The 128,795-nt window shown below is 41.0% G+C and overlaps 1 protein-coding gene across 1 annotated transcript; it reads left to right on the top strand.

The window, feature by feature from the left end:
- The first annotated feature begins 17,644 nt into the window (after positions 1–17,644).
- On the top strand, positions 17,645–120,193 carry Atrn (attractin). The gene is made up of 29 exons (XM_090352058.1): positions 17,645–18,180; positions 44,034–44,117; positions 48,118–48,231; positions 55,994–56,122; positions 56,791–56,996; positions 61,428–61,596; positions 69,278–69,368; positions 70,752–70,995; positions 72,256–72,439; positions 74,560–74,714; positions 75,939–76,023; positions 79,574–79,794; positions 83,277–83,398; positions 86,070–86,208; positions 87,772–87,962; positions 88,763–88,982; positions 89,620–89,805; positions 90,458–90,691; positions 93,348–93,485; positions 94,597–94,690; positions 97,843–97,895; positions 98,882–98,976; positions 100,980–101,058; positions 103,371–103,528; positions 111,523–111,584; positions 114,018–114,096; positions 116,726–116,833; positions 118,980–119,094; positions 119,980–120,193. Exons 1-29 carry the CDS (start codon positions 17,804–17,806, stop codon positions 120,102–120,104), a joined length of 4,257 nt encoding a protein of 1,418 aa, XP_090208184.1. The 5' UTR covers positions 17,645–17,803; the 3' UTR covers positions 120,105–120,193.
- Positions 120,194–128,795: the final 8,602 nt, after the last annotated feature.

Genomic DNA, 128,795 nt, shown 5'->3' with positions numbered 1-128,795 from the left:
TAAAACAATAAACATTTTAACAGTGAGCAATAGCACAAGGTTAAAAAGAAAAAAATCACAGAAAAGAGGAAATTATAGTAAACAATGGACAAAAGTTTTTTGTTTTATTTTGTTTTGCTAGTCCAGGAGCTTGAATTCTGGGCCTGGATTCTCTCCAGGCCCAGAGAGCTTTGGTGTTAAAGCTAGTGCTCTACCACTTGAGCCACAGCTCCACTTCTGTCATATATATATATATATATATATATTTAGAGAGACAGAGAGAACACACACACACAGAGAGAAAGAGAGAAAGAGAAAGAGAAAGAGAGAGAGAGAGAGAGAGAGAGAGAGAGAGAGAGAGAGAGAGAGAGAGTTTAGTGGAGATAAGAGTCATTGCATTTTCTTGCCAGGAATGTCTTGGAACTGTAATCCTTAGATTTCAGCCCCCTGATTAGGTAGGAGCTAGTTAAGTTTAAAACTTAACTCTTTAAAAAGAATTTTTTAAGGGGCCGGGAACATGACTGAGTAGAGTGCTGGCCTAGCAGCATGCATGAAACCCTGAGTTTAATTCCTTGGTACTACAAATACAGAAAAAGCTGAAAGTGGTGCTATAGCTCAAAGGTAGAGCATTAGCCTTGAGAAAGCCCAAGACAGTGCTCAGGCCTTGAGTTCAAGCCACAGGAATAGAAAAAAAAAGTGAATTTGCTGGTGTAAACAACTGGGAACTGCAGGGAGCAGTGCCCTGGAAGGCAGGATCTTGGTGTGTTATGTCATCCACAGGAATCACTGGTGCTTGCTCTATCTCCTTTCTGATTCATGCTCCCAGGGGTGTGAATCACACAGTAGCAATGTGTTTTCCAGCCACTTCAGGCTTGACATTATTGCATGTGTCAAAACTGTTTTGGTTGGTGTTATAAAATCCAATACAAATCCAGTACAAACCAGTAAAATCCAATATAAAACAGCTAACTTGCTGGTATGCTGAAAGAGGTATAGTCTAAGATGTGTTTGTCTAGAAAGCAAGGGCTTCAGCATTGTAGCCTAGGATTCAGTTGACTCTGCCGAGTATCCTCATTCATCTCTGTTGGTCATGTGTGGTTGTTGTTGTTGTTATGGGGCTTGAAGTTGGGGCCTGAGCTCTGTCCTTACCTTTTTCACATTTCACTCAAGGCTGGAACCCTACTACTTGAGTCACCGTTCCATTTCCAGATTTTTTTGTTGTTGTTAAAGAGTCTTGGCTGGGAGCTTGGCTTAGTGGTAGAGTACTTGCCTAGCAAGTATGAAGACCCGGGTCCGATTCCTCAGTACCACATACATAGAAAAAAAAGCTGGAAGTGGTGCTGAGGCTCAAGTGGTAGAGCTCTGGCCTTGAGAAAGTCCAAAGACAGTGCTCAGGCCCTGAGCTCAAGCCCAGGACTGGCAAAAAAAAAAAAGTTAAGAGTCTCATACACTTTACTGCCTGGGCTAGTGTCAAATTTTGCTTCTCAGATCCCAGCCCCCTGAGTGGCTAGGATTCCAAGTGTACCCTACACTGTGCTGGATTTATAATTGCTGATAGTTTCCAGCAACTCTAGATTCTTCCTTCCCTCATACTAGATCTTCTCAGTCAAGGGGACAAAGTGTTTTTCCTTTCTTAATCTAATACTTCAGTGGATTTGATTGGGGCCACATGACTCCTTGTGCCAAGAGAATGTGACTTATCAAGTATGGCCACATTCCCACCTACGGACTCAAAGAAAAGTCACCTCTGCCCAAAGGAACTGCGAAGCAGATGGGGCTAGTTCCTTTCCCTTGGCTTCAAAATCAGTATGATCATATCATATATCATAAACATATACGTGAAGTATGTTAGGGAGTAAAATTTATGTTGCTCATAATCTTAGAGATCTGCTTTTACCTGGAACCCATGTTAAAAATATAATATCCCAAACACTTTGCTGAATCCCCAGCAAACTGACCTAGGAGTCAGTTTAAAAGCAGTGCAGCAGCTATACTCTTCACCTTTGAGCTGATAGTGAGCAGCCCCCACCCTCACTGGGGCTGAGCTTTTAAAGGTAAACACCACACACAGGTGGTAGTAACTATGTGACATCACCTTACGATGCCAGTCAATAACCACAAGGATGAAATCACGTGCAGGTGGTCCTAACCACTCACAGGTGGTCCAGTAGGTGAAGCATTTTTACAAAAACAAAACCAATGTGGCAGCTAAGCCTGCCAGGTTATTACAAATAACCTAAAGGCTCTATGTACCCAGGCTAGGCTAAGCCATTACAGCATCCTACTGAATGGGTATTCTCCAGGACCCATCTTAAAAACAGAGCCCAATGGGGCCGGGAGTTTGGCCTGGTGGTAAAGTGCTTGCCTAGCATGCATGAAGACCCAGGTTCGATTCCTCAGTACCACCTACATAGAAAAAAGCTGGAAGTGGTGCTGAGGCTCAAGAGGTAGAGCTTTAGCCTTGAAAAAGTCCAAGGACAGTGCTCAGGCCCTGAGCTCAAGCGCAGGTCTGGCAAAACAAAACAGAGCCCGAGACAGATTTTTTGGCTGCTCCTGGCTTATGAAATGCTCTGAGGAACCTTCAAGGGAGCCAGAAAAACAGAGTAAAGGAAGGAAAGGAGCCAGGGAGGGTGAAGGGTCAGCTACCTCTGGTTTCATCCTGATCCCTGGGAGAGTTGGGAAGCATGATTGTGCTGCAGGGTTGTCTCCCAGAAAGTCCACCTTTTATTGTACACCCCTTTCCCTTTGGATGTAGACAATGCCCTTCTGCAGAGGGCATTTCCTTGAAGAAAGGTGCAACAAGGAGCCTGTAGAGGTAGCACTCATCTCTGCTGGGGATCTGAATGAATCATGTGTGTCTTCCTCAGTAAATTAGATTGGTCTGCTGGAGTCCTTTGTCTGCTCTGTGATAGGGAGGTAGGCTTTTTCTTAAAACTGTATTGGCTATGTTTAAGATGTATATGATACATATTCAAGTAATTTGCTTGGATATAGCTACAATTTCACTATACATATATATATACATACACATCATATATGATACTTATGTGACTATATACATAGTAACTAATCATTTCACTATAGCCATTCAACTATAACCATTTCACTATTTGTATATGAAGACATCATATTGCATATGTAGCTATATACATGGTAACTATAGACAAGCAAATTAACCTGTCACCTCACTTAGTGCGTGAAAACATTTACTTTTGGAAAAGTCCTAAGTACAAATCAATATAATTAATTATAGTCCTAAAGTATACTAATTCCATTATCTATGGGGCATAATTCCAAGATGCAGAAAATGTCTGACACTAAAGAGAATGCTATATAGACTGTTTTTTTCCTATATGTACAGGTCTATGATAAAGTTTATAAATTAGCACAATAAAAAATGAACAGCAAGCCAGGCGTGTGGTGGCTCTCACCTGTAATCCTAGCTATTAAGGAGGCTGAGATCCGAGGATTGAGGTTCCAAGCCAGCCCAGGGCAGGAAAAACTGTGAAACTCTTATCTCCAATTAATTACTAGAAAAAGGGAAGTGGGGCTGTAGTTCCAGGGGTGGGGCAGTAGTAGCCTTGAGCTGAAGAGCTCAGGGACAATGCCCCAGGCCCAGAGTTCAAGTCCTATGACCCACCAAAAAAAAAATTAACAGTAATTAATAATAAAATAGAACAATTGTAACAAAATACTTTTTTCCTCTCAAAATTCATTGTGTTGTACTGCCAGAGCCAGTCGGCAGCAAGGCAGGATACCTGATTAGGGCGTGAGGATGAGAAAAGAAAAAGATAAGACAAGTAATAAATGGTGTCGGGAAGGCTACAGTCCAAGACTACAGCCTAAGGCCATAAGCTCAAGACTGCAGCAGTCATTTATTTCCCATTCCGGTCTTATACAGTCTCTACAAAACAAGAACCTGTCAGGTGTTACATTGATAATCAAGTCTCAGCAGAGAGTGATAAAGCAACAACACATTTGTACATAATGATAATCAAGTCTCAGCAGAAAGTGATCGACAATACTGATGATATAGCTCAAAGTTCATAGGCAAGGCGTCATACAAGACAGCTCATTTCTTTGTGTGGTTATCTTACTCAGTGATGCAGGTTTATGAGCCAGCCTGACCCTACATTCGGCTCCCAACACTGTACTTACTCTCTTTTGTCTTCTTGTTGATCTGGGTAGCTGGAACTGTAAACAGTAAAACTCTAGACAAGAGGGGAGGGTATTACTGTACATTACATATCTAGATTATTCTATATATTTCTACCCTTTTCTACTATGCATCCCCCTTTCCTCCCTCAGCACTACTTCAGGTAACTACCCTGTTATCTCTGTGTATGTAACTCTTTTTTTGTTAATGTCATTCTCTTGGTGAGATCTTGCAGTATTTTGTTGTTGTTGTTGATGGTTGTAGAACTCCGGGCCTGGTTGTTGTCCCTGAGCTCTTCAGCTCAAGGCTACCACCGTACCTCTTGAGCCACAGAATCACTTCCAGTTTTCTAGTGGCTAACTGGAGATAAAAGTCTCTCTGACTCCAGTGCCTGGGCTGGCTTTGAACTGTGATCCTCAGGTCTTAGCATCCTGAGTAGCTAAGATTACAGGTGTGAGCCACTGTGCCAGGCTTGTGCACTATTTTTTTCTTTGTCTGCCTTAATTCACTTAGTAGAATGTCTTCCAGGCATATTCATGTTGTGGCAAATGCCAGAATTTCACATGTTTGCAAGCATACATGTGCACAAGTGTGTGTGATGCTGGAGACTGAAGCTAGGGCCTGTATATGCTAGGTCTCCTCCATCTAATATTTTTTTTGTGTGTGTAAGAACTAGGGCTTGAACTCAGGGCCTCAGGCTTTCTCTAGGCTTTTTTTATTATACTTAAGGCTGGCACACTCTCCAGTTGAGCTGCTACCCTCCATTTACAGCTTTTTGATAATTAATTGGAGATAAGTATTTCAGAGACTTTCCTTCTCTAGCTGGTGTTGAGCCAGAGTCATGCTATCTTAGCCTCCTGAGTAGATGTGAGCCACCAGCACCTGCTTTGGCCCTCCTTTTTAAAGACTGAATAGAATTTTGTTGTGTTTATAGAATTTTGCAGTTTCTTTACGTAGTCATCAGCTGTTAGATACCTCTATTGTTTCCACATCTTGGCTATTGTGAATAATGCAGTAACAACTATGGGAGTACAGGTGTATTATGAGTTGATGATTTCATTTCCTCTGTTAAGAAGAAACATTTTGGAATCATATGGGAGTTCTATTTTTAATTTCCTTAGGAATCACCATTCTGTTTTTCAGAACGGCTGCACTAATCTACATTCCCCCCAACCATATAAATAGGTTCCCTTGATGCCATGCCCCAGCCAACACATGTTATCACTTGTCTTTTTGAAAATAGCCACCCTAACAAGGGTGAGGTGATACCTCATTGTGGTTTTTATTTGCATTGCCCCTGATGATTTAGATGAATCATAGGTGGGAAAAGGGCCATTCTAAAAACCAGAATCGGACATTGCATGCATATCAGTTTTCTGCAGAACTCACACTGGTGTGTCTACAAGTGCACACACACAAAGTTTAAATGCTCTTATCTGAGGTATTATAAGCTAATTGTGAGCTGGTTCACAGTAGAAGAAAGACCTTTCTGTTTTTTGTATTAGACTCTGCCATTGTCATACGGGTAAACCTTTGTGCTTACAATTTCATTATTGTTATTATTATTATTATTATTATTATTTTGTCCATTTTGGTACTTGAACTCTGGGCCTGAGCATTGTCCCTGAGCTCTTCAGCTCAAAGCTACCACCCTTTTCCTTGAGCCACAGTGCCACTTCTGGTGTTCTGGTGGTTAATTGGAGATAAGAGTCTCACACTCTTTAGCGCCCAGGCTGGCTTTGAATCTCGATCCTCAGATCTCAGCCTCCTGAGTAACTAGGATTACAGGCGTTGGTGGCTTTTTTATTATTATTATTATTATTTGTGTGTGTGCCAGTGTTGGGGGTTGAACTCGGAGCCTGGTACTATCCTAAAGCTTTTGTGCTCAAGGCTAGCATTCTACTATTTAAGCCACAACTCTCTTCTGGCTTTTTAGTGGTTAATTGTAGATAAGAGTTTTACAGACTTTTTTGCCCCAAATGGCTTCCAACTGTGATCCTCAGCTTTTAGCCTCCTTAGTAGCTAGGATTACAGGTATGAGCTACAGTCAGGCATTGATTGGCTTGCCCTTACAACTTTCATGCACACTGGCCTAGCTTCCAGCTGTCAGCATGTTTACCTCTTTATCTAAAGGTTTTCTCCAACTGTGGCCTACACTTGAACAACAGGCCAACATTGTGAAAGAGTAGTTCCTTCCCTTGGAGCTACTCTCCATAGAGCAGATATATGAACACTTCAACTCCCTAACTCCTTACAGTGGGATAATGTTGTGAAGTGTGTTTTATACTTTCTCTCAGGGTTTCCCCAGGATCAAGCTCCAATTGTAAAAACCAGTTTGCTAATGCATCCTGTATTGGTTTTCCTAGCCCCTTTGTCTCACTTCTTCACTCTCCCACCAGTGTTTTTCTTTGCCTCCCACATTTCCTTGCAGTGGAATCCATGTCTCAAGATATGCTTCCTAAAGTAATACATCTCTTCTCCAAAGAGAAATAGTTCAAGTTATGTTTTATCTGCTGCAGGACAAAGTGTGGAAGGGGGAGGAATGAGAGGAGAGAGGGGAGAGGGGAGATGGGAGGAGGGGAGAGGGTGAGAGAGAGGGAGAACAGAGAGGAGGAGGGGGGAAGGGAACCCCTTAGGAGCAATTTCCTTTAGTTGTGAGTTAGCTGCCTTCTAAGTTCCGATGAGGCTACTCATGACCATAGTTACACTCTCCCCTCCTCTCAAATCCAATAGTTGAAAGAACCTCAATAAAAATGTGTATTTGGAACAGGAGAGAGGGAGATCAGAAGATGGACTTCAGTTCATAGCACACATTAGCTCCCTGGAAGACAGAAGCAGCAAATGCATTTCACAACCTCTAGTCTGCTATTGTGCTTATTTTGCTCATCCATCTGTGTGTGGTCTTCCATGGTCACATCTAGAGGATTCCTGAATTCCCTTTCTGAATTTCACAGGGTTTTTTGCAGCTTATTTTCTGTTAATGAAAGATCTGAGACCTGAGGATTCCTTAAGCTAGGTCAGCCATACTTACTTGATCATAAGATTCATTTGGGATAAATAAATAAATATATAAAATTTTCATTACTGCTTTAAACCTTCTGAAGGAAATTGTCTTTGGGTTCAGAGAACCTAGCAAAAAGCAACAGCTAAATGGTAGAGCCTTAATGAAGGGCACAGTTTTAGAGCAATAAAACTTAGGGAGAAGGGAAAGGAAGAAAAAGGCAAGGTTATATATTACTGAGCTGACTGCAACTTCACAAGAAAATTTAGCAGATTGGTTGGTTACACAGAATTCTTCTATAAAAAGTTATGCAAACTCAAAAAAAAAAGTTATGCAAACTCATTCTGACTTGGAATGGTCTAATGTGAAAAGGAAAGGTTATTGCCAACTCCTTCTTATCTCTTATCTCACAATGGTCAAAGTTTAACTTCCTTGTCACCTTGAACTATTTTCCACTTCCATAGAATGGGAAGTCAAGTTCTTTGACTAAGTCCTGGATGGTAGGGAAACAGCAATTCCTTAAAAGGAAAACAAGAAGGCAGCCACTGGATAAGGTAATATGTACCTGTGGTCCCAGATACTTGGGAGGCTAAGGTAGGAGAATCATTGAATTCAGGTGCTTAAGACCAACCTGGGTGAGACTCTGTCTCAAAATAAATTTTAAAAAATGTAGTCAGAAAACAATACATTCAGAGAATTTGAAGATCATTAGGTAAGGGATGACATTCAAGATGGTTAATAATCAATCTATTATAAGCATTGCTCAGTTAGAAATCTTAGCTACTCAAGTGTATAATCTTAGCTTAGGCTGGAGCCCTACCACTTTAGCCACTTCCACTTCCAATTTTTAGCTGGTTAATTGGAGATACAGGGTTTTTTTGTTTGTTTGTTTTTACTACTCCTAGGGTTTAAACCTAGGGCCTAAGCACTGTTCTTGGGCGTTCCTTAAGGCTAGAGCTCTACTACTTGAGTCACAGCACCATTTCCGGCTTTTTCTATGTGTATGTGGTACCAAGGAATCAAACCCAGGTCTTTGTGCATGCTAGGCAAGCATTCTACCACTAGACAAAACTCCTGGCCCCAGAGATACAGTTTTTTGTTTTTGTTTTTTGCATTTGTCTGGGCTGGCTTCAAACTTTGAGAGTTAGATCTCACCCTCCTGAATAGCTAGGATTACAGGTGTGAGCCACCAGCTCACACCCACCTAGTGGGTATTTTGGGGAAAAAAAGTACCATAAGTGGGTTTTGTTGTTGTTTTGTTTTCGTTTTTTGCCAGTCGTGGGGACTGAACTCAGGGCCTGAGCACTATCCTTGGGTTTTCCTCGAGGCTGGTGCTCTACCACTTGAGCCACAACATCACTTCTGGTCTTTCTATGTATGTGGAACCAAGGAATCGAACCCAGGTCTTCCTGCATGCTAGGTAAGCACTCTACCACACTCCTGGCTCCCTGGTATTTTTTTTTTAGTTCACTAGCTAGTTATCACTTGTGTTATAAAGTCTTTTCTGGTTTCTATTTTTGAACAGCTCACTTCTTTTTTTTCCTCACTTATGTAATCAATAAGGTCGAAACTATCAATTAGGGATATACAGTCATCATACACCACTGTACTAACCAAATACACAGTGCTAATCCCATAATATTATATCACCTAGCGACATCATCACCATTTTAGTTTAAATATGTTTTGTGATGTTTGCACACTGATGTGCATAACTGCATTTGTCAGAATAGTGGTTAAGCCACATATGTCTGTTGTCTGGTAAACCCTCATATTTCTATAATCTGTAAGTGTGGCACTTATCTGAGTTTCTTAGGAGGGAACCTATTGTCTTTCACTTGAGCACTTTTTTTTCCTCCTAAATTACCTAAGAAATTTGTGAGTTGTTCCATCTAAAGTAGCTAAAGCCAGTAGGCACTGGGGTCTCACACCTGTAATCCTAGCTACTTAGGAGGCTCAGATCTGAGGATCACAGTTCAAAAGCAGCTAGGACAGGAAAGTCCAAAAAGCCAGAAGTGGTGCTGTGGCTTAAATGGTAAAGTAATAGCCGTGAACAAAAAAGCCAAGGGACAGTGTCCAGACCAAGCTTAAGCCTTGGTAATTGCACAAAAACCCCAAATACCCAATATAGTTTGTAAACAAGTCAATCAAATGAGAATTATGTTTTTGTTTGTTTCATTTTTTTTTTTTTGGTTTTGGTGTTTGAATTCAGGGCCTGGGGGCTGTCCCTGAGTTCTTTTGCTCAAGAATATTACTCTACTACTTTGAGCTAAAGTACCACTTTCGATTTTTGAGTTGTTAATTGGAGGTAAGAATCTCATGGGGATTTTTCTGCTGAGGCTGGCTTTGAATGGAGATCCTCAGATCTCAGCCTCCTGAATAGTGAGGATTACAAGCATGAGCCACCAGTGCCCGGCTTGAGGTTATATATTTGTGAAATTGTTCTCTAGAGAGACCCTGACTGATGGAGGTGCAATAGCTCACACCTGTAATCCTAGCCACTCAGGAGGCGGAGATATGAAGATTGCAGTTCCAAGCCAGCCCGGGTACTAAAGACCATGAGACTCATCTCCAATTAACCACTTGAAAACTAGAAGTGGTACTTAGGTTCAAGGGGTAGGGTGGTAGCCTTGAGTTGAAGAGGACAATGCCCAGGCCCTGGGGGTAGGGTGGTAGCTTGAGCTAAAGAGCTCAGGGACAGCGCCCATGCCCAGAGTCCAAGCCCCACAACCAACAACAACAACAACAACAACAACAACAAAAAAGGAGAGCCTGACTGAAAGGCCACTTCATCTCTGTGAAGAAGCAGTGCCAGATGTGGCCACTATGGAATGCATTGCTCAGATTGCTGCTGGGGGATTGTAATTGCTAATGCAGGCTGATTCCTGAATCTTATAGGATGTCTCCAACTGGCAAATTTGGCTCCAAGACTCTATTGGCTTGAGAGAGCTTTTCTTCTTAGAACTGCACTACAGTCTGTCATATTTCCTCTTCTTCCTCCTTGTCATTCTCTTTCTCTTTCTTCTTTGATTTTTAAAATTTTTAAAAATTTTCTTTGACTTTTATAATTTTTTGTTTTGTTTTATGCTAGTCCTGGAGCATGAGCTCAGGGACTGGGCACTGTCTTTAAGCTTTTTTGCTCAAGGCTGGCTCTCTACCACTTGAGACACAGCTCCCCTTCTGGTTTTTTTTTTTTTTTTTTTTTTGCCAGTCCTGGTCTTGAGCTCAGGGCCTGAGCACTGTCCTTGGACTTTCTCAAGGCTAGAGCTCTACCACTTGAGCCTCAGCACCATTTCCGGCTTTTTTCTACGTATGTGGTACCATGGAATCGAACCCGGGTCTTCGTGCATGCTAGGCAAGCACTTTAACCACTAGGCCAAACTCCAGGCCCCATTTTTTTTTCTATGTATGTGGTACCGAGGAATCGAACCCGCGTCTTCATGCATGCTAGGCAAGCACTTTAACCACTAGGCCAAACTCCCGGCCCCCTGTTTTTTTTTTTTGTTTGTTTGTTTGTTTTGTTTTGTTTTTTGCCAGTCCTGGGCTTGAGCTCAGGGCCTGAGCACTGTCCTTGGATTTTCTCAAGGCTAGAGCTCTACCACTTGAACCTCAGCACCATTTCTGGCTTTTTTCTATGTATGTGGTACCGAGGAATCGAACCCGGGTCTTCGTGCATGGTAGGCAAGCACTCTACCACTAAGCCAAACTCCCTGCCCCCTTCTGTTTTTTTGGTGGTCAATTGGAGATAAGAGTCTCATGGACTTTCTGGTCTTGACCTGTTTTGAACTAAGATCCTCAAATCTCTGTCTCTTGAGTAGCTAAGAGTACAGACATGAGCCACCAGTTCCCCTCTGTTCTTTTGATTTTTTAATATAGGGTCTCGTTATGTATCCCAGACTCGCTCAAAGTCATAATCCTCCTGCCTTAGCCTCCTGAGTCCTGGAATTACAGACATAATCCTTAGATACTTTTTCCCCCTAGTACTAGGACTTGAACTCAGGGCTTATGCCACTTTTGCTCAGTTATGTTTGCTCATGACTGGTGCTCTATCACTTGAGTCCAACTCCAGCATGGAATCTTCCCAGTTACAGATGGAGTCTCTAGACTTTTCTGCCTGGCTGGCTTTGAACCATGATCCTCCAGGTCTCGGCCTCCAGAGTAGCTAGTATTACAGTTGTGAGCCACCAGTTCCAGACCTGAGACAAACCCTTAACCAATCTTTTCCATTTTCTTCCTAAGCATCAGATTTTTATTCCCATCCCAATCCTCTCCTTGTCTTTTCTTGTTTTGGTTTTTCCCTTTATCTTTCACAGACGTTTCTCCCAGTAAATCTCTTGCATGTCTAATTTTGTCCTGGCATCTGTTGCTCAGTAGACCTCACAGGCATACACAGGGCTGTATTTGGTTCCCTCTGACTTGGAAGCGTGAAGTCTATGTCTCTCTTTTTCTGCATTCAGTAAATGCTAGTAGCTTGAACTAGATCATAGTGGGAAATTCACATCAAAGAAATCAACTAATGCTAATGAGGGCTTCTCTTCCCTAGTGAGATGGTTGTTCAACATTTGTTAACATACTTCTGTATACATCCAACTGAAATATCTATGTATACTCACCATGAGACCTGGATTAAATTCCCAGGCTATTTATAGAATCATTATTCATAGTGACTTCAAACTGGAAACTACCCAAATGTCCACGAGCAGTAAAACAGAGCAAAAATTGGTTGTATTATGGTGTATGTATTTTTATATACAAGAATAGAGTCGTGAGAATAAATGACCTACTAAATACAACAATATGTATGATCTCACAAACATAACACTGAATTTAAAAGTTCCATTTATTCAGAATAAAAATATGTAGTAAAACTAGTCTCTAGCATAGGAAGTCAGGAGAGTGGTTCCCTTCTGTAGGTAATAATGAGAGAAAAATTAAGGGGTCATAATAACAATGTCCTAATTCTTCCTCTGGGTGCTGGTTGAGTGTGTTACTTGCTTTGTGAATATTCATTGGACGATATATGTATGCTCTTCCTACCTTTCTGGACATTATGTGATACTTTAGCAAAGGGTTTTAAAATATATAGCTTAGGAGCTTGGAGTGTAGCCTACTAGTAGAGTGCTTGCCTAGCATACATGAAGACTGTGGTTTGATTCCTCGGTGCCACATACACAGAAAAAGCCAGAAGTGGCACTGTGGCTCAAGTGGCAGAGCGCTAGCCTTGAGCAAAATGTGGCCAAGGAAAGCTGGGCCTGGTGGCTCATTCCTGTAATCCTAGCTACTCAAGAGGCTGAGAGCTGAAGATCACGGTTCAAAGTCCATGAGACTCTTATCTCCAATTAACCACTAGAAAACCGGACATGACACTAGAGCTCAAGGCCTCAAGGACAGTGCCCATGCCCAGAGTTCAAGCCTCAGGACTGGGGGGGAAAGAAAAGGATAGTGTATAGATTGTGATTATGAGACATTTTAGAGGGCTTTTATCTAAAAGGGTAGCTTCAGTTTAGGGACTTCTAATTTGAAATCCTTCATCATGTCTACATTCATCAAGGCCATTTCTCTTTTAATAATATTATTGCTTGATATTTTATTCATATACATGAGAAGCTTTTGTTCTCTATTGTAGAAATTTGACACAGGAGACATGAATCCAGCTCATCCAACAGAAATTTCAAGTGTAGGCTGAGGATGTAGTTCAATCAGTGGCAGAGCAATTGCTCCAGATCCTAGATTCAAATTGCCTGTACCACCAAAAAATTAAGCTAAAAAAAAAAACAACCTTTAAATTTGTGAGCTCAATGTTGGGTCCAGTTCCTTGAGTTGATAAAAAGTCACTTCCTGTATTTGTAGGGCTTATCTATGGAGGTCACTGAGAACTTGGCTAAATTCAGGGATCTAACCCTGAGCTCTCAGACCAAGGACTCCTTAAAAATAATAACTCTTTGTTAAAGCTTTCCTAGTCAGGCGTCAGTGGCTCACACCTGTAACCCTAGCTACTCAGGAGGCTGAGATCTGAGGCTTGGGATTCAAAGACAGCTAATTTGGATTGTTTGTAAACTGACCTAGACTTTAAATGGGTACTCAATGGAGATTTCAACAGATTTATTATTACCTATAACACCCTCCAGAGTATTTTTTCCCCAAAGTTTTCACTGGCTACTTTTTTCACAGGCAACAAAGTACCTTGCCTATGAGATCCTGATGTTTATGATCAAAGAATCAATTGGCTGCATGTAGACTTTAGCATACCAAAATATACTGAATGAGGTCTGGTGATGCTTGGATGTCATATGGCCAATCAGATCAATTTTACTAGGGCAACCATCAATTCTTGCTGTATAATAGGCATTGTTAGGAAGTAAGCATATACCAGTATATCATTAGAACTCATCCCCAATTTTCATTACTGGATTCTTCTTTCTTCTGTGGATGCTGACTCCTTAAGATACAGGGGTATAAAAACACTAATCCTTTATTTCAAGGAAGGTTTGAGTCTACAGTATATTTCATGTTCTATTGCTCTGCATGGGTCAGCCTGAAGCTCGACTACAAATAAGATCACATTCTTGCTTAGCTCTCTTTCTTGATCTTTTTTTTTTTTCTTTTTTCTTTGTCATTTGTGGGGCTTGAACTCTGGGCCTGAGCACTGTCTCTGAGCTCTTCAGCTCAAGGCTAGTGCTCTACCACTTGATCCACAGCACCATTTCCAGTTTTCAGGTGGTTATGGAGATAAGAGTCTTAGGGACTTTTGTGCCAGGGCTGGCTAAGAGCCAGGATCTTCAGATCTCTGCCTCTTGAGTAGCTAGGGTTACAGGAGTGAGCCATCAGTGCCCAGTGATATTTTTTCTTTTATAAGATAATAAATTAGGGGCCGGGAGTTTGGCCTAGTGGTTAAAGTGCTTGCCTAGCATGCATGAAGACCCGGGTTCGATTCCTCGGTACCACATACATAGAAAAAAAAAAAGCCGGAAGTGGTGCTGAGGCTCAAGTGGTAGAGCTCTAGCCTTGAGAAAGTCCAAGAACAGTGCTCAGGCCCTGAGCTCAAGCCCAGGACTGGCAAAAAAAAAAAAAAAGATAATAAATTATACTTTTAACTTTTGCTTCAGGCTCTGTCTCTATGGAAATTGCCTATCCTAATAAATTTTCTGTTATTATATTAAAAAAATACCTGAGACTGGTAGATTTATAAAGAAGAAGGTTTATTTTGGCTATCAGTTCTGGAGGTGAGGAAGTTCAAGAGCATTGATTCCAGAAAGAACTTTCTGCTACTTCAACTCATGGTAAAATCAAAAGCATAAGTGGTTGTGGGCAAGGGAGGAGAAAGTCAAGGAAGCTGATCTTTTTAACAGTCTGTTCTCCTGGTAACCAATCTAGTTCCAGAATGAGACTTCTAGACTTAGCCTCAAAAATCTCTACACAAACGGGTCGAGGTGGCTCAGGCCTGTAATCCTAGCCGGGTCCAAGACCCAACACCTACAAAAACAACAAAAATCTTGACAAAAACAAAAACAACAAAATCTCTACACATCATTTCCACCACAGGGGCAGCCCATATTCAAGAAGTAGAGCAGTGGCTCATGCCTGTAATCTTAGCTACTCAGAAGGCTGAGATCTGAGGATTTCGGTTCAAAGCCAGCCCTAGCACTAAAGAATGTGAGACTCTTATCTCCAATTAATCACTAGAAAAGGGGAAGTGGGGCTGTGGCTCCAGGGTAGGGCAGTAACCTTGAGCTGAAGAGCTCAGGCCCAATGTCCAGGCCCAGGGCTAGGGTGATAGCCTTCATCTGAAGAGCTTGGGGACAGAGCCTACCCCTTAGTCACCCCCCCCCCCACAAAATAAGAAGGAAGGACATTGGGTCCCTTCTCTCCATGGAAGGAATTTAGAGACTTCACAGCCATCTTTACACAGGCGTAGACAGTAGGGGACTTTTGAGAACAGTAGCAAAGACAAAGAAGCTATTATATTTCCCTTCATGGGTATGATTTTTTTTTTCTTGTACTGGGGCTGTCCTTTAGGTTTTTTTCTTTTTCCCCTGCTTAAGGCCGGTGCCCTGCCACATTTGCTATAGCTCTACTTGAAACTTTTGGTGGTTAACTGGACATAAGAGTCTCATAGACTTTCTTTCTTGGGCTGGCTTCAAACCATTATCCTCAGATCGCAGCCTCCTGAGTAGTTAGGGTTGAAGTCATGAGCCACTGGCATCCTGCAGATTTTTTAATTTTTTTTTTTTTGCCGGTCTTGGGGCTTGAACTCAGGGCTTGAGTGCTGTCCTTGTGTTTCTCAAGGCTAGAGCTTTACCATTTGAGCCACAGTACCATTTCTGGCCTTTTCTATATATGTAGTATGGAAAAATCAAACCTTGGTCTTTATGCATTTTAGGCAAGTACTCTTATCACTAGGCCAAACTTTCGGCTCATTTTTTTTTTACCAGTCTTGGGGCTTGAACTCAGGACCTGAGCACTATCCTTGGGCTTTCTCAAGGCTAGTACTCTACCACTGGAGCCACACTACCACTTCTGGCTTTCTCTATGTATGTGGTACCAAGGAATTGAACCTAGGGCTTCATGCATGCTAGACAAGCATTCTTAACACTAGGCCACGTTCCTTTCTCTGTTTTTAAAGACAACACAATTTGTGCACAGGGAAAAAGAACTAGAGAAAGGAGTACATTAAGTAAGAAAGAGAATATTTGCTGTTGCAAGATTCTCAGGCTTCAGAAAAGTCTTTCAGTTGATAAAATTGTAGGAATATTATGGGAAATTTCACAGCGGATGCTCAGGTTTGTATTGGGGGATGGGGGTTAATTCACCTTCTAGCCTGGGAGAGTAGAGGCATCAGTCTCCTGAAGCTAGAGCATGCCCAGATTAGACTCTCCTGACTAATGGAGCCTGCCTCAAGATAGGGCCATATCTTTGATTTCCCTACCTTGTCTTATACAGCTGTGTGGAGGACACACAGATGCATAACCTGAAAACCAGAATGCAAGTGCTATAGCCTAGGCAGGGCTTAGGCCAAACAATAGGTTTTCTGTAAGGAATGGTAAGTATGTGTGGGTGGTGCGCTGAGTTAAGGTTGTTGTATAGTCCAACTTTACCAGGGATGCTGAGTGGAGGCCAGGAATTGAGTATGAGAATGGAACTGGGTATGAGGATGGAGGAGGGCACATTCTAGAATCTTAAATTCTGTTCTCTGTGCTCTGAAGTGAAACAGAAGTGTCACATGTGTGTGAAGGGTTTTCTGTTTAGAATGAGTAATGTCTCTAAACTTAAGAGGCTTAAAACAGCAATGAGGTTATCCTTTCATAAGGCATAGTAAGAAAGATCTGTCTCTGTTCTAGATAATGTGGAACAATACAGATGGTACAACCCAGTGAGGTCTACACTCAATGACCAACCTTAAGCTAGGATGAAACCACCAGATACTGTACCTGGGACCTTTCACTTTCCATGTGGTCTCTGTATGTTTCTTTTATGGCTCAGGGCTACTACATTCTTTCTTGTGCGTCAGTTCAAGATCTCATGCTCTTGCTTATTTCTTTCCTCTCAAGGCTGGTGTTTGACCACTTGGATCATAACTCCATTCTGATTTTTTGCTGGATAGTTGGAGATAAGAATTTCATGGATTTGTTTTCCTGGCTTGGCTTTGAACCATGATTCTGAGATCTCAGCCTCAGTCTCCTAAAAATGTAAGCGACCAGAGCTAGGATTACAGGCTTTCAGCTGTGAGCAATTTAAGCATGGCTCAGGGCCTTTTAGAGCCACTTCCACTACATTCTGCTTTTGGATAAATAGAGTCACCGACCTAGTGCAGATTGTCAGTGAAGTTATCAAGAAGGGCTCTGGGGTGTACGTTTGCAGTCTGAGATGCTTCAGTTCTTAATTTTAAACCGTCCTCTCTTTAGAAAATATGGCTGGAAGACAAACAGGGGGTTCAGATAATCCTAAACTTCAACCACAGAAGAAAAGGCGGCGTGTGGAGGTCTGGTCTTACCGGTGCTTCAGCCTGCCTGCAAGAGAAACCTGCTTGTAAGCATCTCCAGGTAGTCTGCTGATCATTTTATAGATATACCAAGTTGTCAGCACACGTGTCATTTCATAATTCTTATTTCAGAGCGCAAATGAAGTACTTCTCAGGAACAGAGCTCCACCTCATGCCGCCTTCTGATCCCTTCAGGGCCCGCCGCTGGAACAGGGTCAGAGCAGATGCGCACGGATTGTGCAGGAGGGAAACTCTCCAGGCCACCTGTTTGGAAGGTAGTCACTCCTGGGCGACGGCGATCACCCCGGCTGACACCTCCTGAGAACCGCGAAAACCAGAGCCTCGGAGTGCCACGGTCGCTAAACCAGATTCCTAACCCCACCCAGTCTCGGGACGGAAGGCAGCCCCCCGGACCAGCATCATGAACCGCAGAAGGGAGATGCGCAAGCCCCCGCCCACGCAGCACGCACGCCGGCCCCGCCCACCGCGCACCCCCGGGCCCCGCCCTCAGCTTTGACCGCACCGGCCACCGTCCGCACAGCCCCGCCCCGCACGGCCAGGAGAAGCGGTGCCGGCCGTGCGGTGTGTGTGTGTGGTGTGTGTGTGTGTGTGGAGTGTGTGTGTGTGTGTGGAGTGTGTGTGTGTGTGTGTGTATGTGTTCGCGGGGCCCCGTCTCAGCCCCGGGAAGATGGTGGCGGCGGCGGCGGAGACTGAGGCGAGGTTGAGGAGAAAGACGGCGGCGACGGACAGGAAGGGCGGGCGGCCCCGAGACGGGAACGTGACTGGGGCTGAGAGGCCGGGACTGGGGGCCGGGCTGCGTCTCCCGCGGCGGCTATCGCCGTCGCTGCCGCGGCTGCTGCTGCTCTCGCCGCTGTTGCTGCTGCTGTCCTGGGAGGCCGAGGCCGCGGCGGCGGCGGCGGTGGTTTCGGGCTCAGCTGTGGCCGAGGCCAAGGAATGTGACCGGCCCTGTGTCAACGGCGGCCGCTGCAACCCTGGCACTGGGCAGTGTGTCTGCCCCACCGGTTGGGTGGGCGAGCAATGCCAACACTGCGGGGGCCGCTTCAGGTGAGTCGGGATGGAGATGGAGGGTCGGGCCCGGCTGGAGGCTGGGGCCGAGGGGGTGCTGGGGGCGGCTTCAGGCCAGAGGCAGATGCTGCACAGAAAGTGGGGAGGGCAGTGCTACCCTAGTGCGTTTGATGGTCCTTTGCTTCCAGGGAGATCTTTGTCTCTGGCTTGGGGTCTTTCTGTAGTGGAAGGTGATAAGGTGCAAGGTGTGAGTGGGAGGCACCCTACGTATTTGAAAGCTTAGGGTTAGATGGGAAGAATGTTTAGGGTCCCAGAGAGTATCCAAGCCAGTCTCAGAAAGCAGGCCTGTTTTGGATAAACGAGAAATCCAGGAAAAGATGAGTGAGGAGGCTAGTTCTTACTTAAGCACTAGGTTTTGACATCCTCCTTTTCCCCTCGAACCTGATGAGTCCCCCAACTGAAGGAGATGTGGTGTGCTCTGAAGGAACAGGGCCCTGGACGGGATAGAAAGGAATGGGTAAGATTGTAAGGCTTTAGAGGTAGTAAGTATCAACGGTTGTTGGCAAGAGGAAAGTAAGGAACTAGCTTTTGAAACTCACTGTGGCATCAATTGGAACAGATCTGTCGGGATGGAAGGAGATTCCTGTCTGCCTTGGATTCTAGACAATAGGGAGTTCCATCTTGGTTTGGTTTGGGGTAGTACTTCTTGGAGAGATCACTTATTAGTTAATTAGCAGTTATCTGATATTTGCTTCAGTTGTGCAAGGATTTGTGGATAATACATGCAAATAGATAAGCCAGACTTTGGCCTCGTCCACAGGAGTTTAGTATAGCAAGAGGGAGATAGGTATACAAAGCCCATAGGCTTAAGAACTACGGAGTCATTCATGCCTTTGCCAGCTATTTATGGAATACTTTCCACATTTGATTTAGGGTGGGAAAAAGTGGTGCACAAGACAGATTGGGGTCTTTATTCTCATAGCTGTTATGTTTCTTTGATGGGGGGGGAGGGTGACAGGCAGTTAAACAGGTAATGAAGTGAAATGACAAAGTAGGTGCTGCTGGTTCACCCCTGTAATCCTAACTATCCAGGAGGCAGAGATCTGAAGATTGAGTTCAAAGCCAGCCTGGACAGACAAATTCATAAGACTTGACTGTAAACACACACACACACACACACACACACAAAGTGGAGGTGTGGCTCAAGTGTTAGAGTGCCAGCTTTGAGTCAAAAAGCTAAGAGACAGTGCCAAGGCCTTGTGTTTAAGCCCTAGTACTGCCCTCCCCCCAAAAAAGAGACAGATTCTTTCAGATAATGGTATTATCAAAAAAATAAAAACAAGTTGATCTGATAGAGAATTATAATTATTGGTGCCTCTCTAGAGTCACTTGCTCTATTTGAAGAGCCATTTGAGCTGAGACCTAAATGAAGTCCTGGAGAACTTACGGAAATTGAGAGGTAAAGAGATTATGACTAGCTAAGGAATATGCAAGGAAGACTAATAGAAGCAGGTTAACATTGAATTTGAGCATTTGAGGCCAAGTAGGGTTTGCAAATATGAAGCTGGAAATAAAGATCTGAGATGGAAGGAAAGTTCCAAAGTTGTGGAAAAAAGAAAGTGAAGTCTTACTAATGTTTATGTAGAAGAGAGTTAGGGTGAGGTGGGGAGAGAATTAAGAATGGCAAAATGATAGACTCAGGTAGATAGAGCAGTGAACAGATGAGCAGAACTTCAGTTTATGGATGAGAACCCAAGGATTTTAGAATCAGCATATAGGGCCCAGGAGTGTGGCCTAATGGTAGAGTGCTTGCTTAGCATGCAGGAAGCCCTGGGTTCTATTCCTGGGTACCACATACACAGAAAAAGTTGTAGGTGGTGCTGTGGCTCAAGTGGTAGAGTGCTAGCTAGTCTTGAGAAAGCTCAAGAACAGTGCCTAGGCCCTGAGTTCAAGCTCAAGTTTGGAGAAAAAAAAAAGATAGAATCAGCATATAGTCCTTTAAATTCTGTAATCTGTACATGTTTGTATTTTCTTTCTATTTTATGTGTGTGCGTGTGTGTGTGTATATATATATATATATATATATGCATTTGCATGCACACATGCATGCGGGTAACAAAGTTTGAACATAGGTCTTAATCTCTCTGTCTGGGGCTTCAAATCACAGCTGCGCTAGTCATGCTTAGCTGGCACCTACTCCTCCATATATGGCTCTTTGCCATATTAATTGAAAATAATAGTCTTTTGGATTTGTCTACCCCAGCTGTCTTTGAACTTTGATTCTCAGATCTCAGCTTCCTATGTAGATATGTTTCTAGGCATGAGTCATTGGCATTCTATTTTCATTTAGCTTTTTGATGGTGGCTTCTGGCTCTACCACTTGAGTCATCTCTTTTGGTTCAGGTTTTTTGATGTTTAATTGGAGAGAATCTTGTGGACTTTTCTGCCTGGGTTGGCATTGAACATCAATCCTCTGATCTCAGCTTCCTGAGTATCTGGGATTATAAGTAGGAGCCACTAGCACCTCACCAAGAGAGAGCTTTTGTTTGTTTGTTGGTTGGTCTAACATCATGAGGTTTAATGATAAGCAAGACAGATAACAGTTCTTTTGTGGAGATTACTTCCTAATTTGAGAGTGAAAATACTGAACAGTTTGTATTCAGTTTCCTGAAGGTTGTAAAGGTGAAAAATAGATGGGGATAGGAAGAGGACTTGGCTTAGTTGGAATGAGGATGAGGTTTGTTTTTGGGTGAATATCTTGAGTTAAGATGGTGCTACTGCCTGAGGGTTCAGGTGCAGAAGGTTCATCATGTACAGAGCCTGGAGAATGAGTGGAATCATGACCGGCTGGAGATAAATCCAGGTAGCTGGAGCAGAGAGAGCAAAAACAAAGCAAGACAAGAGGTAGACAGAATCCTGGCCAAGTAGAGATCTGTCAGTTGGATTGAGAATATTGACCTTTTGCCCCAGAGCAGTGCAATCACAGAGTTGACTCTTGTTTTCATGATATTGTAAGCTTTTAGTTTGCAGCAGGAATGGTTTTCAAGATGAAGCTAGGGCATTTTGAATTTGAGGTGCTTCCAAAATCGGTTGAATGGATGAGAGTTCTTCAAATTCTGAGAATATAAGACCTTTGTTGGGCAGTGGAAAGGGGCCTGTGTAGCAAGATCAATCTGTACTTTTCAGGGTGGATGGAGTCACTTACAGGAGAGATCTCAGCCAGGTGGTATTTGTTGGCATAGGTCAAGGACAGTGGCAATGGAAGCCTGAGCTAGACAGTGGGAATGGAGACGGGTAGTGCTGCAGAATTAAAATCTATCTGCTTTTGAAACTGTTTTGCTCTTGGGAAGAGAGAGGGCAATGTTGAAGGAAAGAAAGCTAGATCCTATATTGGTTCATTAAATAATAGCATTTATAGATTTAGAGACACAGGAGGATTTGGTCCGAGACAAGTTTTATTTTATTTTTTTTGCCAGTCCTAGGGCTTGAACTCAGGGCCTGGGCACTATCCTTGGACATTTTTTGCTCAAGGTTAGCACTCTGCCACTTGAGTTGCAGTGCCACTTATTTTTTCTGTGTATGTGGTTCTGGGGAATCAAACCCAGGGCTTCATGCATGCTAGGCAGCACTTGACCATGCTCCCAGCCGGAGAAGTTTTAATTTTTGCAGACATTGAATTGGAGGTGCTGTCAGGGTGTATACTTGGTACATGTAAAGTGTTGGAGTCTGGCTGGCTATGTGGGGGATTGCCAGGGGGAGATCAGGTGTGAATGTCCACTTTGACAGTCCAGAGAAGAACCACTGTGTGTATATATATAAATATACATACATATGAGAAACAGGCACACCAAAACATGGTTGTTTTAAATGGTGTCACCTGTAAGTGACACAATTTCCCCCTTGGGTGGATACTCCCTTTGGGCTGGTACTAGCTGATGTCAGTGCTTTTTCCTAGGCAAACAATTATGACTGATCCTGATGATACCACCATATTAAATGGCTTCTGGAATTTACATAAAAAAACAAGAAAGTTGTATTGCTGGTCTTTTACAAATGATTTCATTTGAAAGATTTTTTTTTAGGTGAAGAATTAAACATTGATTTTGATTATAGTGATAAGCATCTTTATTTAACTTACAAGCCTCTTTATTAAAAGGAATTAATGCCATTATAGTTTAGAACAGGTTTTTTTTTTGTTGTTGTTTGTTTGTTTTTCATTGGTCATGGGGCTTGAACTCTGTGGCCTGAGCGCTGTCCCTGAACTCTTCAGCTGAAGGCTACTGCTCTACCACTTTGAGCCACAGTGCCACTTCTGGTTTTTTGGTAGTTAGTTGGAGATGAGTCTCATGGACTTTCATGGACTTTTGTGTTTGGGCTGGTTTTGGACAGTGATCTTCGCATCTCAGACTCCTGAGTAGCTAGCATTATAGGCGTGAGCCACCAGCACCTGGCTCTTTATATTTTGTATTTATTTTTTTGTCGGTCCTGGGGGTTGAACTCTGGCTGAGTGCTGTACCTGAGCTTCAGCTCAAGGCTGGTCTTGGGGCTTGAACTCAGGGCATCCATCTACTCTGTCCCTGAGCTTTTTTCTTGTTGTTCAAAGCTAGTGTTCTTCACTCGAGTCACAGCTCCATTTCTGGATTTTTGATGATTAATCTGAGGTAAGAGTCTCATTGTCTTTGCTGCCCAGGCCGGCTTTGAACCATGATCCTCAGATCTTAGCCTCCTGAATAGCTAGGATAACAGGTGAGAGAATTCCACACCTCAATGCTAGGCAAGTGTGCCCAATCTCCTGCCTACCTTTCTGATTTTGAATGACATCAAGTAAAAATCTTTTCATTAATTGAATAAAAATTTAGATGACAAAGAATTAGATTACACTAAAACTATAACTTTATAACTTTTATTGTATGAAGTGACTTGGTTAAGCATTTTCATACATATTGTACCTTTTCTCCCCTCCCCGTTTTGATATTGATCCTTGGGCTTGAATACAGGGGTCTGGGTGTTGTCCCTGAGATTTTTTTGCTGAAGTGCAGCTCTCTACCACCTTCTGCTTTTTGGAGATAAGATCCTCACAGATTTTTCAGCCTGGAGCTGGTTTAGAAGTGTAATCTTCAGATTTCAGTCTTCTGAGTAGCTAGGATTACAGAGGAGACTCACCAGTACCCAGCCACATGTTACCATTTTACCCTCGGGAAACTGAGGGTGTTGTATAAACTTTGAATTGTCAGATGTTGCAGTTAACTATCTAATTTGTTTTCTAAAGGATTGATGTGACCGAAATGGTTAATTACAGAGGATAAGGGTAATAGTGTCAATTTAATAAAATTATTATATTGATGATTTCTAAAGTAGTACCCCTTTTTATCAGTTTTTATGTGAATCTTCTTAATTCAGTCACCTTTTTTCCCCTACTGTTCATATAACCATTGAAATTTTTCTTTGAAGAGTGAATATGCCTGCATCAAGTTAGAAAGTAAAGATATTAAATTAAGTACATTTGTGATATTAATATGCATTTAATTCTTTTAAGTTCCTACTGTACAAAACTCTTGGGAGGATAGAAGAGAAAAACCTAGTGAATTGGGGCCATATAATTCCCGTGCTGTTAAGATGTGTCTTCTATAGCACTTACTAGGAATTTGTTTTGTGCTAGCAAATCCAGTAACATAGTAGTGGTTGTTATAGCAGCTGCGCCCATCATTTCTCAAGCATTTCTCCATCTACACACCCTTCCATGTTGTACTAGGTACCTTTTAGAAACTGACCCTTCTTAGTCCCTAGAGTGAAGTGAAGTCAATCTTATTTCATAGATGGGTAGATGGGTTCACTGAAGCTTGGAGCCCCTGCCCCCCCAACCTCCCGACCACATATACCCTTGGTATTAGGGATGGAACTCAGGGCCTATTCTCGCTAGGTAAGTTTATTACCACTAAACCATTCCCCTGTGGCCCCACTGCCTCATCCCCAAGTGAAGCTTGGAGACTCATTGAATAACTTGCCCAAGATCACACTACTTATGTGATTTTTTTTTTTTTTTTTGCCAGTCCTGGGCTTGAGCTCAGGGCCTGAGCAATGTCCTTGGACTTTCTCAAGGCTAGAGCTCTACCACTTGAGCCTCAGCACCACTTCCGGCTTTTTTCTATGTATGTGGTACCAAGGAATCGAACCTGGGTCTTCGTGCATGCTAGGCAAGCACTTTAACCATTAGGCCAAACTCCCGGCCCTACTTATGTGATTTTTGAGTTTAACTTGGGACTTGTCTCATTCCCAAACATTGTCTCCCCCCTCCCTCTTTTTTTTTGACAGTCCGGGGCCTTGAACTCAGGGCCTGAGCACTATACTTGGGCTTTCTCAAAGCTAGTGCTCTACCACTTGAGCCACAGTACCACTTCTAGCTTTTTCTATGAATGGGGTACCAAGGAATTGAACTTGCGTCTTTGTGCCTAGCAGGCACTAGGCCAAATTCCTGGACATGCTGCTCTTTTTTAAAAATCATACCATTTGGCCTCTTTTTTCCTGAGTCTAGTTACTCTTTCTGAACACTTTTTGAAGGATTGACCCAATTCCAGCAAATATGAAAAACAAAGGAAAACATTTTTTAGAATAGGAAATTTAATGTTAAAAAATGTATGTGTGTGTGGGAGTAGGGGGATGTTGTGGGGCTTGAATTCAGAGCCTGAGTTCTGTCCCTGAGCTCTTTTTTTTTTTTTTTTTTTTGGAGTGTCCTGGGGCTTGAACCTGGCCTGGATGCTGTCCCTGAGCTCTTCAGCTCAAGGCTACCACCCTACACCTGGGCCTGGGCGTTGTCCCTGAGCTCTTCAGCCCAAGGCTACCACTCTACCCTTGAGCCAAATTCTACTTCCCATTTTCTAGAGTTAAAGATAAGAGTCTCAGGTTCTTTTTTGCCTGGGCTGGCTTTGAACCTTGATGCTCAGTTCTCAGCGCTGAGCAGCTAAGATTATAGGAGTGTCCCTGAGCTCTTTTTGCTCAAGGCTAGGGCTCTCCACTTTGAGCCATGGCTCTATTTCCAGTTTTCTGGTGGTTAATTGGAGATAAGAGTCTCATGGACTTTCTTGCCCAAGTTGACTTTGGACTGCTATCCTCAGATCTCAGCCTCCAGAGTAGCTATAATTACAGGCATGAGTCATCAGAACCTGGCATAAAAACATCTGCTTGATTCTATTTGGCTGTTGGGTCTGAGGAACTTTTTTTTTTTTTAATTTTTATTTTTTTTATTGTAATTAGTAAAAGGGTTACATGATATTTGCCAGATAGAAGGTACATTAATTCAATTAATTCACATACATTGATACCCTTTCACATGTCTTGGTACCCATTTTGAGGAACTTCTTAAAATCGCTTTCTATGTAATATTACCCTGAAGCTCTTAATTTATGCTCATAAGCCCAATTTAGACTCGTCTATTTCCTCCAATAGACTGTAAGTTCCATGAAGGAGGGACTTTTATCTGTTTTATTCAGTGTTCTTCCAGAATTTAAAATATTACCTGGGCAAAGTGTTCAGTAAATATTTGTTGAGTGGAAGAATCAAATTCCACAGTGTGTTTCTTATGATGCTTTAAAACATCTCTTTCTGTATGACTGTTGTATGTCTTTTTTTTGTTTGTGTTGGTACTGGGGCTTGAATTCAGGATCTCACACTTGTTCCACCTTTTTCTCTCACTTCTGGAACTCTACCACTTGAACTATGCCTCCAGTTCCAGCTCTTTGATGGTCTGGTGAGCTAGCTTTGAACCTCAGTGCTCAGATCTCAGCCTCCTGAGTAGCTAGGATTATAGGCATAAGCCACTAGTGTCTGACTTATATGTCTTCTGTCCTCGTATTTCTCCTGAATTTCTCTGTCTTATGATGTTTGCTAGACATCTTTATTGGAATATTTTGCTGTTACTGAATATTGAGTCATTACCAACACTAAACTTATCTTCATTGAAAAAATCTTTTCCTTTATACTTGATTGCAATTGCAAATCCAAAGGTCACAATTTAAAAATTTTAAAGTGTGACTTGGCTCCTTTTTACTAGTTCAATTTCTCTAAAACCTTCTTTCTCTCTTTTTTTCACTATTATATTTTTATTTTTATTATAAAGGTGATGCACAAAGGGGTTATAGTTATGTAACTCAGGTAAAGACCACATTTCCTTTTGGAGAAGGTTACCCTTTCCTTTACCCTCCCAGTTTTTCCTTCCATCCTCACCCTCACTGTTCATAAACAGTGTCTAGCATCTAAAATCTCCCCCGCCCTTTTTTTTTTTTTTTGCCAGTCTTGGGTTTATACTCAGGGTCTAGGCATGTTCTTGGACACATTTTGTTCAAGGCTAGCACTCGGCCACTTGAGCCACTGTGCCACTTCTGGCTTTTTCTGTGTATATGCTTCCAGGGAATGGAACGCAGGGCTTCATGCATGCTAGCAAGCACATTACCACTATGCCACGTTTCTAGATGTGGCTTTTCTCTGTCTCTCTGTCTCTATCTCTCTATCCCCCATCCCCCTCTCCCTCTCTTTTTCCCTTTCTTCCTTTTTTCATTTTCTTCCTTTCTGGCTAGTCCTGGGCATTCTGGCCTGGGCACTGTCCTTGGATACTTTTTGCTCTGCCACTTGAGCTACAGCACCACTTCTGGCTTTTTCTGTGTATGTGGTACTGAGGAATTAAACCTAGGGTTTCATGCATGCTAGGCAACCACTCTAACACTAATCCACACTCCCAGCCCATGCACGTGGCTTTTCATCCTCAGCTGAGCTTGCCCTTTGGTGCAATCTAACTAACTTAAATATACCTGTAGAGTCCATTCTACTGTCATATGAATCTCCTAAAATACATGTCCTTTTTTGCCAATATTGGGGCATTTTCCTCTCAAATCTGGCATTCTCACACTTGAGCCAAATCTCCTCTTCCATTTTCTTGGTGGTTAATTGGACTTAAGAGTCTCATGGACTTTCCTGCCAGGGCTGGCTTTGAGTCAAGTTCCTCAGATCTCAGCCTCCTGAGTGGCTAGGATTACAAGCATGAGTAACCAGCACCTGACTCAATACTTCTCTTACTATTTCTAAAATATCTCTAAGGAAGGCACCTAATCCCTTACATCCCTTTTCCCATTACCAGATCCTCTACTTTATAGTTTTTCTGCCACCTCATTAAATTTACCACTCGCTTTACTTGCCACCCCGCTTTCTTTTTTATTTATTGAAATTCTACATTCCAAGGCCCTTCTTCAATTGTCTATAATAGCCATTTCTCCCAGTCATACCAGTTACCATTTTTTGAGATTGATTGTCAACCTGTTCAGTTTATAGATATCTTCTGATATCTATGTGGCACTGTTTGAACTCAGGGCCTGTGCTTGGTAGGCAGGCACTCTACTGTTTTTGAACTACACCTCTTCCCTTCCCCAGCCCTTTTTAGTTTAAGGTAATTTTTGGATAAGATCTTATATTTTTGTTCAAGACCAGCCTCATTCTACAATCCTCTATCCTCTGCCTCCTGTGTAGCTGGCATATAGGTGTGAACCACCACTTCTGGATTGTCAGGATGAGATCTTGCTCACTTTGGGCCATTTTGAGCTGGCCTCAAATTGCAATCCTGTCTTGATCTCTTCTTCCTGAATAGTTGTAACTACAGGTGTGAGCCACCATACTTGGCCCTCAAATGATTAGGTGTTAGGTATTATGTGTCTTGACTTGAGGATGTAAGAGTGGGAGAGAATCAAACTTTGCTTTTTCATTAGAAATCTTGTAAGTCTCAAAGGAAGACAGTATGGACACAGGCAACTAGATATTCATGATTGAGAAAAAGCAAGTTTGCAGTGCTGGACTAGTATGTGACAGGAAGACTAGGTCTGGGGGCTCTGATGAAAGTCTTCATAAAGGAGAGGACTTTAGGGCAGATTAAGTGGTTGAGTGTGAATAGACACTCTGATCTAGAAGGCATTTTGGGAGGAATGAAAAGTTTATGTAAATGCCGAGAGCCATTGATCATCATACTCATTGTATTAGTTTTCTAGGGTGTTAAGACAATGTCTACCATGCTGGTGACTTTATATAGAAATTTTTTATCATGTCTCTGGAGGCTACATGTCTAAAATCAAGATAATTGTAGTCTTGCTCTCTATAAAGACTCCAGGGGAAAAACATTTCCATGTTCTTCCTTAGCTTTTTCCTCAGCATTTGTTGGCTAGTAGATATAGTCATTCTTTGTTCTGCCTCTATAACATGGTAATTCCTTCCATCCTTTCCTCGTATTTGTGTGTACAAAAATGATGTTATCCTAACCCAATTGTATCTGCATAGATCCAGTTGCTAAATTAGGTTTCATACCTTTTTGTATACTCCAAAACTTTTTTTTTTTGTGGGTCATGGGGCTTGAACTAGGCCTGGGTGCTGTCTCTGAGCATTTTCTAGAGGTTAATTGGAGATGAGAGTCTCAGGTCCTTTTGTTCCTGGGCTGGCTTTGAACCTTGATCCTTAGATCTCAGCCTCCTGAGTAGCTAGGATTATAGGCATGAGCCACTGTGCCCGGCTTACCTCCAAAACTTTCAGTGGATATAATTGGAGCATACCTTGTGAATATTGTTCTGCAGTGGAAGGAGATGAATCTGGAAGATGTTAATGACCTTCTCACTTCCTGACAATGTCCAGCTTCAGGGTGTGGCCTTGACCAAGGACATACCCATTAGGACATTCCAATTTCTGCTGCAGATATTATTTTGAGATAGGCATGTGACTTAAGCTGACTGTTGAGAGTGGATCTCTGGAATTTTCTGGAGTTTTTTTTTCCTTTATGGGCATTTATGAAGCATATGCTTTGTCTTGTCTATATAGTAAAGCTGTAGGGACCAGGAACTATTAGTTATCATTGTTGTTCTGAGAAGAATTTGCCTGAGGTCAGAGCAACTTCCAGAAGAGGGAGGGTAAACAGAGTTATGAACTGTGGAATTAACTTTCTCATTCTCTGGGTAAAGCCTGGTCTGAAGTTGCACCCACTTTAACATGTGGTGTATGTTGTTTTATGTACTTCAACTCTGTAAGGAAAGACATGATTTGTAGACAGTTTAAAAAGTGATACTTAATTTTGATTTTTAATGCACATTAAAATATCAAGTTTCACTCTCTTATACTATTGAAGAATAGACATTCTTTAGTCATCATGTTTGGTGTTCATGCACTTGTGCTTTAAATATTTTCTACAACATTTATGTTTTGCTTCTAAAGATAAAATTGTAGCAGTCTCCAGCTATTTGTAAGCATTTCTCTACAATTAGTACATTTCCTGGGTGAACAGGGTTTTGTTTTGTTTTGTTTTTTGTTTTTTTTTTTTCCTTCTATGAATAAAACACCAAATTGGCTCCAATTGTCACTTGGTTCTTCTTTAAAAGTTTTGTTTATTGTTATTATAAAAGTGAGATACAATGGGTCAGGAGTTTGGACTAGTGGTAGGGTGGTTGTCTAGCATGCACAAAGACCTGGGTTCAATTCCTTGGTACCACATACCTAGAAAAAAAAACCGCACAAGAACAGTGCTTAGGCCGGGAGTTTGGCCTAGTGGTAGAGTGCTTGCCTAGCATGCACAAAGACCTGGGTTCGATTCCTTGGTACCACATACTTAGAAAAATGCCAGAAGTGGTGCTGAGGCTCAAGTGGTAGAGTTCTAGCCTTGAGAAAAAAAATCCAAGGACAGTGCTCAGGCCCTGACCTCAAGCCCAAGACTGGAAAAAAAAAAAAAAGAACAGTGCTTAGTCTCTGAGTTTAAGCCCCACGACTGGCCAAAAAAAATTATACCAAGTGGGAACTAAATTTTATAGCTCTGTGTGTATATGTGTGTGCGCTACCACTTTGAGCCACAGCACCACTTCTGGTTTTCCAGTGGTTAATTGGAGATAAGAGTCTCACTGACTCATGCCTGGACTAGCTTTGTACCACAGTTCACAGCTCTCAGCCTCCTGAGTAGCTAAGATAACATTTGATCTATTTTCTGTTCATTTTAGTCTATAATTGCCTGTCTAATTTTACTGTACTTTGTTCTTTCACAAGTACAATACAGTAGTAGTTCTAGCACCATTTGTTGAAGAGACTGTTGTTTCTCTGTTCATGATCTTGGCACTCCTGTCAAAACACAGTTGTCTAGATACATAGGTTTAGTTCTGGATTCTCAATTACTTTCTCTCGAGCAGTATTTCTTTTTTTTTTTTTTATAATACTAAATATGCTTTTAATAGTCAATTTCAGAAGCAGTTTCTATATGCTTAGTCAGATACACAAGGACTGCAATCACAGAGGAAGAATTTGTTTAGTCACATAAAGGGAAATGAAGAGTGTGAAGCACCTGTGAACACATAAAAGCCTACTTCTTATCAGACAGGCAGGATACTCCTGGAGGAAGTTATGTCATCTGAGTCAGCTATCAAGTAGTATTTCTTTCTTTTTTTTTTTTTAATTTTTGCCAGTCTTGGGCTTAAGCTCAGGGCCAGAGGACTGTCCTTGGATTTTTCTCAAGGCTAGAACTCTACCACTTGAGTCTCAGCACCACTTCTGGCTTTTTCTAAGTATGTGGTATCAAAGAATCGAACCCCAGTCTTCGTGCATGCTAGGCAAGCACTCTACCACTAGGCCAAACTCCAGGCTTCCCGCAGTATTTCTTGAGATATATGTTGTATCAGTATTACATTGTCTTGATTTCTGTGGCTTTTGTAGTGTTTAAAATTTACTCCCTCCTGGCCACTAGTGGCTCATACCTGTAATCCTTGCTACTCAGAGGCTGAGATCTGAGGATCACGTTTAAAGCCAGTGCAGGCAGGAAGTCAGTGAGACTTATCTCCAATAAACTACTCAGAAAAAGCCAAGGAAGTGGCACTGAGGCTCAAGTGATAGTGTGCTAGGCCTGAGAACAGAGAGGCTCAGGGACAGAGCCTAGACCCTGAGTCTAAGACCTAGGACAGAATTTTTTTTTTCTCCTATATTGTTAAAATGTTTTATTTTGAGACAATTGAAGATTCACATACAATTGTGAGAAATAGTACAGAGAACTATACTTCCTTCTGGGATAATGCCCAGGCCCAGAGTTCAGTCCTATGACCCACAAAACTACTATGAAAACTGGGTGCCAGTAGCTCACACTTGTAATCCTAGCTACTCAGGAGGCTGAGATCTGAGGATTCAGATTAAAAGCCAACCCAGGAATGAAAGTCAGTGAGACTCTTATCTCCAGTTAACCACTGGAAAACCAGAAGTGGTACTTTGGCTCAAAGTGGTAGAGCACTAACCTTAAGCTGAAGAGTTCAGGGATAGTGCCCAGGCTCAAGAGTTCAAGCCACACAATGAACACACCACACACACACACACACACACACACACACACACACACACACACACACACACACACACACAGAGAGAGAGAGAGAGAGAGAGAGAGAGAGAGAGAGAGAGAGAGAGAGAGATAATCTGCATGGTGTTACCAAACTGCTTGAGTATGACAAAGTTAAATGAAAATCTTTTTTTTTTTTTGTCAGTTGTGGGGCTTGAGCTCTGGGCCTTGGCAGTGTTCCTGAGCTCTTCAGCTCAAGGCTACCACCCTGCCCCTTGGACTTTAGTGCCTGGGCTGGCTTTGAATGCAGTCCTCAGATCTCAGTCTCTTGAGTAGCTAGGATTACAGGTGTGAGCCACCGCCCTTGGCTTTAAATGAAAATCTTTGTTTGTTTGTTTGTTTGTTTGTTTGTACCTGTAATGGGGCTTGAACTCAGGATTTTGTGCTTTTGCTTGGCTGCTTTGCTTGTCTGGTGCTGTATCCCATGGGGCCATACCTCCATTTCTGAGATACATGTCTCATTGCCTTTTCTGTGCAGTCTGGCTTCAAACCAAGACTCTCAGATCTCAGCCTTCTAAGTAGTTAGGATTACAGGTATGAGCTAGCACCCAGCTTGAAAAATATTCCTTTTTTAAAAAAAAATTTGAATTATTCCGGTACTATGATTTGGGAAAATTTTTATATACCAACTCAGGTCAATTGAAGGATATTCTCTGGAGTACATATATCCCTATGAATAAAATTATTGGAACACAATACTTCAATATTTATTTGTTTATTTATTTTGCCAGTCCTGGGACTTGAACTCAGGACCTGCGCACTATCCTTGAGCTTTCTCAATGCTAGTGCTCTACCACTTGAGCCACAGTACCACTTCCTGCCTTTTCTGTGTATGTAGTACAAGGAATTGAACCCAGGGCTTCATGCATGTTAGGCAAGTATTTTACCACTAGGCCACACTCTGGGCTCTCAATTTTAAATCTTTACTAAATTGTTCTTAAAAGGAATTCATCTCATATTTTACTTCAATCATTTATGTTTGACTGTTCTAGTTAGGATTTTCATTTTAACACGGAAATGAAATGGGATATAGTTTAATATTGCATTTTCATGGCCACTAGTGAGGGTCTCTTTACAGTGTTTAAAATCTTGTTTTTCTTGGCATTTATCTTTTTTTGTGTGTGTGAGGGTGTGTTTTCACATTTAAAATCTTGTTTTTCTTGGTGTTTATCCTTTTTTTTTTTTTTTAAGTGAGGGCGTCTTTTCCCATGTTTAAAATCTTTTTTATTCTTGGCATTTATCCATTTGTGTTTTCGTATTGTTGTCTTTTGATTTATAGTTTGTCATGTGTTCTGGTTGTTTATCCAGTAGTGATTTTTCTCCAGAGAATCTTTTCCTCTAGATAATATCTTTATTTATATCAGTACTAGGTATTGAACTCAGGGCCTTGTGTTCTCACTTGTGTTTTTACCCTAGACAATACTTGCATTTCCAGCTTTTTTGCTGGTTAATTGGTGATAAAAGAATCTCATGGACTTTTTTGCCTGGGCTGGCTTCAAATTGTGATCTTCACCTCTCAGTCTCTTGGACAGTTAGGATTATAGTTGTAAACTACTAGCACTCAGCTCTAGGGAATATCTTTTTTTTTTTTTTTTTTTTTGCCAGTCCTGGGGCTTGAACTCAGGGCCTAAGCACTGTCACTGGGTTTCTCAAGGTTAGAGTTCTACCACTTAAGCCAAGCACCACTTCTGGCTTTTTCTATATGTGTGGTATTTAGGAATCAAACCCGGCTCTTTGTGCATGTTAGGCCAGCACTCTACACTAGGCCAAACTCCCAGCTTTTAGGGAATATCTTATCATATTTCATTTCAGAAATTTTACCTGTAAATGATTGGTTAAATGAATAAATGATTGGAAAGTACAAATTTTCTTTACAAAAGAGTTCTGATTCTAAGTAGATACTCCCTCTTTCAGTAGATAGATCTTAATTCCTTTCTTTTCTCTTTAAGTATAGTTGGTGACTCTTATCCAAAGAATAGAGAGTATGAAGCTGGACTCTGGTGGTTCATGCCTGTAATCCTAGCTACTCAGGAGGCTGAGATCTGAGGATCACAGTTCAAAGTCAGCCTGGGCAGCAAAGTCTGTGAGACTTTTATTTCCAGTTAACCACCAGAAATCCAGAAGTAACACTGTGTACACCAAGTGGTAGAGTGCTAGCCTTGAGTCAAAGAGCTCAAGGACAGCACCTTGGCTCTCAGTTCAAGCTCCATGGTCAACAACAACAAAAGAGATAGGGGGAGGGGGAAGAACAGAGAGTATGGAAACAGGTGTAAGATAGTAAAATGACATCACTTTACCTGAAAAAGTAGTGTTAACCACACAGTGATGACAGGTTGCTATCAGATATACCCTGATAACACATAATTAGTAAGGAATGCCCCCATGGTTGTGTTTTTTTCCCTAAAGTCACAATGTCAGTGTGATCATGAGTAAAACATTAGAAAAAAATCATATGGAGAGGGACATTTTATACGTGTGGATAATATCCAAATTGTCAAGGCATGAAAAGCAAGGAGGGGGGGCTGGGAGTTTGGCCTAGTGGTAGAATGCTTGCCTAGCATGCACGAAGACCCGGGTTCGATTCCTCGGTACCCCACATACATAGCAAAAAGCCAGAAGTGGTGCTGAGGTTCAAGTGGTAGAGTGCTAGCCTTGAGAAAGTCCAAGGACAGTGCTCCGGCCCTGAGCCCAAGCCCAGGACTGGCAAAAAAAAAAAAAAAAAAAGAAAAGCAAGGAGGGACTGAGAACTGTCCCTGACCAGAGGAGACTAAGGAGACAGAATAAACAAATGCCATTTGGTATCCTGGATTGGATCCTAGAAAAGAAGCTATATACTTGCATAAAAATTGGTAAACCTTGAATAATGTTTGGAATTTATGAAGTGACATGGCTTTTTAGTCTAGCAGATATACCATAGTAATCTAAATTGTTAACATTAGGGTGAACTGGTTGAGAGGCATATGGGAATTCTTTGAATCATCTCTGCAGCTTTTCTGCATATCTAAAGTTACATTAAAATTTTACCAAGCATTTTTTACTTAATTTTATTGGTTCTAAAATGCCATTGTATATGAGGCACCATTGTTTTATTTACTATTAAGAAAAAAATGTGTCCTGTGAAATTTAGGTGGGGCATCAGCCTGATTCCAGAGCTATGAAAGAATAAAAGGTGCATCTAGTAGTAGATGATATGGTTTTGTTTTGTTTTAATTAGGTACTATATAGCCCAAAGCTACAGAAAGGCAAATGGTGAGAAATTTCCCTTCCTCTTCCTGAGAGTAGTGTTATTAGTTTCTTGTGTAGCCTTCCTGGTATGTGAACAATTGTTATGTCCCCTCCTTAGTGGCTGTTCCACTAAACTGTATCTTGTTTTTCTTCTTCTCTTTCTTCATTGTGTAATGTGTCTCAGAGATAGTTTCATATTAGACTCTACTATGTAAAAGTATCTGTTACTTCATTGGGTAGATGTGTCAGTGTATTTAAAAATGTTGCATAACCTTACAAATGTCATTTAACATATTTGTGTGTCTGTCTCTAGGATTCAATTCTTAGAAGTTAAACTGCTGTACCTGTAGCTATGTGCATCTAAAATTCTGTTACATAGTGTCAAATAGCTTTCGGAAGACATTCTCCTAATTGTTAACAATAATTCTGTTGTTACTGTTACTGTGTTATATAGAGGGGCAACTGTCCCAATTTTGTTACTAGCAACAGTGAGGTACAGATTGTCTTTTTTTGGGGGGCTGGCAGTCTAGACACTGTCCTTGAGTTTTCTCAAGGCTGTGTTCTACCACTTGAGCCATAACAGCACTTCCAGATTTTTCTGTGTATGTGGTACTGAGGAATCAAATCCAGGGCTTCATACATACTAGGCAAGCACTCTACTACTAGGCCACACTTCCGTTTATAGCATTTTTAAAGTAGAACTTTCAAACGCAATTTTTTTTGATGATGCTGAATTGAACCTTGTACATACTAGGCAAATGTCTTACGACAAAGCCACACCTAGAGCCTCCAAATTTCATATTTTAATATAGTCTTTTCCTTTATGGCTTGCATCTTTTGTGAGGTTTGAACTCTGGGCCTGGGTGCTGTCTCTGAGCTCCTCAGTTCAAGGCTACCACCCTACCCCTTCAGCCACAGTGCCACTTCCAGTTTTCTAGTGGGTAATTGGAGATAAGAGTCTCACAGACTTTAGTGCCTGAGCTGGCTTTGAATCGCAATTCTCACATCTCAGCCTCCTGAGTAGCTAGAATTACAGGTGCGAGCCACCATGCCTGGCTGGCATTTTCTGCCTTTTTTAAAGAAGGTATTTCCTGGACTGGGAGTTGGCTTGGTGGTAGAGTGCTTGCCTAACATGCACAAAGGCCCACATTTGATTCCTTGGTATCACATGTATAGAAAAAGCTGGAAATGGTATTGGGGCTCAAGTGGTAGAACTCTAGCCTTGAGAAAGCATAAAGGCACAAAGACAGTGCTCAGGCCCTAAGCTGAAACCCAGGACTGGCCAAAAAAAAAAAAGGTATTTCCTTCCTACTATTGAACATTTCTAGTAATATGCTCTCTAAATAATAATTCCCACTGTAATGACCTTAGGCTTATTTATTCTTGGTGTCAGAAATTCTGGAAGTTAAATTGGGACATTATCTCCTTTAATCAAAATATTGGGGGAGATTCTATTTCTATCAACTTCAGAACAGCTTTTAGCTACAGAATAGCTTTATCTAAGCCAGCGCTTCAACTGGGAACAACTTGAAAAGCTACAAAATTAAAAATAATTCTGTTCAAAGGCTTTGGAAAGTGGGCAGTGAAGCTAAAGGACTTGAGAAATGAAAGTTTGGGGGAAGGTAGTAAGTAAACTCAGATGGGTGAGATCAGTTTTGATACAGTTTTTCCTGTGAAGGGATTAGTTGCCTGATTTGAAATATACAGCTGCAAACATGGCAGAACTTAAATTCTAAGTTAGTGTTAGTAGCTGTGTGGTGGTGGAGAAACAGAATTGGAGTTTAGAACCTTTAAATAAAGAAGAGTAGATATGCTCTGGATTTTCAGTTGGTAACTCTCAAGAATGGGCTGTCCATCTATGCTTTAGAATGAACTCAAAATAGATCAGCTCTCACAAAGGCTGAAGCCTACCTTTCAAATTACCTCGTTCCTTGATTGGATTAAAGAGATCTGCTCCCAGCTTTATTGCTTATCAGAAGCAAATATAAATCTGTGGAGGAAGACAACATCAAGTATTGCTTCAGGTTATCTGTATAGTTTTTATCTAGTCATAATACATAAAATATATAATATACATAATATAGAGCTTGCTAAATATAATTGCATATTTTATTAATACATTATTACTATGATATTATAATATACTTACATAGTTATAAAATTTAACCTGGTATTGAATAAAAATAACCAGATACATAAAATAAAAATCATGAGAAAAAAATAAGTACTTGAAACAGACTTTTAAAGAAAATTGAGATTGAGTTACATAAATTTTATAATACTGTGGCATAGTTAATGCATAGTTAATATCATAATCACTCTTACTTTCATAATAATAAACTTTATCATTATAGTCTACAGATTTTATAAATGTTGAAATATATGAAAACCTCTAGTCATATAGAACAAAAGGTTTAATAACTCTTTGAATATTGACAGTAAAACCATTTTTTCCAAATCGGGTATTATGTACATTTCTTCTCTTTGCTAGGGTAGCAGTTGTTCCCTCTTCCTTTGTTTCCACTGGGTATGGGCATTTTAAGTACTGTTTAGTTTGCTCTTTCAAGTTTTAGATCTAACACCCACAAATAGAGAGACTATGCACTGTTTGTCTCTTCAGTCTTGGATTATCTCATTCAACATGATTTGCTCTAGTTTCATCCATTTCCCAGCGAATATCAATATTTTATCTTGTCTGATGACTATGTAAAACTCCATTGTAAATAGGTACCAGATTTTTTTAATCCATTCATCTGTAGTGGGTCATCTGGGTTGTTTCCATCTCCTGACTATTGTGAACAGTTCAGTGATGAATGTGCAGATATTCTTATATCCTGGATCATGTTGCTCAGTGTAGATGCTTAAGAATGGTATGGCTGGATCATAGGGTAAGTCTAGGTTTTTTTGTTTTTTGTTTTTTGTTTTGCCAGTACTTGGGTTTGAACTCAGGGCCTGAGCACTGTCCTTGGGCTTTCTCAGGCTAGAGTTCTACCACTTGAGCCAAAGTACCACTTATGGCTTTTTCTATGTATGTGGTACTGAGGACTAGATCCCAGGTCTTTGTGCATGCTAGGTAAGCACTTTACCAGTAAGCCAAACTCTGATCTGTACGTTTAGTTTTTTGAGGAACCTCCAGACTGCTTTCTAGAATGGTTGTACTAGTTCACATTCCCATCAATGTAGTAGGGTTCCTCTTTCTCCATAGCCCCATCAGCATTTGCTATTGTCTGAATTCAGAATATTGGCCATTCTGATTGGGGTAAGGTGGTATCTCAGGGTTGTTTTTATTTGCATTTCCTTTATGGCCATGGATGATGAGCATTTCCTAATATATTTCTTTGCCATTTTTATCTCTTCCTCTGAGAAGTCTCTCCTTAGCTCCCTTGCTCATTTAATGATTGGTTTGTTAGTTTAAGTTCCCTGTAATATTGGATATTAAGCATTTATCTAATATATTGCTGGTAAGTATCTTTGACCCGTTGGTTGGCTGTCTTTCTATTTTAGTGGCTATGTCTTTAGCTGCGCAGAAACTTTTTATTTTATTTTTTAATTTTATTTGTTTTTTGCCAGTCCTGGGGCTTGAACTCAGGTTTTGAGCACTGTCTTTGGGCTTTCTCAAGGCTAGAGCTCTACCACTTGAGCCATAGCACCACTTCTAGCTTTTTTCTATGTATGTGGCACCAAGGAAACGAACCCGGGTCTTCGTGCATGCTAGGCAAGCAGTCTACCACTAGGTCAAACTCCTGGCCGAAACTTTTTATTTTTAAGTAGCCGCAATTGTGGAGCCTCTCTCCAGTCTGTTGTGCCTCTATGATTGTTCAGGAAGTTCCTGTCCATGCCTATGAGTGCCAGTGTCTCTTCTACTCTGACTTGTAGTAATTTCAGAGTTTAAACAGGCTTTTAAAGAGGTAGGTAGGATGGTAAAGACCTTTTTCCCCTTGCTCCTTCATACTAAGTAAACTGTTAGTCTTAGAATTGGTGCAAAGGAGATCTCTTGGTTAAACTGGTTCAAGGCCACAGCATTGGAAGAACGTAGCAATCAAGCACCTTTCATTCCTTCTACCCAACAGAACATGGTGTTTTAGACCCAGTGTTTCCTGACTTATTGACCTAGCAACAGGACATGGCCCATAGATGCTTATCCCTCCAATGAATCCAATGGGTTCCCTTTGAAAAATCAAGGAAACCTGAAAACATTGGTAAAGAGTATCAGTTGAGAACTCTAGCCCTAACACAGTAGAAGACAAAGCACTCTCCTTCCTCATGCATTCTGACATTTACTTTTTCCTAAGACTTACCGAGGAAATATGCAAAAGTGAGAAGAGAAACAGCTATAGCAAGCAGTCTAGTCTGAGAAACCTTTTTTAATATGTACTTAAACTCCATCTCCTAGTCATTGAGAGCAGCGTATTATCTGTAGAAAAGTGCACAGCAACACATACACACACATGCACACACACAAAATAACCTAATATAACAAGTGGTCATGTGGATCTCATCTTCCTCTTCCCAACCCAGAGATGTAAGTTGTTGGAACACTAACAAGAGGTATCTACAACAAATGGCTGATCCAAGAAGCCTCTTTGTTTCTTTTCTTCCTTTTGGCCAGTCTTGGGGCTTGAACTCAGGGCTTGAGCACCATCCTTGGGCTTTCTCAAAGCAAGAGCTCTACCACTTGAGCCCCAACACTGCTTCTGGTTTTTTCTATGTATGTGGTACCAAGGAATCGAACCTGGGTCTTTGTACATGCTAGGCAATCACTCTACCACTAAGCCAAACTCTTGGCCCCAAAGCCTCTTTGTTTTTGAGAGCTCAACCTTGCTTTTCCCATTCATAGATACCAGAAAAGCTGACAGTGCAATATTGGGCCACCACACTCCTCTTTCAGGAGACTTGCATCCTAGTTTGGGGAAGCTCCTTCGCCTCCTAAAACACTCCAACATAGACCATGGGGCCAAGGGCACTAAATAAACAAAGCAGACCAAATATAACACTATAAAGGCTTTGAAAGTTAGTCTGCCATGCAATAATAACCCAGAAAAAGTAGACAGAGACCCATATACTAAAACTAACATTGATAACTAACTGCTAAAACACTTGATAGTAGCATGTATAAGAGACACATAGCTTATTAGACAAAAAATGTTCAGGATAGAAAACCAACACCATGGGACCAGGAGTTTGGCCTAGTGGTAGAGTGCTTGCCTAGCATGCACGAAGACCTGGATTCGATTCCTCGGTACCACATACATAGAAAAAAGCCAGAAATGGTGCTATGGCTCAAGTGGTAGAGCTGTAGCCTTGAGAAAGTCCAAGGACAGTGCACAGGCCTTGAGTTCAAGCCCAGGACTGGCAAAAAAAAAAAAAAAGAAAAGAAAAAAGAAAACCAAAACCATGGGAAGTCATAGCTTAATAAGAAGATAGTCAATAAACAATAGCACAAGATAAAATAGGCCAGGCACATGTGGCTCACATCTATCATCCCTGCTACTCAAAAGGCTAATCTGAGAATCAAGTTTTTGAAGCAGACAAATTGGAGAGACTGTGTGGTGTGTGTGTGTGTGTACACATGTGTGCATGTATATGTATGTATGAGTGTGCACCAGCTCTAGGGCTTGAACTTAGGATTCTGAAGATTTGTACTCTACCACTTGAGCCACACCTCCACTTCCTTTTTTTTTTTTTTTTTTTGCTGTTTAATTGAAAATAAGGGTCTTAACAGTAGACATTTCTGACCAGGCAGGCTTTGAAGCTTAGTTCTTAGATCACATCTTCCTCAGTAGCTAGGATTACAGATGTGAGCCACTGGTACCCAGCTGAGGAAACATTAACCAGCAAAAAGCTTAAAGTGGAGAGGCATGGCTTAAATGGTAGAGTACCAGGTAGGAGGAGAAAAAGCCCCAGTGGAGTGAGAGTGCAAGGTACCATATTATCTTGAAACAAAATGAAAAAGCCAAAATTCACAGCAAAGATTGAAAAAAAATGACAAGCCAAATAAAAAGAAAGGTTAGAACTGAAACACACAGTAGCAGAAAAAAATAGCCTCTATAATAATAGGCTCCATTTTAGAGAGACCTTAGCAGAAGATATGCTCAGTAAGCTTGAGGATAGAAGAGTAGAATTCACTTTTTTTTTTTTTTTGCCAGTCGTGGCTTGAACTCTGGGCCTGAGCACTGTCCTTGGACTTTCTGAGCCACAACACCACTTATGGCTTTGTCTATGTTTGTGGTACTAAGAAATAGAACCCAGGTCTTTGTGCATGCTAGGCAAGCACCCTACCACTAGGGCAAACTCCTGGCCTGAATTCACTTAATTTAAACAGCAGAGAGAAAGCAGACTAGAAAAAAAAAAGACTTGTGGAACACGAACAAAGGAATAGAAGTTTCTGAGGGGAAGAAAGTTGAAAGTGGAGCTAAATGAGTATTTGTAAAAAATAATGGCTGAAAAGATACCATATTTGGCAAAATAAATGAGCCAAGGGCTGTTCTTGGCTGCCCAAGGATAGTGCTCAGGCCCTGAGTTCATTCCCCAGGACTGGCCAAAAAATAAAAATAAAAAAGAAAAGAAAAGAACCAAGAAGTCATACAAACTCTCCATACAAAATACATCCATTGAAATCAGACTAAGAAAAGTTACATAGAAACTACAAAGAAGTTACCCAAAGCAGCCAAGAGAAATGATGCATTTCATTACTTATAGTGAAAATCAGTTCAATCAGTAAGTTTTGCATCTGTGCCAGAAGGAAGTAGCACATTCTTTTTCTTTTTTGACAGTTGTGGTGCTTGACCTCAAGGCCTGGTTGTGGTCTCTGAACTCAGGGCTAGCACTTCACCATTTTGAGTCACAGCTCCACTTCCAGTTTTTGAGTGGTTAATTGGGAGATAAGAGCCTCAGATTGGCTTTGAACCACGATCCACATTTCAGTCTCTTGAGTAGCTAGGATTACAGATGTGAGCCGCCAACACATTATTTTTCAAGTGATAAATGAGAGGTCTATCCATCTTGAATTCTGTATCTGTTAAAACTATCCCTTAGGAATTAAAGGGAAGTGAGAAAATTCTTAGATGATGGAAAACTACAGTTTGTTGCTAGCACATTGTCCTTTTAGATTGGTTAAAATAAGGTGTTTTTGTTTGTTTGTTTGTTTTTTCGCCAGACCTAGGCCTTGAGCTCAGGACCTGAGCACTGTCCTTGGGCTTTCTCAAGGCTAGAGCTCTACCACTTGAGCCACAGCACCACTTCTGGCTTTTTTCTATGTATGTGGTACCGAGGAATCGAATCTGGGTCTTTGTGCATGGTAGGCAAGCACTCTACCACTAGGCCAAACTCCCGGCCCACTGTTAATGATTTTTGTTAGTATCTTTTAGTGTATGAGGAGGAATAACTGGTATGTCAGTAGCTGACTCAGGAGGTAAGTGAGGCAGATCTAGAAAAGGATATGTTCTTGTTTCAAGAGGCTGATTTTTTTTTTTTTTTTTTTGGTGGGTCATGGGGCTTGAACTCAGCCTGGGCGCTGTCCCTGAGCTCTTTAGCTCAAGGCTACCACTCTACCTTTGAGCCAGGCTCCACTTCCCTCAGGTCCTTTTGCGCCCAGGCTGGCTTTGAACCTTGATCCTCAGATCTCAGCCTCCTGAGTAGCTAGGATTATAGGTGTGAGCCACTGCACCCAGCTGAGGCTGATATTTTTGATGGGAGATGGAAATGGTCTGAGAGTAGCAATGAAGAAACAGCATTGCTTTTCCTTTGTTTTCTTTGGTGCCAGTCCTGGGACTTGACCTCAGGGCTTGGGCACTATCCCTGAGCTTTTGTGATCAAGGCTTTTGAGCCACTGGCACCTAACAAGAATTTTTTTTTTGGCCAGTCCTGGGTTTGAGCTCGGGGCTTGAGCACTGTCTTTGGACTTTCTCAAGGCTAGAGCTCTACCACCTGAGACTCAGCACCACTTCCGGCTTTTTTCTATGTATGTGGTACGAAGGAATTGAACATGAGTCTTTGTGTATGCTAAACAAGCATTCTACCACTAGGCCAAACTCCCAACCCAGTATTTTTTTTTTTTTTGAGTCAGTCATGGGGCTTGAACTGTGGGCTTAGGCACTCTGTCCCTAAGCTCTTTAGCTCAAGGCTACCACCTTATCCCTTGAGCCACAGCGCCACTTCCAGTTTTCTAGTGGTTAATTGGAGAGAAGAGTCTCAGAGACTTTAGTGCCTGGGCTAGCTTTGAACCTTGATCCTCAGATCTCAGCCTCCTAAGTAGCTAGGATTACAGGCATGAGCCACTGCACCTGGTGGTGGCAGGGGTACAGGGGGACATCTTAAATACTAAAAATTTCTATGTAGTTAGAACAGAAACAAAATGTAATCTAAAAATAAGGTTAATTAAAAAAATACACAAAATAGATATTCTTAGAAAATAGCTCCTAAACATTAATTTGAAGAAAAAATAAACACTCAACTTGGTGACAAAAATGACTAACAAATATAAAGCCTTACTTAGCAAAAGGGAAAATGCAAATGGCCAAAAGACATGAGAATTTTTCCCACCTTGGGATTGGTGAAGTCAGAGCACTGGTGACATACCAGTCTTGTCAAGACCTGAAAGTATTATGAAACTTCAGACTTAGAAACGTTTTTGGGAAGAGAGGTAGAAGTATGCACTGCTAAATGGCCATCATGGGTCTGCTATGTGCTGTGTGGTTTGAGCTGCTTTCCCACCACAGCCATAATATCCACAGTAGTTTATGTATACCTGGCTTGCTATAAGTTTGTGTTCTTTTTTTTTTTAAGAAAGAAAATTTTTTCAGCATTGCATTTCTCACTTAAAATACCAGGGGAAATTTCTCAACAGTCTTTCTTTTTTTCTATAATTTTTTATTGTAATTAATAGAAGGGTTACAGTTATATCCAGATAGAAGGTATATTACTTCACACACATTGATACACCTTCTCATGTTTTTGTCCCCATTTCCCTCCCCTTACCCCTTATTTTTTTTTAAACAAAGTCATTTATGTATGATATTGTGGCCATTTTTATTGTATAAACTATAGCTTTTCCATCTCAGAAGTATGTTTTTGTTCATCTATGTTGACTTTAATGTTTATATATTCATTTTTTACATGTATAGGATATATTTTATCCAAATTGTGTAAACTGAATATGTCCGGTAATTTTCTACTATAACAGACATTACTGTCCCCAATCTGCTCACTTTGCATTGTGTTAAGAATTAAGAAAGATATTGATAGATGATTGAAAGACTGACTTTTTAAACATTTATTTAAATTACAGACTAACTGGATCTTCTGGGTTTGTAACAGATGGACCTGGAAACTATAAATATAAAACGAAGTGCACATGGCTCATTGAAGGACAGTAAGTAGCATTGGTTGATGTGATGTTTCGTTTTTATTCTTTTAGAGTACAACTCAATATAGCAGTATTTTTCCTACAGGTGAAATGAACAATTACTTGTATAAAATATTTAAATTTTTATTTGTGTTGTCATTGTACTTGTCCTGGGGTTTGAACTCAGGGTAGGTGCTATCCCTGAGCTTTTGTGTTCAAGGCTAACATTTTACCATTGATCCACAATTCTACCTCCAGGTTTTTTTTTTTTTTGCCAGTTCTAGTCTTGGACTCAGGACCTGAGCACTGTCCTTGGGTTTTCTCAAGGCTAGAGCTCTACCACATGAGCCTCAGCACCATTTCTAGCTTTTTTCTACGTATGTGGTACTGAGGAATCGAACCCAGGTCTTCGTGTATGCTAGGGAAGCACTCTACCACTAGGCCAAAAAAAAAAAAGAGTGTTTTGGACTTTAGTGCCCAGACTGGCTTTGAACCTCGATCCTCAGATCTCAGCCTCTTGAGTAGTTATTATTAAAGGTGTAAGCCACTGTACCAAGCCATACCTGTTTTTACCTGTTTTTATTGTGGGTAGACAAAATAAGCATTATCACCTAAATATGGTCCCTTCTTTGGGCTCCATGTCATTCTGGTTCATGCTTTCTTTATGATAGATCTTTTTTTCTTTTTTGATGGTCATAGGGCTTGAGCTCTGGGCCTGGGCACTGTCCTTGAGCTATTCAGCTCAAGGCTACCACCTTAACCCTTGATCTATAGCTCCCACTTTCCATTTTCTAGTGATTAATTGGAGGTAAGAGTCTCACATTCTCTTGTTTTTTTGTTTTTTTGTTTTTTTGCCAGTCCTGGGCCTTGAGCTCAGGGCCTGAGCACTGTCTTTGAACTTTCTCAAGGCTAGAACTCTACTACTTGAGCCACAACACCACTTCTGGCTTTTTTCTATGTATGTGGTATCAAGGAATCGAACCTGGGTCTTCATGTATGCTAGGCAAGCACTCTACCACTACGTCAAACTCCTGGCCTGAGTCTCACGTTCTTTAGTGCCCAGGCTGGCTTTGAATCTCCATCCTCAGATCTCAGCCTCCTGAGATCTTGGATTACAGGCGTGAGCCACCGTGCCTGGCTGCCTGGTGGTAGATCTTTTTTTTTTTTTTTTTTTTGTAGATCTTGTTTTGTTTTTGGAGGTAAGTCTTAAACTCAGGGCCTCGATGCTATCCCTGAGCTTTTTTGCTCCAGGCTAGTATACTACCACTTTGAGCCACAGCACTGTATCCTAACATCTAGTGGTTAACTGGAGATAAGAATCTCCTGGACTTTCCTGCCCAGGCTGACTTTGAACTACACTCCTCAGATCTCAGCCTCTTGAGTAGCTAGGATTACAGCCACCAGTGCCCAGCTTTCATTATTATATTGAGCACACTATTTCTCAAATGTTTTGAGTTTCAGGGCAACTTTACATTCATAAATTTAGAAGGTTCATCCCAAATCACTTTTATGTATAATATATATTTTTACATTTTAATGCAACAATTATAAACTTACCTCATGTTAACATAAATGATGGGTTTTGTGTTTTTTTTTTTTTTTTTTGCCAGTCTTGGGCTTGAGCTCAGGGCCTGAGCACTGTCCTTGGACTTTCTCAAGGCTAGAGCTCTACCACTTGAGCCTCAGCACCACTTCTGGCTTTTTTCTAAGTATGTGGTACTGAGGAATCGAACCTGGATCTTCATGCATGCTAGGCAAGCACTCTACCACTAGGCCAAACTCCCGGCCCACATAAATGATATTTTTATGGAGGAAAATGCTCTATACATAAGTAAAAATTTTAAAAGACTAGCGCTGTATAACATTTTTTCAAATCTCCTTAATGTCTAGCCACTTCAAGATTTCTTTCCTTTTTTAACAAATAATTTGAAGTCAGGTGCAGTGGCTCACATCTGTAACCCTAGCTACTCTGGAGGCTGAGATCTGACGATTGTTGTTCAAAGCCAGCCTGGGCACTAAAGAATGTGAGACTCTTATCTTCAGTTAACCACTAGAAAATGGGAAGTGGGGCTGTGATTTAACAGGCCTTGAGCTGAAGAGCCCAGGGACAGCACCCAGGCCCAGAGTTCAAGTCCCATGACCCCAAAATAATAATAATTATAATTTGATACTTTATAGCTTGGGAAGTGGCAGATTTATCTATTATATAAAATAATCATTGAGATTCACAAATGTGAGATGAGATAATCCTCCTATTTAGGAGGCTAGATCTGAAGGTTGAGGTTCAAGACCAGCCTGAACAGAGAAGTCATGAAACTTTTATCCATTTAACTGGCAAACAGCCTGGACAGAGAAGTCATGAAACTTTTATCCATTTAACTGGCAAAAAGCTGGAAGTAGATACAGATAAATGGATACAACAAATGTGGTACATATATACAATGGAGTTCTACATAGCCACCAGAGAAGATAAAATAATGGCATTTGCTGGGAAGTGGATGGATCTAGAGCAAATCATGTTGAGTGAGATAAGCCAAGACCAAAGGAACAAAAGGGATGGTCTCCTTGATGTGTGTGTATTAAATCGAAACAATACAAGATCAATGACTCAGCACTCAGGTACTCCACATCATTGACATGAATGTGGAGATATAAATATATCTATGATAAGATATGTATATATATTCTATAGACATATATCAATATATAGATTGATATGTATTTATAACAAAGACTCAGCTTAATTTTAATTATGTTCTTAAATTTATGTGCCAGCGATTGCATATAGTTTTTTTTGTTTTTTTTTGTGGGTCATAGGGCTTGAACTCTTCACCTCAAGGCTACCACCTTCCCCTTGGGCCTGGGCATTGTCCCTGAGCTCTTCAGCTCAAGGCTACTACCCTACCCTTGAGCCAAGCCCCACTTCCTGTTTTCTAGAGGTTAATTGGAGATGAGTCTCAGGTCCTTTTGAGTCCAGTCTGGCTTTGAACCTTGATCCTCAGATCTTAGCCTCCTGAGTAGCTAGGATGTGAGCCACCGTGGGCCTAGAGATTTTTTTTTCATGACATTTGGAATATGTAAAAACTGTTTTGGGCTGGGAAGGTGGCCTGGTGGTAGAATGCTTGCCTAGAATGCACGAAGCTCTGGATTTGATTCCTCAGTACCACATATACTGAAAAAGCTAGAAATGGTGCTGAGCTCAAATGGTAGAGTGCTAGCTTTGAGAAAGCTCAAGGACAGTGCCCAAGCCCTGAGTTCAAGCCCCAGGACTGGCAAAAAAAACAAAAAAAATTAATGTTAATAAAAAGTTTTAATAATAATTTAAAAAGCTGGAAAGGGAGATACGGCTCAAGTGGTGGAGTGCCATCCTTGAGCAAAAAAGCTAAATGAGCGTAAGAGGCCTGGATTTCAAACCCTAGAACTGGCCAAGAAAGAAAAGAAAGAAAGGCTGGAAGGAAAGAACCAAAACAAAAGACAGTTGTGGAGAGGGGAAGATAGCTTGTAGTAGGCTTGCTGCAAAATCAAAGTGTCACATGAAGTAGTGAAAAAGAGACTAGTATTGCAACCAGTCTGCCCAGTAGTGTGACTTTCTTCAGTACAGCTTAATTTTCATAAGATTCAATCTAAGTCAAAACAGATCAATGTTTTCCTAGACTGGGGCCTTTTCTAGACAGTGCTATGAAAAGGCACAGAGATAGGCAAATTTGGAAAATTGATGATATGTGAAATGACATAGTGTGGAACAAGGGAGGAAGTTCAGAAATGGAAGGGCTACTGGATTGTTTCATCGTATATTGAAGGCTGGCCACTAAACGAACTGTAAGTCCAGATCACGTATGTCTATGTCTGTTTTGTTTCTTATCAAATGTTTAATGGTCTCTTACACACAGTACTAAACAAATGTTTGAAAAGGAAAGGAATGTTGTTTGCACATTAATTTCTTTTCTCATAAGCTCTTACAAAGTCTTTGTTTTTCTACCTTGTTTGGTGGTTTTGATGATTACTATTTTGTTTTTGTTCTTTTCAGGCCAAATAGAATAATGAGACTTCGTTTTAATCATTTTGCTACAGAGTGTAGTTGGGACCATTTATATGTTTATGACGGGGACTCAATTTATGCACCACTAATTGCTGCCTTTAGGTAGGTTCAGTCATACAAATATCAGGTAATCATTATTTGAGTTTTAACTTTAAAGATATCTTCTGGATCACATTCTTACTGGATTCACTTGTGTTATAACTTTGCACATTTATTTAATGAAAGAGAAACTAGTTCTGGGTTCTTATCACCTGTGTACTAGTCCTTACTGGGTTTCTGTGGCTACTAAGTTTCTGGGCATGGTACTTGATATGTTTTCAGCTTCTTGATCTATAAAGTTGTAATCATATTCTAAAGTTTACCTGCTCTTCTTAATGATTTTTATATTTAAAATTCTTTTTGAGTAATAAATTGGATAATATTGTTTCTGTGAAAAACTTAAATTAGAAACCATGTCCATCTTGTTCCTCATTATGTAGGCCTTTAGGTATTATTTGTTAAATGAAAATGCAGGTGTGTGTGTGTGTGTGTGTGTGTGTGTGTGTGTGTGTGTTTGTATATTCATGCATATGCATTGTTTATGGTAAGGGAAAGTTTTTGGCAAAATACACACAGCATAAATAGTAATTCCCTGTTGAGAATGAGGAATATAGTAGTTAATATATTGTGATTATTTTTTCGCCAGTGAATATATTTTATATTAGTAGAATCAAATAGATTCAGAAACCGAGGTATTCTTTACTCTGATATTTTGATTAAAAAATTATATTTATTTTTTGCCAGTCCTGGGCTTGAGCTCAGGGCCTGAGCACTGTCCTTCGGTTTTCTTTTCTTTTCTTTTTTTTTGTGGGTCATAGGGCTTGAACTTGGCCTGGGCACTGTCCCTGAGCAATTCAGCTCTACGCTACCACCCTACCCTTGAGCCAAGCCCCACTTTCCGTTTTTTTCTAGAGGTTAATTGGAGATAAGAGTCTCAGGTCCTTTTGTGCCAGGCTGGCTTTGAACCTTGATCCTCAGATCTCAGCCTCCTGGAGTAGCTAGGATTACAGGCATGAGCCACCACGCCCATCTTGTACTAGGAATTTTGAGTCAGCTTACCATTAGCTTTTATAAGAATATGAGCCAGTCTGGGGTCAGGAGTTTGGCCTAGTGGTAGAGTGCTTGCCTAGCATACATGAAGACCTGGGTTCGATTCCTCGATACCCCATGCATAGAAAAAAGCTGGAAAGCTAGAAGTGGTGCTGAGGCTCAAGTGGTAGAGCTCTAGCCTTGAGAAAGTCCAAGGACAGTGAGCCCAAGTCCAGGACTGGCAAAAAAAAAAAAGAATATGAGCCAGCCATGTGTATAATCCCACAGTTCATCTGGATAATACATTTGATGAGTAGATATATGAATTTCAAATCAACAACAATAAAATAAGTAAAAACCTATAACGATCTAAACAGTGAGATTTGAAAGAAGCTAAATATATATGTACAGACTTTTGGCTCACTGATTAAATTAAAATTTATGACATTTACGTATAAGACTTAAAAATAATAATGAAATAATAATAATGAAAAATAATAATGAAATATACATGTAATAGGAAAGCAGAACAATTTGAAAACTGCTGGTCTCTTAGGTTATGGTGATGCTGCCATAAAATTATTTACTCGGGCTGTTTGGGTAAGGGAGTATGGGAATATTCACCCAGTGGTGATGAGAGTCCAGAGTATAGAGAGTCTGGCTGTAGATAGTTTAGCTGGTATGGACATTAAAAAACAAAGAAGAGCCAAATAGGATTCAGGAGATAGAGACTTTTGATTTAGGATCTGCCCAAGTCTCTCTTAGAGTTTGTATAGGTCATTCAAGTGCCCTAGTAAAAGCTTTTAAAAGCTAGAGTAAAGGCAAATTTAGTCTATATTCTCTTTAGCTTTGTTAAGTTATGAAGTTGAACGTAACTCAAAACTAGTTTATCATCACTGTTATTTTTTTATGTATTGATATAATAAAATTAGTTTAACAGTCCATTACCAGATGTGTATTAGAACTGTTGGAGCAGTTTTATTTATTTATTTGTCAACCAAGGGGCTTAAAATCTGTGCTTGGGCACTGTCCCTAAGTTCTTCAGCTCAGGACTACCACTCTACCATGTTGAACCACAGTTCTACTTGTGGTTTTTTGGTGGTTAGTTGGAGGTAAAGACTGTCATAGAACTTTAGTGCCCAGGCTGGCTTTGAACTGTGATCCTCAGATCTCAGCCTCCTGAGTAGCTATGATCACAGGCATGAGCCACTGCACCTGGCTAAGTTACTATATATATATATTTTTTTTTTAAAAGAAAGTCATATATGATGAGGCAATTATATCATGGATTATATCATGGGAGCCACAAGCTCCCAGCCAGTTTTATTTTTAAGACTGTTTAGCACATTAAGATTTTATAGTGCACTTAACAGATCTGTGTATAGAGCATCTTGTACTCTGCTAAGATCTTTTGGTAGGGAGCTGGAGGGGTGATATGGTGATGGAAACAGAGTAGTAGTTTTTCTTCCTGAAAACATTCTTCAAAAAAAAAACTCCACAATTTTGGTGCCAGGAGTGTGGCTTAGTGGTAATGTGCTTACCTAGCATGCATGAATCCCTGGGTTCAATTTTTCAGTACCACATACACAGAAAAAGCTGGAAGTGACACTGTGGCTCAAGTGGTAGAGCACTAGCCTTGAGCAAAAGAAGCTCAGGGACAGCACCCAGGAGAAGAGTTCAAGCCCCAGGACTGGCAATAAATAAATACATAATAAATAAATTACTATTCCAGCTGGGTGCCAGTGGCTTGCATGTGTAATCCTAGCTACTCAGAAGACTGAGATCTGGGGCTGGGAGTTTGGCCTAGTGGTAGAGTGCTTGCCTAGCATGCACGAATAGCTGGGTTCGATTCCTCGGTACCACATACATAGAAAAAAAGCTGAAAGTGGTGCTGAGGCTCAAGTGGTGGAGCTCTAGCCTTGAGAAAGTCCAAGGACAGTGCTCAGGCCCTGAGCCCAAGCCCAAGACTGGCAAAAAAAAAAAAAAAAAAAGAAGACTGAGATCTGAGAATTGCAGTTCAGAGCCAGGTTCGACAGAAAAGTCCCTGTGAGACTCTTATCTGAAGTATGCAACTTACTACTATTATTGTTGTTGTTGTTATTATTATTATTATTATTTTGCTAGTCCTGGGGCTTGAACTCAGGGCCTGACCACTGTCCTTGGACACTTTTTCCTCAAGGCTAGAACTCTACCACTGGAGCCAAGCACCACTTCTGGTTTTTTCTATGTATGTGGCACCGAGGAATTGAACTTGGGTCTTTGTGCATGCTAGGCAAGCAGTCTACCACTAGACCACCCTCCCGGCCTGAACTATGCAACTTATGGGTGGAGATGGAGAAAAAACTAAGAGAGTGAAGGAATGGCAACATTGTCTAAAAAGAAATGTACTCTTTACCCAACTTTATGTAATTGTAACTTATCTCTATCACCTTTATAATAACAAAACAGTTAAAACCCCATTATTCCTGAGTCAGGCATGAGTGATCCAACACTGCGCTATTGAACATTGATCAAATATCAGCAACCATCTAATCTGCCTCTCTCCCCCCTACCCTTTTGTGCTACTGGTGTTTGAACTAAAGGCTGTCTCCTTTTTGCTAGGCAGGTGCTCTATCATTGAACCATACTTTCAGCACTTTTCTTTGGTGGGGAGTAGTAACCATGATCTGCTATTTTAGTCTTCCATCTAGATAGTATCACAGACGTGGACCATCTACACCCAGCATCAATGGTTGAATTGGAATGAGTGTTCTGTACATTTCTTCCTGGAACAGCAGTATTTAGCCTCCCCACTATGGGTTAAGACTTTTTATACTGGGTTGGTGTCAGTTATGATCCTTCTGATTTTAGCCTTTTGAGCACTGGAATTACAGATGTTAGCAAGTGGAGACCAGCTTCCAGACTTCTGTAAGAAAAATGTGTTATTTGTGCTAGGCATGATGGTGTATACCTTTAATTCCAGCACTCAGGAGGCTAAAACAGGAAGATTATGAGTTTGAGGCCAGCCTCCTGAGTAGCTGGGATTACAGGTGTGACCCACCTCATGCCCGGCTACAAAGTTCATTTTTTGTTGTTGTTGTTAGTAGTGGGGCTTGAATTCTAGGCCTGCGCTCTTGTCTCTGAGCTCTTCAACTCAAGGCTAGTGCTCTGCCACTTGAGCAAAGCGCCACTTCCAGTTTTCTGGTGGTTAATTGGAGATAAAGAGTCTCACGGATTTTAGTGCCCAGGCTGGCTTTGAACTCTGATCCTCAGAACTCAGCCTCCTGAGTAGTTTGGATTACAGGTGTGAGCCACTGTGTTGGGCTCCAATTCCAGATTTTTTAAGAGAATAGAAGTGAATGCCTAGCCTCTGCCAATGAGAGAGCTGACCCATCTCATCCAGTATCATGTAGAGTTGGTAAAGTCATCTATTGCACACATTTAAGTATCATCACCAGATGAAGAAGACCTTTAACCATTTCTTATTGAGTATCTGTTAGTGAGGTGCTGCATAAACTCTACCAGTTTAATCCTTGTCTCACTGGGATTTTGATATGCATTTGAGGAAGCAGAGGCTGAGAGATACAAGTAACATGCCCAAATTTTGGAACAAGAATTGGAGCTCTTGTCTATTTGGTCCTGGACAGAGAATACAGAATCTCACACATTTGACTGAAATCCCCAGGTGTTCAACCTATCTGCTTCTCAGTGTCTTTGGTCTTGCAAGTATATATCCCTTCAACATTTCAGGGGATTCTAGAATAGATGGAGGATCTGAAATCCCAAATGCTCCAAAACCTGAAACTTGTTGAATATTGATGTGATGCCACAAATGGAAACTTTTATACCATGAAACCATTTTTTTTTTTTTTTGCCAGTCCTGGGCTTGAGCACTGTCCTTGGACTTTCTCAAGACTAGAGTTCTACCACTTGAGTCTCAGCACCACTTCCAGCTTTTTTCTATGTATGTGGTACTAAGGAATCGAACCCCGATCTTTGTAAATGCTAGGCAAACAATCTACCACTAGGTTAAACTCCCAGCCCGAAACCTTATTTCTTTTACAAAATTATTAAAGATAACATACACAATTATTTTCAGGCTATGTGTATAGGTATATATGAAATAAACTTTTCTGTGTAGATATGGATCCTATCTCCAAAGATATTATATATACACACAAATACTTCCAAATCTGAAACATATATGATTCCAAGCATTTGGATAAAGATTAATCGACATCTGTAGAAACCCAGTGAAAACATGATGGCTGAAAGCTTTTTTTTTTAAGCTCTGATCAAATTTCATCTGTTCTTAGAGTCTTTCACTTAACAGACTTTCTAAAGCAGTACCTTCTGTTCTTTCCTTTGCCTTGTTTTCCTTCATGGTATTATGTCTGCCTGGTATTGTATACACACATGCACCTGTGTGCATGGATATATCCAGGCTTATTTATTTCTCTAGCTCAACTTCACTAGGGCAGGGATATTTTGTTGTTATTGTTTTATTCCTCCTACCTAGAATAGCTCCTCACACATAATAAGTGCTTAGTAAACTTGTTAATTGAACATATACATAATGGAAAATGCACAGGTGCTTTTTTTTTTTTTGTGGGTCATGGGACTCGAACTTGGTCTGGGTGCTGTTCCTGAGTTCTTCAGCTCAAGGCTACCACCCTACCCCTGGGCCTGGGCAGGGTCCTTAGTTCTTAAGCTCAAGGCTACCGCCCTACCCTTGAGCCAAGCCCTACTTCCTTTTTTTTGCCAGTCTTGGAGTTTGATCTCAAGGCCTGGGCACTGTCCTTGGACTTTCTTATGGGTAATGCTCTTCCACTTGAGCCACAGCACCATTTCCAGCTTTTTCTGTGTGTGTGGTACCAGGGAATCAAATCTAGGGCCTTGTGTGTGTGCTAGGCAAGCACTCTACCAGTAGGCCAAACTCCCGGCTCACACAGGTGCTTTATAATCCCTTAATCTTCCTAGATTCTATCTTCATATTAAAAAGTAAATGAAAATCCCATCCCTTCCTCACCTTCATTCCTTACTTATATACTCCTCCAGTCACACACACATATATATATATATATATATATATATATATATATATATATGTTCACATAAATATACACTTATACTAGGGCTGTTGTTCTGCTTCTCTACTTGTTAGTCTTTGCCAATTTATAGATTCCTGATGATTCATTTAACCAACTCCCTGTAGAGAAGCACATAGGTTGTTCATTTATTAGGTAGAGGTGTGTGTATGTGTGTAGCAAATTACTTGGGATCTGGTAAGGATCTAGTTATCTGAGTGTAATGCTGGTGGAGAATCAATAATGGTTCAAAAGTCAGGGATATAGAAATGCAAATGACAAGCAACCAGGAAAAAATGATAAACATCAAGCTTATAAAATAACTCAAAGATGTATAAAAATCACTTTTTACTTATTAGCAAAGCATATCAGACAAGTTAGTTGGGATGGAGCCTTATAAGTTTTTAAGTTATTATTTCTGTTCTGGAAAAAGAAGTTAGTATTGTGGATTAAGAGTCTTAAAAGTAGCATTTAGATCCTTTAACTTAGCAGTTATTTTCCACACTTGGATTTATTGGCAGCCAATCTGTACTTACTTAGAATGTTATGTGCTGGGCTCCAAGGGAGGTTGTAAGGAGAAACTAAAAGGTTTTAGTGAAAGGAAATGTATATAAGGATATTATTTTTTTTAATATTTTTTATTGTAATTAGTAAAAGGGTTACATGATATTTGCCAGATAGAAGGTGCATTAATTCACATACATTGATACCCTTTCACATGTCTTGGTACCCATTACCCTCTCCCCACCCACCACCCTATAAGGATATTATTTATAAAACAATATAAAAATGAGGGGCCGAGAGTTTGGCCTAGTGGTTAAAGTGCTTGCCTAGCATGCACAAAGACCTGGGTTCGATTCCTCGGTACCACATACGTACAAAAAAAAGCCGGAAGTGGTGCTGAGGCTCAAGTGGTAGAGCTCTAGCCTTGAGAAAGTCCAAGGACAGTGCTCAGGCCCTGAGCTCAAGCCCAGGACTGGCAAAAAAAAAAAAAAAAAAAAAAAAAAAAACAATATAAAAATGATACCATGAAGATAATAAAAAGAAAAATGTATAACCAGGTAGACAAATACATTAGAATGCTAATAGAGTTGGGATTTTGAGTCCATCTAGTTTCTTTATAGTCACACATAGAAATTATAACAGTACCTTACAGTCTTATATGAGTAAAATTTTATAACTTTCAGTAGTACATGAACTTGTTTGTTGCTTTATGTGATTGTGGAGATTTAGGAGTTTTATGACAAGTTTTTTGGTTTGTTTGTTTGTTTGTTTTCAAGTCCTGGGGCTTGAGCTCAGGGCCTGAGCTGTTCTTGGGTATTTTCCTCAAGACTAGTGCCCTACCACTTGAGCTACAGCACCACTTCCAGTTTTTCTATGTATGTATACGGAGGAATTGAGCCTGGGTCTTCATGCATGCTAGGCAACCACTCTACCACTAGGTCAAACTCCCAGCCATATAACAAGTTTTATAAACAAAGAAGAGAACCATTGATTTCAAATCTTTCTAGAGATAAAACCCAAAATAGAGGAAGCCTGGTACAAAAATCTAGATGTTTCTCAGTAGATCCTGAACAGACAGGGTAACTGTGCATTGAACACAAGAATTCATCTCTTTGACTGGATGTGGTTTTGAAAATTGTTAAGGTGAAACCCAAGTTTGAATTTGTATCTGCCATAATTTGATGCATGTTTGTGCTTCCCTTAAAAGAAATGTGTTTCTGTTTCAGTGGCCTCATTGTTCCTGAGAGAGATGGTAATGAGACTGTCCCCGAGGTTGTTGCCACATCAGGTTATGCCCTGCTGCATTTTTTTAGTGATGCTGCTTATAATTTGACTGGATTTAATATCACTTACAAGTAAGATATTTATATCTAGCATTTGTGATATTTACAAGACTATGTAGGATGCCAGGTATTGTCCTATGCAGAATTGTGGGAACTGATCTGCTTCTTTTGTGGGGAGAAAAAGATAAGTTTTCAGCCTAAGTGGCAGGACCACTAGTATTACTGCTATGGAGCTTCTCTGGAAGAGTGACTTTTTCCTAGTATTGGATAGAAACATTTGTGTGGTTTTTTCTAAGTGTAATTTAACAAATATACACTTGTCATCATGAAATCTAGACTCTTTAAGTATTGTGAGACCCTGTTTATTTCCAGTTATTTTTGTCCTACTCATATGAGAACCCAACAAAGTTGATTTGATTTTGTTATTTATAGTTCAGGCACTAGCTGTACAGCGTTGAGTGACTCTACTTGGGCTGAAGGATAAGGGCAGCTATATTCACAAGTGAACTGAAGGGACAGTGACTTTTTTTTTTTTTTTTGCCAGTCCTGGAGTTTGTTCTCAGGGCCTGGACACTGTCCTTGAACACTTTTTGCTCAAGGCTAGCGCTCTGCTACTTGAGCCACCGAGCCACATTCACCTTTTTCCAACAGTGAGATCTTTACACCTATATAGGAGGAAATTCTGCTAAACTAATTAATATTGCTTTGTGTTGATTTTGTTTTCCCCACTGTCTTTATAGTTTTGACATGTGTCCAAATAATTGCTCAGGCCGAGGAGAATGTAAGATGAATAACAACAGCAACGCCGTTCAGTGTGAGTGTTCTGAAAACTGGAAAGGTGAATCATGTGACATTCCTCACTGTACAAACAACTGTGGTTTTCCTCATCAAGGTATTTGCAATTCAAGCAATGTTAGAGGATGTTCCTGTTTCTCCGAATGGCAGGGTAGGAGCTTTTTTTCCTTTTAATTCACAGAGTGCTACTGTTTAATACATTGGAATTGAATTTATTCTTGGTGTCTGTACAATTTGATAAAATATTACAGCATTTAAACTTTCACATTCCTTTATTGTTTCTACATCTGTGGTTGTGGTCTCCTTAGAACTGTGGAGGGTTTGACATCCTGTGCAACTCATTCAAGGAAGTTGCACAGCTTGGGCTAAACCATAAGTGCCATAAGAGACCATGTCAGACATTGTATGAGTGCATAGCAGACCACAAGAGCTGAAATGTGTTTTTGTTCTTTATTTTTTTGTCAGTCCTGGGGCATGAACTCAGGGCCTAAGCACTGTCCTTTGGCTTTCCTCAAGGCTAGTATTCTATCACTTGAGCCACAGCACCACTTCCAGCTTTTTTTGTATATATGGTACTGAGGAATTGAACCCAGGTTTTAGGTCCTGAATTTCTATGCCCCCACTACCCTCTCAAGACAGATAAAAGAACAAAACAAAAGCTGGGCAATGGTGGCTCATGCCTGTAATCCTAGCAACTCAAGAGACTTGAGATCTGAGGATCACTGGTCAAAGCCAGTCCAGGCTCTAAAGTCCATGAGACTCATATCTCCAGTTAATGACCAGAAACCCGGAACTGGTTCTGTGACCGACAAAAAAAAAAAGAAAAAAAGAAGAACAAAAGGCCTCAAGAAACAAACAAAAATGCCATTACAGTATCATCTTCATCAACAATAGCAGTAAAAAAATAAAACTTCTTGGGGCCGGGAGTTTGGCCTAGTGGTATTGTGCTTGCCTAGCATGCACGAAGATCCGGGTTCGATTCAAAAAGCCAGAAGTGGTGCTGAGGCTCAAGTGGTAGAGTGCTAGCCTTGAGAAAGTCCAAGGACAGTGCTCAGGCCCTGAGCCCAAGCCCAGGACTGGCAAAAAAAACAAAACAAAACAACAAAAAAAAAACTTGTTTCCATTTCCTAGAATTCATATAAAATATTATTTTATATCTTCAGAGGTAGGAAGACATTATACCTTTGGGTTCTTCCCCTAAGACTATGCTCCTTTAGTATTAACTGTTCATGGATACTTAGAGTCCTGTGTAATATATCATGTCCTGGCATATTTTAGATTTAGCTACCACATATAAGAGAAAACGTGTCATTTGTCCTTCTGAGTTTGGCTTACCTCATTTAGCATGACTTGTCCTAGGTTTATAAATGTTCTTTAAGAAAAAAATGGGGTCAGGTGTAATGAAGTCACAGAAATAAAATAAATAAGTAAAACTAAATAAAAGTGGGGCCAGGAGTTTGGCCTAGTGATAGAGTGCTTGCCTAGCATGCACGGAGACCCAGGTTCGATTCGTTGGTACTCCACATACATAGCAAAAAGCCGGAAGTGGTGCTGAGGCTCAAGTGGTAGAGTGCTAGCCTTGAGAAAGTCCAAGGACAGTGCTCAAGCCCTGAGCTCAAGCCTAGGACTGGCAATAAATAAATAAACAAACAAATAAATAAAAGCAATTTAAGATTCTTTTAAGGGATGAGTAAAGGCAGTGATTGGCTAATGATTTTTGTGTGTGTGTGTACTTACCCCTTCTTCAGTTTTTTTTTTGTTTTTTTAGGCCAGTCCTGGGCTTGAGCTCAGGGCCTGAGCACTGTCTTTGGACTTTCTCAAGGCTAGAGCTCTACCTCTTGAGCCTCAGCATCACTTCTGGCTTTTTTCTATCTATGTGGTACCAAGGAATCGAACCCAAGTCTTCATGAATGCTAGGCAAGCACTCTACCACTAGGCCAAACTCGAGGCCCCAAGAGTTTGAAATGAAATGTGCTTATTCAAATACTTTGCAATCCTAGATACTCAGGTGGCTGTGATATGAGGATCATGGTTCAAAGCCAGCCTGGGCACTACAAAGCCGTGAGACTCTTATCTCTGATGAATCACAAGAAAATGGGAAGTGGGGCTGTGGCTCAAGGGTAGGGTTGTAGCCTTGAGTTGAAGAGCTCAGGGACAGTGCCCAGGCCGAGAGTTAAAGCCCCATAACCATCCCTCGCCCCCCCCCAAAAAGTACTTTGCTTTGTTGAGTTTGATTGATATTGAGGAATTAATTGTTGGAGTTAAATATTGTTAGCAGAAGCTAAATCTGAGAATGGAGCCTGTCTGAGGATGGAGAAGTTTGTTACTATGACTAGATCTGGTTGTTATATTTTAGCCCTATAATTTTTCCTTGTTTATTCTCCATCCCTTTCCCCCTTATTTTTGATGGTACTGGTGTTCGAGTTCAGAGCTTCATGCTTGTTATTTAATCCACATATTGCCATTTAAGCCACACAAACAGCCCTTTTTTTCCTTTGGTAATTTGTTTATGTATTTATTTTGCTTGGACTGATGTTAGCATTCAGGACCTCATGCTTTTGTTTGGCTTATTTACTAAGAGCTGGTGTTCTGCCACTTGAAGCACAGCTTTTGCCATTTTTGGCCTTTTTTTTCATATATTTTTTATTGTAATTAATAGAAGGGTTACATGATATTTGCCAGATAGATAGTGCATTAATTTCCATACATTGATGCCCTTTCACATGTCTTGGTCCCCATTTCCCTCCCCCCCCACCCCCACGCTTTTGGCCTTTTTTAGTTAATTGGAGATAAGAGTTTATGGATTTTCCTGGCCAGACTAGCTTTGAACTTCAGTCCTCAGATCTCAGCCTCCTTAGTAGCTAAGATTAAAAGCAAGAGCCATTGGTGCATAGTTGTTCTGCCTTTTGTTAGTTTGTTGTTTTTGCCAGTGTTGGGGCTTGAACTCAGGGCCTGGGCACTGCCCTTGGACACTTTTTGCTCAAGGCTGGTGTTCTACCATTTGAGCCACAGCACCACTTCTGGCTTTTTCTGTGTATGTGATACCAAGGAATCGAACCCAGGGCTTCATGCATGCCAGATGAGCACTCTACCATTAGGCCATACTTCTGGCCTCTGTTCTGGTTATTTATTTTTAAAAATTATTTATTTATTTATTGCCAGTCCTGGGCTTGAGCTCTGTCCTTGGACTTTCTCAAGTCTATAGCTCTACCACTTGAGAGTCAGCACCACTTGTGGCTTTTTTCTATGTATTTGGTACTGAGGAATCGAACCTGGCTCTTTGTGCATGCTAGACAAGCACTCTACCACTAGGCCAAACTCCTAGCCCCAGGTTCTGATTATTTTTGAGACAGGGTCTCCCTTTTTGGCCAGGCATATCTGGATGGTGATGCTTTTAGTTTGTTCTTCCTTCAGTTCTTTGGGATAACAAGCGTATACCACCATACCCAGTTTTTCCTGTTGAGATATGGATCTCAAGAACCTTTTTGCCTAGTTGGTCTAGAATCTTAGTCCTCTAGATTGCAGCCTCCCATATACTGAAGTGGCAAGCATGTGCCACCATACCCAGTTGTTGGTTCAGGTGTCCTATGAACTTTTACTCCCTGGGCTAGCCTAGAATCCAGTTTTGCCTCTCAGATAGCCAGGATTACATCAGGGCCTACCTTTTTTTCTTTAAACAGGTTTTTGAGATAGAATTAATATAAGTAAACACATCTATAAAGTGTACAATTTAAGAAGTTTTTCAATTAAATTAATAATTTCTTTGTGTTGTCTCCTGACAACACAAATATTTAAAGAGCTGTTTAAATATTTTTCATTAGTTTAGTTTTGTTTTGTTCTTATGTGGCTTGAACTCTGGTCCTGGGTCCTGGTCTGGTCCTGAGCCTCTTTGTGGTCAGGACTGGTGCTCTATCACTTGAGCCACAGTGCCACTTCTGGTTTTTGAGTGGTTAATTGGAGATAACAGTCTCACAGGGATTTTTCTGCCCAGGCTGATTTCCAACCATGATCCTCAGAGTTCAGCCTCCTGAAGAGCTAGGATTATAGGTGTGAGCCACTGGTGCCTGGCTAACTGCTTTTCGTTACTGAGAAAGCCTAACCTTGATATGGCTAAGTCAAGACAAAGTTTGTGAAATTTTATTGTGGATTCTCTTTGGTCAGTATCTTTTTTTTTTTTTTTTTTTGCGGTCAGTGGTGGAACTTGAGCTCTGGGCACGGGCACTGTCCCTGAGCTCCTCAGCTCAAGGCTACCACCCTACTCCTTGAGCCACAATGCCACTTCCGGTTTTCCATTCGTTAATTGGAAATAAGAGTCTCACAGACTTTAGTGCCGGGTCTGGTTTTGAACCATGATCCTCAACTCTCAGCCTCCTGAGTAGGTAGGATTACAGGCGTAAGCCACCACAGCTGACTCTGGTCAGTATCTTAAGTAAATTAAAAACAAAAGTTAGAGAGGTTTGGTTGATATTTAAATGCTAGAGGAAAGACTGTTCTTTAAGTATGTCATATTTAGATGCTTAAAACTTGAAATGTAATAAGCTTTGAAACTATTTTATGAAGCTAATTTATTGTGTTTTATTAGGTCCTGGATGTTCAGTTCCTGTGCCAGCTAACCAGTCTTTTTGGACACGAGAGGAATATTCTCACTTAAAGCTCCCCAGAGCCTCTCATAAAGCTGTGGTCAATGGAAATATAATGTGGGTTGTTGGAGGATATATGTTCAACCACTCAGATTGCAACATGGTTTTAGCGTAAGTTGTTTGAAACAGTTTCATAAGAAGCTTAATTTTCCATTCTGAAATGTTATAAGGGACAAATAAGCAAAATAAAAAGAAATGACCCGTAGTTTCTACCACCTGAAAGAAACTGGTTAATATTTTGGTGATAGTCTTTCAAACTCTTTTTTAAATGCTGAATTTTTAAAATTGAGACCCACAAGGATTTCATTGTTATAAGAATGATGATTTTTTTTTTTTTTGGCCCCTTTCTCTTTCTGGCCCCGCTCGCTCCGGCCCGGCTAGGCCCCCTTTCTAGCTCTTGCCCTGCTCGCTCCGGCCCCGCTCGCTCCAGCCCCGCTCGCTCCGGCCCCGCTCGCTCCGGCCCGGCTAGGCCCCCCTTTCTAGCTCCGGCCCTGCTCGCTCCGGCCCTGCTCGCTCCGGCCCGGCTAGGCCCCCTTTCTAGCTCAGGCCCCGCTTGCTCCGGCCCCGCTCGCTCCGGCCCTGCTCGCTCCGGCCCGGCTAGGCCCTCTTTCTAGCTCAGGCCCTGCTCGCTCCGGCCCCGCTCGCTCCGGCTTCGCTCCGGCCCCGCTCGCTCCGGCCCGGCTAGGCCCCCCTTTCTAGCTCAGGCCCTGCTCGCTCCGGCCCTGCTCGCTCCAGCCCTGCTCGCTCCGGCCCGGCTAGGCCCCCCTTTCTAGCTCAGGCCCCGCTCGCTCCAGCCCTGCTCGCTCTGGCCCGGCTAGGCCCCCCTTTCTAGCTCAGGCCCTGCTCGCTCCGGCCCCGCTCGCTCCGGCCCCGCTTGCTCCGGCCCCGCTCGCTCCAGCCCCGCTCGCTCCGGCCCGGCTAGGCCCCCCTTTCTAGCTCCGGCCCCGCTCGCTCCGGCCCGGCTAAGCCCTCTTTCTAGCTCAGGCCCTGCTCGCTCCGGCCCCGCTCGCTCCAGCCCTGCTCGCTCCGGCCCGGCTAGGCCCTCTTTCTAGCTCAGGCCCTGCTCGCTCCGGCCCGGCACGCTCCGGTCCTGCTCGCTCCGGCCACCACTCGGTTGGGCTCTGTTCACTTCAGCTCAGCTCGCTTCTTTCGCTCTCTGTCGCCGTCGCAGTCTTGTCTCTGCCCCTTTTCCGGTTTGGTTGTGTCTCGTCTCTGCCACTTCTGGCTTGGTTGTGTATGTGGGATACCGAGGAATCGAACCCGGGTCTTTGTGCATGCTAGTCAAGCACTTTAACCGCTAGGCCAAACTCCCGGGCCCTTTTTTTTTTTTTTTTTTGCGCTAGTCCTGGGGCTTGCTTGAACTCAGGGTTTGGGCTTTCCAAGGTTACTACTTGGGCCACAGCACCACTTCCAGCTTTATTTATGTATGTGGTACTGAAAAATGAAACCTGGGTCTTTGTGTATACTAGGCAAGCACTCTACGAGTAGGCCAAATTCTCAGCCCCGGAATGATGATCTTTTAAAGGTATTTTGAGGATATTTTGCTTTAGGGCTCCAAAATAGGTTATTTAAATAAATTACGGTTCCTTTTAGTATAATTAATATCTTCATATGCAGAATTGCTTGAATTTATACTTTACTATTTAGCTTTCTTCTAATACTTATCAGGGTTTGAGCTTTGTTTGCATATTATACTGCTTGTTTTGAAAGAAGAATATATATTATCATAGAGAATCTTAGCTATAAAGATTGACTTTTAAGCCAGGTGTGCGGTAATTCACGCCTGTAATCCTAGTTACTCTAGAGACTGAGTTTTAGCCCAGGCATTAAAGACTATGAGACTCTTATCTCCAATTAGCCACTAGAAAAGGGGAAGTGGGACTGTTCAAGCCCCAGGACTGACCAAAAAAAAAAAGATTGACCTTTAGAAGCGATTTATAAACACTACTTACGCTGATTTTGTGGCCTAAATTTTTTTTTCCTAAGCATTTCCTATTAATGGATATTGTAAAGCACCAATGTCTATTCCTAAAGGGATTCTAGAAATACGGCAGTGGGTATATTGTTTCTGAATTACACCTATACCTAGCTTCCCCTGTAAAAGCTGAGTGAGAAGCAAGTTCACTTTAAAATATCAATACTGTGGGCTGGGAGGTTGGCCTAGTGGTAGCCTGCTTGCCTAGCATGCACAAAGACCTGGGTCTGATTCCTTAATATCATATACACAGAAAAAGTTGGAAATGGTGCTGTTGCACAAGTGATAGAGCTCTAACCTTGAGAAAGCCCAAGGACAGTGCCCAGTCAATCCCCAGGACTGGCAAAAAAAAAATGTCTTTATGATATTAAAAACTCCTTATATTTAGTTTTCAAAGCAGTACTTACTGCTTATTTTCTGTGTCTTATATTTCTGAAATAGTTTAAAATTTTTGAATATTCTTAACTTCTATCCTCTCATCCAAATGTTTCTAGTGACCAGATTTTCTTTTTTTCGTCTTTGTGTGTGTGTGTGTGTGTGTGTGTGTGTGTGTGTGTGTGTGTGTGTGTGTCTTGGGGCTTGAACTCAGCCTAGGCACTGCCCCTAAGCTCTACAGCTCAAGGCTACCGCTCTACCCTCGAGCCAAACCCCATTTCCCCATTTTCTAGAGGTTAACTGGAAACTGAGTACTGTCCTTGGGCTTTTTCCTCAAAGCTAGCACTCTGTCATTTGAGCCACAGCACCACTTCTGGCTTTTTCTATGTATGTGGTACTGAAGAACTGAACCTGGGTCTTTGTGCTTGCTAGGCAAGCACTCTATCACTAAGCCAAACTCCTTCTTTTTTTTCTTTCTTCTTTTTTTTTGTGGATCATGGGGCTTGAACTTGGCCTGAGCACTGTCCCTGAGCTCTTCAGCTCAAGGCAACCCCCCCACCCTTGAGCCAAGCCCCACTTTCCGTTTTTTTCTAGAGGTTAATTGGAGATAAGAGTCTCAGGTTCTTTTGTGCCCGGGCTGGCTTTGAACCTTGATCCTCAGATCTCAGCCTCCTGAGTAGCGACAGGCAGGTGTGAGCCACCATGCCTGGCTCCCTTCTTTTTTTTCTTGTACTAACTTTCTGAGAGTTGGCATGCTAGGCAAATACTCTACCACTAGGTCAAGCTCCTGGCCCATTATGTCATAAAGAAAGGTCACTTGGGGCTGGGAATGTGGCCTAGTGGTAGGGTGCTTGCTTAGCATGCACCATTCCTGAGTACCACATACATAGAAAAAGGCAGAAGTGGTCCTGTGGCTCAAGTGGTAGAGCACTAGCCCTTGAGAAAGCCCAAGGACAGTGCCCAGGCTCTGAGTTCAACCCCCAGGACTGGCAAAAGAAGCGGGAAGGAAGGAAGGAAGGAAGGAAGGAAGGAAGGAAGGAAGGAAGGAAGGAAGAAAGAAAGATAGGTCATCTGTGAAAGCAGTTAAAATTGAAAACTCTGAAAGGTAGAAAAAAAAGGTTCCAGTGGGCTGGAGTTTGGCCTAGTGGTAGAGTGCATGCCTAGCATGCACAAAGACCCCGGTTCAATTCCTCGGTACCACATACATAATAAAAAGCCAGAAGTGGTGCTGTAGCTCAAGTGGTAGAGCTCTAGTCGTGAGAAAAAGAAGAAAGAAAAAAGACTCCACTCTGTGATTCCAGGGCACAAACTGAACTGGCAATGAGTTCTGAGGACTTTCTTTCTGCCTTGGGTACCTCGTACCTGCTGTTGAGAAAATGGAAAGTCTAGAAATGCTGACAAGCAGAAGCCAGAAGAGACCAAGGAAAGAGCTGGGATGTCTCAGTATGAAAGTGCCTGCTTAGTATTAATGAGGTTTTAACATTGATTCCCACTATCTTTTTCTGTCAGTATTGAAGTTTGAATTCAAGTATTCGTGTTTCCCTTGGTGAATGCTCTACCAATTTGAGCCATACTTGTAGCCCCAAAGGTTTTAATAATAACTTCTGTATTCCAGCTAAAAATGATAGAAATGTGACCCCACCCTGCTCTATGTAGAAAGCCCTGAGTCGATCTAGTGAGGTGCCCCAGTCATCCTTCCTCTGTGCTGGGTTGTATTAGCTAGAAAAGGCCACAGTGGATTTTCATCTCCACCAGGCAAAAAAGGTCTCCATTACCAATGTAATGTCAGTGAAGACATTACTCCTGATGGTAATGGCAGTAACTAGTCATCCTTCCTCATCCCACTGGAGTGGTACAAGGGGAAACCTACTAGAACCAAACATTTAAATAAGGTCTAAATCTTAAGACATAATATACAAAGTGTTCAGATTTTAATTGAAAATAATTTGTCATGTAAAAAGCCAGAAAATCTCACCTTGAATGAAAAAAGGCAGTTAAGACACACTGACATGACAGAATTATCTGACAAGGATTTTTTAAAATAGCCATCATAAAAATGCTTCAGTAATGGTGGGCAGGCCACTGGTGGCCTGTGCTTATAATTCTTGCTACTCAGGAGGCTGAAATCTGAGAATCCATCATTCAAAGCCAGTCTAGGCACGAAAGTTCGTGAGACTTTTATCTCCAATTAACCATCAGAAAACTAGAAGTGGCATTATGGTGTAGTGTTAGCCTTGAGCAGAAGCTCAGGGACAGTGCCCAGGCCTTGAGTTCAAGCCGCATGACTGCCAAAATAAAAATAAAAAGCTACAGTGAACAACTACATTTGTTTGAAACAAATGAGAACTAATAAATCTCACCTCCAAAAATAAAAAGTCAAATCAAACAAACTTAAAACTGAAAAAGACAAAAATCCCAGTGGATGAGTCAACAGAAAAATGGCACAGGGAAGAGGTGACAGAAGAATCAGTAAACTGGTTTAGGTACTGTCCCTGAGCTTTTGTGCTCAAGGCTATAGCACTCCACTACTTGAGCCATAGCTTTACTTCTATTTTTTTTTGTTTTTTTCCCCAGTCCTGGGCCTTGAGTTCAAGGCCTGAGCACTGTGCTTGGGCTTTCTCAAGGCTAGAACTCTGCCACTTGAGCCACAGCACCACTTTTAGTTTTTTTTGTTTTGTTTTGTTTTAATGTACAGAACTCTGCCACTTGAGCCACAGCACCACTTTTAGTTTTTTTTGTTTTGTTTTGTTTTAATGTACGTGGTACTAAGGAATTGAATGTGGGTCTTTGTGCATGCTAGGTAAGCACTCTACTACTAGGCCAAACTTCCAGCCCCCTTTTTTTTTTGTTTTGTGGTTTATTAGAAATAAAAGTTTCATGGACTTTCTTGCCTGGACTGGCTTTAATTGTGATCCTCAGATCTTAGCCTTCTCAATAGCTAGGATTATAGATGTGAACCACTGGCACCAGGTGGAGCACTAGCAGTTTATTCAAGAAATACATATTAAATCTCAAAAACAATATTAAGTTAAAGAGGCATCTACTGAACAGTTTTTAGATAGACTGAAACATATATGTATGTGAGTTTATATATATATATATATACATATATATATATATGAATGAGCCACCAGCACCCAGCAAATCTTATATTTCTCATAATGTTTTAATTTTTCATAATTTTTAAGACTTGGATTAGTCAGGTAAATTCATAGAAAAAAGGCATTTACTTAAGATATAACAATAACTTTAATTTTCTTTTGGTTTCATTTTTCTGTTCTTTTTTTTTTTCTTCCAGTCCTGGAGCTTGAACTCAGGGCCTTGGACACTTTTTTGCTCAAGGCTAGCACTCTGCCACTAGGCTACACTCCCAGGCCTGGTCTATAAAATTTATAATTAATAAGGCAATATCTAGAATATTTATTTGTATAAACATACTTTGTGAAACTATTCTGTGTGTGTATATGCATAGAATAGATTTGGAACAAGGCCGGCAGTGTGGCATAGTGGTAGAGTGGTTGCTTACCATGCATGAAGCTCTGGGTTCCATTCCTTGGTACAACATACATAGAAAAAGCTGGAAGTGGTGCTGTGACTCAAGTGGTAGCCTTTAGAAAGCCCAAGGACAATGCTCAGGCCCTGAGTTTAAGCCTCAGGACTAGCAAAAAAAAAAGAAAGAAGGAAAGAAAGAAAGGAAGAAAGAAAAAATATTTGATTGGAATGGTATTTAGTATTACTAGTATTATTTCTGGAACATAAAATAATTTTTAAAACGTTCAGCTCTTTTTTTTTGCATTACTTGTATTTGTAGTGAACATCTATGATTTTCTTTCCTTTTTTCTTTCTTTCTTTCTTTTTTTTTTGGGGGGGGGTCACTCATGGGGCTTGAACTCTGGGCCTGGGCACTGTCCCTTAGCTCTTCAGCTCAGGGCTAGTGCTCTACCACTTTGAGCCACAGCACCACTTCTGGTGCTGATTCTTATCAGAGATAAGAATCTCACAGTCTTTCATGCCTGGGTTGGCTTTGAACCTCAATCCTCAGCTCTCAGCCTCCTGAGTGAGTCACCAATACTTGACTACATCTGTGAATTTTCTCTTTTTCTTTTTTGCCAGTCCTCGGGCTTGAACTCAGGGCCTGAGCTTTCTCAAGGGTAGCATTCTGCCTCTTGAGCCATAGCACCACTTCTGGCTTTTTCTGTGTATCTGTTACCAAGGAATCAAACCCAAGTGTTTGTACATGCTAGGCAAGCACTCTACCATTAGGCCAAACTCCCTGTCCAACTACATCTATGATTTTTATAGTAGCAGTAGCATTGAAAAAGAAAAACATAGTGAATATTTTAAGATATTGTGTGTGATTATACAATAATGATAAATAAACAAAAATTACACAATAGAAGTGAAATTATTTTCTTCTCGTCATTTATATATTTCTGATTTCTTTAAATATAATCATTGTATAACTGAAATCCTATAGTGTCATCCTTTATTGAAAGCAAATTAACTACCTAATCAATTAGTAATTTTCTTAATGATCATCCCTTTTTTATTTTTTTGGTCTTGGGACTTGAACTCTGGGCCTGAGTGCTGTGCTGTCCCTGTGCCCTTCAGCTCAAGGCTAACGCTTTACCACTTGAGCCACAGCACTACTTCTGAGTAGCTGGGAATATAGGTGTGAGCCACCAGTGTCTAGCTAAACATCCTACTTTTTTCGAAGTCAGGTGCTTTTTTTTTTTTTAAAGCACTTTTAGTAAAGTCTTTTAAAGACTTTTTTTAAAAAAGACTTCACTAAAGACAGATCTTTAATTTTTCTTAAATGAAAGAAAAGTTATAAGAAATTATGTCTGTCTCTTTAGTGTGATAACAAGCTTCAAGTGATTTAGACTGTGTATAGTCAGGTTTTCAGAAGATATAAAGTGGGGCTGTGACCCAAGTAGTAGAGCATCAGTCTTGAGCAAAACACCTGAGGGACAAGGGCTGGGAGTGGGGCCTAATAGTAGAGTGGTTGTCTGGCATGCACAGAATCCTGGGTTCCATTCCTCAGTACCAAATACTCAGAAAAAGCTGGAAGTATTGCTGTGGCTCAAGGGTAGAGTGCTAGTCTTGAGAAAACCCAAGGGCAGTGCCCTGATTTTAAGCCCCAGGACTGGAAAAAAAAAACAACAAAAAAAAAAATCCTAAGGGACAGCTCCCAAGCCCTGAGTTCATATCTGCTTACTGGCAGTAAACTTTTGTTTCTTTCTGGGATTGTACAGTCTAGTTCTCCTTCCTGAGTTTCAACAGGCCCAAGGGCCTCAGGTGTCAGGTGTGTTTGCTAAATTGACAGGTACCTTCTTATATCCATGATAGACTTAATGAGCATTTCTAAACTAGTTGTAACACAAAAGAGTGTAGAATCTTCTGTTTTATGATGGGCACAAATATGATCTGTTTGTTTTGTAGGTATGACCTTACCTCTAGGGAATGGCTTCCACTGAACCGTTCTGTGAACAATGTGGTTGTTAGATATGGTCATTCTTTGGCATTGCATAAGGTAAAATACCTCTACTCTGTACTAAGCAAGAAACTCAACTCCTCTAAGTTACTTTATGTATTATGTAGTAGAAAAGCTATTCAATATTAGTTATTGGGGGAAAAACTTTCTATTAAGTGTGATAAGGATATATGCTTGGCTAAGTTATAGGTGAAAATTGAAGTAACCTTTTTTGGCGTGGGTAGGGAAGAGAGGGGGGTGGATGCCAGTTCTCGGGCTTGAACTCAGGGTCTGGCACTATCTCTGAGCTGCTTTTGTTCAAGGCTAGCAATCTAGCTCTTGAACCATAGTTCCACCACTTCTGGCTTTTATAAAAGTCTCACAGATAAAAGTCTTACAGAGTTTTCTGCCTGGTTTGATTTTGAACTGTGATCCTTAGACTTTGGTCTTCTGGGTGCCTATTACAAATATGAGCCACTGGCACCCAACTTGAAATAACTTTTTTTTTTTTTTTTTTGCCAGTCCTGGGGTTTGAACTCACTGCCTGGACTCTGTCCCTGAGTTTATTTTGCTCAAGGCTAGCAGTCTACCACTTGAGTCACAGCGCCACTTCCAGCCTTTTCTGTTTATGTGGTGCTGAGGAATCAGGGTTTCATGCATCTTAGGCAAGCACTCTACCACTAGGCCACATTCCCAGCCCCCTGAAGTAACTTTTTTTTTAAAATATATTTTCTTTATTGTAATTAATAAAAGGGTTACATGATATTTGCCAGATAGAAGGTGCATTAATTCACTTACATTGATACCCTTTCATATGTCTTGGTACCCATTACCCTCCCCCCCACCTCCCCATCCCCCCTGAAGTAACTTTTTTAAACATAACATTTTATTGGATCCCGACTGTACTGGGTATTACGATTTTGATGCCGAATGGTTAAAAAGTGTTATAATTTACTGCTTTTATGCCCACTAGCAAGTTTAGTCAAGGATAGTCACATCATACTATAACTGAATAATAATTTTTTTTGTTGTTTTTGTACATATGTTGTAGGACAAAGCAACTATATTTTTTTCAGGTCACTTGATTCTGTAGTAGATTCATGTGAGAAAGTCCAGGAAAAATGGCAGGGTTTTAGAAATATAGAATGTGATTATGTTTTCTTTCTTTGTTCTTGGACTCACATTCACTGAAAGGTACATTTCACGAATGTTTTTAAGCTAAGAATAATATTGGGGGAGGGAAATGAGGGCCAAAACATGAGAAAGGGTATCAATGTTTGTGAGGTAATGTACCTTCTATCTGGCGAATATAATGTAACCCTTCTATTAATTACAATAAAAATATATGAAAAAAGAATAATATTGAGATTTAAATCAATCATCATCTGCTCTCAGATTTGAATTTTCAATACTTTCTAAAATCCTGTTTATATTTTCCCCTAGGATAAAATTTATATGTATGGAGGAAAAATTGACTCAACAGGAAATGTGACCAATGAGTTAAGAGTATTTCATATCCATAATGAATCATGGGTATTGTTGATCCCTAAGGCAAAGGAACAGTATGCGGTGGTTGGGCACTCAGCACATATTGTTACCCTCCAAAGTGGCCGAGTGGTCATGCTGGTCATCTTTGGCCACTGCCCACTCTATGGATATATAAGCAGTGTGCAAGAATATGACTTGGGTAGGTATATTTTGCACATCACATTCCCAGCATCTGCCTTTATTATTAAGATAGTTAAGTAAGATTCAAGCTAATTTTGATCCAATATTTTATTTTGAAATGCAGTGTTTTTGTTTTGGTTTGTTTTGTTTTTGTTGATTGTAAGACTTGAACTCTGGGCCTGGGCACTGCCCCTGAGCTCTTCAGCTCAAGGCTCCCGCCATGGCCCTTGGGCCAGGGTGCCACTTTCTGTTTTCTGGTGATTAATTGGAGATAAGAGTCTCATGGACTTTTTAGCCCGGGCTGGCTTTTGAACTGTGATCCTCAGATCTCAGCCTCCTGAGTATCTAGGATTACAGGCATGAGCCACTGCACTCAGCATAAAATGCTGTCTTTCTAGCCTAAGTAGATCTCTGATGTACTAAACATAAAGCATTTGATTCTCTCTTTTTTTTTTTTTGAAAAATTTGGAGGTTCGTTCTTTAGAAATTGGTTTAATGAAATGTTATTTCCTCTTAGTGTATAATCTTTACTTTGTTATATTTCATTGCATCTATGAAGTAGGAATGCCATCTATAAGCAACATTTGAGAAAACAAGTCTATGAATTGCATTTGAATACTAGTCACTACACATGATAGGAAATTAAATGTTTGGGGGAGAATCTGCCTGTTAATTTTTTTTTTTTGTACTGAGGGCTTGAGCACTGTCCTTGGGTTTTCTTAAGGCTAGAGCTCTACCACTTGAGCCCCAACACCACTCTGGCCTTTTTTCTATGTATGTGGTGCCGAGGATTTGAACCTGGGTCTTCGTGCATGCTAAGCAAGCATTAGGCCAAATTCCCGGCCCCCTGACTGTTAAATTCAGTGAAATCCTTTTCTTACTTAGCATGTTACAGCAATAGAACATTTAAGAAATCAGAATTGAACCTCATGATGTTACAAATTTTAGGAATCTGTTTATTTAGTTAATTAGTTGGTATTTCTTTTTTAATTTTAAGACAGTACTTTGATGTATAGTCTAGGTAGACTTCAAATTCACAATTCCGTCTCAGCCTTCCTAATGCTTAGATTATACTAATGCTGGCTGATTGACAGTCTCTCCAATTTATCTGTTTGAACTGGTTGCAAACTAATTTTCAGATCTCATCCTGTGTGTAGCTAGTTTTATAGGTGTGAGGCACTGCTGCCCTGCTAAGGTGGCCTTGTAAAAACAGAGTTTAATTATTAGGGAAAGGGAGCCTGCAACACTTGCCTTTAACTGTTTCCCCTCCTCTTTCCAGATAAGAACACATGGACTATATTACAGACTCAAGGTGCCCTTGTACAAGGAGGATATGGCCACAGCAGTGTTTATGATCCCCAAACCAAGGCCCTGTATGTTCATGGTGGCTACAAGGCTTTTAGCGCCAATAAATACCGGCTTGCAGATGACCTCTACAGATATGATGTGGACACCCGGATGTGGTATGTGCTTTTCTTGAGCTTTTACGTTAAAGTGTGAATTCTGTATAAGCAATTGGTAGGAAAATGTGTTAAATTTTTGTCTTCAGGTCTGGCAGATTTAGTATTTAGTATTTAGTATTTAGTATTGTGCCTAGAGAAATTAGGAAATAGCCATAGGATTAAAAAAAAAAAAAGAAAGTGGATACTATTTTTATTGTTGTATTATTCTGGTAATTTTTCTGTAGAAGGATGATTAGAAATGCTTAACATTTTGTGTTTTCATATACTGAGTATTACTGTAAAATTTTGTACCTTCAGAATTCTAAGGAATAAAGCACATAGCTGATATTTTTTAAAATGTCCTGTGGTTTCTTTGTTGTGCGAGAATCAGAATTCAGGCCCTTGCACATGCTAGGTAAATGGTGTACCACTGAGAAATACTCACATCAAGATAGATTCGTTTTTGTGTGTATGTACTGATCCTGGTCCTTGGTGCTGTCCCTGATCTTTTTTACTCAAAGCTAGTGCTGTACTACTTGAGCTACAGGTACGATTCTAGCTTTTTTTGGTAGTTAATTGGAGATAAAAAGTCTCACAGACTCCTGTCTGTGGTTGGCTTTCTTGAGCTGCAGTTCTCAGAGCTCAGCTTCCTGAATAGCAATGATTATAGACATATGCTACCAGTGCTCTGCTGATAGACATTTTATTTTTTTTTTATTTTTTATTTTTTAAGAAGCTCTGATCCACAGATCTAAACTTTATTTTTACACATAAGACATTTTTTTTTTTTTTTTTTGCCAGTCCTGGGCTTGAGCTCAGGGCCTGAGCACTGTCCTTGGACTTTCTCAAGGCTAGAACTCTACCACTTGAGCCTCAGCAATACTTCCAGCTTTTTCTATATATGTGGTACCAAGGAATCGAACCCGGGTCTTCGTGCATGCTAGGCAAGCACTTTAACCACTAAGCCAAACTCCCGGCCCCTGATTTTATTTTTAAGCCTGACTTTGATGACCAGTGTCTTTGGCATCATCCCATAAAATCATCAGACAAGATTTTCTCATTCCTAAATATTATTACATTAATTTTAACAAATTTAAGTTGTGAAATAATAATAAAGCATGTGATTCTCCTTTTTTTGGTATTCCCTCACATTTTTTTTTTTTTTTTTGGTGGGTCATGGGGCTTGAACTCTGGGCCTGGGCGCTGTCCCTGAGCTCTTCAGCTTAAGGCTACCACCCTACCCCTGAGCCATAGCCCCACTTCCTGTTTTCTAGTGATTCATTGGAGATAAGAATCTCAGATTCTTTACTGCCCGGGCTGTTTTTGAACCTCGATCCTCAGATCTCAGCCTCCTGAGTAGCTAGGATTACAGGCATGAACTACTGCACCTGGCTTCCCTTACATTTTTGACATGTTGCCATGAATATGATTTTACATTTTATCTGCCAAAACATTGCCATTATTGGTGACTGTGTAATTACTCTGTTGTGTAGTCATACTGAGCCTGTGCAGTTGGAAGTAAACATTGTATACATACACTTCTGTCTGTATTGTTTCCATCGCCTGGCTATTGTGAATAGTGCAGAGATGAACATAGCTAAGCAGGCGTCCTTATAATATCCTGGATCATGATGTTCAGGATAGATGCCCAGAAGTGGTATGGCAGGATCATAGGGAAGGTCTATTTTCAGTTCTTTAAGGAACCTCCACACTGCTTTCCAGAGTGGCTGAACTAGTCTACATTCCCACCAGTGTAGGAGGGTTCCTTTTTCTCCACAACCCCGCCAGCAACTGTCATTGTCTGAGTTCAAAATCTTGGCCATTCTTGTTGGGGTAAGGTGGTATCTTAGGGTTGTTTTTATTTGCATTTCCTTTATTACTATAGATGATGAATATTTTCCCATATGCTTTTCTACCATTTTAATCTCTTCTTCTGTTAAGTCTCTCTTTAGTTCCCTTGCCCTTTTAGTGAATGGTTTATTAGGTCATAATGATTTTTAAGATTTTACTTATTGCAGAAAGTTACTTACATAGAAAGAAAAGTCTGAAAGTTAATAAAATGGTTATGTTTGCATTAGCAGATAGAAAAATATTATTTAAGAACTAACCTTGTATTTATTATTTTTAAATAAACACAAAAGGACCATTCTTAAGGACAGCCGATTTTTCCGTTACTTGCACACAGCTGTGATAGTGAGTGGAACCATGCTGGTATTTGGAGGAAACACACACAATGACACATCCATGAGCCATGGAGCAAAATGCTTCTCTTCAGATTTCATGGCTTATGACATTGGTAAGTTGTCCAAAGCCATTTTAGCTTCAGGAGTGAGGTGTAATTATAAACAGTATTTTTAAAGTAACTGAAAATGGTTCAAAATTATTAGGCCATTTGAAAAGGGATCCAAATGGTAGTTTTTTTAAAAGTGTTTTGAGGGTTGTTTTTGTTTGTTTTTTGCCTGTCCTGGGACTTGAACTCAGGGCCTGGGCACTATCCTTGGGCTTTCTCAAGGCTAGAATGCTACCATTTGAGGCACAGCACTACTTTCAGCGTTTTCCATGCATGCGATACCAAGGAATCAAACCCAGGTCTAGTGCTAGACAAGCACTCTACCACTAGGCCAAACTCTTGGTCCCTCGATTTGTTTCATTTTTTGTTTTTTGGACTGAAGTTATACATTTATTGAAAAGTATAATTTTCATATTAGATTCTATTTGAAACAACTTGTTGATTGCTTAAATGTTAATTTTTGAGGCTGAGTTAAAGTTAACTAAGCTCTCCTTTGTTACACATACTTTATATAATAGTTGTGTACACTTATAACCGTCAACATTATATTAGAGTAGATTCTATAGATTATCTGTGTATTTCATTACCCAGAGAAAAGGTTTCACACATCTTCTTGATGTGATAATGCACTTGACCAGAAGAGGGCAAGATTTATTCATTCATGAAAAGCAAATACCAAATACTCTATTGTATAAATATCAAATGTTCTTTTTTTAACCATATATATATATATATATTATAAATAGTATATATATATAGTATATAGTATAAAACTTAATCTTTTAATCTTTGTTCATTTATAGGTCAATGGAATTGAAACTTGTAAAACTGAAGGTCTACCATGAAACAAACCATAGACCTATAATTTTTCATCTGTATTTTTCCATTACAACTGCTAAAGTTTGGTAATTCAGTGTAGAGAAGAGGAGAACAATATGAGGGTTTTTTAAGTTAGAAAACATTCTAGTGAGCTTGGGATATAGCTAAAAGATAGAGTTTGCCTAGCATGTGGAAGACTCTGGGTTCAATCACATCTGAGTAGGTAAAACAATAGGCAGTTGGGGAATGTCATGGATTGAGATGATTTACTGCTTAGTATTAGCATTGCTGTGTGATCCGTATTTCTCCTGTGACCCTCTGCTTTGCTACTGCTGCTTTCTATCCTAGGGACAATAATTCCTTTGTTTATGAATGGCAATCTATTCTAAAATATGTTTTTCTTACTCCTAGCCTGTGATCGTTGGTCAGTGCTTCCCAGACCTGATCTCCACCATGATGTCAATAGATTTGGCCACACCGCAGTCTTACACAACAGGTAACCAGAAAAGTGGTTACATTTCTTTCCTTGTGTTTGAATGAAGTAAACATGAAGAAGAATTGGATTTCTGTATTATTTCCTCTTCATCTCATTAGTTTTTCACAGAATCACATAGATATAAATTTCCTGATTTTTGTTTTAAAATATTTGGTGTAGATATGAACTTCTTCAAACATTTTATTGATAAGGTTATATTTTTGTCTTGGATTGGCCTTAACCTGAAACCATCTTACCTTTGCCTCCCGAGTAGATGGAATTATTGGCATGTACCATGTCTGGCTCATTTTCTGAGATAGTGTTTGACTAATGTTTTACCTAAGCCGATTTTGAACTACAATCCTCCTTACAAGTAGCTGCAGATTTTAAGTGTGAATTGCCAGTCCTGTTAGACTGTGATTTTGAAAGCAATGAAAGGGAAGGTAAGAGTTGTAGAGGTGTGAGGCACTGAGCTTGTGGAAGAGGCAGCACTCCTTTGCTAGCTAGCTCCAAATATCCTTGAAGGCTTCTTTACTCTGCTAAAGCCAGCAGGTGAGTCAGAATTGCTGTGAACACTGGGAGGAATGAGCTTACTTGGTTTAAGCAACAGATTGACTAGTTGAGTCTAGCCTGCTTCATGTGATACAGCAAGATTAAAGTGAAACCTGGGGTCTAGCAAGGTAACCCACACCTGTAATCCTAGCTACTCAGGAGGCAGGGATCATATTTGGCAGTGAGCCCCTGAAAAAAGTTTGTGAGGCACCATCTCAACCAATTAACTGGGCATAGTGTTCACCTAGCTATGAGAGAATAGGAGAATTGCGGTCAATACTGCTCTGGGCATAGGTTCAAGACCCTATCCTCTAGATAACTAAAGCAACAAGAGTTGTTGGTATAGCATAAGTGGTAAAGTACTTCCCTGTGACCAGATTATGAGTTCAACTACCAACCAAAAATAAAAAAGAAACTTGGGGGATGGGAGCATGGCCTAGTGGTAGAGTCCTTGCCTAGCATGCACGAAGCCTTGGGTTCAATACCACGGTACCACTTACACAGAAAAGGCAAGAAATGATGCTCTGGTGCAAGTGGTAGAGCACTAGCCTTGAGCAAAAAGTGTCCAAGGACAATGGTCAGGCCCTGAGGACTAGCCAAAAAATAAATAAATAAAACGTGGTACTGAGGGTTTGTTTCCTTGGTTATTAAAATGTGCGGTTTTTAGATATAGTATTGAATATGTAAAGAGCCACATAATCTTTATGCTTTAATTAGTTCTCTGTTGATTTGGGGAAAATTGAGGCATTACACGACAGAATCACCCAATTCCTCATTGTAAATTAGTATTGCAGATTGCAGGATATCCTTGAAATCCTCTGGTCTAAACCCTCAGTTAATACAGGAATCCCCTCTGCCCCTGTTCAAGGTTGGTAGACATGCCTAGTAAGGACACACCTTTAAATGTGTCAGGAATGGATAGCTCACCTGGGAAGGAAACTCCTTTCCTTTCCTTTCCTCCAGATATTTAAATATAATATTAACTATTCTATTTGCACAACCACCAACTGACCCTTTCTTCAGATTCTGATCTGGCACAGGTCTGATAGGATTGAAGATATCCTAGTGAACAGTGCACAGGAAGCACAGAGACATCACACATATGTCAGATACTGCCCTGAACATTCCATGCTACAAAAGATAATCACTTTTATAAACTTTATGAGCCTTGTTAACAATTCTGAGAGCAAGCCAGGTACTAGCTGAGATTACAGGCATGTAATCTCAGCTACTCAGGAGACTTAGATCTGAGGATAGTGGTTCAAAACCGAGCACAGAATTCTATGAGACTCTTATCTCCAATTAACCACAGGAAAACTGTAAGTGGCCCTGTGGCTCTAGTGGTAGAGCACTAGCCTTTAACTGAAGAGTTCAGGGACAGCGCCAAGGCCCAGAGTTCAAGTCCGATGATCAACCAAAGTAAACAAACAAACAAGCCCCCCCTACACAATTCTGAGAATAGCATTTAAAATTTTTTCCAGAAAGGACTGTTCACATGGCCTCAGTAGTGTCTGCTTAGCAAAGTAGCACCTTCTGTGCCCCCCCCCAAAAGAAAAACTTTCCCTCAAGCGATTATTGCAGTTACTTTTGATTTAGTTCTGTGAATGTAGATGCATTGATGTCAACTGTCATTCATTTAATTATCTAGGCAATTTTTTTTTAAATCCTAAATGTAGTTGCAAGTTTGTTTTGTTTTTGTTTTTGTTTTGCCAGTCCTGGGGTTTGAAGTCAGGGCCTGAGCATTGTCCTTGGGCTTTCTCAAGGCTAGTGCTCTACCACTTTAGCCACAGCACCACTTCCAGCTCTTTCTATGTATGTAGTACCAAGGAATCAAACCCGAGTCTTTATGCATGCTAGGCAAGCACTCTTACCACTAGACTAAACTCCCGGCCAGTTGCAAGTTTTGTTTTTTTTTCTCCTCAGTCCAGCACATCGGACCCTGAGGGTTTTATTGATTTTTGTTTCCTCTGTATATATTTTTTCCATTTCTTTGCATACTTTGCAATATTTTGTTAGAAACTAAACATTTAAAACAATATAAGGGCTAGGCATGGTGTTTCATGCCTGAAGTAGCAGGTAGGTAGGAGGCACAGATTGAAGGATCTCAGTGTGAAGCTGATCCAGCAAAAATTGTAAGACCTTCCTTAGTTGAGCCTTCCCTAACAAGTTTATGACCCTGAATTCAAGGTTTAATACTGCAAGCAGTTACTACATTGTAGTTGTAGTAAGTCTGGATTCTGATTGCCTCACCAACACTACTGGGATTGTTATTTACTTGTGCCTTATATGTTGTAATTCTTTTGTTGTTGTTGTTGTTGTTGTTGTTGTGGGACTTGAACTCTGGACCTGGGCTTACCACCCTACTCCTTGAGCCACAGTGTCACTTCCAGTTTTCTGGTGGTTAAGTGGTGGTTAAAGTCTCACAGACTTTAGTGCCCGGGCTGGCTTTGAACCTCAATCCTCAGATTTCAGCTTCCTGGGATACAGGCTATATATTGTTATTCTGTAGATTCTGCCACTACTGATTTCCGTGCTTGTTTATTCTTGTTTCTATTTTAAGCCTGACTTTGTATGGATTGCCCCTATGTTATTGTTCAGCCATTAACCAGCCAGTGGTTTTGCCCCAAAACTGCAATCAATAAAAGATTCCACTATATGCTGGTGGATCTGTTTGTACTTTGTAGAATGTTTTTAAAGTTCTGTAAGTTTATACAATCTGCCCGGGTTTTCACTTTTTGTATCTCTAATAACTCAGTTTCTCTAAGAAAGAGAAGATATAGTTAGGGCTTCTCTGCTGTCTTCTAAGTATTCTTGAAATCTTATATAAATACAGATGACCACAAATCAGGATGAAAAATGGAATTTGAGAAGAAAAAGAATTATTTTTGAGACCTTGAAAAATAATTTGAGGATTTCTGATATGTAAAATTTGCCTAAAGATTGACTAAAAAATGTATCATGTGTTTGTTATATAAATGCTCAGTAAATTCCCTCTTTCTCTTTCTTTTTTTCCTCTTAGCACCATGTATGTGTTTGGTGGTTTCAACAGTCTTCTTCTCAGTGACATCTTAGTATTCACCTCAGAGCAGTGTGAAGCACACCGGAGTGAGGCTGCTTGCACAGCAGCAGGACCCGGTATCCGGTGTGTGTGGGACACAGAGTCAGCTCAGTGTATCTCCTGGGAGTTCACAACTGAAGAACAAGCACAAAAGTTAAAATCAGAATGTTTTTCCAAAAGAAGTATGTTTTTTTCTCTACTTACAGTTTAAGATGCTAATTTATTGAATTATGAAAGAACCCAGCATTTGTGCACTTGTTATATTCACCTCATGATCCATAATTATTTATTAGTAGCTAGTGCATCTTTAGGAATGTTTAAAAATCAGTTTATAAACATCTTTACTATAAATGAGAATGCCATATGCTTCCAGGAAACTGTTAGTGAAAGGAGACAAAACTTTGCAGGCATTATATAGACTTTATATATCAACTTCAGAACTATCTGCCTTAATGCTATCCAGTGGAATTTTTTCTTTCTTTGAGACATGTTCTTATTATGCAAACCAGACTAATTCTCTTGATTGCTAGGGCTGTCATAGGTATATGGTACCAGGCCTACATATGGTACTTTTTTGTGTGCCACTCCTGGGAACTTAAACTCAGAACCTGGATCCTGAGCAGGGTTTTGTTTTGTTTTTTTTTCCCCAGTCTTCGGCCTTGAACTCAGGTCCTGAGCACTGTGCTTGGACACTTTTTGCTCAAGGCTAGCACTCTACCACTTGAGCCACAGCACCACTTCTGGCTTTTTCTGTGTATGTGGTACTAAGGAATCGAACCCAGGGCTCCATACATGCTAGGCGAGCACTCTGCCACTCGACTATGCTCCCAGGCCTCAGTTTTTCATTTGTTTGTTTGTTTTGCTCAAGGCTAAGACTCTCCCACTTGAGCCATAGCTCCACTTCCAGTTTTCTGTTGGGTAATTAGAGGTCTCATGGGCTTTCCTGCCCAGGCTGGCTTTGAACCATATTCTTTAACTCTCAATCTCCTAAAGAGCTAGGATTATAGATATGAACCACCACCAGCACTCAGCAGTAGTTATCTTTTTTTCTACTTTTCTTTTGAACTCAGGGCCGAGGCACTGTCCTTGAGCTGTTCTATCACTTGAAAAAAAATTTTTTTCCAGTCCTGGGGCTTGAACTCAGGGCCTGAACACTGACACTGTCCTGGGGCTTTCCTCAAGACAAGTGCTCTACCACTTGAGCCACAGCACCACTTCTGGCTTTTCTATATATGTGGTACTGAGGAATCAAACCCAGGTCTTCATGCATGCTAGGCAAGCACTCTACCATTAGTCCAAACTCTCGGCCCGTGTTCTACCCCTTGAGCCACAGCACCACTTCTGGCTTTTTCTATGTATGTGGTACTAAGGAATCGAACCCTGGTCTTCGTGCATGCTAGGCAAGCATTCTACTACTAGGCCAAACTCCCGGCCACTTCTGGCTTTTTGTATGTATATGGTACCAAGGAATTGAACCCAGGGCTTCGTGCATACTAGACAAACACTCAACCACTAGGCCACATTCCTGGCCCTGCAATGACCCTTTTTTGATAATAGAAATGTTATATAGATGCCCTGTTCCAGGATGGTAGCCATGGGACTCTCAGATAAGTTAAATGTGGCTGGTGTTACTGGGGAATAGAAAGTAATATTTTGTTTATTTATTCTTTTTTGCCAGCCTGGGTCTTGAACTCAGGGCATGAGCACTGTCCTTGGGCTTTTTCCTCAAGGCTAGCTCTCTGCCACTTGAACCACAGCATTGCTTCTGGCTTTTTTTTTTTTTTTTCAGTGGATTATGGGGCTTGAACTCGGCCTGGGCACTGTTCCTGAGCTCTTCACCTCAAGTCTACTGCCCTAACCCTGGGCCTGGGCATTGTCCCTGAGCTCTTTAGCCCACAGCTACCACCCTACCCTTGATCCAAGCCCCCCTTTTCATTTTCTAGAGGTTAATTGGAGATAAGAGTCTGAAGTTCTTTTGTGCCCGGGCTGGCTTTGAACCTTAATTCTCAGATCTCAGCCTCCTGAGTAGCTGGGATTACAGGTGTGAGCCACCATGCCTAGCTTTGTTTCTGGCTTTTCTATGTTTGTGGTACTGAGGAATCAAACCTGGGTCTTCTTGCATGCTAGGCAAGCACTCTATCACTAGGTCAAACTCCCTGCCCTTTACAAAGTATTTTCTAACTGTGATAGTTGGATACATCAATGATAATAAGAGAGATAGTTGCTGATGATGAGCAATGATCCCTGCTTCTAGAACCTCCAAACCATTCTCTTCATCCTGCTTGTTAAGCTTTTTTGCCCTTTTGCTCTGAACACAGATTAACACAGTGAAGTTGTATGCAAGAAAGTCTTGAAAAGTAAGAAGTATTTATGCAGAATATTTATTAGAGGGGGCCAGGAGTTTGGCCTAGTGGTTATAGTGCTTGCCTAGCATGCACAAAGACCCGGGTTCGATTCCTTGGTACCACATATATAGAAAAAGTCAGAAGTGGTGCTGAGGCTCAAGTGGTAGAGTTCTAGCCTTGAAAAAGTCCAAGGAAAGTGCTCAGGCCCTGAGCTCAAGCCCAGGACTGGCAAAAAAAAAAAAAAGAATACTTATTAGACATCAATTTAAAATTCATTGACTAAATTTCATAACTCGTAGAATTGGTGTTGAAAGTTATGGTGGACTATGCTATCTTTTACTTTGCTGGGATGCTCCAATTTCAGCTACTTCAGAATGTAAATCCTCAGTAAGAACCTGTGTGATTCACTGATGGAGAATAGAGATTAGCCAAATCTAGTAGGATTAATACCTGTCTTCTGGTAAGGACAAAATCAATGAAATAGTCACCTTTTAAAGGGAATTTTAGAAGTTAAAATTAAATTAAAGTACATTGGAAATACTACTGAGTTATCTCAGGAGTTTCTTAGATGTGTGAGCCATTTGCCATCTCATCTTAGATGTTGACACCCTATTTCACTCCTAAGTGAGCCTGATTGTTTCCATGGTAACCAGGGAAAGAAGAACAACTTAAGGGGCAGACTGCCTTGTTTTTGTGAGAGTGGGCCTAGTTTATGAGTTCCACTATGTAACACATCCCTGAGATGATTTAAGAAATCACAGTAGGGTTGCAGTTTCTCTTTTCTGCAAAGTGCAGCAGATCTACAGTAACCCAGAAGTTCTGATACTCATACTCTTGAATTCACTGCACAAAATGTAGTTTGACCAGTGCTTCCTGTGGTATGATGGTAGTATGTATTTCCTCCTGTGATACTGCCTTGAGTATGCCTAAATATGACTTGCATTTGTGACTCAGAGGGAGTCTTGTTGGTTTGTTTGTTTTTTCCTATTATATTCTCTGGCTCCTCAACAACTCCTGTTGTTTATTCAAGTTGGTTGTTCCCCCACTCTTGGAAGAAAAGTTCTCAAAGACCCCAGTTTGTACATCAGTTGTGTCTCATAGTTGTTAAAGTAACCTACCTTTGCTTTTCAGTTTTTACCAACTTAAAAAAAAAGTCTGGGGATCCTGTTATTTTAGAGTGAACATATGAATTTATTTTCCTTCCCGTTTCACTCTCCCTTCCCAACTATATAAGTTTTTTTTCTTTTATTGATCTTTCTTGGCTTATGTTTTACCAGAACCATCACAATTCATGAGTTTTGTTTTTTTTCTCTTTATAGCTTTTGAGCATGACAGATGTGATCAGCACACGGACTGTTACAGCTGTACAGCCAACACCAATGACTGCCACTGGTGCAATGACCATTGTGTCCCTATGAACCACAGCTGCACAGAAGGCCAGGTCAGGGCCTGTTACTCAAGGGCTTCACAGGCTAAAACGTAATCCATCTGGGCTTAGGTGTAGGATGAATGTAGGGCATAAGCAATTGTCCAGAGGTTGTATGCGTGCCGTGTGTGTGTGTGTGTGTGTGTGTGTGTGTGTGTGTGTGTGTGTGTGTGTATGTATCTTTGTATGAGGGAAAATGTGTGTGAGAGAGTAATGGGGCATGGCTTTTCTCCTGTATTTTTCTCTCTAGGCTAGTGAACCTCAGCCTCTGAATAGCTCAGATTATAGGACTGGGACGATTGGTGTCCAGAGATTTATTTTTTTTTTTTTTATTTTTGCTAGTACTTGGGTCTGAACTTGTACTTGTCTAGCTTGCTTGGCTGGTCTTCTGTCATTTGAGTCATGCCTCCAGCCCCAGAGGTTTTTTTGTTGTTGTTTTTTTTGTCCATAGTGGGGCTTGAACCCTGGCCCTGGGTGCTGTCTCTGAGCTCTTCAGCTCAATGCTAGCCTTCTACCACTTGAGCCACAGTGCCATTTCCAGTTTTCCGATGTTAATTGGAGATAAGAGACTCACAGATATTTGTGCCTGGGCTAGTTTTGAACTGTGATCCTCAGATCTCAGCCTTCTGAGTAGCTAGGACTGCAAGTGTGGCCACCAGCGCCCATCCCTGCTCCTTATGTTTTTTTTGTTGTTGTTGTTTGTTTGTTTTGTTTTTTGTGGCCAGTCCTGGGGCTTGAACTCAGGGCCTGAGCACTGTTCTTGGGCTTTCCTCAAGGCTAGAGCTCTACCACTTGAGCCACAGCACCATTTCCAGCTTTTTCTATGTATGTGATACTGAGGAATCGAAGCTGGGCCTTCGTGCATGCTAGGCAAATACTCAACCACTGGGTCAAACTCCCAGTCCTCCTTATGTTATTTTTAAAAATGGAATGTAGACTTAGTTTTATCATTGCTCAAGTTTTCTTCTAGAAAATGATAATGTATACATTCTGATACCAAGGCTTTCTGTCCATAATTTGTGTAAGGCGTTTAGGAGAAGGTAAAACTTATATCTGAGGATTTTGTTCCTGATCATGGCTTCATGGCTGTAGTTAAACTAGATCCTGGGTCTGAAGCTTATAGTGGTGAGCTTATTCCACTTGGGTAAGGTCTGAGGAGAAAACTAGGACTTGAGTCAGGTGTATAGTGGCCCATATTGTAGAAATGATAATCTTTGCAAAATCTGTCTTTTTTTATTTGGGGGGCAGAGATTGACTCACCATAGTGCCCAGGTTGGTTTTAAACTTGTGACCCTCCTCAGCCTTTCAGATAACTGAGATTACAGGCATGTGTCACCATGCCCAGCATTTTCCTTATGTTATATTTTGGTTCAGCATAACTTTTGTAGTCTCTATATATGACTTTTGAAATTGTCTTTTCCAGTCCTGGGGCTTGAACTCTGGGTGTGAACATTGTCCTTGAGCTTTCTCAAGGCTAGAGCTCTACCACTTGAGCCATACCACCACACCTGGATTTGTCTATGTATGTGGTACCAAGGAGTCGCACCTGGGTCTTTGTGAATGCTAGGCAAGCACTCTACCACTAGACCAAACTCCTGGCCCTGAATTTTGAATTTTTAGCTATAAGAGACCAAAGAAGATAAAATGACTCAGATGTTATAGTTTCAATATTTTTCTATTTATTTTTATGGGTCATGGGGCTTGAACTCTGGGCCTGGGCTCTGTCCCTGAGCTCTTCAGCTCAAGGCTACCACCCTATCCTTTGAGCCATGGCCCAACTTCCTGTTTTCTAGTGATTAATTAGAGATAAGAGTCTCACAGTCTTTAGTGCCCTGGCTGACTTTGAACTTTGATCCTCAGATCTCAGCCTCCTGATTAGATAGGATTACAGGTTCCTGGCATTTATGGGTTTTTGTTTTTTGATTTTTGTTTTGTCAGTCATGGTGCTTGGACTCAAGGCTTGAGCACTGTCCCTGAGAATTTTCATGCAAGGCTAATACTCTACCCCTTTGAAACACAGTACCACTTCTGGTTTTCTGGTGGTTAATTAGAGATAAGAGTCTCACAGACTCTGGCAAGTCCTACCCATGATCCTCAGATCTCAGCCTCTTTGAGTAGTGAGGATTATAGGTACCAGGTGAGCCACTGGTACCCAGCTCAGCAGTTTGGGTTGTGTTGCTTGAACTCAGGGCCTGAGCATTATTCTTGGCTTTCCTCAAGGCCAGAGCTCTATCTCTTGAGCCACAGCACCATTTCTGGCTTTTTTCTTTTCTTTTTCCTCCCTCCCTCCCTCCCTCCCTCCCTTCCTCCCTTCCTCCCTTCCTTCCTTCCTTCCTTCCTTCCTTCCTTCCTTCCTTTTTTTTTTTCTTCTAGTCCTGGGCTTGATCTCAGGGCCTGAGCACTGTTCTTGGGCTTTCCTCAAGGCTAGAGCTCTACCACTTGAGCCACAGCACCACTTCCAGCCTTTTCTATATATATAGTGCTAAGGAATCGAACCCCAGCCTTCATGCATGCTAAGCAAGCACTGTACCACTAGGCCAAACCCCTAGCCCCATTTCTGGCTTTTTTTCTATGTATGTGGTACAGAGGAATTGAACCCAGGTCTTCATACATGCTAGACAAGCACTCTACCACTAGGCCAAACTACTGGCCCCAACATAAAAATCTTTTGTTCACTGTGTTCTAGATCTCCATTTCCAGGTATGAGAAGTGCCCCAAGGATAACCCCATGTACTACTGTAACAAGAAGACCAGCTGCAGGAGCTGTGCCCTGGACCAGAACTGCCAGTGGGAGCCCCGGAATCAGGAGTGCATTGCCTTGCCCGGTAGGCCTTGTGGTTTACTTTGTGTGTGGACCCAAAACTTCATCCCATCTCCTCAATATTGTAGAGTGTAGATTGAACCTACTAGCGAGGAGCATATGTTCATTCATTCCCTTGCCCTCTTAACTAAAATATAGTTCCTAAATCTTTCATTTGTACTGCCCTTTGAAATGACACAAAATATCACCTAACTACTCTGGAGAATTAAATGACAATTTGTCTTGAGGTCACTGATCCTGCCCCATTGTTCTTCCTTGAGATAGAACTCCATAGTGTCAGCAGCCAGCCTCCAGGATAGATCACAATGAGTACTTCTTACTGGCCAGTGGAATTGGTTATCTGCTTCCTGGGGAAGGAGAGGGAGGGGGAGGGGGTGCACCTTCTGCCAGGAGAAGGAAACAAGAGATACTTGTATTAGCAGCACTTCCTGGGATAATCTTCAACCCTATACCTTATGGTATCCTGAGGTTTGGGGATAAACAGGCTGAGAATAGCAAGATTTCAACCATGATGTCCAGGAAAGGTGGCTCTCTGCAGCAGCGCTGTCTGCATGAACAGGGCAATTGTGTTGGACTTAGCCCATTTTTGAATATCCTTTAGAAGAATGTGATTGAATTTCTTGTTCTGTATCTCAAGCTTTAATGTGCAACTAAATACTTGAGCACCTTCTTAAAAGACATCTAATACAGATCTGGAGTTGTGCCCTAGAGTCTGCATTTTAATTAGTCTTCAATGCCACACTGAGGAAGAAGTCTATCTGCTCTTAAATGTCTTTCTCACAATACTTTCTATTGGTTTCAGTGGCTGTTTTGGATAATAAACATTGTTGATTGTGTCTCTCAGATGATTCTGGATCTGATGAGCCACTTGGCTCACTTGCTATCATTTTATGTCCAGGGAGCATCCCTAGCTTCTGCACAATACCTTCTGTGTGTTCAACATGATCACAGAAGCAGATTGCAAGCCTGCTTTGTTGCTATAGCCTTATCACTTTTGAGATTTTGCACTTATTTGTACTTTCTGCTTGGTAATATGTAAATAGTGCGGCATTTGGAGACTGTAAATATTGCCATATTTGCAGTTCTCTATTATACTTCTGATTTGCATTTATCTGCTGGGCACTAAGGATTTTAGTGTTCTTTTTAATTGTTATTCAGAAAGAAGTGTGCAATTTAACATTGACAGCAAACAATTTTCCTCAAAGATTAGAAGATTTTCTTCTGAATATACTTCCTGATATTGAGGAAATATGATTAATAATTAATGAATCTTTTTTAATATTAAGTATTTGGGGGGAGGACTACACTATGAATTGAGGCCCTTACTCTTTGTTAGCCAGGTACTCTACCACTCGACATTCCACTATTCAGTCCATCAACGTGTTTTTAGTCCTTGTGTTGTGTATTTGGAAATGAGTAAATAATGTGTCTGATGTCCTTACCACATCCTGAGGAAGTGTCTAAAATTTGAATCACAAGAATTATTTAGGTGTTCTGTAATTTGAACTAACAGTATAGTACTGTGGTATATTTCTAAAACACTTTTTTTCCTTTCCCCCACCCAAAGAAAACATCTGTGGCATTGGCTGGCATTTGGTTGGAAATTCATGTTTGAAAATTACTACTGCCAAAGAGAATTACGACAATGCTAAATTGTCCTGTAGGAATCACAATGCCTTTTTGGCTTCCCTCACAACCCAGAAGAAGGTGGAATTTGTCCTTAAACAGTTACGAATAATGCAGTCATCACAGGGCATGGTGAGTTAATTAATATCCTCAGACCTGCAGTTGCCAGTCCCTGCCTTGTGCGAGGTGTACTGGCAAGAGAAGAAATGCAAGTTAACGTGTTATACTAGCCTATAGAATTACATTGTCAGTCTTTTCTTTTAATACTTCTTTTTTTTTTAATTTAAAATACTAGCTGATGGTTCATACCTATAATCCTAGCTGCACAGGAGGCTGAGATCTGAAGATCATGATTCCGTGGTAGGTCAGGCAGGAAAGTCTCTGAGATTCTACCTCCAATTAACCATCGGAAAACTGGAAGAGGTGCTGTGGCTCAGAGTGGTAGAGCACTAGCCTTAAGCAAAAAGAGCCCACAGACAGTGCCCAGACCCTGAAGTTCAAGCTCTATGACCAACCAAAAAAGAAAACAAAAAGGCATGGAAGGCAATACTTCTTTGTATATAACCAATACTCTATAAATACTGGTTAAATGACTTCATATAAGAATAGTTATTTTAGCCAGGCACAGTGACTCATGCCTGTAATCCCAGCTACCCAGGAGGCTGAGATCTGAGGATTAGGGTTCAAAGCCAGTCCGGCTTTGTTTGATTATTGCTTTGTTATTTATTTCTATAATCTGCTCTTTGAGCTATATTTTTGTCCTTTGTAAAATGGCCATAACGGAAGAGATTATGTATCTTAAACTGACATATCTTGAGTTTAGGGAACAGGGAGCTTTTCTTGTATCTGTGAAGTATATCTAACTTAGTGGTAGAAGTAGTATTTTGGTCAAAACATCGGTGCATTCATAAGTGTGTCTGTTTTATCTATAGTCCAAGCTCACCTTAACTCCATGGGTTGGCCTTCGAAAGATCAATGTATCCTACTGGTGCTGGGAAGATATGTCTCCATTTACAAATAGTTTACTGCAGTGGATGCCATCTGAGCCCAGCGATGCTGGCTTCTGTGGAATCTTGTCAGAGCCTAGTACTCGAGGATTGAAGGCTGCAACCTGCATCAACCCACTCAATGGCAGCGTCTGTGAAAGGCCTGGTAAGGACATGAGTGAATAAGGTGTACTGGCAGCTTTTTGGGAGAGTGTGTAGGAGGTGTAGATGGTGTATTGATTTCAGTTATGTTTCAAGCATAACCCCAAATTTTAAATGAACTGGGAAATAATCTGTGCCTCTGATTAGTTTGAGCCATTCAAAAACCAGCAACACAAAAACTGAAAATAGCATTACTCAAAAACCTAGTATTCTAATTAACCTAGAGACTGACTGATTTGTTGACTCCAATAAGTGAAAATTTTTCTGAAAAGCAAATTTCTTGGTGTTGGCAGAGAAATGCTGTGGAAGAAAGAACAAGAAAGAAAATAAAACACAAGATTAGAAAAACAGCAAGTCACTGCAGGGGTAGTATTGAAAAAGCTAGTATCAGCAGGGAGTTAAGTGTTGAGAGCAATTGTGTCACTGAAGCCAAAGGCCAACAAGAACTATGCCTGTGCTATAGCCGAGTGCCGAGTACCTTCTGTGGTTTGCGTCCTGAAAATTTCTCTGTGTTTTCCTTCATGTAATGTAGTCCCTGAATGAATTCCATGACACTAATATGTCTTAACCCACATTTGAAAACCTTGGATTTAACAGACACATCGTTACTATAAAAGTATCCCTCTTGGGTTTACTTCCAGCCAACCACAGTGCCAAGCAGTGCCGAACGCCATGTGCCCTACGGACAGCATGTGGAGAGTGCACTAGCAGCAGCTCTGAGTGCATGTGGTGCAGCAACATGAAGCAGTGTGTGGACTCCAATGCCTATGTGGCTTCTTTCCCTTTTGGCCAGTGTATGGAGTGGTACACGATGAGCAGCTGCCCTCGTAAGTTAAAAAAGAACCCAGACATTCATATGTGCCCTACATGGGAGTGAAAAGTACTTGTCATGGGCAGTGATCTCAGCCCTTAAATGTTTGATAGACATACTGGATCTGATCTTCTGTTCAAGTCTGTTCAAAAGCTGTGTTAAGCTAGGCTTGCTTAATGACAGAATGCACACAGAATCAAACACAGTGATAAATTTAACAATTGTAAATAAATCAAATATATTGTACAAAATATTAGGCTCTTTAAGGTCATTATCTCTTTTTTTTCCCCCCTTCGGTCAGTCACTGGGCTTGAACTCTGGTCCTGGGTTCTGTCCTTGAGCTCTTCAGCTCAAGGCTACTGCCCTACCCCTGGAGCCACAGCACCACTTCCTGTTTTCTGGTGATTAATTGGAGATAAGAGTCCCACAGACTTTTCAGTGCCTGGTCTGGCTTTGAACTTTGATCCTCTTGTCTCAGCCTCCTGAGTAGCTCGGATTACAGGTGTGAGCCACTGTACCTGGCTTCATTATCTCTTTTAAATGGTCTCTGTAGAATAGTAATTTTTTAATCACAGATGTTTGTTGTTGTTGTTTTAAAAAGGTAATTTAAACATAATGAATTCAAATCTGCTTATGATAGTAAATTGTAACTTGTGTTTTCCTTATAGCTGAAAATTGCTCAGGCTATTGTACTTGCAGTCATTGCTTAGAGCAGCCAGGCTGTGGCTGGTGTACTGATCCTAGCAATACCGGGAAAGGGAAATGCATCGAAGGTTCCTATAAAGGACCAGTGAAGATGCCTTCACAGGCCTCTAGTGGAAATGCCTATCCCCAGCCGCTTCTGAATTCCAGCATGTGTCTGGAGGACAGCAGATACAACTGGTCTTTCATCCATTGCCCAGGTAAGATGCCTGTATCTACTACCAGTTTATGAAGAGTAAAATCTTGAAATCTATATTACTTACCATGGATTTCCTTTATGAAAAAAATGGCATCATTTTAGGAGGAATAGTTTTGTATGAAAAATACTTTAATATCAATAAAATATTGAGGTCTCCAAATGAGTTTTTTGGTTTTTTTTTTTCCCAGTCCTGGGGCTTGAACTCAGGGCCTGAGCACTAGCCTTGGACTTTCTCCAGGCTAGAGCTCCTCAGCACCACTTCCTGCTTTTTTCTATGTATGTGGTTCTAAGGAATTGAACCCTGGTCTTCATGCATGCTAGGCAAGCACTCTACCACTAGGCCAAACTCCCGGTCCACCTCTTGTCTTTTATGTAACAATGCTTAATATTTTTCAGTATATATGCTTGGCATTTATTTTGTTAAACTTGTTTAAAGCAGTCCTTCATGCTATTTTGAGTGAAATAGTTAATTTTGTTTTTAAATTGTTCATTGTTCTGTGTAAAACATGATTGATTTTTGTATAGGGATCTTGTATCATGCATCCTTGCTGAATTGTTTGTTCTAGGTTGTTTTGTTTTGTTTTGGGGTGGGTCATAGGGCTTGAACTCTGGGCCTAGGTGAGGTCCACCCTACCCTTGACGAAGTCCCACTTCCCATTTTCTGGAGGTTAATTGGAGATAAAAGCTTTAGGTTCTTTTGTGCCAAGGCTGGTTTTGAACCTCCTGAGTAGCTAGAATTACAAGTGTGAGCCACTGCATGGCTTCTAGTGTTTTTTTTTGTTTTTGTTTTTTTAAGTGAATTTCTTCTTCTACATAATAGGCTATATACTGTCTGTTCAGAAAGAGAGGTATATTTTTCAATTTTTTTTTTTTTTTTTGCCATTCCTGGGCTTGAACTCAGGGCCGAAGCACTCTCCTTGGGCTTTTTCAAGGCTAGAGCTTTACCACTTGAACCTCAGCACCACTTCCAGCTTTTGTCTATATATGTGGTACTGAGGAATCAAACCCTGGTCTTTCTGCATGATAGGCAAGCACTCTATCACTAGGCCAAACTCCTGGCTCCTACTTTTTTTTTTTTTGGTACTTATACATAATGAAATTTTATGGTGCCATCAGAAAGAATGACATCACTCCATTCATAAGGAAATTGGCCCCTACTTTTCAATCAATTTTTTTCCTTAGGAGGATTACATGTCCTGACTGGAAACTACCTAATATTAGAAATAGATGCCATTGTCTTTTATACTTAAGAGAACCAATTCAGTCTTTCTCCATTAAAATATGATGCTGGTTTAGGTATTTCATTTATGGTTTTTTTATCAGTTAAGAAAATTTCCTCTTTTTTAATACTGAGATTTGAACTCATGGTTTCGGCTAAATAGGTACTGTATTGCTTGACTATACCTACAGGCTGTTTGTCTCTGATAATATTTATTTACGTACTTATTTAATTATTTTGCTGACAGTCCTGTAGCTTAAACTCAAGGCCTAGACATTGTCCCTGAGATTGTATTTTTTTTTTTTGCCTGTCCTGGGTCTTGAACTCAGGGCCTAAGCACTGTCCTTGGCCTTTAGCTCAAGGCTAGTGCTCTGCCACTTGAGCCACAGCCCCACTAATGGCTTTTCTATGTATGTGGTACTGAGGAATCAAACCCGGGTCTTCCTGCAAGCACCCTACCATTAGGCCAAACTCCCAGCCCCTTGAGATTGTATTTTGTGTGTGTGTGTGTGTGTGTGTGTGTGTATGTGTTTGATGGTGGTGGTTGGGGGGGGCATGGGACTTGAACTCAGCCTAGGCACTGTCCCTGAGCTCTTCAGACTACTCCCCTCCCCTTGAGCGAAGCCCCACTTCTGGTTTTCTAGAGGTTAACTGAAGAGAGGAGTCTCAGGTCCTTTTGTTCCCAGGCTGGCTTTGAACCTTGATCTTCAGATGTCAGCCTCCTGACTAGCTAGGATTACAGGCATGAGCCTGACTTTCTCAAGGCTAGAGCTCTACTACTTGAGCCTCAGCACTACTTCTGGCTTTTTTTGTATGTATGTGGTACCAAGGAATTGAACCTGGGTCTTTGTGCATGGTAGTCTATCACTAGGCTAAACTCCCAGCCCTTCAAATTAGTATTTAATGAGCTTGTTTTGATTATTACTTTTTTAAAGATGGAGTCTCACCATGTTGCCCAGGCTAGCCTTAAACCCTTGGGTTGGGGTTAAGCAGTTCTGCCTCTAGCCTACAAAGTCAGGCATGTACCACAAGACCTGGGTTGTGTTTTGGTTTGGTTTGATTTTTTTGTTGTTGTTGTTGTTAATTGTGGGGCTTGAACTCTGGGCCTGAGTGCTGTCCCTGAGCTCTTCAGCTCAAGGCTGCTTGCTGCCTTACCCCTTGGGCCACAGTGCCACTTCCAGTTTTCTGGTGATTAATTGGAGATAAGAGTCTCACGTACTTTAGTGCCCAGGCTGACTTTGAACTGAGATCCTCAGATCTCACCCTTCTGAGTAGCTAGGAGTACAGTTGTGAGCCACCTCACCCAGATGGCCTGGCTAGTTTTGATGATTTTATATTTAGGGGTAATAACATAGAGATACATGCAGATAAATCTTGTCAAACTTACTCCATCTGCTTCTGCTCTGAAGAGGCTCCTTGATATTTTATTCCTTTTCAGCTTGCCAGTGTAACGGTCACAGCAAATGCATCAACCAGAGTATATGTGAGAAGTGCGAGAATCTGACTACAGGCAAGCACTGTGAGACCTGCATCTCTGGCTTCTATGGTGATCCTACCAATGGAGGCAAATGTCAGCGTAAGTCACATGGGTGAAGTCTGCTGATTGCAAGTCAGGTGGAGCACATACTTCTATTTGAGTTGAATATCTAGACGGAAAGAGCCATTTGATTTTGGATGTTGTATTTCTGATTGACTCATATTGTCAAGAGCTCAGCTGAGCTGGGGATTGAACCTTTGGATATGAGAGCAACTGGTTAAAGCAGCAAATCAACAATGAAAGAGTTAAGCAGAGGTATAAACACGGAAAAAGTCAATTTCCCCCTCCCCTTCATTGAACAATACACCAGAGAGGGAAGTAGAACAGTTGTGGGTGGGAACATCTCACTGTGGAAGGGAGCCTGACATGGGGAGGGAGAGAAGGAAGCACCAGGAAAGGGAAATAAATGTGGAGCAAATATCTTCTATTTCCCCCCTTTCCCACATAGAGGCCCTCAGCTCAGGATTAAGGTGCCTGTGAAGTGTGACTGAGTTGGGGCCAAGTTCCTGACAGCTCCTTGAGAGACTGCAGCGTCTAGCTGTGTCCACGTCTGCTATGGGAGGGCAGCTGTGACCCCAATGCCTCCAATCAGAAGTGAGATGAGGGTTAGAAGGGCTAGGAAATGCCTCATTTCTGAGTGTGTGTGTGTGTGTGTGTGTGTGTGTGTGTGTGTGTGTGTGTGTGTGTGTGTGTGTGTGTGTGTGTGTGTGTGTGTGTGTGTGTGAATGCTGATGCTTTGGAAAAAAATGCTCCTTGGTTGAGATGGAAGGCATCCCAGCCAACTTCCTCCAAGATATAGTCCACACCCAGGACTGGGATGCAGTATCTGGCATGCTAGAGATATTTTGTATATGTTTATTAAATAAATAAAAGAAGACAATACTGGGGCGGGGGGAGTCTGTCAAAATGGAAGTAGTAATTGCTTTAGGTGGCAATGGGGACTAGCTTCTCTTTTCCTCCTATCCTTTGATCTTGGGTCTTTTAATGTTGCTTTTATCTTACTAGAGATAAACTTAGCTGAAAAAAAAATCAGAAATCTTACAAGCAATTTGTGTTTTAGTCTGCCTTATCTAGGAGAAAAAAAAAAAAACCACCTTTGGTCATAATAATCTAAACCCTTTGTGATCTGCTTTCCCCTTTCTTTTCCCAGCATGCAAGTGCAATGGGCATGCATCACTGTGCAACACCAACACGGGCAAGTGCTTCTGTACCACCAAGGGTGTCAAGGGGGATGAATGCCAGCTGTGAGTACCATATTCTTCCACCAGGGGAGCCAGGGCATGAAGTTGCCTCAACCCTGAAAGCTACCCATTCCTTCTGAGACCTCTGGGCTAATTAGTTTGAAGATAATGCCCATCCTGCTCCATACAAATCAACTTCTAAACTGAGGAGTCGTTAACAACCATTCTTTAATGGCTCTTTCATTCACTTTTTAACATTTCCTGGCTTGCTAATTTGGATTAGTCATATTACTTTAGCACCTACTCAATTTTTTCTTGTCAGAGGGTTGTACTCTTTTGAGTTAGAAGAGCTGGTATGAATATTTATGTAGTGTTTTGGTTGTCTGGTAGTAGAAATGATCTTCTTGCCTGTAACTCATCCATTCAATGTCCAGCCCTCTCCTTGGTGAAATGTGTGTAATGTCTTCCAGAGGGGAGGGTTTCTAAACCCCCACCCTCATCTCTTAGAGTGCAGATTCAGCAAAGGTAGACTTGGATTTCAGACCTAGCTTTGCCTCCTTTAAGCTTCCATTTCCCATCTATCAAGAAAGGCCTTGCCAGCTGGATGCCTTGGCTCATATTTGTAATCCTGGCTACTCAGGAGGCTGAGATTTGAGGATTGCAGTTCAAAGCCAGCCCTGGCATTAAAGACTTTAACACTCTTATCTCCAATTAACTACTAGAAAAGTGGGAGTGGTGCCTTGACTCAAGGATTAGGGTGGTAGCCTTGAGCTGAAGAGCTCAAGGACAACAGCGCCCAGGGCCAGAGTCCAGGCCCCACGACTGACAACCCCCCCCCCCCCCCCCCGCAAAAAAAAAAAGAAAGGCTTTGCCTTGCAATCATTATTTTTAGTGTCTTTGTTAGTTGGCATGAGAGTGATTATCCCCCAATTTGCATATACCCTCTTCCTTATTGGGAAACTTCATGAAGTATGTACATTGAAGTTTATTCTTCTCTCAAGAAGAAGCTTTAGACAAATAATTAAATGTGAGAATATTAAGTCACATCAACAGATTTCATCATTGATAAATTTTATTTGTCTTGAAGAATGATAGTAGCAGCTGTTATTACCAGCTATTGGGGGAGGTGAATATAAAAGAATCTCAATTCTGGTTCAGCCTGTGCAAAAGAATTAATGAGACAAGCTGGACATGGTGGCTCCCACCTGTAATCTAGCTATGCAGAAAGTGGAGGGGATTACTGTCCAAGACTAGAGTGGAAGTCTATCTGAAAAAGAAACTAAAAGAACTAAAAGAGCTGGGAGCATGGCTTAAGTGGTAGAGTACTTGAAGCTCTGAGTCCAGACCCAGTACCACCAAAAATAAATTTTAAAAATCAGCAATTGAGACATTTTTAGTATGATTTAGCAGAGAATTGATCTTGTATATATGGTTACTAGTTTCATGCTACTTTAAAGCTAATAATATATGAAGGAAACTCTAACCAAAGATTAAATTTAATGTTTTGATTCAGACTCCTTTAAAGAGAAAAATGTGAGAGCAAAATTAATCACTGTTATTTAGAGACACAACAAAGGCATGAGGTATGGCATCCAATGAAAGATTTTCAGCTTTCCAAAAGATTATGACTGTGTCAAGTGCCAATGTTATCACCTGGGCTTTTTGTCTCAAGCTTTCTTTTTTTTTTTTTTCTATGTATGTGGTACTGAGGAATTGAACCCGGGTCTTCATGCATGCTAGGCAAGCACTCAACCACTAGGCCAAACTCCCAGCCCCTTGTCTCAAGCTTTCTGTATTTTAGTATTACCTAAACTCTCTGTCTTTTCCTATGTTTGGTGGCTGTTGTGCTTGCCTAAGTGTCTCTGTGACTAATGATGACATTTGTAGACAATATTCAGAGAGAGGTTAGCCTGTTTTTGCTGGTTGTGGTGGCAGGCACCTGTAATCTCAGAATTCAGGGTGCTTGGGGTTACATTCAAGGCAGGAGGATGAAGAGTTAAAGGACAGTCAGAGCTACATAGTAGCAAGACACTGTTTCAAAGAATATTTTTTTTAAATAATTCTTTTTTAGACACCAGGCACCAGTGGCTCATGCCTGCAATCCTAGCTACTGAGGTGGCTGAGATCTTGAGGACAGTTCAAAGCCATCCCGGCTTTGAGAATCAATGAGAATCTTATCTCCAGTTAACCAACCACCAGAAAATCAGAAGTGATGCTGTGGCTCAATGTGGTAGAATGCCAGCCTTGAGCTGAAGAGCTCAGGCCCAGAATTCAAGTCCTACAACTGAAAATAATAATAGTTCTTTTTAGCTAGAATGATTTAAAAAAAAAAAACTTGATATTCAGTTACTGAAGTATTTTGGAGTGGATTTTTCTTTTTTTTAATTTTATTTTTTATTGTATAGGTAATGTATAGAAGGGTTACAGTTACATTCGCCAGGTATATTACTTCTCACGCATTGATACCCCTTCTCATATTTTTGTCCCCATTTCCCTCCCTGGGGAGGATTTTTCTTAAAGTGCTTGTTGGTATTTAGTTTTTGCTTGCTAATATTAAAGGGAGAGCAGGAAAGTAATGAAAAATTAATACTTTTAAATGATAAAATTGCACTTTTAGAATGTATAGCCCATACAAATGTGTTTGTCATTGTAATAAATGGGGTCTAGCCTTATTACACATTATCTCATATTTTGGCAAATGTTTGTCCATCGTTTTGATGTATTAGTGGTGTGAATTGCTTAACAATCAGCAAGAAAATTTATGAAACTCCTTTCAGTCTACCAGTTCTGAATAATGAAGAATGTAATTATCATGATCCAAAACCAATTCCTCTCTATCCTCTCTCCTTCCTTTCTCTCCCTCCCTTCCTCCCTTTCTCTCACCTCCCCCCCTTACCCCTCTCTCCCTCCTCTCCCTGTCTCTCTCCTTCCCATCATTTAAGTTTAAACTTGGGGCATCACACTTGGTAGAGGAGCGCTCTACCACTTGAGCTATGCCCCTAGCCTATGATTCACAACTTTGTAGTTAATACAAAAGGATCTGCTTGACTTTAGGAGTATTGATTCAGGCTGGAATTGTAGTTCCAGAGTATAGACTTGTAGAATATAGATTGTGCCTGGAATTATGGTTCTGTATTAGAACACCTGGCCTTCAAACACAAGGCCTTTAGTTCAAACTCCAGTCCCCAAAATAATCTCATTTTTTTCCATCCTAGATGTGAAGTAGAAAATCGATACCAGGGAAACCCTCTCAAAGGAACATGTTATTGTAAGTGTTTTTGTGAGTCTTATTTCTAGAAGCAGAATAATTCAGCAAAACTCCATTGGTTTCTTTAACATGATTTGAGAATGGTAAGTATTTGAGGACTATAGCAACAACTCATAAAAAGTATCACAGCTTTCATTGAAGGGCTTGCCTGTATACACTGTTTTCAGCTATTTTAATTGTGGACATGGTATGTGGTAGCGTGAAGGGCTCAGATAGTAGGGAACAATACAACCCCTGGCTTTCATGGTTTAAGTTCTTCAAAAGCTTTACTTCATCTGCTGTTTTATATTACAGGATGTAGATAAAAAACAATTCTTAAAATTCAGATGAAGTTTTGTCATTCTTTCTGGAGCTAATTTGTGTTAGAAATACATATATAAAATAAAATACCAGTAATTATTCTTGGAGTGAAAGGTGAATCTGGCAAGTTGACCAGATCTTTTTGGGTAAATGTGTTTTATTTCTGTACAAGAATCCACATAGTAGGTCATATGCTAGAGCCAGAGAAAAAGGAGTTACCCATTTGGCATCTCCAGTGTAATTCTATACCTGTTGAGTACAGTGGACTTGAATATTAAATTGTGCCAATTTGAGACAGGAGCCTCTCTTAAACTATCACTCTAGTTTATGAGTAGCTATATCACACACATTATGCTTTCTAGATAAACATATTTCTTGTCCCAAACCTTGAATCAACCACTTTTCCATAGGATCTGGTTTTGGTTACACTATTCATTGTTTATTCTTGGATCCTTAAGCCAAACCCAGCATGTATAGGTACTCAATATTTGTAGGTGACTCTCAAATCTCAAGCATTATCATGATAGGAGGAGAGAAACTGGTTTATTTTGGAAAACTGGAATGTAGGCGAGCCAGAATCCTTTCCTAGCTATTAAGTTAATGAGGAAAGCTATTTGTACTTCCAAAGACCTAATACATTTTGCTTTACACCAGTTTTTTAAGTATGTATATCTTTCTTTCCATAGATACTCTTCTTATTGACTATCAGTTCACTTTTAGCCTGTCCCAGGAAGATGACCGTTATTATACAGCCATCAATTTTGTGGCTACTCCTGATGAAGTAAGATTTTTTTTTAACTTATTTTGTTTTGAATTTGTATGGTTTATTTTCTTGGTTATCATGGATAGAAGTACTGCCTTAGCAGTGGTCTCAGGATGGAGTCTCAGAATGCTCTGGAGAGGTGTAGGAAAGAAGTATTAGAGTCTGTGTTTTATCTTCTTTCCATCCCAAAGGTGAGAATAGTATTAAAAGATTTAGCAAGATCTGAACACTGACTAGCATTTACTCTACATATTTGGTCAGTTCATTGCAGCAGCCCATACAGGAGCTCCATCAGCAATGCACAGAGAGCAAATGAGAGAGCCCAGATTTATTCTCTCAAAGTAGACCCAACAATTAAAACTTGCCTGCAAAGGCAGTATACAATAGCCCCAGGACCAGTGAAGAAGGAAGGAAGGAAGGAAAGAATTATATTTTGAAAAATGGATGTTTTCATTATGGGATTGATTAATTGATTGATTGATTTTGTGGGCCATGTGGCTTGAACTTGGCCTAGGTGCCGTCCCTGAGCTCTTCAGCTCAAGGCTACCACCCTACCCTAGGCCTGGGCCTTGTCACCTAGCTCTGCAGCTCAAGGCTACTGCCCCACTTCCTGTTTTCTAGAAGTTAATTGGAGATAAGATTCTCAGGTCCTTTTGTGCCTGGGCTGGCTTTGAACAGTGATCCTTAGATCTCAGCCTCCTGAGTGTCTAGGATTACAGGCATGTGCCACCTTGCCTGGCTATGGGTTTTTATTTTTGCTGTGAATATCAAAATACTATTAAAAATCAAATTTCCTAGCCTGCTTTAAGGTCTTTATATAAAGTGATGATTTCAGCATAATTGACTCGATTCATATTATATAAGAATGCACCATTTGGCTATTTGCAAAATATTTGTTTGCAAAAATATTTGTTTGACTCTAAGAAAGATATTACAGTCATGTTTATATAGCAAAGCCCTCAAAAGCATAGGACTTGAACCTAGCGCCTAGACACTGTCATTGAACACTTTTTACTCAAGGCTAGCACTCTGCCACTTAGGCCACAGTGCCACTTTTGCCTTTTTCTGTGTATGTGGTACCCAGAAATCGAACCCAGGACTTCATGCATGCTAGATAAGCACTCTACCTCTAAGCTACGCTCCCAGCCAAGGAGGAAAATGTTTTTAAGTCTTGAATGAATATAATTATCTTTAAACTTATTGTGTTTTAGCTTCAGATGTTTTTCAAATAATTTCCTTGTGGGAAAAGATTTACAATATATGAATTCAGAAGTATGTGAGTTTAAGTTATAAATAAATAAAAATTAGTACACTCAGGTGGCATATGCCTGTAATCCTGGCACTTTGAGGCAAATGGAAGACATGAGTTTGAGACCAACATAGGTTATATAAAGACCCTCCTGAAATACTGGAGTTAGAGAGGTACTAGCTCAGCTTTTTTCCTAGTAAATAAGATCCTGTTAAGAAACAGCTGCCCAAAGGATCCTAAGGAGTAAAGTGTGCTAATGTGGCCTTTGTTAAAAGGTACTTTCTTAAAGTTAGTCACTGAATTCCATATACTTTTATGGGAGAGAAATGAAGTTTTATCTGGGGTGTATAGCTTTTGTTGGGGAAAATTGGTTAGTTTTCATGCTATAAACTTTTTTTTCTTTTTCTTTTTCTTTTTTTTTTTTCTTTTTTTTTTTTTTGCCAGCCCTGGGCTTGAGCTCAGGGCCTGAGCACTGTCCTTGGACTTTCTCAGGGTTAGAACTCTACTGCTTGAGCCTCAGCACCATTTCTGGCTTTTTTCTATGTATGTGGTACTGAGGAATTGAACCCGGGTCTTTGTGCATGCTAGGCAAGCACTCTACCACTAGGCCAAACTCCTGGCCCTGCTATAAACTTTTTGTAAACCTGAGTTTCTCTTGAGAAATTATACAATATAGAGTTAACATGATTGCGAGTAGTAAAATCTAATTGTTGCTTTCTTTTAAAATGTAAAAGCTGTTACAATTAGTTTTCTAATTATTTGCAACTATCAGCAAAACAGGGATTTGGACATGTTCATCAATGCCTCCAAAAACTTTAACCTCAACATCACCTGGGCTGCCAGCTTCTCAGGTAAAGATACATCTAGTAAAAATTGTGAGTAGAAGTAATGGATTGCAAAATGTAATATCGAATTTGGGAAAGGAGTTACTGATGGATAAGTTTAAAACCCACCTTTGTCACTAGTTGTGAGACCTTGAACTTAGGGTTCTTCATTTGCAAAGTTAGCATAATAATACTAGGGCCAGGAGTTTGGCCTAGTGGTAGAGTGCTTGCCTAGCATGCACGAAGACCTAGGTTCAATTCCTCGGTACCACATACACAGAAAAAGCTGGAAGTGGTGCTGTGGTTCATGTGGTAGAGCTCTCTAGCTTTGAGAATACCCAAGGACAGCACTCAGGCCCTGAGATCACACCCCAGGACTGGCCAAAAAAATAAAAATAATACTTACCTAGAATTGTATAGATGAAATGAGTTGTATCTTCCAATGCCTACCATGCTTCAGGGTCAGTAGATTAGTATTCTGCCTGATTTAACCCATTATTCACACCTTTCTTGAGGTCCCTCCCATCAGCGTCCACATCCATGCTTCAGAGATAAGAAAACTAGTGTCTTAGAGTTTCTAGAACTGAAAATCTTTTAAGTAAGATCAGGCTTTTATATTTGCAGAGAACCGTACTTTGGAAATTAAACCAAGCTCTAAAACACATTTTCTCTCTCATTTATCTTACTATGATTCACTAAAGATCTGATGACACTGATACAGTGGTTGTCAGGTAACACAACGTAACTTGATAACTTGGCAGATAGACCTGGGTTTGAAATTACCTGCACTGTGTATCTGGGCAAGTTATGAAGGCTTTCTGAGGCTATTTCCTTGAGTAAGACAGGGTCTAATAAAGAGTGCTCTGAGGATTAAATGAGATAATAAAAAAGTACTTAGTGTTGTGATTGAAATTTGGTTAATTCTTACTATATCCTCATTCCTTCTGTTGTTAAAATCCCCCCCTTTGATCAAAACTCAAGCCAGTTAGACTAGTATAAAATAATCTGTGCATACCACTTTGAGGTTTATCATGTCTTAAAGGAGTATATAGAATTTGGGAAAAGTTCAGAAACTTAGGATGAGGACAGACTTAAAAAAAAGTCTAAATATCAGATTTGGAGGAAGAGAATATGTTCTGAGAAATATGATAGAGTTTGCAATGAAGATGTGACATTTGGGCACTAGTCTCAGAGTGTTTAATTCAAACATATAATAAGTCCATTTTGTGAGTCTTTGTAGACAAGTTCCTAGTTTGGTTAGAATATGGAATATGAGAGTTGTGTTGGATTAGATGGAGTTACACTAGGCTGAGGAAACTTAAATACAGTGGTAGCTGATAGTAGGAAGGAGGGCTGAGTGTGTCTTGAGCCCTATCCTTTCTGTTGAGGCCTGAAGCACCTGCTAGCTAGAAAGTAAGAGGTGAATCACTGTTCTGGGTACTGGCATTGGGAGTCTTACCACACAAATGTGAAGAAGAAATGCAAAGGAATCAGGGTGTTATACATGGAGTAAATGTTGGTGATGTTAATAGGACTCTGGTGACATCTGTAGTTTTGTTGCTATCAATTTCAATGTGTGTGTGGGGGGGGGCGTGCAGGGGAGTGTTGCAGGGGTTCCTAGTAGATCCATTCTGGTTTGGAACCCAGTTTCAAATCCTAGCTGCATCCTTGCTGGCTATCTGATCTGAGACAAGTTACTTAATTTCTCAGGACCTCAATTTCCTAAATAAAGATAGTAGAGTGTTGTGAGGGTTAAAAGAGATAATTGGGGCCTGAACACTGTCCTTCATCTTTTTCAAGGCTAGTGCTCTACCCCTTGAGCCACAATACCACTTCTGGTTTTTTCTGTAAACGTGGTACTAAGTAATGAAACCCAAGGCTTCTTTTTTTTTTTTTTGCCCATGGAACACTATCTTATTTTTAATGAATTTAGCACATCCATACCAAATACAAAATTGTTTTCTCCCTAATACAACCTCTTTCTACACCATTTCATTTTCAGTAGCTCGTCTTGAAAATTGAAATCTTCTAGCAACAAGAATCTCCTCCCTTTTATCTACCACTGTGTAGCTAAGTTCTTTAAACTCATATCTGCAGTAATAATGGGCTTGAGTTCAGGGCCTGAGCACTGTCCTTGGGTTTTCTCAAGGCTGAAACCCTACCACTTGAGCCACAGCATCACTTCTGAACCCAAGGCTTCTTATATGCGAGGCAAGAACTCTACCACTAGGCCCCAAGATTGAGCTCTTAAAGGCTATTCCTGGGATATTCCTAAGTATTCAGGGAATTTATGTCCAAAAAATGAGTCTCTTATTTCCATTTTCTTTTCTTCCAAACAGCTGGAACCCAGGCTGGAGAAGAGATGCCTGTTGTTTCAAAAACCAACATTAAGGAGTACAAAGATAGCTTCTCTAATGAGAAGTTTGATTTTCGCAACCACCCAAATATTACTTTCTTTGTTTATGTCAGTAATTTCACTTGGCCCATCAAAATACAGGTAAGAAGAGCTTTTTTTGTCCTTTCTTTTTTTTTCTTTTCTTTTTTTGTGGGTCATGGGGCTTGAACTCGGCCTGGGCACTGTCCCTGAGCTCTTCAACTCAAGGCTACCACCTACCCTTGAGCTAAGCCCCACTTCCCGTTTTCTTGAGGTTAATTGGAGTTAAGAGTCTCCGGTCCTTTTGTGCCCAGGCTGGCTTTGGACCTTAATCCTCAGGTCTTAGCCTCCTGAGTAGCTAGGATTGCAGGCATGAGCCACCACACCTGGCTAAGAAGTGCTTTTTTAATTTCAGTCTTGCAAAGATATAGTCCTCATTAAAAACTTAAATTCACCATTGTACATTTAACTTACATTGTTGCTTGCCATCATACATTTTATGGCAAAGGAGGGCTGAGCACATGAATATTACAAAGATTGTACTGGAAATACCATATACCATGTGGATGGAAATTTCTGACCACTTACCAAAGCAAGTTAGCATATATCAAATTAGGTATTTATATGTATATTAATTTCTTCATGAGTACTTACCATGTAAATAATCTGTAGTACTACACAGAGAACATCAGTTATAGAATCAGTAAGGTAAGTATAAATGACACAAGCACAAGAGCCAGCGAAATACAAAGTTCAGAAATAGGCATAGGAAAAGATCTCAAAAATATTATGGTAAGTTTGTAGAAGGGTAGGTAGGTGTGATGGCAGGCATGAGGGTATATAAAAGCATAGGCCTTGTAGTCTATTAGAGGGGGGCTTGATTCCTGGGTTCTATATAAATCACAGAGCCTCTTCAAGTAGCATATTGTTTGTGCATATAACTTAAAGTTGTAAGAGTTGGTGTTGCCTGCTATATGTTCAACCTGCTCTTTTCCTCTGTTCTCAAGAGGCTAGTGTATTCTCTCTTACCCAAGATCCATGGCCCCAGGTGAGCTTTTTGTAATAATGTTATCAGAGCCCCTGACTCATCACTTTCTGCCAAATAGCTCCTTTAGTCTGGGTGAACTTGGAGGTGCTATGCATGTGTGGAACTTGGACTGATTCATTTTAGTCTTGGTTGCTGGACTTGGACTATTACTTGATTATTTTTAGAAGCAAGAGAGTACCAATTAACTAAAATGGGCATAAGCTAATCCTGGTAGTTGTGTCTTCATGCCTTGGATTGTGGTAAAAAGCAGTTAATTTTTCCCTTCTGGATGTGGAAGACAGAAGATGTTATTTTTTCCCCCTCATTGTCCTGTGTTTATCCTAAGTGGTCTACAAATTCCCTTTGATCTGCTTCTTCCTTTGTTCTCACACACCCTGCTTCCCTCCCTCCTCAGCCAGTCTTACATACAATGCCTACAACCCCCCTTTCCTCTCTATCCCTCCCTCCCTCCCTCCCTCCTCCCTGTTTCATGTTTCCCTGTTCTTCCCCCCCTCTCCCCCCCTCCCCCGCCAATATTCTAGCCAGTCCTTTAAAAGAATGCTTTTCCTTAAGCATGGGACTGTGTACAATTCAGGCCTTGGTCCTCTCCTCTCCACACAGCTTCCCTGGGCAGTTCCATCCCACTATAGCACTTGGGCTATCATTTCTGTGCTGATACCTCTTAGTGCTGACTCCATCCCAGCTTCACACCAGTGTTCTTGATTACTGCCTAAACATTTCTGCCTGCACTCCAAGTATCTCTGTACTCAGCATATAGTCATTCTTGATCTTAAGCTCCAAACTCCATGCTTCCTTTCTCAGTGGACAGTAGAACTCTTCCCCTTACTGCACAAACCAGGACTTGAAATCATTGCATTCCTAGAGTAAATCGAACTAGGGCATGATGTATCATTTCTTTATATATTGCTAGATTCATTTTGCTAGTATCTTGGTTAGAATTTTGCATTTATTTCATAATTTATGATTTTGATTTTCTCTTTTATGGTTTTTGATGCTATTAAGTTGAACTGAATTTTAATAATTGCAGTTTGGGTACCAAGTTGTTAAATCATTTTATTCTAGTATTTCATTTGTAAGTGTGTGTATATGTTTGTGTACACATAGGTACAGGTACTCAACACAGGCATGTTTGTCTTAGGGCTTGAACTCAGGGCCTGGGTGCTGTCTCTCAGCTTTTGTGTTCAAGACTAGTGCTCTACCATTTGAGCCACAGCTCCACTTCTGTCTTTTTGGTAGTTAATTGGAGATAAAAGTCTCGAATACTTAGCATGGTTGAGGCCATGAGTTTAATCCCTAGCACCAAAACAAGACAGAAAATAAGATGAAGAAATAAATGGTGCTTGGGGGTAGGGAGGAGGGTAATGGGTACCAAGACATGTGAAAGGGTATTAATGTATGTGAATTAATGCACCTTCTATCTGGCAAACATCATGTAACCCTTTTATTAATTACAATAAAAAATTAAAAAAAAAAAGAAAGAAAGAAATGGTGCTGTCCAGAACTTAACTTCCTAGGATCAGAGAAATAATCTGTAACTTGATAGCCCCCTCCTGAAACTTGGTAGGGAAATTCTAAAACCCCACCCTCAGGGTTTTCACTTGTACACAGCCTGAGTATTCCCCTTCCCTACATGTAAATAAGTCCTTCTGCCCTTTTTTTTTTTTTAATTTGGTGATGTTATTAAGAATTGATGGTCAGGGTCTTGCTAGCTAGGGCTTGCTAGCTAGTGCTTTTACCACTTGAACCATGTTTTCAGCCCTTTTCTTTCTCTTTCTTTCTTTCTTTTTTTTTTTTTTTTTTTTGGTAGGTCATGGGCTTGAACTTGGCCTGGGAGCTGTCCTGAGCTCTTCAGCTCAAGGCTACCACCCTAACCTTGAGCCAAGCCCCACTTCCCATTTTCTGGAGGTTAATTGGAGATAAAAGTTTCAGGTTGGTTTGTGCCTGGGCTGACTTTGAACCTTGATCCTCAGATCTCAGCCTCCTGAGTAGCAAGGATTATAGGCTTGAGCCACTGGCGACTCAGCCCTTTAACTATTCAGTTCCCCCCCCCCCTTCCCCTAGTCCTTGGGCTGAACTCGAGCCTAGGCACTGTCCCTGAGCCTGTCTGTGCTCGAGGCTAGCACTCTACCACTAAGACACCACACCACTTCTGGCTTTTTCTGTGTATGTGGTACTGAGGAATTGAACTGTGCATGCTAGGCAAGTACTCTACCTGGCCCATTCAGTTTATTTTTCATATGGCATCTTGTGCTTTTATCCAGGGAGGCCTTAGATCACAGTCCTCTTATCTCTTTGCCAAGTAGCTGGGATTTAAAAGATTGTATCACTTATCTAGCTCATCAGAGAAATCTGAAACATATATTCACACACACACACACACACACACACGGATGTGTTATATCCTATTTTGTTTGTCCTTTTACCTGTTGATAGTGTTTCAGTTTAGTATAGTACACATTTGTGGGTTTTGTTTTGTTTTGTTTTTTATAGTGTTTCAGTTTGTTATATATACATTTGTGGGTTTTTTTTGTTGTTGTTTGTTTTGCTTTTTTGGTCGGTAGTGGTGTGTGGGCACTGCCACTGAGCTCTTCAGCTCAAAGCTACCATCCTACCCTTGGCTACCCTTGGGCTTGGGCATTGTCCCTGAGCTCTTCAATTCAAGGCTACCACCCTACCCCTGGAGTCACACATAGTGTCACTTCCAGTTTTCTAGTGGTTAATTGGAGATAAGAGTCTCACGGACTTTAGTGCCCAGACTTTAGTGTCTGGCCCGGCTTTGAACCAGGATACTCAGATCTCAGCCCCTGAGTAGCTAGGATTACAGGCATGAGCCACCGTGCCTGGCTATTTGTGGGTTTTAATTTTTGTTATCAGAGTGATGTATAGAGGAATTATAGTTACATTCGTGAGGTAGTGAGTTTATTTCTTCTTGAACATTGTTACCTCTTCCCATAATTTTCTCTCACTTTCCCTCTCCCCATACCCTTCCAAGTTGTAGAGTACATTTCCAACATGTCCTGTAAATATCGCTGTTACACTGGTTTGTCCTTTGTCTTGTGTCTTGTTATTTTGTTCTTCCCCTTTCCTTCCCTGATTCAAATAAGCAAATAAATACGCAATACACCAGGTACCAAAATCAGATATAGCATCAACATAGGATAAACCCTAAGAGAAAAAAAAAAAAAGAGTAAAGATATAACTTCACATAGTACATTAAAAATAACCACAAGGATAAATCTCTTGTTTCCCTAGCCTGGAGTTCATTTTGCTTAGGCTCTTCCTATATGGCCATATGCACATAGCTTTTGAGCTATTGCACTCCTCTGCTAGGAAAATCTTAGACGCATACTAATTATTACAAATGAGGGAAACCATGGAACATATGTTCCTTTGGGTCTGGCTTACTTCACTTAATATGATTTTTTTCTAAGTCTTTCCATTTCCATACAAATGGGGCAATGTTAATTCTTTCTGATTGCAGCATAGAATTCCATGGCATAACTATACCATAATGTATAGTATACATTTGATAGGTTGTTTTTTTATGTAAATACTTGATTTGAGTTCTAGTAAGTAAATGTACTGATTTGAGATTGTTTTCATACTCTGAATTCAATTGAACAGGAGGTTTTATTGCTCATCTATGGAAAGTGGTTAGTATTTCTCAGAGAATCTTGACTTATGCTGCTGACGTTTTCCCCAGTTGGAAAGAGGGCTCTGTGCACATAAGCAGGCTTTTGTGTGGAGATAGCTGTACTGTTGCCAATGCCGAGTGCTAGTTTTTTCCTCTCAGCGCCCTGTGGCTCCACCCTCTGAGAGGCACTGACATGGTTTTAGAGTTGTCCTTCTAGAGGGAGCTCTTCTCCACAATTAGTTTTAAAAGTAGGAATTTTAAGTTCAAGAATCAGAGATGTTGATTTCCTTCCCCGACTTGTTGGTACTCCTTACCTGATCACTAGCTCGAATAAAATCCACCTGTGAAAGCTACATTAAGGAGCTTTCGAAAATAAATGATGGCGTGCTCACCACCGAGTTTGCCAAGCTTTCTTTGAAAAAGCAGGTAAGTGCTCTGAAAATGTGTCTTTTTGCTCTCTGGTACAAGTGATAGCAGTATTTATAAGCAGTGACTGGACTTACAGCATCGTGTGTCCTCACCCAGAGCTGGGAGGACATTGGCTGTCTGTACTTGGTATGGTAGCTGGTTATGTACTGTGTAGAGGCTAGGCCTGTGTCTTCCTGATTAGATGTATTGAGTTTTCAACATGGGCTGTCTCCTGCTCTATTTTCCCCAAGCTACAACTTTTCTTTTTAGTATATACACCAACTGTACTGTATAGAGACATATTTAAAGATGAGAGTAGGAAACTGTCTAAACAGGATGTCATAGGCCATTAAGTTAAATCTTAGTATAATTTCTAATACAGGCAAAGTGTTATTTTTTAAAATAGAGTAGCTGAGGAAATCTAATTCTTTACTCTGAAATTCTTGTAAACATTGGTGCTTTAAAAATGGTAACGTTAAACTCTAGTTCCTTCACTCTGCCCCGATCCCAAGGTTTTTTTCTATAATTAGGAACAGATCAAAACCTATAACTGCTGATGGAATTTGAAACTAACTATAAAAAAACCTTTGTAGATGCAGTTAAGGAATTAAAAAAAAAAAACAGACTGAAAAGGTCTGTGTATAGAAGGGTATGTTGAAGCCAGTTATGTGTATTTCCTGGCCAGCTGTTTCTAAGGGTGAGGGCCCTTCTTTCAGCCTCAGGTTTCTAAAAGTCATCGTGGCTGTTCTCAGAAAACAGGGGCTCAGCTGGCTTCTGCTGTGTCCACAGTTTGGGAGGGTATGTGTTTAATATAGAGATGGGACAAGCAGACTTTGCATGAAGGTTGGAAGGTTGGGTGGGTTCTGACTTGTTGCTAACTCAACAACAGAGGTTGTTATTGTAACGTGGAACTAATATTAAAGTCCTCTCCATGCTGTGTATTTCATGTAAGAGGCCAGTGTTTACAAGGGAAAGCAGTAAGAATTTGTTTTTAGAACTGGGCACTCAGTTGGATTTTAGAGTGATATTTATGGGTACTAACAGGATTACTGTACTAAGCAAGAAATGTGGGAAACTTCTGTTTACTTAGATATACTTTTTTCAACTGACAGCTTTATTGAGGTGTAGTTAACACACCATACAGTTTGCCCATTTAAAATAGGCAGTTGGGTAGGTTTTAGTATTTCACAATCAACTTTAGATTATTTTTATCTCTCTAACCAGAATCCGTTAGCATTTCTCCCTCTCCTGGCAGCAATCAGTCTATGTTTCCTAACTCTGTGGATTTGCCTGTTCTGGACATTTCATGTAAATTAAGTCACTAATATGTGGCCTCTGTGATTGACTTTCTTCACTTAATATTTTCAAAGTTCAAATTTGGTCTGTTTCAGTACCTCATTCCTGCTAAAGCTGAATAATATTTCATTGAATTTGTATACCACATTTTGTGTATTCATTTTTCTATTGATGGATATTTGGATTATTTTCATTTTTTGGCTCTCATGCATGATATCAGATATACATTCATTCATTTGTTTGTCTATGATGGTAGGAATTGAACCCAGCCCTTCACACGTGTTAGACAAGTAAGTGTTCTATCACTGAGGTTGGAAGTAGTAGCTTGCATGGCAGCTGTCAGCAGCTCAATGGCATTAACTGGCCTTGAAGCTCTGGTCAGAGCTTGGGTATGCAGTTTCTGTGCCAACACAAACCAGCATGTATGTATGTATGTATGTATGTATGTATGTATGTATGTTACCAGTTCTGGGGCTTGAACTCAGAGCCCGAGCTTTTTTTTTTTTCTCCTTCTTCTTAAGGCTGTAGTTCTACCACTTGAGCCACAGTACCACCTTCGGCTTTTCTTGTGTATGTGATACCGGGGAATTAAGCCTAAGGCTTCATGCATGCTTGGCAGGCAATCTACCAGTAGGCCACACTCTCAGCTCAGAACTTAGTTTTTTTGTTTGTTTGTTTTGCCAATTCTCAGGCTTAAACTCAGAGCCTGGGCACTGTCCTTGGACACGTTTTGCTCAAGGCTAGCACTCTGCCAGTTGAGCCACAGCAGCACCACTTCCAGCTTTTTCTGTGTATATGGTTACAGGGAATCAAACCCCAGGGCTTTGTGCATGCTAGGCGAGCACACCACCACTAGGGCATTCTCCCAGCCCAGATTTTATTTTGTTTTGTTTTGTTTTTGCCAGTCTTGGGGCTTGAACTCAGGGTCTGAGCACTATCCTTGAGCTTTCTCAAGGCTAGCACTCTACCATTTGAGCTGTAGTACCACTTCTGGCCTTTTTTTGTTTGTTTTCTTGTGTATGTGGGTCTGAGGAATTGAACCCAGGGCTTCGAGCATGGGAGGCAAGCACTGTACCACTAAGCCATACACTCAGCCCAGAATTAGTTTTTGAAAAGAAAAAAAGTTTGTGTCATAGGAAAACTCAGAGATGAATCCTTGGCAAAGCTTATGACTCAGTGTTTGCAGACAGCAGGCCTCAGCTGGCATGGGAAGATTCAGTCTTCTGGCTTGTAACTGTGCAGTGTTCTGAACTCTGTCAGACCTACCCTGATGGTAGCCATGGCCACTTATGCTCTCTCTGCACCTCCTGAGGGATGGACACTCCCGGGGACCCTGGAGCCTTGAGAAGAGTCAGGAACAATGGGTTCAGACGAGCTAGAGCTGGGATTATAGGCATGAATCACCAGCTCCAGCTCCCTTCTTCCCTTCTTTTGGTAAGCTTTCACTGGAGTTTCATGGCAGGAGCCCAAATAATCTTCAGGGTCAGACTATGGGAGCCTTAGAGCTGGTGTGAAGTGAGGTGGGCTGGGGAAAGTTATGCTTCAGAAGTTTGCTTTTGCGTTGGCAGGTAAAAAAGGAAGAATGAGAGGGTAAGATACTCTGTCTTCAGTGAAAACAAGTTTCATGAATATCTTTAAAATGTAAACGGTTGTAGATCTGCTCTTGAAAAGAGGAGGCTGGGTCAGTGGTATGCTGTAGCCTGTGTAACCATGTCCTGTCTTTCTCCACAGATTGCTTTCTCTCAGCATAGCAATTTTATGGACCTGGTACAGTTCTTTGTGACTTTCTTCAGGTAATTTTCTACATACAAACTATACCTGTTATTTTGGTTAGGGCCCTCAATTCCATAATTTCATGGAACAGATAAAACTTTATATACATTCTTTTTTTTAACTTTTTAATTTTATTTTAAAGGGGATGCACAGAGGAATTGTAGTTACACAAGTAATGAGTATATTTCTTGTTGAACAGTGTTACCCACTCCTTCATTTTCTTTTTTTAATTGGATTTAATAGAGGGGTTATATTCACCAGATACAAGGTGGTTACTTCTCACACATTGAATCCCTTCGTGTGTTTTGTCCCAATTTCTCTCCCCTACCCCCTCCCCTCATCTTGTTTTTCCCCCTTCACTTTCCTATTTCAAATAAACAAATAAACGTATATACAATATACCAGATAACAAAGTCAGATACTGTAACATTATGAGATTAACCAAGGGGTAACTAAAGAGATGAGAAATAACATAGTATATTAATAACAACAGTCACACATTATAAAGCTCTTGTTTCCATATCCTAGAGGTCCTTTCATTTAGCCTCATCCTATATGGCCTATGTATCGAAGGTTTTGAGTTATAATCCTCTGCTAGGAGAGTCCAAGGTTTGTACTAATTGTTACAAATGAGGGAAACCATTGAGCCTATGTTCCTTTGGGTCTGGCCTACTTCACTTAATATGATTTTTTCCAAGTCTTTCCATTTCCTTACAAATGGGATGATGTTGTTCTTTCTGATGGTAGCATAGAGTTTCATTATGTATATATACCACATTCTTGAAAGTAATATGTCAGGTACAATTCAGTGTAACCTGATAAAATGAGAACATTGGTTTTTATGTTCTGGTTTGAGGGAGCTTTGCATGTACCCTACACTAAATTACAGATAATCTAGCTCTTTCTATGGGAGAATTTGCAATCTTAGCTAAGCCTGAGCTACATAGCAAGACTGTTTCAAAAAAAATAAAAGTGAATAATAGAACTGTAGTCAACAGAGCCTAGAAAGGATGTAGAGGAGGGAGGGAGAGAGAGTGGATGAGTACTAGATACAGAGGAGACGTTAGATAGGAATAACTATACTATCATATAGCACGTAGGGTGGCTGTAGTTGGAGACAGTTTGAATATTTCCAAATAAGAGAAGCTATTGATGTTATCAACATAAAGAAATGACAAATGTTTGAGGCCAGTCTGAGCACAGAAAGTTCTCTGAACTCGATCTCCAAAAAACAGGGCTGAAAGCATGACTCAAGTGGCAGAGTATCAGCTTAACAAGCACATGGTCCTGAGTTCTTACCCCAGTATCACCAAAGAGAAAAAAAAGGAAGGGGTGAAACACAAGAAGCATTATAGATATAAGTTAACATGTTGAATTGAAACTCCTTTATCCAAGATAATATAAAAATTTATTTTAAAAAATATTTGTTTTGGAGTTTGGCCTGGTGGTAGAATGCTTGCCTAGCATGCACAAAGACCTGGGTTCAGTTCCCTGGCACCACATACATAGAAAAAGCTGGAAATGGTGCTGAGGCGCAAATAGTAGAGCCTTGGCCTTGAGAAAGCCCAAGGACAGTGCTCAGGCCCTGAGTTCAAGCCCCAGGACTGGCAAAAAAAAAAATATTTTAAGCTGGGCTTTGGTGGCTCACACCTGTAATCCTAGTTACTCGGGAAGCTGAGATCTGAGTGTAGCAGTTGAAGCCAGCCTGGGCAGGAAAGACTGTGAGATTCTTTTTTGTGGGTCACGTAGCTTTAACTTGGCCTGGGTTCTGTTCCTGAACTCTTCAGCTCAAAGCTACCACCCTATCTTTGGGCCTGGGCACTGTCCCTGAGCTCTTCAGCTTAAGGTTACTGACCTAACCTTGAGCCAAGCCCCACTTCTTGTTTTCTAGAGGTTAATTGGAGATAAGAGTCCCAGGTCCTTTTATGCCCAGGCTGGCTTTGAACCTTGATCCTCAACTCTCAGCTTCCTGAGTAACTAGGATTACAGGCGTGAGCCACTGCCCAGCAAGACTAAGAGATTCTTATCTCCAAGGACCTACTCAGAAAAATCTAGAAGTGGTGGTGTGGCTCAAGTGTTGTAGAGTGCCAGTCTTGAACAAAAGGAGCTCAGGCACAGCTCAGGCCCCGAGTTCAATCCCCAGGACTGGCACGTACACAAAAATAATACATATGTTTTTATTTATTTAACATCACAATTTTTGAGATCATTATTTTATAATTGCTTGTTTTTATTTGGGATTGTTCTGAATAAAGGCAGTTGGAGGTCAGGGTTCTCTGCCCTTGAAAGATCAGGTGTGGCAGCCCAGCTCACCTCCCTTTAAGTCAGAACATTGTAATGTGCATCAGAAGGGAGCCTGGGCTTGGGGCGTTGTTCCCTGTGGGATCCAAGATACAGAGGATAGTAGTGCTGATTGTGCGGCCTGATTATAACAGCGTTTTCCTTCCTCACAGTTGTTTCCTGTCTTTGCTTCTGGTGGCTGCTGTGGTTTGGAAGATCAAGCAAAGTTGTTGGGCTTCCAGGCGTAGAGAGGTGAGCATCAGTGAGGGGAAAAAATGACATTCCCATAAAACTGTTCTTTCCCTCTTAAGCAAGTGGTAACTGATGGATAGTTATATCCATTGTGAGTTGTTTGCTGCCCTTTGAAATACATGGTCAGCAGACTTAGAATTCTGCCATGATCACAACTACTGCTTGGCTTGACACAGTTTCATAAGAACCTTTCTTAAGAATGACAGTGACAGGGCTGTGGATGTTGCTCTGTGGAAGAGTACTTGTCTACATATGCCAGGGCCCTGGTTTGATCTACACTACGACCAATAAAAGAAAAAAAGAACAAACTCAGCTATTTAAACATCACAGATTTTCCCTTATTATTCAGTGAAAAAGATGTTGTGAATTATTTTTGTTTGTTTTTCTTTTTGACCAGTCCTAGAGCTTGAACTCTGGGCCTCGGCACTAATTTTGGGCTTTTTCAAAGCTAATGCTCTACCACTTGAGCCACAGCACCACTTCTGGCCTTTTCTGTATGTTATACTGAGGAATCAAACCCAGGGCTTCATGCCTGCTAGCTAGGCACTCTACCACAAGGCCATACTCCCGGTGGCCCTAAATATATGTTTTTAATTTATCTTTTTTTTTTTTTTTAACCATTCCTAGGGCTTGAAATCAGGGCCTGGGCACTGTCCGTAAGCTTCTTTTGCTCATGGCTAGCACTCTACCACTTAAGCTACAATGCTACTTCTGGCTTTTTCTGTTTATGTGGTACTGAGGAATCAAACCCAGAGCTTCATGCATGCTAGGCAACATTCTTCTACTAAGGCATATTCCCAGCCTTGTCTTATTATTTGTCTTGGTTTCTTCCAGAACTTCATTCCAAAAGTAAGTCAGATATTTACAGTGGACAAATTCAAATAGGTAAACTTGGAACTTACAACATAAAAGCTTTATGTTAACTTTCATTTGCCACCCTATAGCTTTCTTTAGTCATAGCTGTTAGTCTGTTACTAAAGGAAATGTTCATATGTATAAAATCTAGACTTGTACCCATGATTTTTTTTTTTCACTCAGGGCTGGGTTATTTAGAAGAGAATGAGAAGGGGGTTAGGAGTTTAGTCTACTGGTAGAGTGATTGCCTAGCATTCATGAAGACTTGGGTTTGATTCCTCAGCTGGAAGTAGTGCTGTGGCCCAAGTAAGAGCTCTAGCCTTGAGAAAGCCCAAGGACAGTGCTCAGGCCCTGAGTTCAAGCCCCAGGACTGACAAAAACAAAACAAAAAAAGGAAGAGAATAAGAACATCAAAAATCACAAATTACCAACAGCAGTCTTCACTGGTCTTAACGTCTGTAATAGGGTTAGAATTTACTGTAGGATAGGAGCTTCTTCCTGTGGGCCACGTTGTCCACCTCCCTAAGCACACAGAGTGATGCTATCATAGAGATAACGTGCATCCTTGTTATAGTTTTGTTTTTTTTTAATTCACAGGACAACATTAAAAGGGGATGGGTTTGATTGATTGATTGATTTAATCGTCCTAGAGTATGAACCTAGGGCCTTGTGCCTGTAGCCAGGCATCCTACTACTTGAAACATACACAAGCTTCTTTTACTTTTCTTAATTACTTTTCAAATAGAGTTTTGCTATTAATGCCTGAGCTGGCATAGACTACAGTTATACTGTTTATGCTTCCCTGATAGCCTGAATGATATTGTGTGTGTAGCTTAAGCTTTTCATTGTTTGAGAAATAACTATTTGTGCAGCCTAGCCTCAAACCGCAGCCCACCTGATTTCAGCCTACCAAGTAGCTTGGATTATAGGCATGAGCCCTGCTCCAGATCACGTGTTATTGTTTAGTTATTTACTATCTTTTTCCCATATTTTTTATTGTAATTAATAGAAGGGTTACATTATATTCACCAGATGGAAGGTGCATTACTTCACAAACATTGATACCCTTTCTCATGTTTTGGTCCTCATTTCCCTCCCCTCACCCACACCCCTCATCTTGTTTTTCCCCCTTCCCTATCCTATTTCAAATAACCAAATAAACATATATGTCAGATAACAAGGTAATATCCTATAACAATATGAGATAACCAAGGGACAGCAAAAGAGATGAGAGATAACATAGTACATTAAGGACAACAATCACTCATTATATGGCTTTTGTTTCTATCTTTAAGTATTTGTGCAACAGGGTTTCAGTTCAACACGTCAGTTTATGAGTACATTACATCTTTTTGGCTCTTTAGGGTTTTTTGAGAGCTGAGTACCAAACTCAGGAGCTTGTATATGCTAGGCAAGTACTCTTCCACTGAGTATTACGTCCACCACTATTTTAATGTGAATCTAATACTGTGTTTTATGGATCTCAGACATCATATCCACTATTATGTTTGTATGAATCTCTAACATTAGACCCACCACTATGTTACTATGTATCTCTAACATGTATCTTTGATGAAAAACAAAACCAATAATGTTATCACATCCAACAAAATTTGGTAATAATGTCTAGCCCATGTCCCACTTGCCCCAGCTGTCATAGGAACATCATTTTGAAGTATCTGTTTGAATCAGGAAAGAGTATTTTTGATAAGCAGTATTCACAAATAAGATCCTCCTAGCACTTATTGCATTAATGCTTGCTCAAATTCATTAGCAACTTCTTCGAGAGATGCAGCAGATGGCTAGCCGTCCCTTTGCCTCGGTAAACGTTGCCTTGGAAACAGATGAAGAACCTCCTGATCTTATTGGGGGGAGTATAAAGGTGAGACTGTGATTCTAAAGTCCCTGTAATGACTTCAAAACTCAGGCTTCTGAGTCTGGCAAAACAGAGTAAATGCCTTATTCTCTTACCTTCTGATTTTCTTTTCTCTCTTTAACTATTAGGTAAAAATTGAGGTGATCAAGTATTCTTTTGCTTTCATTACTTCGTTGTTTATGTCATTAAGTGGACTTGTGTTTGGGGCTCTAATAAATTATGTGTCTAATATCCTTAAAATAATTTAAAACTTTTTGAAAATAAACTGAACCATTGTTTTTTGTTTTGTACCATTTTTGTTTGCTTAAGCAATATTTTATTATTATAGGGTTAAAGTGTGGACAAATAAGAAAAAGACACATTTCCCATTCCTTTGGCAGGAATTGAGAATAAAAGACTTAAAATCTTTTTTTTTTTTTTTTCGGGCTGATCTTGGGGCTTGAACTCAGGGCTTGAGTGCAGTCCCTGAAGCTCTTTGTGCTCAAGGCTAGCACTCTACCATTTGATTCACAGTGCCATTTCTGGCTTTTCTAAGTAATTAATTGGAAATAAAAGTTTTATGGACTTTCTTGCCTAGGATGGCTTCTAACCACAGTCCTCAGATCTCAGCCTCCTGAATAGGTACAATTACATAGGTAGAATTACAGGTGTGAGCCACCATGCCAGGGAAACCATTGTCTTTTGGGGTTTGTTGTTATTTTTATTTTTGTTTTTTTTTTTAAAGTAACAAAATAGTTACTGTATATTCTGTGAAGGATAAATATTTGATTACCCCAAAATGATAAAGTGGTAAGACTTCCTATTTTGGCAAAATGATAAAGTATTTTATATACTGTGGGAAAATAGCTATATATTCTGAAAGCATTATTGAGTTCATAGAAGTGGAGGTCTACTCTTCCTTCCCTCCTCCAAAAAGAACAAATCATGAACCAGAACCCAAAACCAAAACCGTGGGCTGTCTTTAGTAGTTTCAGATTGGTAACACCCTGCTGAAGGATAAGAAAATCATCTGCTTAGGAGCATCCCCTAGATCAAGATCAAGCAGTTCATAACTACCCACAAGACGCAGGCCTATAAGCAGAAACAGCACAAGATGGATTTAGATAGAACTGAAAATGTTAGAACTGACATCTACAGACTATAAGAGAGCTAAAAGTGAAATATTTAAAGCACACCCCCATAATCCTGTCAGGAAGATCACAAGTTTCAGCCATCCTATTACTACATAACATACTAAGTTCAAGACCAGCCTAAAGCACAAAATGAGACCTTGTCTTAGAAAAAAAATGCAAGAAATAAAAAATGGAATCATAAAGGTTAAAAATCTGTGAGTTGAGAATGGCCAAGTAGATCTGGAAAAAAACCAAGCAAAATTTCTAAAATGAAAAAGATGACAGTTAAAAGTTTATATTTATTTTACATGTTGACTAGTACTGTAAACGCAAGTGAGAATATTTTTTTATTTTTTTATATTTTTATTGTAATTAATAAAAGGGTTACATGATATTTGCCAGACAGAAGGTGCATTAATTCACATACATTGATACCCTTTCACATGTTTTGGTACCCATTACCCTCCCCCCCACTCCCCCATCTTGGTTTTCCCTCCTTTCCTATCAAATTTCAAATAACCAAATACAAATAAATTCAATATATCAGATAACAAAGTGAGATACTGTAACAATATGAGATACCCAAGGGACAGCAAAGGAGATGAGAGATAACATAGTACATTAAGGACAACAATCATTCGTTATATGGCTTTTGTTTCAGTATCCTGGAGATCTTTTCAATTAGCTTCATATTATATGGCCTTATGTATCAAGGTTTTGCTCTATTGCAGATCTCTGCTAGTAGAGCCCAAGGTTTCTATTGATTATGACAAATGAGGGAAACCATTGAGCCTAAGTTCCTTTGAGTCTGGCTTACTTCGCAAATGAGAATATTTTTGAACTGGAGGAACAACCTGAGAAGATTTCATAGAATGTATTACAAAGACAGCTGTGACAGCTGATAAGAATATGGAGGACAGTTAAAGCCAGCAGTTATTATCAACCACCAGAATTGTTTCTTGAGTGTACCTGAAATGGATGGTTCTTGTATGTGAAGGATCTGTGTAGGTTACTAATTCTTACTACTTTCCTTCCAACAGACTGTTCCCAAACCCATTGCCCTGGAACCATGTTTTGGCAACAAAGCCGCAGTCCTCTCTGTGTTTGTGAGGCTCCCTCGAGGCCTGGGTGGAATCCCTCCCCCAGGACAATCAGGTGAGTAGATGGGCACTGGTTACTCTGTGAAGAAGCTGAGCCTTGAGACTTCCCTTTTGCTGAGAACTGGGTGTACGGGCAATATTGAACAGTGCTGCCTCACTAGGTGGTGACACTCTAGTGAGATAGTTCCATTTTTGTTTGTTCCCCAAACTTTTTCTGAGGTCCCCATTACCTTCCTTGTGAAGAACACTTTGTTTGGGTGAATTACTGCAAGCAGTGGCTCTTTTTTGTGTCAGAAATTGAAAAGGAAGAAAAATTAGTCACATTTTTACAAATGCATCCTAAAATAACAGGAAAATGGGTTTACCTTCCCAGATGGATAGGGGAGAAGGAAAAAAAGACAGGCTAAAAGGAAGACTTTTTTTTTTTGTCATGGCTTGAACTCTGGGTCTGGGCGCTGTCCCTGAGCTCTTCGGCTCAAGGTTAGTGCTCTACCACTGTGAGCCACAGCACTATTTCCTGTTTTCTTACGAACTTTCTGACTTTTGTACCCTGGCTGACTTTGAACAGCTATCCTCAGATCTCAGCCTCCTGAGTATTTAGGATTACAGGTGTGAGCCACTGGCACCAGCTAGGAAGACTTTTTTTAAACCAGTCCTGGGAAGTTAAGATCTGGGCACTGTCCTTGAGCTTTCTCAGGGCTAGTGCTCTACCACTTGAGCCACAGCATCACTTCTGGCTTTTCTGTGTGTGTAGTACTAAGGAATCAAATCCAGGACTTCTTGCATGCTAGGCAAGCACTCTACCACCAGGCCATCCTTCTAGCCCCAGGAAGACTTTCTTACATGCCTTCTATTTCCCCTGCCATGGAAGTGGAAAAGGAAAATCCTAAATATCTAGAAATAAAAGCATGTTGACATGTTTCCTCTGGGTTCTCCCAAGGTCTTGCTGTAGCCAGTGCCCTGGTGGACATTTCTCAGCAGATGCCAATAGTATACAAGGAGAAGTCAGGAGCAGTGAGAAACCGGAAGCAGCAGCCTCCTGCACAGCCTGGAACCTGCATTTGATGCTGAGGCCGGGGACTCCACGCACACAGGAGTGTGTGGCCCAGCTGCAGGGGAGGGCGCAGGCAGGGAAGTGGTGGTGCAGTGTGGGGCAGAAGACTGGAAACCCTTGAAGCATCCAACTCATCTGCATGACCGCAAGCTTTCGTTGATGGTTTCTCCCATCTGTGTCCAGCATCTAACCTTTTACTTTCGCATAGGAAACAATAGATTAAATTACCTGTCCAGGAGTGATCTGCTTGTTGCTGGAGGAGGCCACTGTCAAGCTAGTGAGAGAGCTAGGAATGGCATCCAGCTTCTTCGCTTGTGGGAACTCTTCTTGGAACTCTTTCAACTGCAAAAAATGAAAGATAGTGTTTACAAGTAGACCATCATCGTCGCCAGTTCTTCAACATGGTCTTTTAAACACTAGTCAGATGAAATAACTTGTTTTCATCTGAAGCCTGCTATCTTTTTAAAGATGCACTGTTTACTCACTCAATTTCCGCAGATATCGTTTCCAAGAAGTAGCTTTTTTTCTAGTCGACCATTAATAATGGTCCACCTCTTTTAAATCATATCAAACTAGAACAGAAGGGAGCTATTTTAAATGTCAAAGTCAGCAGTGTTACTTAGAGTGTAAATGGATGTAATAGATAGTTTTCTATAGCAACTTGATTAATTTAATCTTAGTCCATTTGAAAATTTCTCTTTTCCTCTCTCTTACACCACACACACACACACACACTCACACTCACACACTAAGTGCCTAGACTTTAAATAGATCTAGCAATTGGAAAGTTAGTGAGCCTAAGTTTTTACATAATTGCATTCCTACATTCTTGTAAATTTAAATAGCTATCATTGGCAATCTGCTCTTTTTCTAAAATCTAATTTGCAGCCAGGAAAGAATTTTCTCACCCAAGGAACATTTGACCTAACAGCAGAGAGTGAGGAATACAGACATGAACTAACTGTGAAAGCTCCTGTTTTTACTGTTCTCAAAAAAGGACAGTCAAAAGGATATGTATATGCCACCTGCCCCACCCAACGTCTTTCTGGCCTGATGTTTAAGCAGCCCTCTGCCTCCTCCTGACTGGGCACACAGAAGAAGAGGATCACTTAATGTCATGTGTCTCCTTTAAGCAGAGAAGAGTACCGAGTGCACTTGGGACACCTGAGTCAAAGGGCAGCTCTGAACCTGTGGGTCATCCTCAGGTTGAGGGGAAGTGGACATTAGGAGAGGGACAGGCTTTTGCTGTTGTGTAGCTCCTGTTCAGAGCCTGGAGAAGGACCTGGAGCTGTCTGCCCTTTCTTCCACAGGCTTGGCCTGACCCCACACATCCTCCTCACAGATCAAGCTGGTGCTTGTGAGGAGGGCAGTGAATGCTGAGTAGGATGAAAAGCACATGAGGAAAGTGGACAAGGAGGGGACACTCTGCCAAATGGAAAACGACCAAATTTAAGAGGAGTGGGGCAGTCCCCTGCTCTTCTCCCACAGGGCCCTGACTGAATGTTGCGTTTCCCCATTTATGGTGCTCTGTATTCCGGCATTATGCAGCCTCCCACAGTCTCTTCAGCTTCAAGACCTGCAGCTCTCTGGCATTGCCCGATTGGGATTGGCCTCTGGACAGCATTGCTCAAGTTTGTGAATTTGGAAAAATCAACACTCAGAAGAGCAAAAACTGCGGCAATTCACCTTTAAATGCAGTGCCTGGAGAGGGAGTTTTTTTCTCTAACCCAACCCTAACCCCACTCCCATGAAGAAGCTCCTGGAAAGATGTTTCCAAGGAAGTTGAACCGTAAAACACTAATGCACAAAACACCTCTACTGTGAGACTCACCTCTCAAAAAGCTTCATTGGTAAAGAGCAGACAGTTCTAGAAAAGACCCTGCTCCCTACAATGCCCTCCCCCCACCCAGAACAAAGCCACAGAGTGTCTGCAGTAGCCTAGCCCTTCCTCCCTATAACTAGCTACCAGGACGCCTCTTGGTGAAAAAAGAGGGAGGCCCCTAGGCCTCGTTCCCCCCTGCTAGGAAGAGTCCTCCTGGTTGGTTCAAAGGACCAAATTTCATTGGCCAAAGAAGTTTCTTCATTGCATTAGTCCCATGCTTTGAAATAACATGCCCCATGACCCCCAGCCACCTGATGGTATCTTTTTTTTTTTCCTCTAAAAGATGTTTATTTTTTAAAAGGAATAAGCAAATGAAGTTTAATTCTGCTCCAGCCTTGGAGAAACAGCTGAATCCACCTGCTTCTCCTGTGCAGCCAACATCAAGCAGCTTCCTCCTGGCGTGGGGCAGAGGGGAGTGGCAGGGAAGAGTTGCTCAGCTCAGAGCCAGTTACCAAAAGGAAGTGGGTTGTGCCCTGGTACCTTCGCCTGTCACAGGAGAGCCTGTGTATAAAATAGTCATGAAAACATTGATCTTGCACTTGTATATAATTATACAGTAGTGTCCAGAATGTTTAGGCATTCAGAGTGTACATAAAACAGAACAAATATTGTAATGTATTTTTGTTTGTGCTGGACCTGGGGCTTGAACTTAGGGCCTGGGCATTGTCCCTGAGCTTTTTTGCTCAAGGTTAGGACTCTACTACTTAAACCACAGCTCCACTTTCAGCGTGTTTTTTTTTTTTGTTTTTTTTGGGGGTTTTTTTTGCTGATAATTGGAGATAGCCTCATGGACTTTGCTGCCTGGGCTGGCTTTAAATCGTGATCTTTAGATCTCAGCCTCCTGAGTATCCAGGATGACAGGAATGAGCCAATGGCCCCTGGCTTTGTAGTGTATTTTTATTAAATGTAATATAACCTGAGTTTCACCTACTACATTTCTGTGCCATAAACTGGGTATCTAAGCTCTAAGAAGTCCTTTCTTCAGACCAAGAATTGCACTACCATGTGTTGACGTGGTTGTTTGCATCTGGTTCTGAGTATGTAACTCAAAGTAGGACTCACATATGTCAGAATACCTAGGAAGAGAACAGGGCATGGTGGGGCATGCCTGTTTTCCCGGCTTTCAGAGGCTGAGGCAAAAGAATCAAAAGTTCAAGGCCATCCTGGGCTACATAGTGAAATCCTGCTCCCTACCAAAAAACAAACAAGTTAGGCAGTAGGTCCATACTCAGCAGTACTCTAGGGGAAGCAAGAATGTCAACCCCTGTTGTTGGCTCTACAAGCTCCTTATGTATCTCCTGGCAGACTACATACTCAAGGGCACAAAGGATGACCCATCCCGTCCTGAGATGGTTCTCTAATCTTTTAAGTTCCAAGACTGGTTCAAAGCCAAGGTTCTCCAAGCTGTCTTTCATTGTGATTTGTCTAAATTGTTAACAACTTTCTGAGAATCATAGTGTATAACTGAAATTAGAATGGGAAGGAGAAGCTCGATTGCTGGTGAATAGCTCCATTTCCCCTAGTGCTCTCTGGCCTCCGGTTCCCCCCCCCACCGCCCCTTCTCCCAGCCCTCCCTATACAGTCTGGGCCAGTGCTTCCTTCTGAGAGTCACCTGTAAAGTGGGAGGAGTTGTGGAGAATGGAACCCATACTCCATTGAGCTAACCTGGAGGAAGATGTCAGAAGGAAAGTACCAGAATTTCCATGTGTAATTCCTGAAATAAAAGACTGGATATGCACTGAAATCAGGCAAGTAAAAGCAGAACATTTGGGGTAGGAAGACATTTTTCTGGTTGGTGCCTGTCTTGTTCCTTCAATTTAGTGTGGAGGCAGGGGTGGGGGAAAGGCAATTCACTTCCTTGAGAGATGAAGTTTTCATGAACACCTTTGATTCTTCTTTTCACAGATTCATCCATTTGTTTCCTAATGTTAAACACTAATGCTAGGACAGGGACTGAGAAGAAAAAGTAGCTCTTTAGAATTACAAGGTAATCTTTCCTTAATGTGGTTTTTGTGAGAATTGCCGTCCTGAGGGCAGAACTAAGAAGGCAGAGGCCTCCTGTCCAGGTATGTTCTGGCTTGCTTTGAGAAATCTAAAATGTTTACCCTGTGATCAAACTGTATGGTCTGCAACTATGTATCTAAACACACACACACACACACACACACACACACACACACACACACACACACACACACACACATACACATACATACACACACATACAGCGTCCTGGCTGGTCAAGCAGAGCAGCTGGAGTTCACACCCAGCCCGCAGGGAGGCCCTAGATTCAGCACAGAGGGAACCCGGCACCTTCCCTTCCAAAGGCAATAATAGAATTGACTCATAACTAGATCTGTGCACAATAACATTCTGAACACTAGTGAAGCTTGTTGCATTGAAATAATTCTGGCTCTGGAAATGTTTCTGTTTTACAGTTATTTACAGTTTTGTTCATTGGTTTGGATTCAAGCTTAGTTTGTTAATATGTATAATTTAGCATCTATTGCACTCATGTAAATATGGAGTAAGTATTGTAAACTATTTCATTGCTGGGATTGTGGGTGTTATACATACATTTAGGACTGCAATTTTTTGGTATTTTTTGTATTGTAAAATAACAGCTAATTTAAGCAGGAACAAGAGAATTAAGGGAGGCCTGTGCATTTTAAACACAAATGTGAAGCACTTGTACATAAATAAAAGTAAATACTATAATACAAACTCCTTCTGAAATAAAATAGATCTGGTAAAATGTGGTTTTGCTGTAAGTGTTTAATTCTAATTTTGTTTGGGGTGGGAGTCGGGTGGGAGGAGAACCCATCTCAGTCAGCAAACTGGGCATGGTGGGTGGATGCCTGTGGTCCAGCTAAATTGGGGGTGAAGGTACAAGAAACATACTCCGAGGTCAGCCCTGGGCACAAATGCAAGATCCTGCCTGAAAAATAACAAACCAAAGAGATGTGGAAGCAAATGTGATAAGAGGTGCTTTGTAAGTTGAAGACTCTGAATTCAAGCCCAGTACTGCCAAAAGAAAATATTGTCAATGTTTCACACTATCTCAGAGGAGAGCCTTGGAAAGTCATGATGGTGAAGGTATTAAACTACCCAGAAGAACCCAGCCCGTCCTGGAGTGAGGGCTAGGCCTGTGGGAGCGGGTCTGTGCACAGCTACCTGCATGGAATCCCACGCAGACCTTGCAGACAGTTCCTCCATCAGCTCTGCTCTTCCTCCAGGTATTCCTTTTTCCTCCAGGGTGGAGCCTCCCACCTCCACTAAATCTCAGCATACCCACACACACACTTTTGCAAGTCACAATTTCCACTTAGTTCCAAAATGCCCCATAGAGGGCAGTATTACACCTATTGATAACCATTGCCTTACATTACTAGCCCTGACTTTGACTGCTGCTGCCGCCGTTCTGTCCACTTGGTTCCAGCCATCCTGGCTGCCTTGTCAGTGTCTGGACCCACCTGGCACAATAGCGCCTAAGGGCCGCTGCACCTGTTGCTCCATTTGCAGTGTCTTGAAGGTAGATAGACATCTTGTGATGGGCACATACCACTCGGCCTTCTAATGCCTTGTGTGATATTTGTGAGATGAAAAAAGAAATTCATTCCAATTATTTTAATATATAACCTAGCCCTGTTTAAACATGAAGTATTTAAGAGCTGGTTTAATATGCAGAGTTTTTTCAGAAATGCAAATTGGTTTTGTTTACCATGGTTTGGAAGGAATTCCTTTGCACTCTTGGTTCTCCAGCCCAAGAAATTAAACCATATGAATTATGCTTAACATAGTACAGCTCAGCTCTGTTACCAAAAAGTGTGTGTGTGTGTGTGTGTGTGTGTGTGTGTGTGTGTGTGTGTGTGCTGGTACAGTGGCTTAAACATTAGCCCTGCTACCAGAGTGTGTGTGGATGCTGGTACAGTGGCTTAAACTCAGGGCCTTATACATGCTCAGCTTGCTTGCTCAGCTGGTTGTCTACACTTGAGCCATTCCTCCAGCTCAGCTTTTTTGCTGGCTATTTTGGAGATGGAGTCCCCAGAATGTTTATGTCTAGGCTGGCTTCCAATCATGATGTTCTGATCTCAGATTATGAGTAGCTAGGATTTATAAGAGTGAGCCACTGGTCCCAGTTTTTTTTCCTGCCAGTCCTGGGGCTTGAACTCAGGGTCAGAGTACTGTCCTTGGGCTTTCTCAAGGCTAGAGTTCTACCACTTGAGCCTCAGCACCACTTCTGGCTTTTTCTATGTATGTGGCACTGAGGAAACAAACCTGGGTCTTTGTGCATGGTAGGCCCTCATTTACTTTTCATATTTTTTACACTGCTAGGGATCAAACCCAGGGTCTTGCATGTGCTAAGCAAATCCTGTACACTGAGTGATAAATCCAGCAGTCTAAATTTCTAGGACTCACTTGTAAGTTAAGCCTTTTAAATTCTTCTTTGGCTCTTACCATTTGTAAATTTTGTCCTCATGTGCATACTCGCCTTATTTTTTTTTCCTCTGTATATTCTGCCCTGATCTGCAGGCACTTGCTTATTTGCTTGCTTTTGTCTTGTTTTTATTTTTGAGAGGTTTTTGTTTTGTTTCTTCCTAGTGGTGTTAGGGATCAGACTCAGGACCTCAAGCTTGCTAGGTAGGCTTTCACCCCTTTAGCTATACCTCCATCTCTCTTTTTTTTTTCTTTTTTGCCAGTCCTGGGGTTTGAATTCAGGGCCCAAGAATTGTCCTTGGACTCTTCTCAAAGTTAGCACTCTACCACTTGAGCCCACAGCACCACTTCTGACTTTTTCTTGTATGTGGTACCTAGGAATCGAACCCAGGGCTTTGTGCATGTTAGGCAAGCACTCTACCGCTAGGCCATGTTCCTCCCACGTTTTTGGTTTTTTTAAACAAAGTTTCACTATGTAACTCATGCTGACTTGATTAATTCTTGCCTCAGTCTCCCCAAGTGCTTGGATCACAGGCATGTGCCACCATGCTAACTAAGCTCCTGGAGGCTCGCTTAGGTGTGAAGAGACATGTCCCTGGCAGAGCAGCTTCATAAGACTGCCCTCAGCCCAAAACTTTTCAGGCTGGCAAGGCAGGACCTTGTCCCTACCTGCTCCAAACTGCTCCTGCACAGCTGCTGACTTTCTGGAAATGTCATTGGCCAGTGTCTACACTGCCTGCAAAAATTAGTTGGGCTTTAAGCCAGAGGGGGCATTTATGAGCCATGAAGTTTCCACCAATAAATCCATGATGTTTCTGGCATCTGCCTTTCCATCTCAGTCCCAGCCCGAGCCACCTGGCTAGCTGAGGAGTCAATATTTACAACAGCTATCAGAGATCCAGGACCAGGACTACAGTCAGTCTTCTAGAGTGTGTACAAAAGTGACAGCTCCTTAGCAACACATGGGACCTGACACACAGATATGGCCACGGAGCCACAGCTGGACTTGGCCTTACTATATTTGGCCAGATTTAGTCCTGTACATAAACCAGAGCCCTTTGAGGTAGAAGTAACAGAAACCAAACTCTTAACAAATCTAGGCAACTCTGGTTTCCTAGGACTACTATAACAAACTACCCTGGCCTTGAGGACTTAAAACAACAAAAGTTTATTTTCATCTTTTGGATGCCAAAAGTCTGAACTTAGTCACTGGTCATGTTGCAGTCCCTCTGAAGGCCCTGGAACAACTCAGGCCTTGTCTCTCATGTTCTAGTAGGTTTTGACATCTGTTGGCTTGTGTCTACATCATTCCAGTCTTTGCCTGTCCTTATATGGCCTTTCCCAAAGTAGGCTCTCGTGACAAGAACTCTCATGTCTCCTTAAAGAGCAATGCTGATCATGCCTGTAATCCTAGCTACTCAGGAGGCTGAGATCTGAGGACCAGTTCAAAAATGTCTGGGCAGAGAAGTCCATGAGACTCTTACCTCCATTAACCAGCAAAAAAACACAAGTGGAGCTGTGACTCAAGTGGAAGGGTTCAATCTGGAGGGAAAAAGCTAAGGGACAACACCCCTCCATCCCCCCACCCCTGAACAAAATTAATGTAGAGACACCAGACAGGTTCTTATTTTCAACTACTGCCTGTTCACTTTATTGTCCCAATCTTTTGGAAAATGTCTGGGGTTTTTTTTGAAATTCTATTTTCACTCTGTTAAGATGTCTATAATTCACTTTATGAGTCAAAAATGGAACCACGTTTAACACACTCCCATCTAAGGAAGTCACTAAACAAGGCATAATCCGCAGAATGGTACATTTACTACCTCTCCCCTGGCCTCCCCACCCTCCCAATCTCACCTGTGCACACACACAGGTGTCCACTCCCTGGCAGGTGCAGATGGAGGAGAGAATTCCCTCTTGGCTTGGATTGGACTTGGCTTCACTCTGCCCAATGGCTCCTCCCATTCCAGGTGGCCCTGATGGGTGTGCTGATACCACTCCCCCAGGCCACAGGAAACCATCCATAGCCCATTCAAGGTCCACTAGGTTCCTGCCTAGTACAGCCCATGAGGTAGGAAAGAGAAGAGTCTTTCTCTGTTGAGTTTACTAAATAAAGGGAAAGGTCCATCACATGGAACACTGGTGACTTTCACTCCTCAGCAAAGGTCTGCCTGGCTGCTGAGAGAAACTGCTGGAACAGCAGAAACAACATCATTTGGACCCCTGGAGACAGCTGTGCCTGAAGCCCAAGTTGCTCAGGTGCTTTCGTAAGCCAGTTTGATGTGTTTTGTTTTGTCATAATCAAGAGAGAACATGGGGCCAGGGGTTTGATCTAGTGGTAGAGTGCTTATCTAGAATGCATGAAGACCCGGGTTCTATTCCT

The sequence above is a fragment of the Megascapheus bottae genome, chromosome 18 (genome assembly GCF_031878675.1).
Source record: "Megascapheus bottae isolate mThoBot1 chromosome 18, mThoBot2.hap1, whole genome shotgun sequence".
Classification (NCBI taxonomy): Eukaryota; Metazoa; Chordata; class Mammalia; order Rodentia; family Geomyidae; genus Megascapheus; species Megascapheus bottae.
This window is presented reverse-complemented; position numbering and strand designations above follow the sequence as displayed.

Excerpts from the sequence above, each read along its gene's own strand:
- Atrn (XM_090352058.1), top strand. The coding sequence starts at position 17,804 with ATGGTGGCGGCGGCGGCGGAGACTGAGGCGAGGTTGAGGAGAAAGACG. Across the intron at positions 76,024-79,573 it reads ACCGCAGTCTTACACAACAG|CACCATGTATGTGTTTGGTG; the intron begins GTAACCAGAAAA and ends TTTTCCTCTTAG. Across the intron at positions 97,896-98,881 it reads TCTCAAAGGAACATGTTATT|ATACTCTTCTTATTGACTAT; the intron begins GTAAGTGTTTTT and ends TTCTTTCCATAG.